This window comes from Hyperoodon ampullatus (genome assembly GCF_949752795.1).
Source record: "Hyperoodon ampullatus genome assembly, chromosome: X".
NCBI classification, from domain to species: domain Eukaryota; kingdom Metazoa; phylum Chordata; class Mammalia; order Artiodactyla; family Ziphiidae; genus Hyperoodon; species Hyperoodon ampullatus.
The window spans coordinates 147,628,517-147,772,695 of record NC_136913.1 but is presented as its reverse complement, the minus strand read 5'-3'; positions in this window follow the sequence as shown (position 1 = coordinate 147,772,695).

Sequence of the window (144,179 nt, the reverse complement as noted above, 5' to 3'; positions counted from 1 at the left end):
AGACTTGTCATCACAAGGCTCCATGGTCTTCTTATCACAATGCTCCAGTACCTTGTCATCACAATGCTCCATGACCCCTCTCATCACAATACTCCATGAATATTTTCAGCCCAATGCTCCATGACCTTCTCATCACAATGCTCCATGATCCCTGCCATCACAATGCTCCAGGACCACTGTCATCACAACGCTCCATGAACCCTGACAACACAATGATCCGGGACTCTTGTGATCAAAATGCTCCATGACCCTTGTCATCACAATGATCCATGCCCTTGTCATCCCAATGCTCCATGACCACTCTAATCACAGTGCTCCTTGAGGCTTGTCATCACAGTGCTCCATGAACCTTGTCATCACAATGCTCCATGCCTTTGTCAGCAAATGCTACATAATCTTGTCATCACAATGCTCCATGCACTTTTCATCACAATACTCCATGACCCTTGGGATCACATTGCTTCATGCCCTTGTCATCTCTCTCTTGCCTTTGTGGTTTTTACAGATTTTCAGATATCCCTTTTTAACGGTTGGAAGTGACAATTCTTTGTAGTGTGGATTTGCATTGTGCGCTTGCTTGATTGGCCAAAAAGGGTGTATGCAATTTCTCCTGAATTCAGGAGAAAAGTCATACGCCCTTTTTGGCCAAGTGCATCATTGTCGAAGTTGTGATGCTTTTCCTGAGCTTTAAAGGCGATTCTAATTTACCTCTTGAAATATGTTTTGTGCAATTCTGCCTCATTTTCAAGTCCACTTCTTTGCCTTTCCTCAACAGATTTTTGGAATTGAGTAGTTCTTTATAACTGCAGGTTTGTGAATTTCTGTGCCCCTGAGCACCAATTTTGAAATCCCATTTTTGTGAGCTGTCTGCAAATCCACAATATTGCTTCAGGACCTATACTGGTTCCAGGGGTGGCTATACTGGTTCCCTGCTGTTGGCTGAGGCTTTGGTTAATTCTTCTTCCTGAATGGGAAATTAGAGTGACATGTGCACGTCCAAATGCCTTCATCTACTCTCTGATTGGTTATCCCTCTTCCCTTTCATCCTCTGCACAATTAGCAAACTGTGCGAACCAGGAGGTTTTAGGGGTTGACTCTCCAAAGTTGGGAGATTGATAGTAAAGCAGTTGGAATGCCAAATTGGAGCACAAGGAGAGGAAAAATTAGGAGATTTTTAGAAACCTTTCGCCAAAACAGTGTGTTCATTCTCTAGGTTTCCCATACATGTTATAACTGTAGTGATATTCCCTTCTACCTGGAGATTTGGGACCCATGGATTGGTGGCATGCATTACTACTTTAAAGGGTCTGCATTTTCTCTCCCAATCTCACCAGTCCTCTCATTCCCTGGTGTCCAGCCTTATGTCTCATCCAGCTGTCTTTGCAGATAGGGTCATTCCAGGTTTCATCAGAACCCCTGAAGGAATTGTGTAAGAATTTCACTGTTATTTTGTTTTGTTTTTGAAATTCATTTTTATAATGGGGTTGAACTGATTTTCACGGACATGTTTATGCCGGTCTAGACACAATTGATTCCCTTACAGAGACATATGAATACATAGGTTTTAAGATTTTTTACTAGTCAGATATATTCCTCTGTGTGGAATAGGGGTGTTGAGTCCCGTTCACTGAGGAAAGTGTAGGTCTTGTCTATTCTGTATTTGGTTTATGGAATGATACCTGTGCTAACATCAAACTCTGGTTTTATGCATCACCCCACCTCTACTTTCCCCTTAAGCAGGCATAAGAGTGTTTTCTAAATGTGAGACTCTGTTCTCTTTCCTAATTCAGTTCATGTGTTGTGATGTTGACATTACCTCTATAAGTGATATCTTATGATTAGATTCTTTTTCTGTGTGACTTATTGCACTTAGAATCATCGTACCTTAATCCACTCATTATGCTGCTACTGGCCTTATGGCATTGATATCACGTCTGAGTGATATTCCCTTGTACAAAATTACCACAAGTTCTTTATGCATTTCTCTTTTTCCTGGCATATTTTATGTGTACCGAAGTGGAGGTTCTTGTATGCAGAGCAGCCCTAAATTTTGGGGTGCCTGTGTCTTGTTGATATTTAGTCTTCCCAAGTCATATGCCCATGAGTTGAATTCCCCTTTGCTCGGGGGCTTTGTATTTTAGATGTTTTAGGAAACAGCATACACTTCTTCAGAGTGGCTCTTGGATATTTATACCCCACCCATCAGCGTGACCAGGCTCCGTGTTCTCCATGGCCTCTCCTGCATTTCTGGTTTGTACACATTTTTTGGATGGCCCTTCTGAGCAGTGGAAATTGAAACTTCTTTGTTGAGCGCACTTGCATTTCCCGCTTGCTTGGTTGGCCAAAAACTCTGTATGTGTTTTTTTCCTGAAGATATTCACGAAGAAAACGCATACACCCTTTTGCCCAACTGCATCATTTTAGAAATTCTGCTGCTTTTCATATGCTTTAACTGTGAGTACAATCTACCTTTTGAAATCTGTTTCCTGCAATTCTGCCGCTCATTCAGATCCTCTTCGTTGCCTTACCTGAATATATTTTTCGATGTTGGTTATCATTTATATCTTTGCAGGTCTTTGAATTGTCTGCTCCTGAGCTCCATTTTTCAACTCGCATTTTTTGTGAGCTGGCCGCCAAACCATTGTATTGCTTCCGGCCTTATTCTGGCTCTGGGGAGGCAGGCTGTGCCTTTGGTTAATTATTCTTCCTAATGGGAAATTAGAGTGACACGTGCCTGTCAAAACTCCTACAGCTAGTCTCTCATTGTTTCCCCCTCTTCCCGTTTATCCTCTGCACAAATTGCAAACTGTGTGAAACAGGAGGTTAAAGGTGCTGATTCTCCAAGTGGGGAGATTGTTAGTAATGTGGCTGGAATGGCGAACCCCAGCACCAGGAGATCAAAAATGAGGTGCATTTTAGACACCTTTCTTGAGCACACGGTGTACGTTCATCTTGGTTTTCCAGGCATGTTTTCGCTGTCAGAAGATTCCCTTGAACCTGCAGATTTGGGACCCATGGAATGGGTACCAGGCTGTATTACTTTAAAAGGTCTGCATTTCCTCAACCAGCCTCTCTAACATGTCTTAGCGTGCATAGCTTCCCGCCTTATATATCATCCTGCTGGGGGTCCACATGTGTTCAATCCATGTTACATCGTAGCCCTTCAACAAAAGTTGTAAGAATTTTTGCCTGTCTCACTGTTTTTATACATATTTTTAAATTTATTTTTATATTGGTTACAGCTGATTTTCAAAGCTCTGTTTTTTGCTGCTGTGCATCCACTTGATTCATGTACTGTGAGACAACAATAAATTCTTTTTCAGATGCTAACCAGTCATATGTATTATTTTCCAGTGACATGAGTGGGCTGAGTGCAGTTCTTTGAGGTACCGTGTAGGCCTTGTCAGTTATTCAATTTGGTACTTGGAATGGTATCTTTGCTAATTTCAACCTCCTGGATAATACCTCACCCTTCCCCACCTTTCCCATTTAGCAGCCTTATGTCTATTTTCTACATATTTGACTATGTTTCTGTTTTGTAATTTATTTCATGTGTAGCCATTTTTGATTCCACCTTTAAGTGACATCTTATGATATGTGTCTTTTTCTTTCTGACATACGTCACTTAGAATGATCGTATGTAAATCCTCCAGAGTTGTTACAACTGGCCTTATTTCATTGATTTCTGGATGAGTAATATTCCACTCTACAAAAGAACCCCATCTCTTGTATCCATTTTTTCCTTCCAGGGACATTTATTTTATATCCAAGTTGAGGCCCTTTTTAACAGAGAGGTGGTAAACGTTGGGGTGCCTGTTTTCTGTCGATTTTTGTTTTTCCCAAGGTATACACCCATGAGTGCAAGTGCCCTATGCTCTGTAGCTCATTTTTTAGATGTTTTAGCAAACACAATGCACTTCTCCAGAGTGGCCGTTGGCAAATTACATTTCCACTATCAGCCTCACAGGGCTCCCTTTTCTCCTCACCCTGTCCTGCATTTCGGGTGTTTACACTTTATGTGGATGGCCCTTCTGACTGATGTGAAGTGATACATTTTGTAGTATTGATTTCCAGTGCCCACCTGTTTGGTTGGGTAAAAAGTGTGTATGGCCTTTACTTGAATATATTCAGAAAAAATGCATACGCCCTTTTTGGCCAACTGCATCATTGGCGATGTTCAGCCCCTTTTCTTGTGCTTTAATGGGGAGTCCTTTCCACCTCTTCAAATCTGTTTCCTGCCACTCTCCCTTGCTTACAAGTCGTTTTCTGTGACTTACCTCAAGACATTTTTTGACGATAGATATTTTCAACTCTGCAGTTTCATGAATTTTAGTGCCCCTGAGTTCCATTTTTCAACTTGTGTTTTTGGAAACTGGACACAAAACAGCGGGATTTCCTCTAGCCCTATTCTGTTTCCATGGGCAATTCTAGCCTTTGATGAATTTGTCTTCCGGATTGGAAATTACAGTGGCATGTGCCTGTCCGAACACCTAGGACTTGTCTCTCAATTTTTCTCATCCTTCCGCTTCATCCTCTGGATAAATTCCAAACTGTGTTCAACAGGATGTTGACGGTGCTGATATCCCCAAGTGAGGAGATTGTTAGGAAAGGTGCTGGAGGGTTGAACCCGTGCACCAGGCGATGAGGAGAGGAGGTGCCTTTTCCAAACTGTTTCCGATCAAACGGTGTACCATCCTCTAGGTGTGACAGGCATGTTTTAGCCATAGGAATGGTCCCGTACATGTAAGGAGAACACCAGGGAGTTTTCCAAATCAGTGCCTCCCTGAACCCCATACTGGGGAATTTTTAAGCTATGGCTACATATATGTTCATTAAGGGCCTTGGGAAATAGGCAGAGTCCAAACTTTAGATGATTGAAATCTTCACAGTCAGAAGTGCTCACCGGGGCTTCCCTGGTGGCGCAGTGGTTGAGAGTCCGCCTGCCGATGCAGGGGACACGGGTTCGTGCCCCGGTCTGGGAAGATCCCACATGCCGCAGAGCGGCTGGGCCCGTGAGCCATGGCTGCTGTGCCTGCGCGTCCGGAGCCTGTGCTCCGCAACGGGAGAGGCCACGGCAGTGAGAAGCCCACGTAATGCAAAAAAAAAAAAAAAAAAAGAAGTGCTCACCATCGGCCTTGCTTAGGTTACATTTTATCTGTCATTGATAGATGATGTCAATAAAAATATCTATTCTTTTTCTGATTATTTCCCCTTATAGGTTATTGCAAAATATTCAGTGTAGTTCCCTGTGCTATACAGTAGTTCCTTGTTGATGATCTGTTTTATACATAGCAGTGTGTATGTGTTAATCCCAAACTGTTAATTTATCCCTTCACCTACATTTCCCCTTTGGTAATAATAAATTATAAGATTTTATACTTCTCAGAAATGGGGAAGCTGAAAGAGAGGTATCATTTTCAATGGAAAAGCATTCAAAACAAGACTAAAGCTTCAGCCAAGAGTATTCGATGTACATCCTTGGGAATAAATCACTTCATTTCTCTAATGTTGACCTGACAAATAAGACAGACGTCTTCACTAAACTTGCTTATAATAAAGTGATGGAAATATCAGATGTAAGTCTTAGAAACATCTTATTTTACCCGAACCTTATACACTGCTTTAGGTTGACTACAGTTTGCCTCACACATCTGTTCATTGAAGTTAAAGTGTTCTCAATTTCTGTTACTGATCCTCCAGAGTGGACCCCAACAGGAGTCCCCGTGCCCAGTGTCATTGGAGCCAACAGATCAAGACTGAGTTTGGTTCAGAAGCAAAGGAAACTTTATATTTTGAAAACAGAATGGAGAGCTGAGAGCGTGCAATCCCCCGTGGACTGTGGGCTGGGCTGCTGTTTAGGGGTCCCAGCAGCGTCAGCGGGAGGGAGGGGATGGAGCTCTCGAGGGCTGGGTTGGGTGCAGCTCAGGCTCTATGTCGCAGAGTCTGCATGGGACCCCGCTAGCTGAGGTGTCGACCCAGCCATTCTGCACTAGGAAATCGGGTCTGAAGTGCCGGGTGTGGGACCTCTGCATGCGGAACCCTAGGAGCATGTGAAATTAGACAAAGCACAAAGGAAAAACAGGTTAGACTTTATTTTATTGCCCATATTCTCTTTTTATCTCCCAGAAATTTTTAATGAACGTTGCCGGAGACGAACACCTCTTCTGCTTTTTGTCCCGTTCCTCATTCTTGGGGTGCTGAGGGTGCAGACACCTCTTTTGTAACTGCTTCATGCTGAGGTGGGAATCCTCATACACGGGGGGAGGGGCAAAACTTCTCCCCAGCAGCCTCTAGGTGAGGTTGATTGTCCCAAGGCATCCTGCCTCACTGCACGTCCACTTGAGCACCAGCATTGGAAGTGTTATAGATTCTAATGACCTTTAAGGGTCCAGGAAAGAGATGCACAGAGATGATGCTGTGGCAGGTTTCACCCCACCCCACATTTGTTCGGTGAACTTAGGCTGACGGATTTGCCAACCTAGATGCTCTGACCAGTAGTCTGTGCTTTCTTTAATTAGGTCCCTGAATTAATGTACAAACAGCACCATGTGTCAAAGCCCTGCCCGCTCAACTCCCAGACAGTCCAGGGTCGGTGGTGATCCAGGACCATGACGTCCACTGAGTCAACTGCCATTTGAAGAAGCCAGCAGTCCAGCCGGTCATATTGGCCACGATCACCGTGGTGTCTGTAGGGTTTTCTATGGTGAAATCGTGATATACGTTTCCTCCACCAAGCTTGTTAGCTCCCGTCTGGGTGCAGTCAGTCCTGCAAGCAGTAGTCTGCTCTTTCGGGGCACAGACTTGTTTTCTGAGAGAAACTCCAGGTCAAGTGATGGTCACACGAGTCATCTTGGGGGCCCATTGCCCCCGTTTGTCTCTCTGGAGGTTGGAGTTGGAGGACCTCCTCACTCGAGGTCAGTGTGTCCGCAGCGCGACCCCTGCAACTTCAGGGCATGATGGGTGGTTAGGATCACCACGTGGGGTCCTTTTCCCTTAGTATGAGCTGGCCTTGCAGGCAGCTGATTTCCAGCTTTTTAGATACCCCAGTATCCTGGCCTGATGGGGTGGGGGGCAAAGCCCTTGGTGACAATAGTTTATAATACCTGAAGTGCATTCTTCTGTTGCTCCATTTAAAGTGGTCCCAGTTTTTGCACTAAGGCTCCAAGGGTGATTAACCTTTGACCGGGTATGTAAAGGTCAAAGGGTTTAGCTAAATTAGGGAGTTCCTGGGCAAGGGCCTGAATTGACTGCTCTTTCCATTCTTGAAAGGCTGCTTCTGGATTCTATTCAAAAGAATCATCATCATTTCGTGTCAGTGTTTCATGTAGAGGCCAAGCTATTAGACTGTAGTTAGGGATCCAGATGCAGAAAACCTTGGCCTCCCCAGGAACCCCTAAGCTGTTTTCTAGTTTTAGAAGAGGTAAGGCTATAAATGGCTTCTTCCCTATCCTGGGATGCGTTTCTCCGAATATCTGTGAGAATGAAGCCCAGGCATGTCACGTTAGCCTGGGATAATTGAGCCTTTTCCTTGGACACCTTCTATCCTTTCTTGGCTAGGTAGTGCAGAGGCGTCTTTAGTAGACCTGACAATCAGAATGTCATCTGCATATTGAAGGAGGGTTCCCTTTTACAGAGGTAGAACTTTTAGGTCTTTAGAGGACATTTCCCCAATGATGGTGTGGGGATTTTTGAACCATTGGGGCAGGACGGCCCAGCATTATTGCTTTTGTTGCATGTTGTGTCCTGCCACTCACAAGCCAAAAGTTCTTGTGACTCTGAGATGAATGCAATACAGAAGAAGTCATCATTGAAGTCTAATACAGAATGCCCTGGCCTGGTGGATGGTAGAATGACCAGCAGGGTGTAGGAAATAGGAGCTACTCGATGTATATCCTCGGTGGCTTCACTGACTGTCCTGATATACTTTACCAGGTCTCCAGCAGCCCATGGGGCTCTCGTGGTCAGGCCAATCCCAGGATATGGAGCTCACCTGGGCTGTGCCGCCCACCCCACAGCCCACGGGGCTCTCGTGGTCAAGTCCCTCCCAGGGTATGGAGCTCATCTGTGCAGCTACACAGCAGCCCATGGGGCTCTCCTAGTCAGGCCCTTCCCAGGATACAGAGCTCCCCTGGGCCGGTACCCAGCAAGGCTGGACACACAGGAACTGTGCACATAGCCCAACTTGCAGAGAACCCCCAGCTCACCTCTCGCTCACAGCTGACACAGAACACCTCAGAGCAGGACTTGAACTAACAAACAGCAGCTCTGAGAGGTCTGTGACCCTGGGTATCACTCTGTGCAGCCTCTCTCTGCCTGGTCTTCCAGACACTTCCACTGCAGCCAGGGCACCAGGCCTCTGTCTCCACCCACCATCACTCCTCGCATTGACTCCTGGGTTCCTCTCATTAGGATTGGGTCTTCTTGAAGTTGTTTTCCACTCATAGACAAGATAAAATGATAAGAAAAGAAGCCGCAGATGCAGCCCCTTGTCTATCCTGACTCTCAGGAGCCCACACCTGTTCCTTGGGCCTGGCTTATTCAGCAAGGTTCATTTTCTGCAACTGTGAGACCCTGAGGGGTGAGGATTGGCTGATTTGGGCAGCCTGAAACTGCCTGCCAGCCCTCCCCAGGTGTGTCTGGGTTGAGGTCAATATAAACACCTCTCCAGTCAGCAAGAGACCCTGTTGTTGTGCCTGGTGCCATATTCTCTGCCCCGTCAGCAGTGCCGGGGCTGGTGTGGTGGGAGGGAGTGAGGGGCCGTGGCTTTGTGGGTGGCCCAGTTTGAGGGGGGCTCTGATGGACTTTTTGCAGGAGTTGCCAGGCTGCCACCTGCTAAAGAAGAGGATGTGTCACCCATACCTGCCGCTGGAATTTCTCCCCAGGCTGTGGTGTGGAAGTAAAAAAGCAGTGGGGGCCGTGGCAGGAGGGGTATCTCAGGCAGGGAAATGGAAAGCTTCCAGAAGAGCATCTGGGTCCAGGACCATCCTGGCTGGACTGCAGGCAACAAGTCGGCCTACGTGCTGTCGCTTGTGTGACTCCACATCCCTTCCTCTAGGCTTGCAAGTTCTTGTACATATTCAGGTGTTTTACCTGGAAAGGGTGGGAAGAGTTCAGCTGCAGCAGGACTGGGGCTCAGCTCACATTTACTCACAGACGCCTCGAAACAGTCCCCCTGCTTTGCAATGAGGATGCTCCTTGTGGGGGGGAGCGCTGCTGACTGCATGGGAGACGATTTCACACCTCTGACCAACTTAAGAATTTTTACCAGGGGAGCAAGTGCCCTGATAAAATTTTCCTCTGTATAACTGGTAGGTTCTGTTTTGTTTTTTTTTTTCTTTTTTTCTTTTTGGTTCAAGGTAGATTTTATTTATTCCTCTTTTTTTAATTTACAAATATAAACATGGAAATAATGCTTTAATATAAAGAGGTCTATATGAAGGGAAAAACTTTTTTTCTGTTTTTTTTAAATTAAATGTTATTTATTTATTTTTAATTTTTTTAAAATTTATTTATTTCTTTTATACAGCAGGTTCTAATTGGATATCTATTTTATACATATAAGTGAACACATGTGAATCCCAGTCTCCCAATTCATCCCACCTCCACCCTCACATGGCATTCCCCCCTTGGTGTCCATAGTTTGTTCTCTACATCTGTGTCTCTATCTCTGCCCTGCAAATCGGTTCACCTGTACCATTTTTCTAGGTTCCACATGTATGCATTAATATACAATATTTGTTTTTCTCTTTTTGACTTACTTCACTCTGTATGACAGTCTCTAGATCCATCAAGGTCTCTACAAATGACCCAATTTCATTCCTATGTATTGCTGAGTAATATTCCATTGTATATATGTACCACATCTTTATCCATTCGTCTGTCTGTGGGCACTTAGTTTGCTTTCATTACCTGGCTATTGTAAATAGTGCTGCAATGAAAATTGTGGTGAATGTGTCTTTTTGATTTATGGTTTCCTCTGGGTATATGCCCAGTAGTGGGATTGCTGGATTATATGGTAATTCTATTTTTAGTTTTTAAAGGAACCTCCATACTGTTCTCCATAGAGATTGTATTGATTTACATTCCCAACAATAGTGGAAGAAGGTTCCTTATCTCCACACCCTCTCCAGCATTTGTTGTTTGTAGATTTTCTGATGATGCCCATTCTAACAGGTGTGACGTGATACCTCATTGTAGTTTCGATTTCCATTTCTCTAATAATTAGAGATGTTGAGCAGATTTTCATGTGTGACTTGGCCATCTCTATGTCTTCTTGGAATAAATGTCTATTTAGATCTGCTTCCATTTTTGTATTGGGTTTTTTGTTTTATTAATATTGAGCTGCATGAGCTGTTTATATATATTGGAGATTAAGCAATTGTCCATTGATTCGTTTGCAAATATTTTCTGCCATTCTGAGGGTTGTCTTTTCGTCTTGTTTGTAGTTTCCTTTGCTTTGCAAAAGCTTTTACGTTTCATTAGGTCCCAGCTGTTTAGTTTTCTTTTTTATTTCATTAGTATAGGAGGTGGATCAAAAAAGATCTTGCTGTGATTTACGTCAGAGTATTCTTCGTAAGTTTTCCTCTCAGAGTTTTATACTGTGCAGTCTTACATTAAGGTCTCTAATCCATTTTGTATATATTTTTATGTATGGTGTTGAGGAGTGTTCTAATTTCATTCTTTTACATGTAGCTGTCCATATTTCCCAGCACCACTGATTGAAGAGACTGTCTTATCTCCATTGTATAGTCTTGCCTCCTTTGTCATAGATTAGTTGACCATAGGTGTGTAGGTTTATCGCTGGGCTTTCTTTTTTTTTTTTTCCTTTTACACCTTTATTGAAGTATAATTGCTTTACAATGGAGTGTTTGTTTCTGCTGTATAACAAAGTGAATCAGCTATACATATACAAATGTCACCAGATCCCCTCCCTCTTGCATCTCCCTCCCACACTCCATATCCCACCCCTTTATGTGGTCACAAAGCACCGAGCTGATCTCCCTCTTCTATGTGGCAGCATCCCAGTAGCTATGAGTGTTACATTTGGTAATGTATTTATGTCCATGCCACTCTCTAACTTCGTCCCAGCCTACCCATTCCCCTTCCGGTGTCCTCAAGTCCTTTCTCTACTTCTGTGTCCTTAATCCTGTCCTGCCACTAAGTTCTTCAAAATCTTTTTTTTTTCCTTCATTAGATTCCGTATATCTGTGTTAACATACAGTATTTGTTTTTCCCTTTCTGACTTACTTCACTGTGTAGGACAGATTCTAAATCCATCCACCTCAGTACAAATAAGTCAGTTTTGCTTCTTTTTATGGCTGAGTAATATTCCATTGTATATATGTGCCATATCTTCTTTATCCATTAATCTGTCGATGGACACTTAGGTTGCTTCCATGTCCTGGCTATTGTAAATAGAGCTGAAATCAACATTTTCGTACAAAACTCTTTTTGAATTATGGTTTTCGCAAGGCAAATGCACAGTAGTTGGATTGATGTGTCGTTTGGTACTTCTATTTTTAGTTATTTAAAGGAACCTCCGTACTGTTCTCCCTAGTGCCCATATCAATTTACATTCCCACCCACAGTGCAAGTGTGTTCCCTTTTCTCCAATAAAGGCCTCTCCAGCATTTATTGTTTTGTAGATTTTTTTTGATGATTGCCACTCTGACTGCTGTGAGGTGATACCTCACGGTAGTTTTGATTTGCATTTCTCTAATGATTAGTGATGTTCAGCATCCTTTCATGTGTTTCTTGGTAATCTGTATATCTTCTTTGGAGAAATGTCTATTTAGGTCTTCTGCCCGTTTTTGGATTGGGTTGTTTGTTTTTGTGATATTGAGCTACATGAGGTGCTTGTAAAGTTTGGAGATTAATCCTTTGTCAATTGCTTCATTTGGAAATATTTTCTCCCATTCTGAGGGTTGTTTTTGCATCTTGTTTATGTTTTCCTGAACTCTGTAAAAGCTTTTAAGTTTCATTAGGTCCCATTTGTTGATTTCTGTTTTTATTTCCATTTCTCTAGGAGGTGGGTCAAAAAGGATCTTGCTGTGATTTATGTCATAGAGTGTTCTGCCTATGGTTTCCTCTAAGTGTTTTATAGTGTCTGGTCTTATATTTAGATCTCTAATCAATTTAGAGTTTATTTTTGTGTATGGTGTTATGGAGTGTCCTAATTTCATTCTTTTATGTGTAGGGGTCCAGTTTTCCCAGCACCAATTTCTGAAGAGACTGTCTTTTCTCCATTGTATATCCTTAGCTCCTTTGTCATAGATGAGATAGCCATAGTTATGTAGGTTTATCTCTGAGGTTTCTGTCCTGTTCCATTGATCTGTGTTTATGCCAATCTACATACACTTGATTCCATTATGGAGACATATAAATTCATAGGTTTTAAGATTATTAGCAGTCAGATATATTCCTCTTCAGTGAATAGGGTGTTTTGTGTCCAGTTCATTGAGAAAGGAGTAGGTCTTGTCTATTACATATTTCGTATATGGAATGGTATCTGTGCTAATTTCAAACTCTGCTTTTACACATCACCCCACGTCACCTTTCCCCTTAAGGAGGCATAAGTGTGTTTTCTAAATGTGTAACTCTGTTCTCTTTTGAAATTCAGTTCATGTGTATCCATGTTTACATTCCCTCTATAAGTGACATATTACAGTAAGTTTCCTTTTCTTTGTTGCTCATTTCACTTAGCATCATCGAACCTAAAGCCACTCATTATGCTTCTATTGGCCTTATGACATTGATTGTATGTCTGAGTGACATTCCATTGTATATAAGTACCACAACATCTTTATCCATTATTTTTTTTCCTTTCCTGGTGTATTTAAAGTGTACCGAAGTTGAGGTTCTTGTAAACAGAGCAGCCATAAACTTTGGGGTGGCTGTGTGTTGTGGATTTTTAGTTTTCCCAAAATACACGCCCATGAGTGGAAGTGTGCTATGCTCTGTAACTCTGTTTTAGAAAACAACATACAGTTCTCCAGAGAGGCTGTTGACAATTTACATTCTGTCCATCGGCATAACCAGGCTCCCTTTTCTACATGGCCTGTCTTGTATTTATGGTTTTTACACTATTTGAGGATGGCCCTTTTGACCGGAGGTAAGTGACACTTCTATGTAGTGTGGATTTGCAATGCCTGATGGCTTGCTTGGCCAAAAAGGGCGTATGCATTTTTTCCTGAATATATTCAAGAAAATACACATACTCCCTTTTTGGCCAAGGACATCATTGTCGAAGTTCTTTCACTTTTCATGTGCTTTAAAGACGACTCCAATCTACCTCTTGAAATCTGTTTCCTTCAATTCTGCCTTGCATTCAAATCCTCTTCACTGTCTTACCTCAATATATTTCTGGATGATAGTTGTCCCTTATAACTATGCAAGTTTGTGAATAGCTGTGCCCCTGATTTCCATTTTTCAAATCGCCTATTTGTGAGCTGGCTGCAATACCGCAGGATGGCTTTAGGCCCTAGTCTGGTTCCGGGGCTGCAGGCTGAGCCTTTGTTTAATTCTTCTTCCTGAGGTGAAACTAGAGAGACATGTGCCCATCCAAACACCTACAGCTAATCTCTCATTTGTTTCCCCTCTTCCTGTTCATCCTCTGCACAATTTGCAAACTGTGCATAACAGAAGGGTAAAGCCGCTGAAACTCCAAGTGGGGAGATTTTCAGTAATGCAGATGGAATGGCGAAGCCCAGCACAATGAAAGGAAAAATGAGGTACATTTTGGAAAACTTTCCCGATTACACAGTGTACCAACCACTGGGTTTCCCATGCATTTTTAACTGTAGGAATATTCCCTTAAACCTGGAGTGTTGGGACCACTAGAATGGGTAGCACAAAGTATTGCTCTAAGTGGTGTTCTTTTGCTGACACAACCTCAGCAATCTTGTCAGCTGCAAGTGTCCAGTCTTATGTCTCATCGAGAGGTGGGTGTAAAGTTGGTCAATCCTCGTTGCATCACAGGCCCTGAACGTAATTTTTAAGAATTTCTCTCTGTTTCGCTGTTTTTGCATTTTGCTTTTGAAATTTATTTTTATACGGGGGGTTTAGCTGAATTTCAGTGCAGTGTTCATGCCGTTATACACACACATGATTCCTATATGGAGACATGAGAATAAATATGTTTTAAAATACTTAAAGTCAGATATATTCCTCTGCAATGAATAGGGGGTGTTGAGTCCAGTTCATTGTGCTGGGAGTAGGTGTTGTCTATTACATACTTGGTTTATGTATTGGTATCTGTGCTAATTTAAAACTGTGGTTTTATGCATTACCCCACCTCGCCTTTCCCCTTAAGCAGGTAGAAGATTGATTTCTAAATGTGTGACTCTGTTGTGTTAGAAATTCAGTTCATGTGTAGCCATGTGTACATTCCCGCTATGAGTCATATCTTATGATAAGATTCGTTACTCTGTACTCTTTCCTAACTCAGTTCATGTGTAGCCATGTTTACAGGACCTTCATAAGTGATATCTTATGATAAGTTTCTTTTTCTCTGTGACTTATATCACTTAGAATCTTCGTACATGAATCCACTCATTTTGCTGCTACTCGCCTTATGACATTGATTTCATGGCTGAGGGATATTCCATCGTAAGTAAGTACCAGAATTTCTTGAGCCATTTTTGTCTTTCCTTGGAAATTTATGGTGTACCCAAGTTGAGGTTCTTGTAAGCAGAGCAGCAATAAATATTGGGGTGGCTCTGTCTTATTGATTTTCATTTCTCCCAAGATATATTCCATAGACTGGAAGTGCCCTCTGCTCTGTAGCTCTGTGTTTTACTTGTTTTAGCGAACAGAATGCACTCCTCCAGAGAGGCAGTTGGCAATTTACATCCTGCCCATCAGCATAACTAGGCTCCCTGTTCTCCAGGGCATGTCTTGCCTTTCTGGTTTTCACACATTTTGTGATGTCCGGTTTGACTGGTGGGTAGTGATACTTCTTTGTAGGGCAGATTTGCATTGCCCGCTTGCTTGCTTGGCTATAAAGGGTGTACGTGTTTTCTCCTGAATATATTCAGGAGAAAACACATACGCCCTGTTTGGCCAAGTGCATCATTTTCGAAGTTGTGCCCCTCTTCCTGTGCTTTAAAGGTGATTCCAATGTACCTCTTGAAATCTGTTTCCTGCTATTCTGGCTCCCTTTCAAGTATGCCTCGTTGCCTTCCCTCAACAGATTTTTGGTCGATAGTTGCCCTTTATTACTCTGCCAATTTCTGAATTGCTGTGCCCCTGAGCTTCATTTTTCAACTCGTTTTTTGTGAGCTGACCGCAAGTCCAAAATTTTGCTTCAGGATCTATACTGGTTCCCGACGTGTGGCTGATACTTTGGTTAATTCTTCTTTCTGCCGGGAAATTAGAGTGACATGTGCCCGTCCAAATGCCTAACAGCTACTCTCTCATTGGTTCTCCATCTTTCCTTTCATCCTCTGCATAATTTTCAAACTGTGAGAACCAGGAGGTTAAAGGGGCTGTCTCTCCAAGTAGGGAGATTGATAGCAAAGCAGTTGGAAATTCAAAGCGAAGCACAAGGACAGGGATTATTCGTTGAGTTTTAGAAACCTTTCGTATTCACAGTGTGTCCATTCTCTTGCTTTCCCGTACATGTTATAGCTGTAGTAAAATTCCCTTCAACCAGGAGAGTTGGAATCCTTGGAATGTGTGCCACACAGTATTGTTTAAATGGTCTGCTTTTGCTGACCCAATCTCACCAATCCTCTCAGTCCCAAGTGTCCAATCTTATGCCACATCCAGCTGTCATTGTAGATAGGGTCATTCCAGGTTTCGTCAGAGGTCCTGAACGAATTGTAAAGAATTTCCCTGTTTTTTTCTTTGGTTTTTGAGATTCCTTTTTATAGTGGGTTTGAGCTGATTCACAGTGCCATGTTTATGCCAGTCTAGACACACTTGATTCCCTTACAGAGACTTATCAATACATAGGTTTTAAGATTCTTACTTGTCAGATATATTCCTCTGCGGGAAATATGGGGTTTGAGTCCCTTTCACTGCGGAAAGTGTAGGTCTTGACAATTCCTCATTTGGTTTTTGAAACAGTACCTGTACTACTATCAAACTCTGGTTTTATGCATCACCCCACCTCTCCGTCCCCCTAAAGCAGGCATAAGAGTGTTTTCTAAATGGGGGACTCTGTTCTCCTTCCTAAATCAGTTCATGTGTAGCCATGTTTACAGGAACTTCATAAGTGATATCTTATGATAAGTTTCTTTTTCTCTGTGACTTATTTCACTTAGAATCATCGTACCTAAATCCACTCATTTTGCTGCTACTGGCCTTATGACATTGATTTCATGGTTGAGGGATATTCCATCGTACGTAAGTAACACAATTTCTTGAACCATTTTTGTCATTCCTGGGATATTTAAGGTGTACCCAGGTTGAGGTTCTTGTAAGCAGTGCAGCCCTAAATTTTGGGGTGGCTCTGTCTTATTGATTTTCAGTTTTCCCAAGGTATCTTCCCTAGACTGGAAGTGCCCTTGGCTCTGTAGCTCTGTTGTTTACTTGTTTTAGGGAACACAGTGCACTCCTCCAGAGAGGCAGTTGGCAATTTACATTCTGCGCATCAGCATAACTAGGCACAATGTTCTCCAGGGCATGTCTTGCCTTTCTGGTTTTTACACATTTTGTGATGTCCGTTTTGACTGGTGGGTAGTGATACTTCTTTGTAGTGCAGATTTGCATTGTGCGCTTGCTTGCTTGGCTATAAAGGGCGTATGCGTTTTCTCCTGAATATATTCAGGAGAAAACGCATACGCCCTTTTTGGCCAAGTGCATCATTGTCGAAGTTGTGCCCCTCTTCCTGTGATTTAAAGGTGATTCCAATGTACCTGTTGAAATCTGTTTCCTGCTATTCTGGCTTGCTTTCAAGTCCGCCTCGTTTCCTTCCCTCAACAGATTTTTGGGCGATAGTTGTCCTTTATTACTCTGCCACTTTGTGAATTGCTGTGCCCCTGAGCTCCATTTTTAACTTGTTTTTTCTGAGCTGCCTGCAAGTCCAAAATTGTGCTTCAGGAACTATACTGGTTCCCGGTGTGTGGCTGAGACTTTGGTTAATTCTTCTTCCTGCCGGGAAATTAGAGTGACATGTGCCGGTCCAAATGCCTAACAGCTACTCTCTCATTGGTTCTCCCTATTCCCTTTCATCCTCTGTCAAATTGGCAACCTGTGAGAACCAAGCGGTTAAAGGGTCTGTCTCTCCAAGTTGGGAGATTGATAGTGAAGCAGTTGGAAAGTCAAACCGGAGCACCAGGAGAGGGACAATTAGTTGAGTTTTAGAAAGCTTTCGTATTCACAGTGTGTCCATTCTCTAGTTTTCCCGTATACGTTATAGCTGTAGTAATATTCCCTTCAACCTGCAGATTTGGGTCCCTAGGAATGTGTGCCACGCATTATTGCTTTAAATGGTCTGCATTTGCTCACCGAATCTCACCAATCCTCTCAGTCCCAAGTGTCCAGCCTTATGCCACATCCAGCTGTCATTGTAGATAGGGTCATTCCAGGATTCATCAGAGCCCCTGAAGGAATTGTAAAGAATTTCCCTGTTTTTTTGGTTTGTTTTTGAATTTCCTTTTTATACTGAGTTTGGGCCGATTCTCACTGCCATATTTAGGCCAGTCTAGACACACTTGATTCCCTTACGGAGACATATCAATATATAGGTTTTAAGATTCTTACTAGTCAGATATTTTCCTCTGGGGGTAATATGGAGTTTTGAGTCCCTTTTAGTGAGGAATGTGTAGGTCTTGTCTATTCTGTATTTGGTTTTTGGAACGGTACATATACTACTATCAAACTCTGGTTTTATGCATCACCCCACCTCTCCTTCCCCCGTAAGCAGGCATAAGACTTTTTTCTAAATGTGAGGCTCTGTTCTCTTTCGTAACTCAGTTCTTGTGTAGCCATGTTTACAGGACCGTCATAAGTGATATCTTATGATAAGTTTCTTTTTCTCTGTGACTTATTTCACTTAGAAACATCGTACCTGAATCCACTCATTTTGCTGCTACTGGCCTTATTACATTGATTTCATGGCTGAGGGATATTCCATCTTACGTAAGTAACACAGTTTCTTGATCAATTTTTGTCTTTCCTGCGATATTTAAGGTGTACCCAAGTTGAGGTTCTTGTAAGCAGTGCAGCCCTAAATTTTGGGGTGGCTCTGTCTTATTGATTTTCAGTTTTCCCAAGGTATATTCCCCAGACTGGAAGTTCCCTTGGCTCTGTAGCTCTGTTGTTTAATTGTTTTAGCGAACACATTGCACTCCTCCAGAGAGGCGGTTGGCAATTTACATCCCGCCCATCAGCATAACTAGGCTCCCTGTTCTCCAGGGCCTGTCTTGCCTTTCTGTTTTGTACACATTTTGCAGATATCCCTTTTGACCGCTGGGAAGTGATATTTCTTTGTACTGCAGAATTTCATTGCCCGCTTGCTTGCTTGGCCAATAAGGGTGTATGCGTTTCCTCCTGATTATATTCTGGAGGAAACACATACACCATTTTTGGCCAAGTGCATCATTGTCGAAGTTGTGCACCTCTTCCTGTGCTTTAAAGTCGATTCCAATGTACCTCTTGAAATCTGTTTCCTGCATTTCTGGCTCGCTTTCAAGTCTGCCTCGTTGCCTTCCCTCAACATATTTTTGGACGATAGTTGTCCTTTATTACACTGCCAGTTTGTGAATTGCTGTGCCCCTGAGCTCCATTTTTCAACTCGTTTTTTTGTGAGCTGACCGCAAGTCCAAAATTGTGCTTCAGGACCTATACTGGTGCCCAGCGGGTGGCTGAGACTTTGGTTGACTTTTCTTCCTTCCGGAAAATTACAGTGACATGTGCCCGTCCAGATGCCTAACAGCTACTCTCTCATTAGTTCTCCGTCTTCACTTTCATGCTCTGCAAATTGGCAACCTGTGCAAACCAGGAGGTTAAAGGGGCTGTCTCTCCAAGTTGGGAGATTGATAGTAAAGCTGTTGGAATGTCAAACCGGAGCTCCAGGAGAGGGACAATTAGTTGCGTTTTAGAAACCTTTTGTATTCAGAGTGTGTCCATTTTCTAGGTTTCCCGTACATGTTATAGCTGGAGTAATATTCCCTTCAACCTGGAGATTTGGGACCCTTGGAATGTGTGCCACGCATTATTGCTTTAAATGGTCTGTATTTGCTCACCGAATCTCACCAATCCTCTCAGTCGCAAGTGTCCAGCCTTATGCCACATGCAGCTGTCCTTGTAGATAGGGTCATTCCAGGTTTTATCAGAGCACCTGAAGGAATTGGAAAGAATTTCCCTGTTTTTTTGTTTTGTTTTTGAAATTCCTTTTTATAGTGGGTTTGAGCTGATTCTCACTGCCATGTTTATGCCAGTTAGGACACACTTGATTCCCTTACGGAGACATATTAATACATAGGTTTTAAGATTCTTACTAGTCAGATATATTCCTCTGCGGGAAATATGGTGTTTTGAGTCCCTTTCACTGAGGAAGGTGTAGGTCTTGTCTATTCCGTAGTTGAATTTTGGAACGGTACTTGTACTAATATCAAACTCTGGTTTTATGCATCACCCCACCTATCCTTCCCCCTTAAGCCGGCATAAGTGTGTTTTCTAAATGTGAGACTCTGTTCTCTTTCCTAACTCAGTTCACGTGTAGCCATGTTAACAGGACCTTCATAAGTGATATTTTATGATAAGTTTCTTTTTCTCTGTGACTTATTTCACCTAGAATCATCGTACCTGAAACTACTCATTTTGCTGCTACTGGACTTATGACATTGATTTCATGGCTGAGGGATATTCCATCATACGTAAGTACCACAATTTCTTGAGCCATTTTTTTCTTTGCTGGTATATTTAAGGTGTACTCTAGTTGACGTTATGTAAGCAGTGCAGCCCTAAATTTTGGGGTGGCTCTGTCTTATTGATTTTCAGGATTCCCAAGATATATTCCCTAGACCTGAAGTACCCTTGGCTCTGTAGCTCTGTTGTTTACTTCTTTTAGGGAACACAATGCACTCCTCCAGAGAGGCAGTTGGCTATTTACATCCTGCCCATCAGCATAACTCAGCTCCCTGTTCTGCAGATCCTGTCTTGCATTTCTGGTTTTTACACATTTTGCAGATGTCCCTTTTGACCAGTGGGAAGTGATACTTCTTTGTAGTGCAGATTTGCATTGCCCGCTTGCTTGCTTGGCCAAAAAGTTCGTATGCGTTTTCTCCTGTATATATTCAGGAGAAAACACATATGCTCTTTTTCGCCCAGTGCATCATTGTCGATGTTGTGCCCCTCTTCCTGTGCTTTAAAGGCGATTCCAATGTACCTCTTGAAATCTGTTTCCTGCTATTCTGGCTCGCTTTAAAGTCCGCCTCGTTGCCTTCCCTCAATCGATTTTTGGACGATAGTTTTCCTTTATTACTCTGACAGTTTGTGAATTGCTGTGCCCCTAAGCTCCATTTTTCAACCTGTTTTTTGTGAGCTGACCGCAAGTCCAAAATTTTGGTTCAGGAACTATACTGGATCCCGGCGGGTGGCTGAGACTTTGGTTAATTCTTCTTCCTGCAAGGAAATTAGAGTGACATGTGACCGTCCAAATGCCTAACAGCTACTCCCTCATTGGTTCTCCCACTTCCCTTTCATCCTCTGACAAATTGGCAACCTGTGCGAACCAGGAGGTTAAAGGGGCTGTCTCTCCAAGTTGGGAGATTGAAAGTAAAGCAGTTGGAAAGTAAAACTGGAGCACCAGGAGAGGGACTATTAGTTGAGTTTTAGAAATCTTTCATATTCACAGTGTGTCCATTCTCTAGGTTTCCCGTACATGTTATAGCTGTAGTAACATTGCCTTCAACCTGGAGAGTTGGCACCATTGGAATGTGTGCCATGCATTATTGCTTTAAATGGTCTGCATTTGCTCACCGAATCTCACCAATCCTCTCAGACCCACGTGTCCAGCCTTATGCCACATCCAGCTGTCGTTGTAGATAGGGTCATTCCACGTTTCATCAGAGCCCCTGAAGGAATAGTGAAGAATTTCCCTGTTTTTTTGTTTTGTTTTTGAAATTCCTTTTTATAGTGGGTGTGATCTGATTCTCACTGCCATGTTTATGCCAGTCTAGACACACTTGATTCCCTTACAGAGACATATCAATTCAAGGATTTAAGATTCTTACTAGTCAGGTATATTTCTCTGGGGGAAATATGGGGTTTTGAGTCCCTTTCACTGAGGAAAGGGTAGGTCTTGTATATTCCATATTGGGTTTTTGGATCGGTACCGGTACTTATATCAAACTCTGGTTTTATGCATCACCAAACCTCTCCTTTACACCTAGCAGGCATAATAGTGTTTTCTAAATGTGAGACTCTGTTCTCTTTCCTAACTCATTTTATGTGTAGCCATGTTTACAGGACCTTCATAAGTGATATCTTATGATAAGTTTCTATTTCTCTATGACTTATTTCACGTAGAATCATCGTACCTGAATCCACGCATTTTGCTGCTACTGGCCTTATGACATTGATTTCATGGCTGAGGGATATTCCACTGTACGTAGCTACGACAATTTCTTGAACCATTTTTGTCTTTTCTAGGATATTTAAAGTGTACCCAAGTTGAGGTTCTTGAAAGCAGTGCAGCCCTAAATTTTGGGGTGGCTCTGTCTTATTGATTTTCACGTTTCCCAAGGTATATGCCCTAGACTGGAAGTGCCCTTGGCTCTGTAGCTCTGTTGTTTCTAGTTTAGGGCACACAATGCACACCTCCTGTTAGGCAGTTGGCAATTTACATCCTGCCCAACAGCATAACTAGGTTCCCAGTTCTCAAGGGCCTGTCTTGCATTTCTGGTTTTTACACTTTTTGCGGATGTCCCTTTTGACCGGTGGGAAGTGATACTGCTTTCTAGTGCAGATTTGCATTGCCCGCTTGCTTGCTTGGACAAAAAGGGCATATGCCTTTTCTCCTGAATATATTCATGAGAAAATGCATACGCACTTTTTGGCCCATTGCATCATTGTCGAATTTGTGCCCCTCTTCCTGTGCTTTAAAGGCGATTCCAATGTACCTCTTGAAATCTGTTTCCTGCTATTCTGGCTCGCTTTCAATTCCACCTTGTTGCCTGCCCTCAACAGATTTTTGGACGATAGTTTTTCTTTATTACTCTGCCCGTTTGTGAATTGCTGTGCCCCTGAGCTCCATTTTTCAACTCGTTTTTTGTGAGCTGACCGCAAGTCAAAAATTTTGGTTAAGGACCTATACTGGTTCCCGGCGGGTGGCTGAGACTTTGGCTAATACTTCTTCCTGCCAGGAAATTAGAGTGACTAATGCCGGTCCAAATGCCTAACAGCTACTCTCTCATTTGTTGTCCATCTTCCCTTTCAATTTCCGCCAAATTGGCAACATGTGAGAACCAGGAGGTTAAAGAGGGGGCTGTCTCTCTAAGTTGGGAGATTGATAGTAAAGCATTTGGAAATTCAAATCGGAGCACCAGGAAAGGGACTATTAGTTGAGTTTTAGAAACCTTTCGTATTCACAGTGTGTCCATTCTCTAGGTTTCCCGTACATGTTATAGATGTAGTAATATTCCCTTCAACCTGGAGAGTAGGGACCCTTGGAATGTGTGCCACACATTATTGCTCTAAATGGTCTGCATTTGCTCACTGAATCTCACCAATCCTCTCAGTCCCAAGTGTCCAGTCTTATGCCACATCCAGCTGTCATTGTAGATAGTGTCTTTCCAGGTTTCATCAGAGCCCCTAAAGGAATTTTAAAGAATTTCCCTGTTTTTTTGTTTTGTTATTGAAATACCTCCTTAGTGGGTTAGAGATGATTCTCACTGCCATGTTTATGCCAGTCTAGACACACTTGATTACCTTATGGAGACATATCGATACATAGGTTTTAAGATTTATACTAGTCAGATGTATTCCTCTGCGGGAAATATGGGGTTTTGAGTTCCTTTAACTGAGGAAAGTTTAGGTCTTGTCTATTCCGTATTTGGATTTTGGAACGGTACCTGTACTAATATCAATCTCTGGTTTTATGCATCACCACACCTCTCTTTCCCCCTTAAGAAGGCATAAGGGTGTTTTCTGAATGTGAGACTCTGTTCTCTTTCCTAACTCACTTCATGTGTAGCCATGTTTACAGCACCTTCATAAGTGATATCTTATGATAAGTTTCTTTTTCTCTGTGACTTATTTTCCTTAGAATCATCATACCTGAATCCACTCATTTTGCTGTTACTGGCCTTATGACATTGATTTCACGGCTGAGAGATATTCCATCGTACGTAAGTACCACAATTTCTTGAACCATTTTTGTCTTTCCTGGGATATTTCAGGTGTACCCAAGTTGAGGTTCTTGTAAGCAGGGCAGCCCTAAATTTTGGGGTGGCTCTGTCTTATTGATTTTCAGTTTTCCCAAGGTATATTCCCTAGACTGGAAGTGCATTTGGCTCTGTAGCTCTGTTGTTTAATTTTTTGGGGGAACACAATGCATTCTTCCAGAGAGGCATTTGGCAATTTACATCCCCCCCATCAGCATAACTAGGCTCCCTGTTCTCCAGGGCCTGTGTTGCCTTTCTAGTTTTTACACATTTTGCAGATGTCCCTTTTGTCCAGTGGGAAGTGATACTGCTTTGTAGTGCAGATTTGCATTGCCCGCTTGCTTGCTTGGCCAAAAAGAGCATATGCATTTTCTCCTGAATATATCCTGGAGAAAACTCATATGCACTTTTTGGCCAAGTGCATCATTGTCGACAATGAGCCCCTCTTGCTGTGCTTAAAAGGTGATTCCAAAGTACCTCTTGAAATTTGTTTCATGCTATTGTGCCTCGTTTTCAAGTCAGCTTCATTGCCATCCCTCAAAAGATTTTTGGACGATAGTTGTCGTTCATTACCCTGCCAGTTTTTGAATTGCTGTGCCCCAGAGCTCCATTTTTCAACTCGTTTTTTGTAAGCTGACAGCAAATCCACAATTTTGGTTGAGGACCTGTACTGATTCCTGGCGGGTGACTGAGACTTTGGTTAATATTTCTTCCTGACGGGAAATTAGAGTGACATGTGCCAGTCCAAATGCCGAACAGCAACTCTCTCATTGGTTCTCCATCTTACTTTTCATCCTCTGCCAATTGGCAACATATGAGAACCAGGAGGTTAAAGGGGCTGTCTCAACAAGTTGGGAGATTGATAGTAAAGCAGTTGGAAATTCAAACTGAAGCAACAGGAGATGGATTATTAGTTGAATTTTAAAAACCTTTCATATTCACAGTGTGTCCATTCTCTAGGTTTCCCGTAAATGTTATAGCTGTAGTAGTATTCCCTTCAACCTGCGGAGTTGGGACCATTGGAATGTGTGCCACACATTATTGCTTTAAATGGTCTGCATTTGCTGACCCAATCTCACCAATCCTCTCAGTCTCAAGTGTCCAGACTTATGCCACATCCAGCTGTCATTGTAGATAGGGTCATTATAAGTTTCATCAGAGCCCCTGAAGGAATTGTAAACAATTTCCCTGTTTTTTTGTTTTGTTTTTGAAATTCCTTTTTATATTGGGTTTGATCTGATTCTCACTGCCATGTTTATGCCAGTTAGGACACACTTGATTCCCTTACAGAGACATATCAATACATATGTTTTAATATTCTTACTAATCAGATATATTCCTCTGTGGGAAATATGGGGTTTTGAGTCCCTTTCACTGAGGAAGGTGTAGGGATTGACTCTTCCATAGTTGGTTTTGGGAACGGTACATGTACTAATATCAAACTCTGGTTTTATGCATCACCCCACCTCTCCTTCCCACTTAAGAAGGCATAAGAGTGTTTTCTAAATGTGAGACTCAGTTCTTTTTCCTAACTCAGTTCATGTGTAGCCATGTTTACAGGACCTTCATAAGTGATATCTTAGGATAAGTTTCTTTTTCTCTGTGACTTATTTCACTTAGAATCATCGTACCTGAATCCAATCATTTTGCTGCTACTGGCCTTATGACATTGATTTCATGGCTGAGGGATATTCCATCATACGTATGTACCAAAATTTCTTGAACCATTTTTGTCTTTCCTGGGTTATTTCAGGTGTACCCAAGTTGAGGTTCTTGTAAGCAGTGCAGCCCTAAATTTTGGGGTGGCTCTGTCTTATTGATTTTCAGTTTTCCCAAGGTATATTCCCTAGACTGGAAGTGAACTTGGCTCTGTAGCTCTGTTGTTTACTTGTTTTAGGGAACACAATGCACTCCACCAGAGAGGCAGTTGGCATTTTACATCCCGCCCATCAGCATAACTAGGCTCCCTGTTCTCCAGGGACTGTGTTGCCTTTCAAATTTTTACACATTTTGCGGATGTCCCTTTTGTCCGGTGGGAAGTGATACTGCTTTCTAGTGCAGATTTGCATTGCCCGCTTGCTTGCTCGGCCAAAAAGGGCGTATGCGTTTTCTCGTGAATATATTCAGGAGAAAACGCATACGCACTTTTTGGCCCATTGCATCATTGTCGAATTTGTGCCCCTCTTCCTGTTCTTTAAAGGCGATTCCAATGTACCTCTTGAAATCTGTTTCCTGCTATTCTGGCTCGCTGTCAAGTCCACCTTGTTGCCTTCCCTCAACAGATTTTTGGACGATAGTTTTCCTTTATTACTCTGCCCGTTTGTGAATTGCTGTGCCCCTGAGCTCCATTTTTCAACTCGTTTTTTGTGAGCTGACCGCAAGTCCAAAATTTTGGTTCAGTACCTATACTGGTTCCCGGCGGGTGGCTGAGACTTTGGCTAATACTTCTTCCTGCCAGGAAATTAGAGTGACTAATGCCGGTCCAAATGCCTAACAGCTACTCTCTCATTTGTTGTCCATCTTCCCTTTCATTTTCCGCCAAATTGGCAACATGTGAGAACCAGGAGGTTAAAGGGGGGGCTGTCTCTCTAAGTTGGGAGATTGATAGTAAAGCATTTGGAAATTCAAATCGGAGCACCAGGAAAGGGACTATTAATTGAGTTTTAGAAACCTTTCGTATTCACAGTGTGTCCATTTTCTAGGTTTCCCGTACATGTTATAGATGTAGTAATATTCCCTTCAACCTGGAGAGTTGGGACCCTTGGAATGTGTGCCACACATTATTGCTCTAAATGGTCTGCATTTGCTCACCGAATCTCACCAATCCTCTCAGTCCCAAGTGTCCAGCCTTATGCCACATCCAGCTGTCATTGTAGATAGTGTCATTCCAGGTTTCATCAGAGCCCCTGAAGGAATTTTAAAGAATTTCCCTGCTTTGTTGTTTTGTTATTGAAATACCTCCTTAGTGGGTTTGAGCTGATTCTCACTGCCATGTTTATGCCAGTCTAGACACACTTGATTACCTTATGGAGACATATCGATACATAGGTTTTAAGATTTATACTAGTCAGATGTATTCCTCTGCGGGAAATATGGTGTTTTGAGTTCCTTTAACTGAGGAAAGTTTAGGTCTTGTCTATTCTGTATTTGGATTTTGGAACACTACCTGTACTAATATCAATCTCTGGTTTTATCCATCACCACACCTCTCCTTCCCCCTTAAGAAGGCATAAGGGTGTTTTCTGAATGTGAGACTCTTTTCTCTTTCCTAACACACTTCATGTGTAGCCATATTTACGGGACCTTCATAAGTGATATCTTATGATAAGTTTCTTTTTCTCTGTGACTTATTTTCCTTAGAATCATCATACCTGAATCCACTCATTTTACTGCTACTGGCCTTATGACATTGATTTCATGGCTGAGAGATATTCCATCGTACGTAAGTACCACAATTTCTTGAACCATTTTTGTATTTTCTGGGATATTTCAGGTGTACCCAAGTTGAGGTTCTTGTAAGCAGTGCAGCCCTAAATTTTGGGGTGGCTCTGTCTTATTGATTTTCAGTTTTCCCAAGGTATATTCCCTAGACTGGAAGTGCACTTGGCTCTGTAGCTCTGTTGTTTACTTTTTTGGGGGAACACAATGCATTCTTCCAGAGAGGCAGTTGGCAATTTACATCCCGCCCATCAGCATAACTAGGCTCCCTGTTCTCCAGGGCCTGTGTTGCCTTTCTAGTTTTTACAAATTTTGCAGATGTCCCTTTTGTGCAGTGGGAAGTGATACTGCTTTGTAGTGCAGATTTGCATTGCCCGCTTGCTTGCTTGGCCAAAAAGGGCATATGCATTTTCTCCTGAATATATTCTGGAGAAAACTCATATGCACTTTTTGGCCAAGTGCATCATTGTCGACAATGAGCCCCTCTTGCTGTGCTTAAAAGGCAATTCCAAAGTACCTCTTGAAATTTGTTTCATGCTACTGTGTCTCGTTTTCAAGTCCGCCTCATTGCCATCCCTCAAACGATTTTTGGACTATAGTTGTTGTGCATTACACTGCCAGTTTTTGAATTTCTCTGCCCCAGAGCTCCATTTTTCAACTGGTTTTTTGTAAGCTGACAGCAAATCCACAATTTTGGTTGAGGACCTGTACTGGTTCCTGGCGGGTGACTGAGACTTTGGTTAATATTTCTTTCTGACGGGAAATTAGGGTGACATGTGCCCGTCCAAATGCCTAACAGCTACTCTCTCATTGGTTCTCCCTCTTCCCTTTCATCCTCTGCCAAATTGGCAACCTGTGTGAACCAGGAGGTTAAAGGGTCTGTCTCTCCAAGTTGGGAGATTGATAGTAAAGCAGTTGGAAACTCAAACTGGAGAACCAGGATAGGGACTACTAGTTGAGTTTTAGAATCCTTTCGTATTCACAGTGTTTCCATTCTCTACGTTTCCCATACATGTTATAACTGTAGTGATATTCCCTTTTACCTGTCGACTTGGGACCCATGGAATTGGTGGCATGCATTATTGCTTTAAACGGTCTGCATTTTCTCATCCAATCTCAGCAATCCTCTCAGTCCCAAGTGTCCAGCCTTATGTCTCATCCAGCTGTCATTTTAGATAGGGTCATTCCAGGTTTCATCAGAACACCTGAAGGAATTGTGTTAGAATTTCGCTGTTTTTTTCTTTTGTTTTTGAAATTCATTTATATAATGAGGTTGAGCTGATTTTCACTGACTTGTTTATGCCGGTCTAGATACACTTGATTGCCTTATGGAGACATATCTATACATAGGTGTTAAGATTCTTACTAGTCAGATATATTCCTCTGCGGGAATAGGGCTGTTGAGTCCCGTTCACTGAGGAAGGAGTAGGTCTTGTCTCTTCTGTATTTGGATTATGCAACGGTACCTGTGCTAATATCAAACTCTGGTTTTGTTCATCTCCCCACCTCTCCTTTCCCCTTAAGCAGGCATAAGCAAGTTTTCTAAATGTGAGACTCTGTTCTCTTTCCTAATTCTCTTCATATGTAGCCATGTTTACATTTCCATCATAAGTGATATCTTATGTCAGAATGCTCCATGGCTCTTGTCATCATAATGCTCCATGATGCTCATCATCACAATTATCCATGGCCTTCTCATCACAATGCTCCACCGTCTTGACATCACATTGCTCCATTCCGTGGTCATCACAATGATCCATGTCCCTTGTCATCACAATTCTCCACCTCTTTGTCATCACAATGCTCGATGACACTTCTCATCACAGTGTTAAATGATTTTGTCATCACAGTTCTCCATGCACTTGTCATCGCAGTGCTCCCTGACCCATGTCATAGCAAGCTCCATGTGCTTGTCATCACAATGCTTCATGACATTGTTATAAAAATTCTCAATGTCCCTTGTCATCACAATGCTGTATGCCAATGTCATCACAATGCTCCATGACACTTGTCATCACAATGCTCCAAGCCCTTGTCATCACAATGCTCCAAGCCCTTGTCATCTCAATGCTCCATGACCTCTGTCATCACAATGTTCCCTGACACCTGTCATCACAATGCTCCAAGCCCCTTGTCAGTAGAGTGCTCCATGATGCTCGTCATCACAATTACCCAAGGTCTTCTCATCACAATGCTTCAGGGTTTTACCATCACAATGCTCCATGCCCTGGTCATCTCAATGCTCAATGTCCCTTGTCATCACAATTCTCCACGTCCTTATCATCACAGTGCTCCTTGACACTTCTCCTCACAATGTTATATGCTCTTGTCATCACAATTCTGCATGCACTTGTCATCACAATGCTCCAGGACCCCTGTCATAGCAAGCTCCATGCGCTTGTCATCACAATGTTTCAAGACCTGGTCATTAAAATTCTCAATGGCCCTTGTCATCACAATGAGCCATGCCCTTGTCATCACAAAGCTCCTTTACCTTTGTCATCACAATCCTCCATGACACTTGGCATCACAATGCTCCATGTCATTGGCATCACAATGGAACATGACATATGTCATCACAATGCTCCCTGACACCTATTTTAACAATAATGCATGACGTTATCATCACAATGCTCCATGCCATTGTCATCACAATGCTCCATGACACTTGTAATCACAATGCTCCAAGCCCTTGTCATCACAATACTCCATGCCCTTGTCAGCACAATGCTCCATGACCTCTGTCATCACAATGTTCCCTGACACCTGTCATCACAATGCTCCATGCCCCATGTCAGTACAGTGCTCCATGATGCTCGTCATTACAATTACCCAAGGTCTTCTCATCACAATGCTTCAGGGTTTTACCATCACAATGCTCCATGCCCTGGTCATCTCAATGCTCCATGTCCCTTGTCATCACAATTCTCCACGTCCTTATCATCACAATGCTCCTTGACACTTCTCCTCACAATGTTATATGCTCTTGTCGTCACAATTCTGCATGAACTTGTCATCACTATGCTCCAGGACCCCTGTCATAGCAAGCTCCATGCGCTTGTCATCACAATGTTTCAAGACCTGTTCATTAAAATTCTCAATGGCCCTTGTCATCACAATGATCCATGCCCTTGTCATCACAAAGCTCCTTTACCTTTGTCATCACAATCCTCCATGACACTTGGCATCACAATGCTCCATGTCATTGGCATCACAATGGAACATGACATATGTCATCACAATGCTCCCTGACACCTATTTTAACAATAATCCATGAGGTTGTCATCACAATGCTCCATGCCATTGTCATCACAATGCTCCATGACACTTGTCATCACAATGCTCCAAGCCCTTGTCATCACAATACTCCATGCCCTTGTCATCACGATGCTCCATGACCTCTGTCATCACAATGTTCCCTGACACCTGTTATCACTATGCTCCATGCCCCTTGTCAGTACAGTGCTCCATGATGCTCGTCATCACAATTAACCAGGGTCTTCTCATCACAATGCTTCAGGGTTTTACCATCAAAATGCTCCATGCCCCTGTCATCACAATGCTCCATGCCCTTAACATCCCAATGCTCCATGGCCGCTGTCATCACAATGCTCCGTGACTCCATTCATCACAATGCTTCATGATCTTTGTGATCACAATGGTCAGTGCCCTCGTCATCACAAGGCTCTGTGACCTGTCACCACAATGCTCCATGAACTTTTCATCACAATGCTCCATGACCCTTGTCATCACAATGCTCCATGCCTTTCTCAGCACAATACGCAAAGACACTTGTCATCACAATGCTCCATGTGCTTGTCAACACAATGCTCCAACAACTTGTCATCACAATGCTCCCTGCACTTCTCATCAAAATGCTCTGTCACCCTTGATATCACACTGTTCCATAACTAGTCATCACAATACTCCCTCACCCTTCTCATCACAATGTTCCATGACCCCTGTCATCACAATACTACATGCACTTATCATCACAGTGCTCCATGACCCCTGACCTCAAAATGCTCCATAACACATGTCATCAAAATTCTCCATAACTTTTGTCATCACAAAGTTCAATGACCCTTGGCATCACAATGCTCCATGTCATTGTCATCACAATGCTCCAGGAACCTTCTCATCACATTGCTCCATGCCCTTGTCATCACAAATGTCCATGATGCTTGTCATCACAATGTTCGATGCCCTTCTCATAACAATGCTCCATGCCCTTGTCATTACAGTCCTCCATGAACCCTGTACCACAGTGTTCCAGGCCCTTTTCATCACAGTGCTCCAGTCCCACTCTCATCACAATAATCCATGAAACTTTTCAGACCAATGCCCCATGGCCTTGTCATCACAATGCTCCATTATCACTGTCATAACAATGCTCCATGATCCCAGTCATCAAAATGTTCCACAGCCTTGTCATCACAAGGCTCCATGACCCTTGTCATCACAAGGCTCCATACACATGAAATCACAATGCTCCATGTCCTTGTCATCACAAAGCTCCATAATGCATGTCTTCAGAATGCTCCATGGCTTTCTCATCACAATGCACAATTCCCTTGTCATCACAATGCTCCATGACCCCTGTCATCACAATGCTTCATGACCTTTGTCATCACAATGGTCCATGCCCTGGTCACACAAGGCTCTGTGATCTTTGTCACCACAATGCTCCATGCTCTTGTCATCATAATGCTCCATGCACACTGTGATCACAATAATCCATGAAAATTGTCAGACCAATGATCCATGCCCTCGTCACACGAGGCTCTGTGATCTATGTCACCACAATGCTCCATGAACTTTTCTTCACAATGCTCTGTGTCCCTTGTCATCACAATGCTCCATGCCTTTGTCAGCACAATGCTCCATGACACTTGTCATCACAAGGCACCATGGCCCTCTCATCACAATGCTCCAGGACCTTCTCATCGCATTGCTCCATTCCTTTCTCATCACAATGCTCCATGACCCCTGTCATCACAGTACTCCATGAATATTTTCAGCCCAATGCTCCATGACTTTCTCATCACAATGCTCCATGACCCATGTCATCACAATGCTACATGACCACAGCTATCAAAATGATCCATGCCACTTGTCATCAGAATATTCCATGCGCTTGTCATCCCCATGCTCCATGACCCCTGTAATCACAATGGTCCTTGACGCTTGTTGTCACATAGCTCCATGACGCTTGTCATCACGGTGCTCCATGCCTTTGTCAGCAAAATGATACATGACCTTTTCATCACAATGCTCCATTCACTTGTCCTCACAATTCTCCATTACCTGTGTCATCACAATCCTCCATGAACTTTGGGTTCACATTGCTTCATGCCCTTGTCATCACAATGCTCCATGATTCTTGAAATAAAAATGATCCATGAGCTCTCTCATCACAATGCTCCAAACACTTGTGATCACAATGTTCCATAACACTTGTCATCTCAACGCTCCATAACACTTGTCATCACAATGCTCCATGATGCCTGTCATCACAATAATCCATGCCCTTGTCATCACAATGCTCCATGAACTTTGTCATCACAATGCTCCATGAACTTTGTCATCACAATGCTCAATACACTTGTCATCACAATGCTCGCTGACACTTTTCCTCAGAATGCTCCTTGAACCCTGTCTTGAAAAGGCTCCATGCCTTTTTCATCAAAATGCTCCATGCCCTTTTTCTCACAATGCTCCATGCCATTGTCATCATAATACTCCACAAGTTTGTCATCAGAATGCTCCAAGACCCTTGTCATCACAATGCTCCATGACCCCTCTCATCACAATGCTCCATGACCCATGTCATCACAATGCTCCATGAAACCTGACAACACAATGATCCGGGACTTTTGTCATCAAAATGTTCCATGACCCTTGTCATCACAATGATCCATTCTCTTGTCATCATAATGCTCCATTACCTTTGTCATCACAATGGTCCCAGCCCTTGTCATCACAATGCTCCATTACATTTGTCATCACATTTCTCCATGACACTTGGCATCACAATGTTCAGTGCCATTATCATCACAATGCACCGTGACATATGTCACCACAATGCTCCCTGACACCTTTCTTCACAATAATCCATGACCTTGTCATCACAATGCTCCATGCGCTAGTTATCACAATGTGCCATGCCCTCTGTCATCACAATAATCCATGAAACATGTCAGACCAATGTGCCATGCCCTCTCTCATCACAATAATCCATGAAACATTTCAGACCAATGCTCCATGCCCCTTTTATCCCAATTCTCCATGCCCTTGTCATCACAATGCTCCATGAACCCTGTCATCACAATGCTCCGTGACTCCAGTCATCACAATGCTTCATGACATTTGTCATCACAATGTTCCATGCCACTTTTCATCTCAATGCTGCATGAACACTGTCATCACAATGCACCATGCCCATCATCATAATGCTTCATGCTATTGTCATCACAATGAAATCAACATTCTCCATGACCTCTGACACCAAAATTCCCCAAACCCTTGTGATCACAATGTTCCATAACACTTGGCATCACAACGCCCCATTAAGCTCGTCATCACAATTATCCATGGTCTTCTTATCACAAAGCTCCATGACCTTTGTCATCACAATGCTCAATACACTTGTCATCTCAATTCTCACTGACACTTGTCTTCAGTATGCTCCTAGAACCCTGTCATGACAAGGCTCCATGCATTTTTCATCGCAATGATCCATGCCCTTTTCATCACAATGCTCCAAGACCCCTGTAATCACAATGCTCCATGTCCTTGTCATCACAAAGCTCCATGACGCATGTCATCAGAATGCTCCATTGCCTTCTCATCACAATACTCCATGCCCTTGTCATCACAATGCTTCAAAACACTTGTAATCACAATGCTCCATGCACCTTTTCATCAGAATGTTCCATGACCCTTTTCATCAAAATGCTCCATTACCCCTCACATCACAATGTTCCATAACCCCTGTTATCAAAATGTTCCATGACACTTTTCATCAATTTGCTCCATGACCTTGTCATCACAATGCTCCCTGCCCTTCACTTCACAATACACCACGACCTTGTCATCAAAATGCTCCATGACCTTTGTCATCACAAAGCTCCATGACCCTTGGCATCACAATGCTCCATGCCATTTCATCACAATGCTACGTGAAACCTCTCATCACATTGCTCCATGCCATCGTCAGCACAATGCTCCATGATGCTTGTCATCACAATGCTCGAAACTCTTCTCATCACAATGCTCCATGCCCTTGTCATTACAATCCTCCATGATGCTTTTCATCACAATGCTCGAAACTCTTCTCATCACAATGCTCCATGCCCTTGTCATTACAATCCTCCATGACAGATGTATCACAGTGTTCCGAGCCTTAGTCATCACAATGCTCCATGACGAATCTCATCACAATAATCCATGAAATTTTCAGACCAATGTTCCATGCCCTTGTCATCACAATGCTCCATTACCCCTGTCATAACAATCCTCCATGACCCCTGCCATCACAATGATCCACGGCCTTGTCATCCAAGGTTACATGACCCTTGTCATCACATTGCTCCAAGACCCCTGTAATCACAATGCTCTATTCCCTTGTCTTCACAAAGATCCTTGACGCATGTCATCAGAATGCTCCATGGCCTTCTCGTCACAATGCTCCATGCACTTGTCATCACATGCTCCAAGACCCCTGTAATCACATTGCTCCCTGCCCTTCTCATCACAATGCACCACGCCCTTGTCATCAAAATCCTCCATGACCTTTATCATCACAAAGGTCCATGACCCTAGCATCACAATGCTCCATTCCATTGTCATCACAATGCTCCATGAACCCTCTCATCACATCGCTCCATGCACTTTTCATCCCAAATCTCCATGACGCTTGTCATCACAATGCTCGATGCACTTCTCATCACAATGCTCCATGCCATTGACATTACAATCCTGCATGATCTATGTATCACAGTGTTCCGTGCCCTTGTCATCAGAATGCTCCATGCCCACTCTCATCACAATAATCCATAAAAATTTTCAGACCAATGCCCCATGCACTTGTCATCACAATGCTCCATTACCCCTGTCATAACAATGCTCCATGACCAATGCCATCACAAGGATCAACGGCCTTGTCATCACAAGCCTCCATGACCCTTGTCATCACAATGCTCCAAGAACCCTGTAATCACAATGCTCCATGCCCTTGTCATCACAAAGCTCCATGACGCATGTCATCTGAATGCTCCATGGCCTTCTCATCACAATGCTCCATGCCCTTGTCATCACAATGCTCCAACAGCCCTATAATCACAATGCTCCATTCCACTTTTCATCTCAATGCTCCATGAGCCCTGTCATCACAATGAACTGTGCCCATCACCATAATATTTCATGCTATTGTCATCAAAATGAAATCAAACTGCTCAATGACCTCTGTCATCACAATGCACCAAACCCTTCTGATCACAATGTTCCATAACACTTGTCATCACAATGCCCCATGAGGCTGTTCATCACAATTATCCATGGATTTCTCATCACAATGCTCCATGATCTTTGTCATCACAATGCTCAATACACTTATCATCACAATGCTCCCTGACCATTGTCATCAGTATGCTCCTTGAAACCTGTCATGACAAGGCTCCATACATTTTTCATCACAATGATCCATTCCCTTTTCATCACAATGCTCCAAGACCCCTGGAATCACAATGCTCCATGTACTTGTCATCACAAAGCTCCATGACGCATGTCATCAGAATGCTCCATTTCCTTCTCATCACAATACTCCATGCCCTTGTCATCACAATGCTTCAAAACCCCTGTAATCACAATGCTCCATGAACCATTTCATCAGAATGCTCCATGACACTTTTCATCAAAATGCTCCATTACCCCTGACATCACAATGTTCCTTAACCCCTGTAATCAAAATGTTCCATGACACTTTTCATCAATTTGCTCCATGACCCTGTCATCACAATGCTCCCTGCCCTTCTCATCACAAAGCACCACGACCTTGTCATCAAAATGCTCCATGACCTTTGTCATCACAAAGCTCCATGACCCTTGGCATCACAATGCTCCATGCCATTTCATCAAAATGCTACATGAAACCTCTCATCACATTGCTCCATGCCCTTGTCAGCACAATGCTCCATGACGCTTGTCATCACAATGCTCGATACTCTTCTCATCACAATGTTCCATGCCCTTGTCTTTACAATCCTCCATGACACATGTATCACAGTGTTCCGTGCACTAGTCATCAAAATGCTCCATGCCGAATCTCATCACAATAATCCATGAAATTTTCAGACCAATATTCCATGCCCTTGTCATCACAATGCTCCTTTACCCCTGTCATAGAAATGCTCCATGACCCCTGCCATCACAATGTTCCACGGCCTTGTCATCCAAGGCTCCATGACACTTGTCATCACAGTGCTCCAATACCCATGTAATCACAATGCTCCATGCCCTTTTCGTCACAAAGATTCATGACGCATGTCATCAGAATGCTCCGTGGCCTTCTCATCACAATGATCCATGCCCTTGTCATCACAATTCTCCAAGACCCCTGTAATCACAATGCTCCTTGCCCCTTGTCATTACAGTGCTCCATGACGCTCGTCATCACAGTTATCCGTGATCTTCTCATCACAATGCTCCACGGTCTTGCCATTACAATGCTCCATGCCCCGGTAATCACAATGCTCCGTGACCCATGTCATCACAATTCTCCACGTCCTTGTCATCACAATGCTCCATGACACTTCTTATCACAATGTTACATGATATTTTCATCCCAATTCTAAATGCAGTTGTCATCGCAATGCTCTATGACCCCTGTCATAGCAAGCTCCATTCGCTTGTCATCACAGTGCTTCACGACGTTGTCTTCAAAATTCTCAATGGCACTTGTCATCGTAATGCTCCATGACCATATGTCATCACAACGTCCCAAGCCCTTGTCATCAAAATGCTCCATTACCTTTGTCATCACAATCCTCCATGACACTTGGTATCACAATGCTCCATGCCATTGTCATCACAATGGACAATGACATATGTCATCACAATGCTCCCTGACACCTGTCTTCACAATACTCCATGACCTTGTCATCACAAAGTTCCATTATCCCTGTCATAACAATGATCCATGACCCCTGCCATCACAAGGTTCCACGGCCTTGTCATCACAAGCCTCGATGACCCTTTTCATCACAGTGCTCCAAGACCCCTGTAATCACAATGCTCCATTCCCCTTTTCATCACAAACATCCGTGACACATGTCATCAGAATGCTCCATGGCCTTCTCATCACAATGCTCCATGCCCTTGTTATCACAGTGCTCCAAGACCCCTGTCATCACAATACTCCATGAATATTTTCAGCCCAATGCTCCATGATCTTCTCATCACAATTCTCCCTGATCCCTGTCATCACAACGCTCCGTGCTCCTTGAAATCAAAATGATCCATGACCTCTGTCATCACAATGCTCCAAACCCTTGTGATCACATTGTTCCACAACACTTGTCATCACAACGCTCCATGATGCCTGTCATCACAATACTCCATGCCCGTGTCATCACAATGCTCCATGACCTTTGTCATCACAATGCTCAATACACTTGTCATCACAGTGCTCCCTGACACTTGTCGTCAGAATGCTCCTTGAACGCTGTCATGAAAAGCCTCCATGCCTTTTACATCACAATGCTCCATGCCCTTTTCATCACGATGCTCCATGCCATGGTCATCACATTACTCCACAAGCTTGTCCTCAGAATGCTCCACGACCCTTGTCATCACAATGCTCCATGCCCCTTGTCATTACAGTGCTGCATGACGCTCGACATCACAATTATCCATGGTCTTCTCATCATTGTGCTCCACGGTCCTGCCATCACAATGCTCCATGGCATTTCTCATCACAATGTTACATGATCTTGTCATCACATTTCTCCATGCACTTGTCATCGCAATGCTCCATGACCCCTGTCATAGCAAGCTCCAAGTGCTTTTCATCACACTGCTTCACGACATTGTCAACAAAATTCTCAATGGCCGTTGTCATCACAGTGCTCCATGCCCTTGTCATCACAGTGCTCCATGACCATTGTCATCAAAAAGCTCCAAGCCCTTGTCATCACAATGCTCCATTACATTTGTCATCACAATCCTACATGACACTTGGCTTCACAATGCTCCATGTCATTGTCATCAAAATGCACCAAGACATATGTCATCACAATGCTTCCTGACACCTGTCTGCACAGTACTCCATGACCTTCTCATAACAATGCTGCATGCCCTTGTCATCACAATGCGCCATGCCCACTGTCATCTCATTAATCCATGAAACTTGTCAGACCAATGCTCCATGCCCCTGTCATCACAATGCTCCATGCCCTTGTCATCACAATGCTCCGTGATTCCAGTCATCACAATGTCTCATGACCTTTGGCATCAAAAAGGTCCATGCCCTCGTCATCACAGGGCTCTGTGAAATTTGTCACCATAATGCTCCATGAACTTTTCATTCACAATGCTCTGTGACCCTTGCCATCACAATGCTCCATGCCTTTGTCAGCAGAGTGCTCCATGACCCTTGTTATCACAATGCTCCATGCGCTTGTTATCAAAATTTTCCACAAACTTGTCATCAAAATGCTCCATAAAACTTGTCAACACAATGCTCCATGTTCTTCTCATCAAAATGCTCTCTCACCACTGATATCAAAATGTTCCATCACTAGTCATCAGAATACTCCCTCACACCTGTCATGACAATGTTCCACGGCCTTGTCATCACAAGGCTCCATGACCCTTGTCATCACAATGCTCCAAGACCCCTGTAATCACAATGCTCCATGCTATTGTCATCACAAAGCTCCATGACGCATGTCATCAATCTGCTCCATGGCCTTCTCATCACAATGCTCCATGCCCTTGTCATCACAATGCTCCAAGACAACTGTAATAAAAATGCTCCATGCCACTTTTCATCTCAATGCTCCATGAACTCTGTTATCACAATGAACCATGCCCATCATCATGGAGACTTATCAATACATAGGTTTTAAGATTCTGACTAGTCAGATATATTCCTCTGCGAGAAATATGGGGTTTTGAGTCCATTTCACTGAGGAAAGTGTAGGTCTTGTCTATTCAGTATTTGGGTTTTGGAACGGTAACTGTACTAATATCAAACTCTGGTTTTATGCATCACCCCACCTCTCCTTCCCCTTTAAGCAGTCATAAGAGTGTTTTCTAAATGTGAGACTCTGTTCTCTTTCCTAACTCAGTTCATGTGTAGCCATGTTTACAGGACCTTCATAAGTGATATCTTATGGTAAATTTCTTTTTCTCTGTGACTTATTTCACTTAGAATCATCGTACCTGAATCCACTCATTTTGCTGCTACTGGCCTTATAACATTGATTTCATGGCTGAGGGATATTCCACCGTACGTAAGTAACACAATTTCTTGAACCATTTTTGTCTTTCGTAGGATATTTAAGGTGTACCCAATTTGAGGTTCTTGTAAGCAGTGCAGCACTAAATTTTGTGGTGGCTCTGTCTTATTGATTTTCAGTATTCCCAAGGTATATTCCCTAGACTGGAAGTGCCCATGGCTCTGATGTTCTGTTGTTTCCTTGCTTTAGGGAACACAATGCACTCCTCCAGAGAGGCAGTTGGCAATTTACATCCTGCCCATCAGCATAACTAGGCTCCCGGTTCTCCAGGGCCTGTCTTGCCTTTCTGGTTTTTACACATTTTGTGGATGTCCCTTTTGACTGGTGGGAAGTGATACTTCATTGTAGTTCAGATTTGCGTTGCCCGCTTGCTTGCTTGGCCAAAAAGGACGTATGAGTTTTCTCCTGAATATATTCAGGAGAAAACACATACGAACTTTCTGGCCAAGTGCATCATTGTCGAAGTTGTGCCCCTCTTACTGTGCTTTAAAGGTGATTGCAAGGTACCTCTTGAAATATGTTTCCTGCTATTCTGGCTCGCTTTCAACTCTACCTCGTTGCATTCCCTCAACAGATTTTTGCACGATTGTTGTCCTTTACTTCTATGACAGTTTGTGCATTGCTGTGCCCCTAAGCTCCATTTTTCAACTCATTTTTTGTGAGTTGACCGCAAGTCCAAATTTTGGTTCAGGACCTATACTGGTTCTCAGTGGGTGGCTGAGACTTTGGTTAATTCTTCTTCCTGCCGGGAAATTAGAGTGACATGTGCCCGTCCAAATGCCTAACAGCTGCTCTCTCATTGGTTCTCCCTCTTCCCTTTCATCCTCTGCCAAATTGGCAACTTCTGCGATCGAGAAGTTTAAAGGGGCTGTCTCTCCAAGTTAGGAGATTGATAGTAAAGCAGTTGTAAAGTCAAACCGGAGCACCAGGAGAGCGATTATTAGATGAGTTTTAGAAACCTTTCGTATTCACAGTGTGTCCATTCTCTAGGTCTCCCGTACCTGTTATAGCTGTAGTAATATTCCCTTCATCCTGGGGAGTTGGGACCCTTGGAATGTGTGCCACACATTATTGCTTTAAAGGGTCTGCATTTGCTCACTGAATCTCACCAATCCTCTCAGTACCAACTGTCCAGCCTTATGCCACATCCAGCTTTCGTTGTAAATAATGTCATTCCAGGATTCATGAGAGCCCCTGTAGGAATTGAAAAGAATTTCCCTGTTTTTTTTTTGTTTTTGAAATTCCTTTTTATAGTGGGTTTGAGCTGATTCTAACTGCCAAGTTTATGCCAGTCTAGACACACTTGATTCCCTTATGGAGAGTTATCAATACATAGGTTTTAAGATTCTTACTAGTCAGATATATTCCTCTGCGAGAAATATGGGATTTTGAGTCCATTTCACTGAGGAAAGTGTAGGTCTTGTCTATTCCGTATTTGGTTTTTGGAACGGTACCTGTACTAATATCAAACTCTGCTTTTATTCATCACCCCACCTCTCCTTCCCCCTTAAGCAGGCACAAGAGTTTTTTCTAAATGTGAGACTCTGTTCTCTTTCCTAACTCAGTTCATGTGTAGCCATGTTTACAGGACCTTCATAAGTGATATCTTACGATAAGTTTCCTTTTCTCTATGACTTATTTCACTTAGAATCATCGTACCTGAATCCACTCATTTTGCTGCTACTGGCCTTATAACATTGATTTCATGGCTGAGGGATATTCCATCGTACGTAAGTAACACAATTTCTTGAACCATTTTTGTCTTTCCTGGGATGTTTAAGGTGTACCCACGTTGAGGTTCTTGTAAGCAGTGCAGCCCTAAATTTTGGGGTGGCTCTGTCTTACTGATTTTCAGTTTTCCAAAGGTATATTCCCTAGACAGTAATGGCCATTGGCTCTGTAGCTCTGTTCTTTCCTTGTTTTAGGGAACACAATGAACTCCTCCAGAGAGGGAGTTGGCAATTTATATCCTGCCCATCAGCATAACTAGGCTCCCTGTTCTCCATTGCCTGTCTTGCCTTTCTGGTTTTTACACATTTTGTGGATGTCCCTTTTGACCAGTGGGAAGTGATACTTCTTTGTAGTGCAGATTTGCATTGCCCGCTTGCTTGCTTGGCCAAAAAGGGCGTATGCATTTTCTCCTGAATATATTCAGGAGAAAACACATACGCCCTTTTTGGCCAAGTGCATCATTGTCGAAGTTGTGCCCCTCTTCCTGTGCTTTAAAGGCGATTCCAACGTACCTCTTGAAATCTGTTTCCTGCTGTTCTGCCTCGCTTTCAAGTCCGCCTCGGTGCCTTCCCTCAACAGATTTTTGGACGATAGTTGCCCTTTATTACTCTGCCAGTTTGTGAATTGCTGTGCCCCTGAGCTCCATTTTTCAACTCGTTTTTTGTGAGCTGACCGCAAGTCCAAAATTTTGGTTCAGGACCTATACTGGTTCCCGGCGGGTGTCTGAGACTTTGGTTAATTCTTCTTCCTTCCGGGAAATTAGAGTGACATGTGCCCGTCCAAATGCCTAACAGCTACTCTCTCATTGGTTCTCCCTCTTCCATTTCATCCTCTGCCAAATTGGCAACCTGTGCGAACCAGGAGGTTAAAGGGGCTGTCTTTCCATGTTGGGAGATTGATAGTAAATCTGTTGGAAAGTCAAACCTGAGCACCAGGAGAGGGATTATTAGTTGAGTTTTAGAAAACTTTCATATTCACAGTGTGTCCATTCTCTATGTTCCCCGTACATGTTATAGCTGTAGTAATATTCCCTTCAACCTGGAGAGTTGGGAACCTTGGAATGTGTGACACGCATTATTTCTTTAAATGGTCTGCATTTGCTAAACGAATCTCACCAATCCTCTCAATCCCAAGTGTCCAGCCTTATGCCACATCCAGCTGTCGTTGTAGATAGGGTCATTCCAGGTTTCATCAGAGCCCCTGAAGAAATTGTAAAGAATTACCCTGTTTTTTTTGTTTTATTTTTGAAATTCCTTTTTATAGTGGGTTTGAACTGATTCTCACTGCCATGTTTATGCCAGTCTAGACAAACTTGATTCCCTTACGGAGACATAACAATACATAGGTTTTAAGATTCGTATCAGTCAGATATATTCCTCTGCGTGAAATATGGGTTTTGAGTCCCTTTCACTGAGGAAAGTGTAGGTCTTGTCTATTCCGTATTTCATTTTTGGAACGGTACATGTACTAATATCAAACTCTGGTTTTATGCATCACCCCACCTCTCCTTCTCCCTTAAGCAGGCATAAGAGGGTTTTCTCAATGTGAGACTCTCTTCTCTTTCGTAACTCAGTTCATGTGTAGCCATGTTTACAGGACCTTCATAAGTGATATCTTATGATAAGTTTCTTTTTCTCTGTGACTTATTTCACTTAGAATCATCGTACCTGAATCCACTCATTTTGCTGCTACTGGCATTATGACATTGATTTCATGGGTGACTGATATTCCATCGTACGTAAGTAACACAATTTCTTGAACCATTTTTGTCTTTCCTGGCATATTTAAGGTGTGCCCAAGTTGAGGTTATTGTAAGCAGTGCAGCCATAAATTTTGGGGTCGCTCTATCTTATTGATTTTCAGTTTTCACAAGGTATATTCCCTAGACTGGAAGTGCCCTTGGCTCTGTAGCTCTGTTGTTTACTTGTTTTAGGGAACACAATGGACTCCTCCAGAGAGGCACTTGGCAATTTACATCCTGCCCATCAGCATAACTAGGCTCCCTGTTCTCCATTGCCTGTCTTGCCTTTCTGGCTTTTACACATTTTGCGGATGTCCCTTTTGACCACTGGGAAATGATACTTCATTGTAGTTCAGATTTGCATTGCCCGCTTGCTTGCTTGGCCAAAAAGTACGTATGTGTTTTCTCCTGAATATATACAGGAGAATACACTTATGGCATTTCTGGCCAAGTGCATCATTGTTGAAGTTGTGTCCCTCTTCCTGTGCTTTAAAGGTGATTCCAATGTACCTCTTGAAATCTGTTTCCTGATATTCTGGCTCACTTTCAAGTCCGCCTCGTTGCCTTCCTTCAAAGATTTTTGGACGATTGTTGTCCTTTATTTCTCTGACAGTTTGTGCATTGTTGTGCCCCTAAGGTCCATTTTTCAACTTGTTTTTTGTGAGCTGACCGCAAGTCCAAAATTTTGGTTCAGGACCTATACTGTTTCCTGGTGCGTGGCTGAGACTTTGGTTAATTCTTCTTCCTTCCGGGAAATTAGAGTGACATGTGCCCGTCCAAATGCCTAACAGCTACTCTCTCATTGGTTCTCCCTCTTCCCTTTCATCCTCTGCCAAATTGGCAACCTGTGCGAAACAGGATGTTAAAGGGGCTGTCTTTCCAATTTGGGAGATTGATAGTAAAGCAGTTGGAAAGTCAAACCAGAGCACCAGGAGAGGGACTATTAGTGGAGTTTTATAAACCTTTCATATTCACAGTTTGTCCATTCTCTAGGTATCCTGTACATGTTATAGCTGTAGTAATATTCCCTTCAACCTGGAAGGTTGGGACCCTTGGAATGTGTGCCACACATTATTGCTTTAAATGGTCTGCATTTGCTCACCGAATCTCACCAATCCTCTCTGTCCTAACTGTCCAGCCTTATGCCACATCCAGCTGTCATTGTAGATACGGTCACTCCAGGTTTCATCAGAGCCCCTGAAGGAATTGTAAAGAATTTCTCTGTTTTTTTGTTTTGTTTTTGAAATTCCTTTTTATAGTGGGTTTGAGCTGATTCTCACTGCCATGTTTATGGCAGTCAAGACACACTTCATTCCCTTACGGAGACATATCAATACATAGGTTTTAAGTTTCTTACTAGTCAGATATATACCTCTGCGGGAAAAATGGGGTTTTGAGTCCCTTTCACTGAGGAAAGTGTAGGTCTTTTCTATTCCATAGTTGGTTTTTGGAACGGTACATGTACTAATATGAAACGCTGGTTTTATGCAACACCCCACCTCTCATTCCCCCTTAAGCAGGCATAAGAATGTTTTCAAAATGTGAGACTCTGTTCTCTTTCCTAACTCAGTTCATGTGTAGCCATGTTTACAGGACCTTCATAAGTGATATCTTATGATAAGTTTCTTTTTCTCTGTATCTTATTTCACTTAGAATCATCGTACCTGAATCCACTCATTTTGCTGCTACTGGCCTTATGACATTGATTTCATGGCTGAGGGATATTACATCGTATGTAAATACCACAATTTTTTGAACCATTTTTGTCTTTCCTGGGATATTTAAGGTGTACCCAAGTTGTGGTTCTTGTAGGAAGTGCAGCCCACAATTTTGGGGTGGCTCTATCTTATTGATTTTCAGTTTTCCCAAGGTATATTCCCTAGACTGGAAGTGCCCTTGGCTCTGTAGCTCTGTTGTTTACTTGTTTTAGGGAACACAATGCACTCCTCCAGAGAGGCAGTTGGCAATTTACATCCTGCCCATGAGCATAACTAGGCACCCAGTTCTCCATTGCCTGTCTTGCCTTTCTGGCTTTTACACATTTTGCGGATGTCCCTTTTGACCGCTGGGAAATGATACTTCACTGTAGTTCAGATTTGCATTGCCCGCTTGCTTGCTTGGCCAAAAAGGTCGTATGCGTTTTCTCCTGAATATATGCAGGAGAAAACGCATACGACCTTTTTGGCCAAGTGCATCATTGTCGAATTTGTGCCCCTCTTCCTGTGCTTTAAAGGCGATTCCATTGTACCTCTTGAAATCTGTTTCCTGCTATTGCGGCTCGATTTGAGGTCTGCCTCGTTGCCTTCCCTCAACAGATATTTGGTCGATTGTTGTCCTTTATTACTCTGCCAGTTTGTGAATTGCTGTGCCCCTGAGCTCCATTTTTCAACTCGTTTTTTTGTGAGCTGACCGCAAGTCCAAAATTTTGGTTCAGAACCTATACTGATTCCCGGCGGGTGGCTGAGACTTTGTTTAATTCTTCTTCCTGCCGGGAATTAGAGTGACATGTGCCCATCCAAATGCCTAACAGCTACTCTATCATTGGTTCTCCCTCTTCCCTTTCATCCTCTGCCAAATTGGCAACCTGTTCGAACCAGGAGGTTAAAGGGGCTGTCTCTCCATGTTGGGAGATTGATAGTTAAGCAGTTGGAAATTCAAACCAGAGCACCAGGAGAGGGAATATTAGTTGAGTTTTAGAAACCTTTTATATTCACACTGTGTCCATTTTCTAGGTTTCCCGTACATGTTATAACTGTAGTAATATTCCCTACCACCTGGAGTGTTGGGACCCTTGGAATGTGTGCCACGCATTATTGCTTTAAATGGTCTGCATTTGCTCACCAATCCTCTCAGTCCCAAGTGTCCAGCCTTATGCCACATCCAGCTGTCATTGTAGATAGTGTCATTCCAGGTTTTATCAGAGCCCCTGAAGGAATTGTAAAGAATTTCTCTGTTTTTTTGTTTTGTTTTTGAAATTCCTATTTATAGTGGGTTTGAGCTGATTCTCACTGCCATGTTTATGGCAGTCAAGAAACACTTCATTCCCTTACGGAGTCATATCAATACATAGGTTTTAAGTTTCTTACTAGTCAGATATATACCTCTGCGGGAAATATTGGGTTTTGAGTCCCTTTCACTGAGGAAGGTGTAGGTCTTTTCTATTCTGTAGTTGGTTTTTGGAACGGTACATGTACTAATATCAAACTCTGGTATTATGCATCACCCCACCTCTCCTTCCCCCTTAAGCAGGCATAAGAGTGTTTGCTAAATGTGACACTCTGTTCTGTTTCCTAACTCAGTTCATGCGTAGCCATGTTTACAGGACCTTCATAAGTGATATCTTATGATAACTTTCTTTTTCTCTGTGACTTATTTCACTTAGAATCATCGTACCTGAATCCACTCATTTTGCTGCTACTGGCCTTATGACATTGATTTCATGGCTGACTGATATTCCATCGTATGTAAGGAACACAATTTCTTGAACCATTTTTGTCTTTCCTGGGATACTTCAGGTGTACCCAAGTTGACGTTGTTGTAAGCAGTGCAGCCCTAAATTTTCTGGTGGCTCTGTCTTATTGATTTTCAGTTTTCCCAAGGTATATTCCCTAGACTGGAAGTGCCCTTGGCTCTGTAGCTCTGTTGTTTCCTTGTTTTAGGGAACACAATGCACTCCTCCAGAGAGGCAGTTGGCAATTTCCATCCTGCCCATCAGCATAAATCGGATCCCTGTACTACAGGGCCTGCATTGCCTTTCTGGTTTTTACACATTTTGCGGATGTCCCTTTTGACCGGTGGGAAGTGATACTTCATTGTAGTTCAGCTTTGCATTGCCCGCTTGCTTGCTTGGCCAAAAAGAACATATGCGTTTTCTCCTGAATATATTCAGGAGAAAACACATACGGCATTTCTGGCCAAGTGCATCATTGTTGAAGTTGTGCCCCTTTTCCTGTGCTTTAAAGGTGATTCCAATGTACCTCTTGAAATCTGTTTCCTGCTATTCTGTCTCGCTTTGAATTCCGCCTCATTGCCTTCCCTCAAAAGATTTTTGGATGATTGTTGTCCTTTATTTCTCTGACAGTTTGTGCATTGTTGTGACCCTATGATCCATTTTTCAACTCGTTTTTTGTGAGCTGACCGAAAGTCCGAAATTTTGGTTCAGGACCTATACTGGTTCCCGGCACGTGTCTGAGTCTTTGGTTAATTCTTCTTTCTTCCGGGAAATTAGAATGACATGTGCCCGTCCAAATGCCTAACAGCTACTCTCTCATTGGTTCTCCCTCTTCCCTTTCATCCTCTACACAATTGGCCACCAGTGAGAACCAGGAGGTTAAAGGGGCTGTCTCTCCAAGTTGGGAGATTGATAGTAAAGCAGTTTGAAAGTCATACCGGATCACCAGGAGAGGGACTATTAGTTGAGTTTTAGCAACCTTTCGTATTCACAATGTGTCCATTCTCTAGGTTTCCCGTACATGTTATAGATGTAGTAATATTCCCTTCAACCTGGAGAGTTGGGACCCTTGGAATGTGTGCCACGTGTTATTGCTTTAAAGGGTCTGCATTTGCTCACCGAATCTCACCAATCCTCTCAGTCCCAAGTGTCCAGCCTTATGCCACATCCAGCTGTCATTGTAGATAGAGTCATTCCAGGTTTCATCAGAGCCCCTGAAGGAATTCTAAAGAATTTCCCTGTTTTTTTTTGTTTTGTTTTTGAAATTCCTTTTTATAGTGTGTTTCAACTGATTCTCACTGCCATGTTTATGCCAGTCTAGACAAAGTTGATTCCCTTACAGAGACATATCAATACATAGGTTTTAAGATTCTTACTAGTCAGACATATTCCCCTGCGGAGAATAGGGGTGTTGATTCCCGTTCACTGAGGAAGGAGTAGGTCTTTTCTATTCTGTATTTGGATTATGGAATGGTACCTGTGCTAATATCAAACTCTGGTTTTATGCATCTCCCCACCTCTCCTTTCCCCTTAAGCAGGCATAAGTATGTTTTCTCTATGTGAGACTCTGTTCCCTTTACTAATTCAGTTCATGTGTACCCATGTTTTCATTTCCTTCATAAGTGATATCTTATGTCAGAATGCTCCATGGCTCTTGTCATCATAATGCTCCATGATGCCTGTCACCACGATTATCCATGGCCTTCTCATCACAATACTCCACGTTCTTGCAATCACATTGCTCCATGCCCTGGTCATCACAATGCTCCATGTCCCTTGTCATCACAATTCTCCACCTCTTTGTCATCACAATGTTCCATGACACTTCTCATCACAATGTTACATGCTCTTGTCATCACAATTCTCCATGCACTTGTCATCGCAATGCTCCCTGAACCCTGTCATAGAAAGCTCCGTATCCTTATCATCACAATGCTTCATGACATTGTTATAAAAATTCTCAATGTCCCTTGTCATCACAATGCTCCCTGCCATTGTCATCACAATGCTTCATGACACTTGTCATCACAATGCTCCAAGCCCTTGTCATCACAATGCTCCATGCCCTTGTCATCACAATGCTACATGACCCATGTCATCACAATGTTCCCTGACACCTGTCATCACAATGCTCCTTGCCCCTTGTCAGTACAGTGCGCCATGATGCTCATCATCACAATTACCCAAGGTCTTCTCATCACAATGCTTCACGGTTTTACCATCACAATTCTCCATGCCCTGGTCATCTCAATGCTCCATGTCCCTTGTCATCACAATTCTCCACGTCCTTGTCATCACAATGCTTCTTGACACTTCTCATCACAATGATATATGCTATTGTCATCACAATTCTGCATGCACTTGTCATCACAATGCTCCATGACCCCTGTCATAACAAGCTCCATGTGCTTGTCATCACGATATTTAAAGACCTGGTCATTAAATTCTCAATGGCACTTGTCATCACAATGATCCATGCCCTTGTCATCACAATGCTCCTTTACCTTTGTCATCACAATCCTCCATGACACTTGGCATCACAATGCTCCATGTCATTGCATCACAATGGACCATGACATATGTCATCAGAATGCTCCCTGACACCTGTCTTCACAATAATCCTTGACGTTGTCATCAAAATGTTCCATGCTCTTGTCATCACAATGCACCATTCCCACTGTCATCACAGTAATCCATGAAACTTCTCAGACCAATGGTCCATGCCCCTGTCATCACAATGCTCCATGCCCTTGACATCCCAATGCTCCATGACCCCTGTCATCACAAGGCTCTGTGACTCCATTCATCACAATGCTTCATGATCATTGTCATCACAATGGTCAATGCCCGCGTCATCACATGTCTCTTTGACCTATGTCACCACAATGCTCCATGAACTTTTCATCACAATGCTCCATGACCCTTGTCATCAAAATGCTCCATGTCTTTCTCAGCACAATACTCAATGAGACTTGTCATCACAATGCTCCATGACCTTTGTCACCACAATGCTCAATACACTTGGCATCACAATGCTCGCTGACACTTGTCCTCAGTATGCTCCTTGAACACTGTCATGACAAGGCTCCATGCCTTTTTCATCACCATGATCCATTCCCTTTTCATCACAATGCTCCAAGACCACTGTTATCACAATGCTCCGTGACTCCAGTCATCAAAATGCTTCATGACATTTGTCATCACAATGGTCCATGACCTCGTCACACAAAGCGCTGAGACCTTTGTCACCAAAATGCTCCATGAAATTTTTATCACAATGCTCTGTGACCATTGTCATCACAAAGCTCCATGCCTTTGTCAGCACAATGCTCCATTACCCATGTCAGCACAATGCACCATGCACTTGTCATCACAATGCTCCACATCCTTGTCATCAAAATGCTCCATAAAACTTGTCATCACAATGCTCCATGCACTTCTCCTCAAAATGCCTTCTCACGACTGATATCACAATATTCCATCACTAGTCATCACAATACTCCCTCACCCCTGTCATCACAATATTCCCTGACCCCTGTTATCACAATTCTCCAAGCCCTTGTCATCACAATGCTCCATGACGTATGTCATCAGAATGCTCCATGGCCTTCTCATCACAATGCTCCATGCCCTTTTCATCACAATGCTCCAACACCCCTGTAATCACAATGCTCCATGCCCCTTTTCATCTCAATGCTCCATGAACCCTGTCATCACAATGCACCGTGCCCATCACCATAATATTTCATGCTATTGTCATCACAGTGAAATCAAAATGCTCAATGAACTCTGTCATCACAATGCAACAAACCCTTCTGATCACAATGTTCCATAACACTTGTCATCACAATGCCCCATGACGCTGGTCATCACAATTATCCATGGTCTTCTCATCACAATGCTCCATGATCTTTGTCATCACAATGCTCAGTACACTTATCATCACAATGCTCCCTGACAGTTGTCATCAGTATGCTCCTTGAACCCTGTCATGACAAGGCTCCATGCATTTTTCATCACAATGATCCATTCCCTTTTCATCACAATGCTCCAAGACCCCTGTAATCACAATGCTCCATGTCCTTGTCATCACAAAGCTCCATGACGCATGTCATTAGAATGCTCCATTGCCTTCTCATCACAATGCTCCATGCACTTGTAATCACATTGCTTCAAAACCCCTGTAATCTCAATGCTCCATGAATCTTTTCATAAGAATGTTCCATGCCCTTGTCATCACAATGTTCCAAGCCCTTGTCATCACAATGCTCCATGACCCTTGTCATGGCAATGTTCCAAGCCCTTGTCATCAGAATGCTCCATTACCTTTGTCATCACAATCCTCCATGACACTTGGTATCACAGTGCTCCATGCCATTGTCATCACAATGGACAATGACATATGTCATCAAAATGCTCCCTGACACCTGTCTTCACAATACTCCATGACCTTGTCATCACAAAGTTCCATGCCCTTGTCATCACAATGCGCCATGCCCACTGTCATCACAATAATCCATGAAACATGTAAGACCAATGTTCCATGCCCCTATCATCACAATGCTCCATGACCCCTGTCATCACAATGCTCCGTGACTCCAGTCATCACAATTCTTCATGACCTTTCTCATCACAATGGTCCATGCCCTCGTCACACAAGGCTCTGTGACCTTGGTCACCACAATGCTCCATGCCCTTGTCATCTCAATGCTCCATGCCCACTGTCATCAGAATAATCCATGAAACTTGTCAGACCAATGTTCCATTTCCCTGTCCTCACATTGCTCCATGCCCTTGTCATCACAGTGCTCCTGACCCCTGTCCTCACAATGCTCCTTGAGTCCAGTCATCACAATGATTCATGACCTTTCTCATCACAGTGGTCCATGCCCTCGTCACACAAGGCTCTGTGATGTTTGTCACCACAATGCTCCATGAAATTTTCATCACAATGCTCTGTGTCCCTTTTCATCACAATGCTCCATTCCTTTGTCAGCACAATGCCCCATGACATATGTCATCACAATGTGCCATGCCCGTTTCATCACAATGCTCCATGACCCCTGACATCACAATGTTCCATAACCCCTGTCACAAAATGCTCTATGACCCATTTCATCACAATGCTTCATGACCCCTGACATCACAAAGTTCCATAACCACTGTCATCAAAATATTCCATGACACTTTTATTCAAATTGCTCCATGAACATGTCATCACAATGCTCCCTGCCCTTCTAATCACAATGCACCACGCCCTTGTCATCAAAATGCCCCATGACATTTGTCATCACAAAGCTCCATGACACATGGCATCACAATGTTCCATGCCATTGTCATCACAATGCTCAATGAAATCTCTCATCACATTGCTCCATGCCCTTGTCATCACAATGCTCCATTACACCTGTCATAACAATGCTCCATGACCCCTGCCATCACAATATTCCACGGACTTGGCATTACAAGGCTCCTTGACACTTTTCATCACAATGCTCCACATCCTTTTCATCGCTATGCTCCATAAAACTTGTCATCACAATGCTCCATGCACTTCTCATCAAAATGCTCTCTCCCACATATATCACAATGTTCCATCACTAGTCATCACAAAACTCGCTCACACCTGTCATCACAATGTTCCATGACCACTGTCATCACAGTGCTACATGCCCTTATCATCACAATGCTCCATGACCCCTGACATCAAAATGTTCCATAACCCCTGTCATCAAAATATTCCATGACACTTTTATTCAAATTGCTCCATGACCCTGTTATCACAATGCTCCCTGCCCTTCTCATCACAATGTACCACAACCTTGTCATCAAAATGCCCCATGACATTTGTCATCACAAAGATCCATGACCCTTGGCATCACAATGATCCATGCCCTTGTCATCACAATGCTCCATTACACCTGTCATAAAAATGCTCCATGTCCCCTGCCATCACAATGTTCCACGGCCTTTTCATCACAAGGCTCCATGACCCTTGTCATCACAATGCTCCAAGACCTCTGTAATCACAATTCTCCATGGCACTTTTCATCTCTATACTCCATGAACACTGTCATCACAATGCACAGTGCCCATCAACATAATATTTCATGCTATTGTCATCACAATGAAATCAAAATGCTCAATGACCTCTGTCATCACAATGCACCAAACCCTTCTGATCACAGTGTTCCATAACACTTGTCATCACAATGCCCCATGACGCTGGTCATCACAATTATCCATGGTCTTCTCATCACAGTGCTCCATGATCTTTGTCATCACAATGCTCAATACACTTATCATCACAAAGCTCCCTGACAGTTGTCATCAGTATGCTCCTTGAACCCTGTCATGACAAGGCTCCATGCATATTTCATCACAGTGATCCATTCCCTTTTCATCACAATGCTGCAGGACCCCTGTAATCACAATGCTCCATTTCGTTGTCATCACAAAGCTCCATGACGCATGTCATCAGAAGGCTCCATTGATCTCTCATCCCAATGCTCCATGCCCTTGTAATCACATTGCTTCAAAACCACTGTAATCTCAATACTCCATGCACCTTTTCATCAGAATGCTGCATTCCCTTGTCATCACAATGCTCCATGTCCCTTGTCATCGCAATATTCCAAGCCCTTGTCATCAAAATGCTCCACTACCTTTGTCAGCACAATGCTCCCTGACACCTGTCTTCACAGTACTCATTGACCTTGTCATCACAATGTTCCATGCCCTTGTCATCACAGTGCGCCATGACCACTCTCATCACAATAATCCATGAAACATGTCAAACCAATGTTCCATGCCCCTGTCATCACAATGCTCCATGCCCTTGTCTTCACAATGCTCCATGACCCCTGTCATCACAATGCTCCGTGACTCCAGTCATCACATTGCTTCATGACCTTTGTCCTCACAATGGTCCATGCCCTCGTCACACAAGGTTTTGTGATCTTTGTCACCACAATGCTCCATGCCCTTGTCATCTCCATGCTCCGTGCCCACTGTCATCACAACAATCCTTGAAACTTGTCATACCAATGTTCCATGCCACTGTCATCATATTGCTCCATGCCACTGTCATCACAATGCTCCATGAACCCTGTCATCACAGTGCTCTGTGACTGCAGTCATCACAATGATTCATGACCTTTCTCATCACAATGGTCCATGCCCTCGTCACACAAGGCTCTGTGATCTTTGTCACCACAAAGCTCCATGAATTTTTCATCACAATGCTCTGTGTCCCTTGTAATCACAACGCTCCATGCATTTGTCAGCACAATGCTCCATGACACTTGTCATCAAAATGCTCCATGCGCTTGTCAGCACAATGCTCCATGACTCATGTCATCACAATGTGCCATGCCCTTTTCATCAAAATGCTCCATGACCCCTGACATCACAATGTTCCATAACCCCTGTCACAAAATGCTCCATGACCCATTTCATCAGAATGCTTCATGACCCCTGACATCGCAATGTTCCGTAACCCCTGTCATCAAAATATTCCATGACCCTTTTATTCAAATTGCTCCATGACCCTGTCATCACAATGCTCCCTGCCATTCTCATCACAATGCACCACGCCTTTGTCATCAAAATGCCCCATGACATTTGTCATCACAAAGCTCCATGACCCTTGGCATGACAATGCTCCATGCCATTGTCATCACAATGCTCAATGAAATCTCTCATCACATTGCTCCATGCCCTTGTTATCACAATGCTGCATTACACCTGTCATAACAATGCTCCATGACCCCCGCCATCCCAATGTTCCACGGCCTTGTCCTCACAAGGCTCCATGACCCTTTTCATCACAATGCTCCACATCCTTTTCATCGCTATGCTCCATAAAACTTGTACTCACAAGGCTCCATGACCCTTTTCATCACAATGCTCCACATCCTTTTCATCGCTATGCTCCATAAAACTTGTCATCACAATGTTCCATGCACTTCTCATCAAAATGCTCTCTCACCACATATATCACAATGATCCATCACTAGTCATGACAATACTCGCTCAACACTGTCATCACAATTTTCCATGACCACTGTCATCACAGTGCTACATGCCTTTATCATCACAATGCTCCATGACCCCTGACATCACAATGTTCCATAAACCCTGTCACAAAATGTTCCATGACCCATTTCATCACAATGCCTCATGACCCCTGACATCACAATATTACATAACCCCTGTCATCAAAATATTCCATGACACTTTTATTCAAATTGCTCCATGACACTGTCATCACAATGCTCCCTGCCCTTCTCATCACAATGCACCACGCCATTGTCATCAAAATGTCCCATGACATTTGTCATCACAAAGCTCCATGACCCTTGGCATCACAATGCTCCATGTCATTGTCATCACAATGCTCAATGAAATCTCTCATCACATTGCTCCATGCCCTGGTTATCACAATGCTCCATTACACCTGTCATAACAATGCTCCATGACCCCTGCCATCACAATGTTCCACGGCCTTTGTCATCACAAGGCTCCATGACCCTTGTCATCACAATGCACCAAGAACTCTGTAATCACATTTCTACATGCCACTTTTCATCTCAATGCTCCATGAACACTGTCATCGCAATGCAACATGCCCATCATCATAATGATTCATGCTATTGTCATCACAATAAAATCAAAATGCTCCATGTCCTCTGTCATCACAATGCTCCAAACCCTTCTGATCACAATGTTCCATAACACTTGTCATCACATTCCCCATGACGCTCGTCATCACAATTATGCAAGGTCTTCTCATCACAATGCTCCATGACCTTTGTCTCCACAATGCTCAATACAATTGGCATCACAATGCTCGCTAACACTTCTCATCAGTATGGTCCTTGAACATTGTCATGACAAGGCCCCATGCCTTTTTCATCACAATGATCCATTCCCTTTTCATCACAATGCTCCAAGACCCCTGTTGTCACAATGCTCCGTGGCTCCAGTCATCACAATGCTTCATGGCATTTGTCATCACAATGGTCCATGACCTCGTCACACAAAGCTGTGTGACTTTTGTGACCACAATGCTCCATGAAATTTTTCTCACAGTACTCTGTGACCCTTGTCATCACAAAGCTCCATGCCTTTGTCAGCACAATGCTCCATGACCCTTGTCATCACAATGCTCGATGAGCATGTCAGCACAATGCTTCATAACCCATTTCACCACAATGCACCATGCAATTGTCATCACAATGCTCCACATCCTTGTCATCAAAATGCTCCATAAAACTTGTCATCACAATGCTCCATGCACTTCTCCTCAAAATGCCTTCTCACCACTGATATCACAATGTTCCATCACTAGTCATCACAATGTTCCATCACTATTCATCACAATACTCCCTCACCCCTCTCATCACAATATTCCATGACCCCTGTAATCACAATTCTCCATGACCTTGTTATCACAAAGCTCCATGACGCATGTCATCAGAATGCTCCATGGCCTTCTCATCACAATGCTCCATGCCCTTGCCATCACAATGCTCTAACACCCCTGTAATCACAATGCTCCATGCCCCTTTTCATCTAAATTCTCCATGAGCCCTGTCATCACAATGCACCGTGCCCATCACCATAATATTTCATGCTATTGTCATCACAATGAAATCAAAATGCTCAATGACCTCTGTCATCACAATGCACCAAACCCTTCTGATCACAATGTTCCATAACACTTGTCATCACAATGCCCCATGACGCTGGTCATCACAATTATCCATGGTCTTCTCATCACAATGCTCCATGATCTTTGTCATCACAATGCTCAATACACTTATCATCACAATGCTCCCTGACAGTTGTCATCAGTATGCTCCTTGAGTCCTGTCATGACAAGGCTCCATGCATTTTTCATCACAATGATCCATTCTCTTTTCATCACAATGGTCCAAGACCCATTTAATCACAATGCTCCATGTCCTTGTCATCACCAAGCTCCATGACACATGTCATCAGAATGCTCCCTTGCCTTCTCATCACAATGCTCCATGCCCTTGTAATCACACTGCTTCAAAACCCCTGTAATCTCAAAGCTCCATGCACATTTTCATCAGAATGCTCCATGCCCTTGTCATCACAATGATCCATGACCCTTGTCATCACAATGTTCCAAGCCCTTGTCATTAAAATGCTCCATTACCTTTGTCATCACAATCCTCCATGACACTTGGTATCACAATGCTCCATGCCATTGTCATCACAATGGACAATGACATATGTCATCACAATGCTCCCTGACACCTGTCTTCACAATATTCCATGACCTTGTCATCACAATGTTCCATGCCCTTGTCATCACAATGCGCCATGCCCACTCTCATCACAATAATCCATGAAACATGTCAGACCAATGTTCCATGTGCCTGTCATCACAATGCTCCGTGACTCCAGTCATCACAATGATTCATGACCTTTCTCATCACAATGGTCCATGCACTCGTCAAACAAGGCTCTGTGATCTTTGTCACCACAATGCTCCATGAATTTTTCATCACAATGCTCTGTGTCCCTTGTCATCACAACGCTCCATGCCTTTGTCAGCACAATGCTCCTTGACACTTGTCATCAAAATGCTCCATGCGCTTGTCAGCACAATGCTCCATGACTCATTTCATCACAATGTGCCATTCCCTTTTCATCACAATGCTCCATGGACCCTGACATCTCGATGTTCCATAGCCCCTGTCACAAAATGGTCCATGACCCATTTCATCAGAATGCTTCATGATCCCTGACATCACAATGTTCCATAACCCCTGTCATCAAAATATTCCATGACCCTTTTATTCAAATTGCTCCATGACCCTGTCATCACAATGCTCCCTGCCCTTCTCATTACAATGCACCACGCCCTTGTCATCAAAATGCTCCATGACATTTGTCATCACAAAGATCCATCACCCTTGCCATCACAATGCTCCATGCCATTGTCATCACAATGCTCAATGAAATCTCTCATCACATTGCTCAATGCCCTTGTCATCACAATGCTGAATTACACCTGTCATAATAATGCTCCATGACACCTGCCATCACAATGTTCCACGGCCTTGTCATCACAAGGCTCCATGACCCTTTTCATCACAATGCTCCACATACTTTTCATCGCTATGCTCCATAAAACTTGTCATCACAATGCTCCATGCACTTCTCATGAAAATGCTCTCTCACCACATATATCACAATGATCCATCACTAGTCATGACAATACTCGCTCACCCCTGTCATCACAATTTTCCATGACCACTGTCATCACAGTGCTACATGCCTTTATCATCACAATGCTCCATGACCCCTGACATCACAATGTTCCATAAACCATGTCACAAAATGTTCCATGACCCATTTCATCACAATGCTTCATGATCCCTGACATCACAATGTTCCATATCCCCTGTCATCAAAATATTCCATGACACTTTTATTCAGATTGCTCCATGACACTGTCATCACAATGCTCCCTGCCCTTCTCATCACAATGCACCACGCCCTTGTCATCAAAATGTCCCATGACATTTGTCATCACAAAGCTCCATGACCCTTGGCATCACAATGCTCCATGCCACTGTCATCACAATGCTCAATGAAATCTCTCATCACATTGCTCCATGCCCTTTTCATCACAATGCTCCATTACACCTGTCATAACAATGCTCCATGACCCCTGCCATCACAATGTTCCACGGCCTTTGTCATCACATGGCTCCATGACCCTTGTCATCACAATGCACCAAGAACTCTGTAATCACAATTCTCCATGCCACTTTTCATCTCAATGCTCCATGAACACTGTCATCGCAATGCAACATGCCCATCATCATAATGATTCATGCTATTGTCATCACAATGAAATCAAAATGCTCCATGTCCTCTGTCATCACAATTCTCCAAACACTTCTGATAACAATGTTCCATAACCCCCGTCATCAAAATATTCCAAGACCCTTTTATTCAAATTGCTCCATGACCCTGTCATCACAATGCTCCCTGCCCTTCTCATCACAATGCACCACGCCCTTGTCATCAAAATGCCCCATGGCATTTGTCATCACAAAGCTCCATGACCCTTGGCATCACAATGCTCCATGCCATTGTCATCACAATGCTCAATGAAATCTCTCATCACAATGTTCCACAGCCTTGTCATCACAGGGCTCCATGACCCTTGTCATCACAATGCTCGAAGACCTCTGTAATCACAATTCTCCATGGCACTTTCCATCTCAATGCTCCATGAACACTGTCATCACAATGCACCATGCCCATCATCATAATGATTCATGCTATTGTCATCACAATGAAATCAAAATGCTCCATGTCCTCTGTCATCACAATGCTCCAAACCCTTCTGATGACAATGTTCCATAACACTTGTCATCACATGCCCCATGACGCTCGTCATCACAATTATGCAAGGTCTTCTCATCACAATGAACTATGACGTTTGTCACCACAATGCTCAAGACACTTGGCATCACAATGCTCGCTGACACTTGTCATCAGTATGCTCCTTGAACACTGTCATGACAAGGATCCATGCATTTTTCATCACAATGATCCATTCCCTTTTCATCAAAATGCTCCAAGACCCCTGTTATCACAGAGCTCCATGCTCCTGTCATCACAAAGATCCATGACACATGTCATCAGAATGCTCCATGAATATTTCATCACAATGCTCTGTGTCCCTTGTCATCAAAATTCTCCATGCCTTTGTCACCACAATGCTCATGACCCTTCTCATCACAGTGCTCGATGCGTGTGTCAGCACAATGCTCCATAACCCATGTCATCAAAATGCACCATGAACTTGTCATCACAATGCTCCATTCCCTTGTCATCACAATGCTCCATTACACCTGTCATAACAATGCTCCATCACCCCTGCCATCACAATGTTCCACGGCCTTGTCATCACAAGGCTCCATGACATTTTTCATCACAATGCTCCTCATCCTTTTCATCGCTGTGCTCCATAAAATTTCTCATCAGAATGCTCCATGCACTTCTCCTCTAAATGCTCTCTCACCACTGATATCACAATGTTCCATCACTAGTCATCACAATACTCCCTCACCCCTGTCATTACAGTGTTCCATGACACCTGTCATCACAATGCTACATGCCCTTATCATCACAATGCTCCATGATACCTGACCTCACAATGTTCCATAACCCCTGTCATCAAAATGTTCCATGACACTTTTCATCAATTTGCTCCATGACCCTGTCATCACAATGCTCCCTGCCCTTCTCATCACAATGCACCACGCCCTTGTCATCAAAATGCTCCATGACCTTTGTCATCACAAAGTCCATGACCCTTGGCATCACAATGCTCCATTCCATTGTCATCACAATGCTCCATGAACCCTCTCATCACATTGCTCCATGCACTTGTCATTACAATCCTGCATGATCTATGTATCACAGTGTTCTGTGCCCTTGTCATCACAATGCTCCATGCACACTCTCATCACAATAATCCATGAAAATTTTCAGGCCAATGCCCCATTCCCTTGTCATCACAAAGCTCCATTACACGTGTCATAACAATGCTCCATGACCCCTGCCATCACAAGGTTCCACGGCCTTGTCATCAGAAGCCTCGATGACCCTTGTAATCAAAACGCTCCAAGACCCCTGTAATCACAATGCTCCATGCCCCTGTCATCACAAAGCTCCATGACGCATGTCATCAGAATGCTCCATGGCCTTCTCATCACAATGATCCATGCGCATGTAATCACAATGTTCCAACACACCGGTAATGACAATGCTCCATGCCCATTTTAATCTCAATGCACCATGAACCCTGTCATCACAATGCACCGTGCCCATCACCATAATATTTCATGCTATTGTCATCACAGTGAAATCAAAATGCTCAATGAACTCTGTCATCACAATGCAACAAACCCTTCTGATCACAATGTTCCATAACACTTGTCATCACAATGCCCCATGACGCTGGTCATCACAATTATCCATGGTCTTCTCATCACAATGCTCCATGATCTTTGTCATCACAATGCTCAGTACACTTATCATCACAATGCTCCCTGACAGTTGTCATCAGTATGCTCCTTGAACCCTGTCATGACAAGGCTCCATGCATTTTTCATCACAATGATCCATTCCCTTTTCATCACAATGCTCCAAGACCCCTGTAATCACAATGCTCCATGTCCTTGTCATCACAAAGCTCCATGACGCATGTCATTAGAATGCTCCATTGCCTTCTCATCACAATGCTCCATGCACTTGTAATCACATTGCTTCAAAACCCCTGTAATCTCAATGCTCCATGAATCTTTTCATAAGAATGTTCCATGCCCTTGTCATCACAATGTTCCAAGCCCTTGTCATCACAATGCTCCATGACCCTTGTCATGGCAATGTTCCAAGCCCTTGTCATCAGAATGCTCCATTACCTTTGTCATCACAATCCTCCATGACACTTGGTATCACAGTGCTCCATGCCATTGTCATCACAATGGACAATGACATATGTCATCAAAATGCTCCCTGACACCTGTCTTCACAATACTCCATGACCTTGTCATCACAAAGTTCCATGCCCTTGTCATCACAATGCGCCATGCCCACTGTCATCACAATAATCCATGAAACATGTAAGACCAATGTTCCATGCCCCTATCATCACAATGCTCCATGACCCCTGTCATCACAATGCTCCGTGACTCCAGTCATCACAATTCTTCATGACCTTTCTCATCACAATGGTCCATGCCCTCGTCACACAAGGCTCTGTGACCTTGGTCACCACAATGCTCCATGCCCTTGTCATCTCAATGCTCCATGCCCACTGTCATCAGAATAATCCATGAAACTTGTCAGACCAATGTTCCATTTCCCTGTCCTCACATTGCTCCATGCCCTTGTCATCACAGTGCTCCTGACCCCTGTCCTCACAATGCTCCTTGAGTCCAGTCATCACAATGATTCATGACCTTTCTCATCACAGTGGTCCATGCCCTCGTCACACAAGGCTCTGTGATGTTTGTCACCACAATGCTCCATGAAATTTTCATCACAATGCTCTGTGTCCCTTTTCATCACAATGCTCCATTCCTTTGTCAGCACAATGCCCCATGACATATGTCATCACAATGTGCCATGCCCGTTTCATCACAATGCTCCATGACCCCTGACATCACAATGTTCCATAACCCCTGTCACAAAATGCTCTATGACCCATTTCATCACAATGCTTCATGACCCCTGACATCACAAAGTTCCATAACCACTGTCATCAAAATATTCCATGACACTTTTATTCAAATTGCTCCATGAACATGTCATCACAATGCTCCCTGCCCTTCTAATCACAATGCACCACGCCCTTGTCATCAAAATGCCCCATGACATTTGTCATCACAAAGCTCCATGACACATGGCATCACAATGTTCCATGCCATTGTCATCACAATGCTCAATGAAATCTCTCATCACATTGCTCCATGCCCTTGTCATCACAATGCTCCATTACACCTGTCATAACAATGCTCCATGACCCCTGCCATCACAATATTCCACGGACTTGGCATTACAAGGCTCCTTGACACTTTTCATCACAATGCTCCACATCCTTTTCATCGCTATGCTCCATAAAACTTGTCATCACAATGCTCCATGCACTTCTCATCAAAATGCTCTCTCCCACATATATCACAATGTTCCATCACTAGTCATCACAAAACTCGCTCACACCTGTCATCACAATGTTCCATGACCACTGTCATCACAGTGCTACATGCCCTTATCATCACAATGCTCCATGACCCCTGACATCAAAATGTTCCATAACCCCTGTCATCAAAATATTCCATGACACTTTTATTCAAATTGCTCCATGACCCTGTTATCACAATGCTCCCTGCCCTTCTCATCACAATGTACCACAACCTTGTCATCAAAATGCCCCATGACATTTGTCATCACAAAGATCCATGACCCTTGGCATCACAATGATCCATGCCCTTGTCATCACAATGCTCCATTACACCTGTCATAAAAATGCTCCATGTCCCCTGCCATCACAATGTTCCACGGCCTTTTCATCACAAGGCTCCATGACCCTTGTCATCACAATGCTCCAAGACCTCTGTAATCACAATTCTCCATGGCACTTTTCATCTCTATACTCCATGAACACTGTCATCACAATGCACAGTGCCCATCAACATAATATTTCATGCTATTGTCATCACAATGAAATCAAAATGCTCAATGACCTCTGTCATCACAATGCACCAAACCCTTCTGATCACAGTGTTCCATAACACTTGTCATCACAATGCCCCATGACGCTGGTCATCACAATTATCCATGGTCTTCTCATCACAGTGCTCCATGATCTTTGTCATCACAATGCTCAATACACTTATCATCACAAAGCTCCCTGACAGTTGTCATCAGTATGCTCCTTGAACCCTGTCATGACAAGGCTCCATGCATATTTCATCACAGTGATCCATTCCCTTTTCATCACAATGCTGCAGGACCCCTGTAATCACAATGCTCCATTTCGTTGTCATCACAAAGCTCCATGACGCATGTCATCAGAAGGCTCCATTGATCTCTCATCCCAATGCTCCATGCCCTTGTAATCACATTGCTTCAAAACCACTGTAATCTCAATACTCCATGCACCTTTTCATCAGAATGCTGCATTCCCTTGTCATCACAATGCTCCATGTCCCTTGTCATCGCAATATTCCAAGCCCTTGTCATCAAAATGCTCCACTACCTTTGTCAGCACAATGCTCCCTGACACCTGTCTTCACAGTACTCATTGACCTTGTCATCACAATGTTCCATGCCCTTGTCATCACAGTGCGCCATGACCACTCTCATCACAATAATCCATGAAACATGTCAAACCAATGTTCCATGCCCCTGTCATCACAATGCTCCATGCCCTTGTCTTCACAATGCTCCATGACCCCTGTCATCACAATGCTCCGTGACTCCAGTCATCACATTGCTTCATGACCTTTGTCCTCACAATGGTCCATGCCCTCGTCACACAAGGTTTTGTGATCTTTGTCACCACAATGCTCCATGCCCTTGTCATCTCCATGCTCCGTGCCCACTGTCATCACAACAATCCTTGAAACTTGTCATACCAATGTTCCATGCCACTGTCATCATATTGCTCCATGCCACTGTCATCACAATGCTCCATGAACCCTGTCATCACAGTGCTCTGTGACTGCAGTCATCACAATGATTCATGACCTTTCTCATCACAATGGTCCATGCCCTCGTCACACAAGGCTCTGTGATCTTTGTCACCACAAAGCTCCATGAATTTTTCATCACAATGCTCTGTGTCCCTTGTAATCACAACGCTCCATGCATTTGTCAGCACAATGCTCCATGACACTTGTCATCAAAATGCTCCATGCGCTTGTCAGCACAATGCTCCATGACTCATGTCATCACAATGTGCCATGCCCTTTTCATCAAAATGCTCCATGACCCCTGACATCACAATGTTCCATAACCCCTGTCACAAAATGCTCCATGACCCATTTCATCAGAATGCTTCATGACCCCTGACATCGCAATGTTCCGTAACCCCTGTCATCAAAATATTCCATGACCCTTTTATTCAAATTGCTCCATGACCCTGTCATCACAATGCTCCCTGCCATTCTCATCACAATGCACCACGCCTTTGTCATCAAAATGCCCCATGACATTTGTCATCACAAAGCTCCATGACCCTTGGCATGACAATGCTCCATGCCATTGTCATCACAATGCTCAATGAAATCTCTCATCACATTGCTCCATGCCCTTGTTATCACAATGCTGCATTACACCTGTCATAACAATGCTCCATGACCCCCGCCATCCCAATGTTCCACGGCCTTGTCCTCACAAGGCTCCATGACCCTTTTCATCACAATGCTCCACATCCTTTTCATCGCTATGCTCCATAAAACTTGTACTCACAAGGCTCCATGACCCTTTTCATCACAATGCTCCACATCCTTTTCATCGCTATGCTCCATAAAACTTGTCATCACAATGTTCCATGCACTTCTCATCAAAATGCTCTCTCACCACATATATCACAATGATCCATCACTAGTCATGACAATACTCGCTCAACACTGTCATCACAATTTTCCATGACCACTGTCATCACAGTGCTACATGCCTTTATCATCACAATGCTCCATGACCCCTGACATCACAATGTTCCATAAACCCTGTCACAAAATGTTCCATGACCCATTTCATCACAATGCCTCATGACCCCTGACATCACAATATTACATAACCCCTGTCATCAAAATATTCCATGACACTTTTATTCAAATTGCTCCATGACACTGTCATCACAATGCTCCCTGCCCTTCTCATCACAATGCACCACGCCATTGTCATCAAAATGTCCCATGACATTTGTCATCACAAAGCTCCATGACCCTTGGCATCACAATGCTCCATGTCATTGTCATCACAATGCTCAATGAAATCTCTCATCACATTGCTCCATGCCCTGGTTATCACAATGCTCCATTACACCTGTCATAACAATGCTCCATGACCCCTGCCATCACAATGTTCCACGGCCTTTGTCATCACAAGGCTCCATGACCCTTGTCATCACAATGCACCAAGAACTCTGTAATCACATTTCTACATGCCACTTTTCATCTCAATGCTCCATGAACACTGTCATCGCAATGCAACATGCCCATCATCATAATGATTCATGCTATTGTCATCACAATAAAATCAAAATGCTCCATGTCCTCTGTCATCACAATGCTCCAAACCCTTCTGATCACAATGTTCCATAACACTTGTCATCACATTCCCCATGACGCTCGTCATCACAATTATGCAAGGTCTTCTCATCACAATGCTCCATGACCTTTGTCTCCACAATGCTCAATACAATTGGCATCACAATGCTCGCTAACACTTCTCATCAGTATGGTCCTTGAACATTGTCATGACAAGGCCCCATGCCTTTTTCATCACAATGATCCATTCCCTTTTCATCACAATGCTCCAAGACCCCTGTTGTCACAATGCTCCGTGGCTCCAGTCATCACAATGCTTCATGGCATTTGTCATCACAATGGTCCATGACCTCGTCACACAAAGCTGTGTGACTTTTGTGACCACAATGCTCCATGAAATTTTTCTCACAGTACTCTGTGACCCTTGTCATCACAAAGCTCCATGCCTTTGTCAGCACAATGCTCCATGACCCTTGTCATCACAATGCTCGATGAGCATGTCAGCACAATGCTTCATAACCCATTTCACCACAATGCACCATGCAATTGTCATCACAATGCTCCACATCCTTGTCATCAAAATGCTCCATAAAACTTGTCATCACAATGCTCCATGCACTTCTCCTCAAAATGCCTTCTCACCACTGATATCACAATGTTCCATCACTAGTCATCACAATGTTCCATCACTATTCATCACAATACTCCCTCACCCCTCTCATCACAATATTCCATGACCCCTGTAATCACAATTCTCCATGACCTTGTTATCACAAAGCTCCATGACGCATGTCATCAGAATGCTCCATGGCCTTCTCATCACAATGCTCCATGCCCTTGCCATCACAATGCTCTAACACCCCTGTAATCACAATGCTCCATGCCCCTTTTCATCTAAATTCTCCATGAGCCCTGTCATCACAATGCACCGTGCCCATCACCATAATATTTCATGCTATTGTCATCACAATGAAATCAAAATGCTCAATGACCTCTGTCATCACAATGCACCAAACCCTTCTGATCACAATGTTCCATAACACTTGTCATCACAATGCCCCATGACGCTGGTCATCACAATTATCCATGGTCTTCTCATCACAATGCTCCATGATCTTTGTCATCACAATGCTCAATACACTTATCATCACAATGCTCCCTGACAGTTGTCATCAGTATGCTCCTTGAGTCCTGTCATGACAAGGCTCCATGCATTTTTCATCACAATGATCCATTCTCTTTTCATCACAATGGTCCAAGACCCATTTAATCACAATGCTCCATGTCCTTGTCATCACCAAGCTCCATGACACATGTCATCAGAATGCTCCCTTGCCTTCTCATCACAATGCTCCATGCCCTTGTAATCACACTGCTTCAAAACCCCTGTAATCTCAAAGCTCCATGCACATTTTCATCAGAATGCTCCATGCCCTTGTCATCACAATGATCCATGACCCTTGTCATCACAATGTTCCAAGCCCTTGTCATTAAAATGCTCCATTACCTTTGTCATCACAATCCTCCATGACACTTGGTATCACAATGCTCCATGCCATTGTCATCACAATGGACAATGACATATGTCATCACAATGCTCCCTGACACCTGTCTTCACAATATTCCATGACCTTGTCATCACAATGTTCCATGCCCTTGTCATCACAATGCGCCATGCCCACTCTCATCACAATAATCCATGAAACATGTCAGACCAATGTTCCATGTGCCTGTCATCACAATGCTCCGTGACTCCAGTCATCACAATGATTCATGACCTTTCTCATCACAATGGTCCATGCACTCGTCAAACAAGGCTCTGTGATCTTTGTCACCACAATGCTCCATGAATTTTTCATCACAATGCTCTGTGTCCCTTGTCATCACAACGCTCCATGCCTTTGTCAGCACAATGCTCCTTGACACTTGTCATCAAAATGCTCCATGCGCTTGTCAGCACAATGCTCCATGACTCATTTCATCACAATGTGCCATTCCCTTTTCATCACAATGCTCCATGGACCCTGACATCTCGATGTTCCATAGCCCCTGTCACAAAATGGTCCATGACCCATTTCATCAGAATGCTTCATGATCCCTGACATCACAATGTTCCATAACCCCTGTCATCAAAATATTCCATGACCCTTTTATTCAAATTGCTCCATGACCCTGTCATCACAATGCTCCCTGCCCTTCTCATTACAATGCACCACGCCCTTGTCATCAAAATGCTCCATGACATTTGTCATCACAAAGATCCATCACCCTTGCCATCACAATGCTCCATGCCATTGTCATCACAATGCTCAATGAAATCTCTCATCACATTGCTCAATGCCCTTGTCATCACAATGCTGAATTACACCTGTCATAATAATGCTCCATGACACCTGCCATCACAATGTTCCACGGCCTTGTCATCACAAGGCTCCATGACCCTTTTCATCACAATGCTCCACATACTTTTCATCGCTATGCTCCATAAAACTTGTCATCACAATGCTCCATGCACTTCTCATGAAAATGCTCTCTCACCACATATATCACAATGATCCATCACTAGTCATGACAATACTCGCTCACCCCTGTCATCACAATTTTCCATGACCACTGTCATCACAGTGCTACATGCCTTTATCATCACAATGCTCCATGACCCCTGACATCACAATGTTCCATAAACCATGTCACAAAATGTTCCATGACCCATTTCATCACAATGCTTCATGATCCCTGACATCACAATGTTCCATATCCCCTGTCATCAAAATATTCCATGACACTTTTATTCAGATTGCTCCATGACACTGTCATCACAATGCTCCCTGCCCTTCTCATCACAATGCACCACGCCCTTGTCATCAAAATGTCCCATGACATTTGTCATCACAAAGCTCCATGACCCTTGGCATCACAATGCTCCATGCCACTGTCATCACAATGCTCAATGAAATCTCTCATCACATTGCTCCATGCCCTTTTCATCACAATGCTCCATTACACCTGTCATAACAATGCTCCATGACCCCTGCCATCACAATGTTCCACGGCCTTTGTCATCACATGGCTCCATGACCCTTGTCATCACAATGCACCAAGAACTCTGTAATCACAATTCTCCATGCCACTTTTCATCTCAATGCTCCATGAACACTGTCATCGCAATGCAACATGCCCATCATCATAATGATTCATGCTATTGTCATCACAATGAAATCAAAATGCTCCATGTCCTCTGTCATCACAATTCTCCAAACACTTCTGATAACAATGTTCCATAACCCCCGTCATCAAAATATTCCAAGACCCTTTTATTCAAATTGCTCCATGACCCTGTCATCACAATGCTCCCTGCCCTTCTCATCACAATGCACCACGCCCTTGTCATCAAAATGCCCCATGGCATTTGTCATCACAAAGCTCCATGACCCTTGGCATCACAATGCTCCATGCCATTGTCATCACAATGCTCAATGAAATCTCTCATCACAATGTTCCACAGCCTTGTCATCACAGGGCTCCATGACCCTTGTCATCACAATGCTCGAAGACCTCTGTAATCACAATTCTCCATGGCACTTTCCATCTCAATGCTCCATGAACACTGTCATCACAATGCACCATGCCCATCATCATAATGATTCATGCTATTGTCATCACAATGAAATCAAAATGCTCCATGTCCTCTGTCATCACAATGCTCCAAACCCTTCTGATGACAATGTTCCATAACACTTGTCATCACATGCCCCATGACGCTCGTCATCACAATTATGCAAGGTCTTCTCATCACAATGAACTATGACGTTTGTCACCACAATGCTCAAGACACTTGGCATCACAATGCTCGCTGACACTTGTCATCAGTATGCTCCTTGAACACTGTCATGACAAGGATCCATGCATTTTTCATCACAATGATCCATTCCCTTTTCATCAAAATGCTCCAAGACCCCTGTTATCACAGAGCTCCATGCTCCTGTCATCACAAAGATCCATGACACATGTCATCAGAATGCTCCATGAATATTTCATCACAATGCTCTGTGTCCCTTGTCATCAAAATTCTCCATGCCTTTGTCACCACAATGCTCATGACCCTTCTCATCACAGTGCTCGATGCGTGTGTCAGCACAATGCTCCATAACCCATGTCATCAAAATGCACCATGCACTTGTCATCACAATGCTCCATTCCCTTGTCATCACAATGCTCCATTACACCTGTCATAACAATGCTCCATCACCCCTGCCATCACAATGTTCCACGGCCTTGTCATCACAAGGCTCCATGACATTTTTCATCACAATGCTCCTCATCCTTTTCATCGCTGTGCTCCATAAAATTTCTCATCAGAATGCTCCATGCACTTCTCCTCTAAATGCTCTCTCACCACTGATATCACAATGTTCCATCACTAGTCATCACAATACTCCCTCACCCCTGTCATTACAGTGTTCCATGACACCTGTCATCACAATGCTACATGCCCTTATCATCACAATGCTCCATGATACCTGACCTCACAATGTTCCATAACCCCTGTCATCAAAATGTTCCATGACACTTTTCATCAATTTGCTCCATGACCCTGTCATCACAATGCTCCCTGCCCTTCTCATCACAATGCACCACGCCCTTGTCATCAAAATGCTCCATGACCTTTGTCATCACAAAGTCCATGACCCTTGGCATCACAATGCTCCATTCCATTGTCATCACAATGCTCCATGAACCCTCTCATCACATTGCTCCATGCACTTGTCATTACAATCCTGCATGATCTATGTATCACAGTGTTCTGTGCCCTTGTCATCACAATGCTCCATGCACACTCTCATCACAATAATCCATGAAAATTTTCAGGCCAATGCCCCATTCCCTTGTCATCACAAAGCTCCATTACACGTGTCATAACAATGCTCCATGACCCCTGCCATCACAAGGTTCCACGGCCTTGTCATCAGAAGCCTCGATGACCCTTGTAATCAAAACGCTCCAAGACCCCTGTAATCACAATGCTCCATGCCCCTGTCATCACAAAGCTCCATGACGCATGTCATCAGAATGCTCCATGGCCTTCTCATCACAATGATCCATGCGCATGTAATCACAATGTTCCAACACACCGGTAATGACAATGCTCCATGCCCATTTTAATCTCAATGCACCATGAACCCTGTCATCACAATGCACCGTGCCCATCACCATAATATTTCATGCTATTGTCATCACAGTGAAATCAAAATGCTCAATGAACTCTGTCATCACAATGCAACAAACCCTTCTGATCACAATGTTCCATAACACTTGTCATCACAATGCCCCATGACGCTGGTCATCACAATTATCCATGGTCTTCTCATCACAATGCTCCATGATCTTTGTCATCACAATGCTCAGTACACTTATCATCACAATGCTCCCTGACAGTTGTCATCAGTATGCTCCTTGAACCCTGTCATGACAAGGCTCCATGCATTTTTCATCACAATGATCCATTCCCTTTTCATCACAATGCTCCAAGACCCCTGTAATCACAATGCTCCATGTCCTTGTCATCACAAAGCTCCATGACGCATGTCATTAGAATGCTCCATTGCCTTCTCATCACAATGCTCCATGCACTTGTAATCACATTGCTTCAAAACCCCTGTAATCTCAATGCTCCATGAATCTTTTCATAAGAATGTTCCATGCCCTTGTCATCACAATGTTCCAAGCCCTTGTCATCACAATGCTCCATGACCCTTGTCATGGCAATGTTCCAAGCCCTTGTCATCAGAATGCTCCATTACCTTTGTCATCACAATCCTCCATGACACTTGGTATCACAGTGCTCCATGCCATTGTCATCACAATGGACAATGACATATGTCATCAAAATGCTCCCTGACACCTGTCTTCACAATACTCCATGACCTTGTCATCACAAAGTTCCATGCCCTTGTCATCACAATGCGCCATGCCCACTGTCATCACAATAATCCATGAAACATGTAAGACCAATGTTCCATGCCCCTATCATCACAATGCTCCATGACCCCTGTCATCACAATGCTCCGTGACTCCAGTCATCACAATTCTTCATGACCTTTCTCATCACAATGGTCCATGCCCTCGTCACACAAGGCTCTGTGACCTTGGTCACCACAATGCTCCATGCCCTTGTCATCTCAATGCTCCATGCCCACTGTCATCAGAATAATCCATGAAACTTGTCAGACCAATGTTCCATTTCCCTGTCCTCACATTGCTCCATGCCCTTGTCATCACAGTGCTCCTGACCCCTGTCCTCACAATGCTCCTTGAGTCCAGTCATCACAATGATTCATGACCTTTCTCATCACAGTGGTCCATGCCCTCGTCACACAAGGCTCTGTGATGTTTGTCACCACAATGCTCCATGAAATTTTCATCACAATGCTCTGTGTCCCTTTTCATCACAATGCTCCATTCCTTTGTCAGCACAATGCCCCATGACATATGTCATCACAATGTGCCATGCCCGTTTCATCACAATGCTCCATGACCCCTGACATCACAATGTTCCATAACCCCTGTCACAAAATGCTCTATGACCCATTTCATCACAATGCTTCATGACCCCTGACATCACAAAGTTCCATAACCACTGTCATCAAAATATTCCATGACACTTTTATTCAAATTGCTCCATGAACATGTCATCACAATGCTCCCTGCCCTTCTAATCACAATGCACCACGCCCTTGTCATCAAAATGCCCCATGACATTTGTCATCACAAAGCTCCATGACACATGGCATCACAATGTTCCATGCCATTGTCATCACAATGCTCAATGAAATCTCTCATCACATTGCTCCATGCCCTTGTCATCACAATGCTCCATTACACCTGTCATAACAATGCTCCATGACCCCTGCCATCACAATATTCCACGGACTTGGCATTACAAGGCTCCTTGACACTTTTCATCACAATGCTCCACATCCTTTTCATCGCTATGCTCCATAAAACTTGTCATCACAATGCTCCATGCACTTCTCATCAAAATGCTCTCTCCCACATATATCACAATGTTCCATCACTAGTCATCACAAAACTCGCTCACACCTGTCATCACAATGTTCCATGACCACTGTCATCACAGTGCTACATGCCCTTATCATCACAATGCTCCATGACCCCTGACATCAAAATGTTCCATAACCCCTGTCATCAAAATATTCCATGACACTTTTATTCAAATTGCTCCATGACCCTGTTATCACAATGCTCCCTGCCCTTCTCATCACAATGTACCACAACCTTGTCATCAAAATGCCCCATGACATTTGTCATCACAAAGATCCATGACCCTTGGCATCACAATGATCCATGCCCTTGTCATCACAATGCTCCATTACACCTGTCATAAAAATGCTCCATGTCCCCTGCCATCACAATGTTCCACGGCCTTTTCATCACAAGGCTCCATGACCCTTGTCATCACAATGCTCCAAGACCTCTGTAATCACAATTCTCCATGGCACTTTTCATCTCTATACTCCATGAACACTGTCATCACAATGCACAGTGCCCATCAACATAATATTTCATGCTATTGTCATCACAATGAAATCAAAATGCTCAATGACCTCTGTCATCACAATGCACCAAACCCTTCTGATCACAGTGTTCCATAACACTTGTCATCACAATGCCCCATGACGCTGGTCATCACAATTATCCATGGTCTTCTCATCACAGTGCTCCATGATCTTTGTCATCACAATGCTCAATACACTTATCATCACAAAGCTCCCTGACAGTTGTCATCAGTATGCTCCTTGAACCCTGTCATGACAAGGCTCCATGCATATTTCATCACAGTGATCCATTCCCTTTTCATCACAATGCTGCAGGACCCCTGTAATCACAATGCTCCATTTCGTTGTCATCACAAAGCTCCATGACGCATGTCATCAGAAGGCTCCATTGATCTCTCATCCCAATGCTCCATGCCCTTGTAATCACATTGCTTCAAAACCACTGTAATCTCAATACTCCATGCACCTTTTCATCAGAATGCTGCATTCCCTTGTCATCACAATGCTCCATGTCCCTTGTCATCGCAATATTCCAAGCCCTTGTCATCAAAATGCTCCACTACCTTTGTCAGCACAATGCTCCCTGACACCTGTCTTCACAGTACTCATTGACCTTGTCATCACAATGTTCCATGCCCTTGTCATCACAGTGCGCCATGACCACTCTCATCACAATAATCCATGAAACATGTCAAACCAATGTTCCATGCCCCTGTCATCACAATGCTCCATGCCCTTGTCTTCACAATGCTCCATGACCCCTGTCATCACAATGCTCCGTGACTCCAGTCATCACATTGCTTCATGACCTTTGTCCTCACAATGGTCCATGCCCTCGTCACACAAGGTTTTGTGATCTTTGTCACCACAATGCTCCATGCCCTTGTCATCTCCATGCTCCGTGCCCACTGTCATCACAACAATCCTTGAAACTTGTCATACCAATGTTCCATGCCACTGTCATCATATTGCTCCATGCCACTGTCATCACAATGCTCCATGAACCCTGTCATCACAGTGCTCTGTGACTGCAGTCATCACAATGATTCATGACCTTTCTCATCACAATGGTCCATGCCCTCGTCACACAAGGCTCTGTGATCTTTGTCACCACAAAGCTCCATGAATTTTTCATCACAATGCTCTGTGTCCCTTGTAATCACAACGCTCCATGCATTTGTCAGCACAATGCTCCATGACACTTGTCATCAAAATGCTCCATGCGCTTGTCAGCACAATGCTCCATGACTCATGTCATCACAATGTGCCATGCCCTTTTCATCAAAATGCTCCATGACCCCTGACATCACAATGTTCCATAACCCCTGTCACAAAATGCTCCATGACCCATTTCATCAGAATGCTTCATGACCCCTGACATCGCAATGTTCCGTAACCCCTGTCATCAAAATATTCCATGACCCTTTTATTCAAATTGCTCCATGACCCTGTCATCACAATGCTCCCTGCCATTCTCATCACAATGCACCACGCCTTTGTCATCAAAATGCCCCATGACATTTGTCATCACAAAGCTCCATGACCCTTGGCATGACAATGCTCCATGCCATTGTCATCACAATGCTCAATGAAATCTCTCATCACATTGCTCCATGCCCTTGTTATCACAATGCTGCATTACACCTGTCATAACAATGCTCCATGACCCCCGCCATCCCAATGTTCCACGGCCTTGTCCTCACAAGGCTCCATGACCCTTTTCATCACAATGCTCCACATCCTTTTCATCGCTATGCTCCATAAAACTTGTACTCACAAGGCTCCATGACCCTTTTCATCACAATGCTCCACATCCTTTTCATCGCTATGCTCCATAAAACTTGTCATCACAATGTTCCATGCACTTCTCATCAAAATGCTCTCTCACCACATATATCACAATGATCCATCACTAGTCATGACAATACTCGCTCAACACTGTCATCACAATTTTCCATGACCACTGTCATCACAGTGCTACATGCCTTTATCATCACAATGCTCCATGACCCCTGACATCACAATGTTCCATAAACCCTGTCACAAAATGTTCCATGACCCATTTCATCACAATGCCTCATGACCCCTGACATCACAATGTTACATAACCCCTGTCATCAAAATATTCCATGACACTTTTATTCAAATTGCTCCATGACACTGTCATCACAATGCTCCCTGCCCTTCTCATCACAATGCACCACGCCATTGTCATCAAAATGTCCCATGACATTTGTCATCACAAAGCTCCATGACCCTTGGCATCACAATGCTCCATGCCATTGTCATCACAATGCTCAATGAAATCTCTCATCACATTGCTCCATGCCCTGGTTATCACAATGCTCCATTACACCTGTCATAACAATGCTCCATGACCCCTGCCATCACAATGTTCCACGGCCTTTGTCATCACAAGGCTCCATGACCCTTGTCATCACAATGCACCAAGAACTCTGTAATCACATTTCTACATGCCACTTTTCATCTCAATGCTCCATGAACACTGTCATCGCAATGCAACATGCCCATCATCATAATGATTCATGCTATTGTCATCACAATAAAATCAAAATGCTCCATGTCCTCTGTCATCACAATGCTCCAAACCCTTCTGATCACAATGTTCCATAACACTTGTCATCACATTCCCCATGACGCTCGTCATCACAATTATGCAAGGTCTTCTCATCACAATGCTCCATGACCTTTGTCTCCACAATGCTCAATACAATTGGCATCACAATGCTCGCTAACACTTCTCATCAGTATGGTCCTTGAACATTGTCATGACAAGGCCCCATGCCTTTTTCATCACAATGATCCATTCCCTTTTCATCACAATGCTCCAAGACCCCTGTTGTCACAATGCTCCGTGGCTCCAGTCATCACAATGCTTCATGGCATTTGTCATCACAATGGTCCATGACCTCGTCACACAAAGCTGTGTGACTTTTGTGACCACAATGCTCCATGAAATTTTTCTCACAGTACTCTGTGACCCTTGTCATCACAAAGCTCCATGCCTTTGTCAGCACAATGCTCCATGACCCTTGTCATCACAATGCTCGATGAGCATGTCAGCACAATGCTTCATAACCCATTTCACCACAATGCACCATGCAATTGTCATCACAATGCTCCACATCCTTGTCATCAAAATGCTCCATAAAACTTGTCATCACAATGCTCCATGCACTTCTCCTCAAAATGCCTTCTCACCACTGATATCACAATGTTCCATCACTAGTCATCACAATGTTCCATCACTATTCATCACAATACTCCCTCACCCCTCTCATCACAATATTCCATGACCCCTGTAATCACAATTCTCCATGACCTTGTTATCACAAAGCTCCATGACGCATGTCATCAGAATGCTCCATGGCCTTCTCATCACAATGCTCCATGCCCTTGCCATCACAATGCTCTAACACCCCTGTAATCACAATGCTCCATGCCCCTTTTCATCTAAATTCTCCATGAGCCCTGTCATCACAATGCACCGTGCCCATCACCATAATATTTCATGCTATTGTCATCACAATGAAATCAAAATGCTCAATGACCTCTGTCATCACAATGCACCAAACCCTTCTGATCACAATGTTCCATAACACTTGTCATCACAATGCCCCATGACGCTGGTCATCACAATTATCCATGGTCTTCTCATCACAATGCTCCATGATCTTTGTCATCACAATGCTCAATACACTTATCATCACAATGCTCCCTGACAGTTGTCATCAGTATGCTCCTTGAGTCCTGTCATGACAAGGCTCCATGCATTTTTCATCACAATGATCCATTCTCTTTTCATCACAATGGTCCAAGACCCATTTAATCACAATGCTCCATGTCCTTGTCATCACCAAGCTCCATGACACATGTCATCAGAATGCTCCCTTGCCTTCTCATCACAATGCTCCATGCCCTTGTAATCACACTGCTTCAAAACCCCTGTAATCTCAAAGCTCCATGCACATTTTCATCAGAATGCTCCATGCCCTTGTCATCACAATGATCCATGACCCTTGTCATCACAATGTTCCAAGCCCTTGTCATTAAAATGCTCCATTACCTTTGTCATCACAATCCTCCATGACACTTGGTATCACAATGCTCCATGCCATTGTCATCACAATGGACAATGACATATGTCATCACAATGCTCCCTGACACCTGTCTTCACAATATTCCATGACCTTGTCATCACAATGTTCCATGCCCTTGTCATCACAATGCGCCATGCCCACTCTCATCACAATAATCCATGAAACATGTCAGACCAATGTTCCATGTGCCTGTCATCACAATGCTCCGTGACTCCAGTCATCACAATGATTCATGACCTTTCTCATCACAATGGTCCATGCACTCGTCAAACAAGGCTCTGTGATCTTTGTCACCACAATGCTCCATGAATTTTTCATCACAATGCTCTGTGTCCCTTGTCATCACAACGCTCCATGCCTTTGTCAGCACAATGCTCCTTGACACTTGTCATCAAAATGCTCCATGCGCTTGTCAGCACAATGCTCCATGACTCATTTCATCACAATGTGCCATTCCCTTTTCATCACAATGCTCCATGGACCCTGACATCTCGATGTTCCATAGCCCCTGTCACAAAATGGTCCATGACCCATTTCATCAGAATGCTTCATGATCCCTGACATCACAATGTTCCATAACCCCTGTCATCAAAATATTCCATGACCCTTTTATTCAAATTGCTCCATGACCCTGTCATCACAATGCTCCCTGCCCTTCTCATTACAATGCACCACGCCCTTGTCATCAAAATGCTCCATGACATTTGTCATCACAAAGATCCATCACCCTTGCCATCACAATGCTCCATGCCATTGTCATCACAATGCTCAATGAAATCTCTCATCACATTGCTCAATGCCCTTGTCATCACAATGCTGAATTACACCTGTCATAATAATGCTCCATGACACCTGCCATCACAATGTTCCACGGCCTTGTCATCACAAGGCTCCATGACCCTTTTCATCACAATGCTCCACATACTTTTCATCGCTATGCTCCATAAAACTTGTCATCACAATGCTCCATGCACTTCTCATGAAAATGCTCTCTCACCACATATATCACAATGATCCATCACTAGTCATGACAATACTCGCTCACCCCTGTCATCACAATTTTCCATGACCACTGTCATCACAGTGCTACATGCCTTTATCATCACAATGCTCCATGACCCCTGACATCACAATGTTCCATAAACCATGTCACAAAATGTTCCATGACCCATTTCATCACAATGCTTCATGATCCCTGACATCACAATGTTCCATATCCCCTGTCATCAAAATATTCCATGACACTTTTATTCAGATTGCTCCATGACACTGTCATCACAATGCTCCCTGCCCTTCTCATCACAATGCACCACGCCCTTGTCATCAAAATGTCCCATGACATTTGTCATCACAAAGCTCCATGACCCTTGGCATCACAATGCTCCATGCCACTGTCATCACAATGCTCAATGAAATCTCTCATCACATTGCTCCATGCCCTTTTCATCACAATGCTCCATTACACCTGTCATAACAATGCTCCATGACCCCTGCCATCACAATGTTCCACGGCCTTTGTCATCACATGGCTCCATGACCCTTGTCATCACAATGCACCAAGAACTCTGTAATCACAATTCTCCATGCCACTTTTCATCTCAATGCTCCATGAACACTGTCATCGCAATGCAACATGCCCATCATCATAATGATTCATGCTATTGTCATCACAATGAAATCAAAATGCTCCATGTCCTCTGTCATCACAATTCTCCAAACACTTCTGATAACAATGTTCCATAACCCCCGTCATCAAAATATTCCAAGACCCTTTTATTCAAATTGCTCCATGACCCTGTCATCACAATGCTCCCTGCCCTTCTCATCACAATGCACCACGCCCTTGTCATCAAAATGCCCCATGGCATTTGTCATCACAAAGCTCCATGACCCTTGGCATCACAATGCTCCATGCCATTGTCATCACAATGCTCAATGAAATCTCTCATCACAATGTTCCACAGCCTTGTCATCACAGGGCTCCATGACCCTTGTCATCACAATGCTCGAAGACCTCTGTAATCACAATTCTCCATGGCACTTTCCATCTCAATGCTCCATGAACACTGTCATCACAATGCACCATGCCCATCATCATAATGATTCATGCTATTGTCATCACAATGAAATCAAAATGCTCCATGTCCTCTGTCATCACAATGCTCCAAACCCTTCTGATGACAATGTTCCATAACACTTGTCATCACATGCCCCATGACGCTCGTCATCACAATTATGCAAGGTCTTCTCATCACAATGAACTATGACGTTTGTCACCACAATGCTCAAGACACTTGGCATCACAATGCTCGCTGACACTTGTCATCAGTATGCTCCTTGAACACTGTCATGACAAGGATCCATGCATTTTTCATCACAATGATCCATTCCCTTTTCATCAAAATGCTCCAAGACCCCTGTTATCACAGAGCTCCATGCTCCTGTCATCACAAAGATCCATGACACATGTCATCAGAATGCTCCATGAATATTTCATCACAATGCTCTGTGTCCCTTGTCATCAAAATTCTCCATGCCTTTGTCACCACAATGCTCATGACCCTTCTCATCACAGTGCTCGATGCGTGTGTCAGCACAATGCTCCATAACCCATGTCATCAAAATGCACCATGCACTTGTCATCACAATGCTCCATTCCCTTGTCATCACAATGCTCCATTACACCTGTCATAACAATGCTCCATCACCCCTGCCATCACAATGTTCCACGGCCTTGTCATCACAAGGCTCCATGACATTTTTCATCACAATGCTCCTCATCCTTTTCATCGCTGTGCTCCATAAAATTTCTCATCAGAATGCTCCATGCACTTCTCCTCTAAATGCTCTCTCACCACTGATATCACAATGTTCCATCACTAGTCATCACAATACTCCCTCACCCCTGTCATTACAGTGTTCCATGACACCTGTCATCACAATGCTACATGCCCTTATCATCACAATGCTCCATGATACCTGACCTCACAATGTTCCATAACCCCTGTCATCAAAATGTTCCATGACACTTTTCATCAATTTGCTCCATGACCCTGTCATCACAATGCTCCCTGCCCTTCTCATCACAATGCACCACGCCCTTGTCATCAAAATGCTCCATGACCTTTGTCATCACAAAGTCCATGACCCTTGGCATCACAATGCTCCATTCCATTGTCATCACAATGCTCCATGAACCCTCTCATCACATTGCTCCATGCACTTGTCATTACAATCCTGCATGATCTATGTATCACAGTGTTCTGTGCCCTTGTCATCACAATGCTCCATGCACACTCTCATCACAATAATCCATGAAAATTTTCAGGCCAATGCCCCATTCCCTTGTCATCACAAAGCTCCATTACACGTGTCATAACAATGCTCCATGACCCCTGCCATCACAAGGTTCCACGGCCTTGTCATCAGAAGCCTCGATGACCCTTGTAATCAAAACGCTCCAAGACCCCTGTAATCACAATGCTCCATGCCCCTGTCATCACAAAGCTCCATGACGCATGTCATCAGAATGCTCCATGGCCTTCTCATCACAATGATCCATGCGCATGTAATCACAATGTTCCAACACACCGGTAATGACAATGCTCCATGCCCATTTTAATCTCAATGCACCATGAACCCTGTCATCACAATGCACCGTGCCCATCACCATAATATTTCATGCTATTGTCATCACAGTGAAATCAAAATGCTCAATGAACTCTGTCATCACAATGCAACAAACCCTTCTGATCACAATGTTCCATAACACTTGTCATCACAATGCCCCATGACGCTGGTCATCACAATTATCCATGGTCTTCTCATCACAATGCTCCATGATCTTTGTCATCACAATGCTCAGTACACTTATCATCACAATGCTCCCTGACAGTTGTCATCAGTATGCTCCTTGAACCCTGTCATGACAAGGCTCCATGCATTTTTCATCACAATGATCCATTCCCTTTTCATCACAATGCTCCAAGACCCCTGTAATCACAATGCTCCATGTCCTTGTCATCACAAAGCTCCATGACGCATGTCATTAGAATGCTCCATTGCCTTCTCATCACAATGCTCCATGCACTTGTAATCACATTGCTTCAAAACCCCTGTAATCTCAATGCTCCATGAATCTTTTCATAAGAATGTTCCATGCCCTTGTCATCACAATGTTCCAAGCCCTTGTCATCACAATGCTCCATGACCCTTGTCATGGCAATGTTCCAAGCCCTTGTCATCAGAATGCTCCATTACCTTTGTCATCACAATCCTCCATGACACTTGGTATCACAGTGCTCCATGCCATTGTCATCACAATGGACAATGACATATGTCATCAAAATGCTCCCTGACACCTGTCTTCACAATACTCCATGACCTTGTCATCACAAAGTTCCATGCCCTTGTCATCACAATGCGCCATGCCCACTGTCATCACAATAATCCATGAAACATGTAAGACCAATGTTCCATGCCCCTATCATCACAATGCTCCATGACCCCTGTCATCACAATGCTCCGTGACTCCAGTCATCACAATTCTTCATGACCTTTCTCATCACAATGGTCCATGCCCTCGTCACACAAGGCTCTGTGACCTTGGTCACCACAATGCTCCATGCCCTTGTCATCTCAATGCTCCATGCCCACTGTCATCAGAATAATCCATGAAACTTGTCAGACCAATGTTCCATTTCCCTGTCCTCACATTGCTCCATGCCCTTGTCATCACAGTGCTCCTGACCCCTGTCCTCACAATGCTCCTTGAGTCCAGTCATCACAATGATTCATGACCTTTCTCATCACAGTGGTCCATGCCCTCGTCACACAAGGCTCTGTGATGTTTGTCACCACAATGCTCCATGAAATTTTCATCACAATGCTCTGTGTCCCTTTTCATCACAATGCTCCATTCCTTTGTCAGCACAATGCCCCATGACATATGTCATCACAATGTGCCATGCCAGTTTCATCACAATGCTCCATGACCCCTGACATCACAATGTTCCATAACCCCTGTCACAAAATGCTCTATGACCCATTTCATCACAATGCTTCATGACCCCTGACATCACAAAGTTCCATAACCACTGTCATCAAAATATTCCATGACACTTTTATTCAAATTGCTCCATGAACATGTCATCACAATGCTCCCTGCCCTTCTAATCACAATGCACCACGCCCTTGTCATCAAAATGCCCCATGACATTTGTCATCACAAAGCTCCATGACACATGGCATCACAATGTTCCATGCCATTGTCATCACAATGCTCAATGAAATCTCTCATCACATTGCTCCATGCCCTTGTCATCACAATGCTCCATTACACCTGTCATAACAATGCTCCATGACCCCTGCCATCACAATATTCCACGGACTTGGCATTACAAGGCTCCTTGACACTTTTCATCACAATGCTCCACATCCTTTTCATCGCTATGCTCCATAAAACTTGTCATCACAATGCTCCATGCACTTCTCATCAAAATGCTCTCTCCCACATATAACACAATGTTCCATCACTAGTCATCACAAAACTCGCTCACACCTGTCATCACAATGTTCCATGACCACTGTCATCACAGTGCTACATGCCCTTATCATCACAATGCTCCATGACCCCTGACATCAAAATGTTCCATAACCCCTGTCATCAAAATATTCCATGACACTTTTATTCAAATTGCTCCATGACCCTGTTATCACAATGCTCCCTGCCCTTCTCATCACAATGTACCACAACCTTGTCATCAAAATGCCCCATGACATTTGTCATCACAAAGATCCATGACCCTTGGCATCACAATGATCCATGCCCTTGTCATCACAATGCTCCATTACACCTGTCATAAAAATGCTCCATGTCCCCTGCCATCACAATGTTCCACGGCCTTTTCATCACAAGGCTCCATGACCCTTGTCATCACAATGCTCCAAGACCTCTGTAATCACAATTCTCCATGGCACTTTTCATCTCTATACTCCATGAACACTGTCATCACAATGCACAGTGCCCATCAACATAATATTTCATGCTATTGTCATCACAATGAAATCAAAATGCTCAATGACCTCTGTCATCACAATGCACCAAACCCTTCTGATCACAGTGTTCCATAACACTTGTCATCACAATGCCCCATGACGCTGGTCATCACAATTATCCATGGTCTTCTCATCACAGTGCTCCATGATCTTTGTCATCACAATGCTCAATACACTTATCATCACAAAGCTCCCTGACAGTTGTCATCAGTATGCTCCTTGAACCCTGTCATGACAAGGCTCCATGCATATTTCATCACAGTGATCCATTCCCTTTTCATCACAATGCTGCAGGACCCCTGTAATCACAATGCTCCATTTCGTTGTCATCACAAAGCTCCATGACGCATGTCATCAGAAGGCTCCATTGATCTCTCATCCCAATGCTCCATGCCCTTGTAATCACATTGCTTCAAAACCACTGTAATCTCAATACTCCATGCACCTTTTCATCAGAATGCTGCATTCCCTTGTCATCACAATGCTCCATGTCCCTTGTCATCGCAATATTCCAAGCCCTTGTCATCAAAATGCTCCACTACCTTTGTCAGCACAATGCTCCCTGACACCTGTCTTCACAGTACTCATTGACCTTGTCATCACAATGTTCCATGCCCTTGTCATCACAGTGCGCCATGACCACTCTCATCACAATAATCCATGAAACATGTCAAACCAATGTTCCATGCCCCTGTCATCACAATGCTCCATGCCCTTGTCTTCACAATGCTCCATGACCCCTGTCATCACAATGCTCCGTGACTCCAGTCATCACATTGCTTCATGACCTTTGTCCTCACAATGGTCCATGCCCTCGTCACACAAGGTTTTGTGATCTTTGTCACCACAATGCTCCATGCCCTTGTCATCTCCATGCTCCGTGCCCACTGTCATCACAACAATCCTTGAAACTTGTCATACCAATGTTCCATGCCACTGTCATCATATTGCTCCATGCCACTGTCATCACAATGCTCCATGAACCCTGTCATCACAGTGCTCTGTGACTGCAGTCATCACAATGATTCATGACCTTTCTCATCACAATGGTCCATGCCCTCGTCACACAAGGCTCTGTGATCTTTGTCACCACAAAGCTCCATGAATTTTTCATCACAATGCTCTGTGTCCCTTGTAATCACAACGCTCCATGCATTTGTCAGCACAATGCTCCATGACACTTGTCATCAAAATGCTCCATGCGCTTGTCAGCACAATGCTCCATGACTCATGTCATCACAATGTGCCATGCCCTTTTCATCAAAATGCTCCATGACCCCTGACATCACAATGTTCCATAACCCCTGTCACAAAATGCTCCATGACCCATTTCATCAGAATGCTTCATGACCCCTGACATCGCAATGTTCCGTAACCCCTGTCATCAAAATATTCCATGACCCTTTTATTCAAATTGCTCCATGACCCTGTCATCACAATGCTCCCTGCCATTCTCATCACAATGCACCACGCCTTTGTCATCAAAATGCCCCATGACATTTGTCATCACAAAGCTCCATGACCCTTGGCATGACAATGCTCCATGCCATTGTCATCACAATGCTCAATGAAATCTCTCATCACATTGCTCCATGCCCTTGTTATCACAATGCTGCATTACACCTGTCATAACAATGCTCCATGACCCCCGCCATCCCAATGTTCCACGGCCTTGTCCTCACAAGGCTCCATGACCCTTTTCATCACAATGCTCCACATCCTTTTCATCGCTATGCTCCATAAAACTTGTACTCACAAGGCTCCATGACCCTTTTCATCACAATGCTCCACATCCTTTTCATCGCTATGCTCCATAAAACTTGTCATCACAATGTTCCATGCACTTCTCATCAAAATGCTCTCTCACCACATATATCACAATGATCCATCACTAGTCATGACAATACTCGCTCAACACTGTCATCACAATTTTCCATGACCACTGTCATCACAGTGCTACATGCCTTTATCATCACAATGCTCCATGACCCCTGACATCACAATGTTCCATAAACCCTGTCACAAAATGTTCCATGACCCATTTCATCACAATGCCTCATGACCCCTGACATCACAATGTTACATAACCCCTGTCATCAAAATATTCCATGACACTTTTATTCAAATTGCTCCATGACACTGTCATCACAATGCTCCCTGCCCTTCTCATCACAATGCACCACGCCATTGTCATCAAAATGTCCCATGACATTTGTCATCACAAAGCTCCATGACCCTTGGCATCACAATGCTCCATGTCATTGTCATCACAATGCTCAATGAAATCTCTCATCACATTGCTCCATGCCCTGGTTATCACAATGCTCCATTACACCTGTCATAACAATGCTCCATGACCCCTGCCATCACAATGTTCCACGGCCTTTGTCATCACAAGGCTCCATGACCCTTGTCATCACAATGCACCAAGAACTCTGTAATCACATTTCTACATGCCACTTTTCATCTCAATGCTCCATGAACACTGTCATCGCAATGCAACATGCCCATCATCATAATGATTCATGCTATTGTCATCACAATAAAATCAAAATGCTCCATGTCCTCTGTCATCACAATGCTCCAAACCCTTCTGATCACAATGTTCCATAACACTTGTCATCACATTCCCCATGACGCTCGTCATCACAATTATGCAAGGTCTTCTCATCACAATGCTCCATGACCTTTGTCTCCACAATGCTCAATACAATTGGCATCACAATGCTCGCTAACACTTCTCATCAGTATGGTCCTTGAACATTGTCATGACAAGGCCCCATGCCTTTTTCATCACAATGATCCATTCCCTTTTCATCACAATGCTCCAAGACCCCTGTTGTCACAATGCTCCGTGGCTCCAGTCATCACAATGCTTCATGGCATTTGTCATCACAATGGTCCATGACCTCGTCACACAAAGCTGTGTGACTTTTGTGACCACAATGCTCCATGAAATTTTTCTCACAGTACTCTGTGACCCTTGTCATCACAAAGCTCCATGCCTTTGTCAGCACAATGCTCCATGACCCTTGTCATCACAATGCTCGATGAGCATGTCAGCACAATGCTTCATAACCCATTTCACCACAATGCACCATGCAATTGTCATCACAATGCTCCACATCCTTGTCATCAAAATGCTCCATAAAACTTGTCATCACAATGCTCCATGCACTTCTCCTCAAAATGCCTTCTCACCACTGATATCACAATGTTCCATCACTAGTCATCACAATGTTCCATCACTATTCATCACAATACTCCCTCACCCCTCTCATCACAATATTCCATGACCCCTGTAATCACAATTCTCCATGACCTTGTTATCACAAAGCTCCATGACGCATGTCATCAGAATGCTCCATGGCCTTCTCATCACAATGCTCCATGCCCTTGCCATCACAATGCTCTAACACCCCTGTAATCACAATGCTCCATGCCCCTTTTCATCTAAATTCTCCATGAGCCCTGTCATCACAATGCACCGTGCCCATCACCATAATATTTCATGCTATTGTCATCACAATGAAATCAAAATGCTCAATGACCTCTGTCATCACAATGCACCAAACCCTTCTGATCACAATGTTCCATAACACTTGTCATCACAATGCCCCATGACGCTGGTCATCACAATTATCCATGGTCTTCTCATCACAATGCTCCATGATCTTTGTCATCACAATGCTCAATACACTTATCATCACAATGCTCCCTGACAGTTGTCATCAGTATGCTCCTTGAGTCCTGTCATGACAAGGCTCCATGCATTTTTCATCACAATGATCCATTCTCTTTTCATCACAATGGTCCAAGACCCATTTAATCACAATGCTCCATGTCCTTGTCATCACCAAGCTCCATGACACATGTCATCAGAATGCTCCCTTGCCTTCTCATCACAATGCTCCATGCCCTTGTAATCACACTGCTTCAAAACCCCTGTAATCTCAAAGCTCCATGCACATTTTCATCAGAATGCTCCATGCCCTTGTCATCACAATGATCCATGACCCTTGTCATCACAATGTTCCAAGCCCTTGTCATTAAAATGCTCCATTACCTTTGTCATCACAATCCTCCATGACACTTGGTATCACAATGCTCCATGCCATTGTCATCACAATGGACAATGACATATGTCATCACAATGCTCCCTGACACCTGTCTTCACAATATTCCATGACCTTGTCATCACAATGTTCCATGCCCTTGTCATCACAATGCGCCATGCCCACTCTCATCACAATAATCCATGAAACATGTCAGACCAATGTTCCATGTGCCTGTCATCACAATGCTCCGTGACTCCAGTCATCACAATGATTCATGACCTTTCTCATCACAATGGTCCATGCACTCGTCAAACAAGGCTCTGTGATCTTTGTCACCACAATGCTCCATGAATTTTTCATCACAATGCTCTGTGTCCCTTGTCATCACAACGCTCCATGCCTTTGTCAGCACAATGCTCCTTGACACTTGTCATCAAAATGCTCCATGCGCTTGTCAGCACAATGCTCCATGACTCATTTCATCACAATGTGCCATTCCCTTTTCATCACAATGCTCCATGGACCCTGACATCTCGATGTTCCATAGCCCCTGTCACAAAATGGTCCATGACCCATTTCATCAGAATGCTTCATGATCCCTGACATCACAATGTTCCATAACCCCTGTCATCAAAATATTCCATGACCCTTTTATTCAAATTGCTCCATGACCCTGTCATCACAATGCTCCCTGCCCTTCTCATTACAATGCACCACGCCCTTGTCATCAAAATGCTCCATGACATTTGTCATCACAAAGATCCATCACCCTTGCCATCACAATGCTCCATGCCATTGTCATCACAATGCTCAATGAAATCTCTCATCACATTGCTCAATGCCCTTGTCATCACAATGCTGAATTACACCTGTCATAATAATGCTCCATGACACCTGCCATCACAATGTTCCACGGCCTTGTCATCACAAGGCTCCATGACCCTTTTCATCACAATGCTCCACATACTTTTCATCGCTATGCTCCATAAAACTTGTCATCACAATGCTCCATGCACTTCTCATGAAAATGCTCTCTCACCACATATATCACAATGATCCATCACTAGTCATGACAATACTCGCTCACCCCTGTCATCACAATTTTCCATGACCACTGTCATCACAGTGCTACATGCCTTTATCATCACAATGCTCCATGACCCCTGACATCACAATGTTCCATAAACCATGTCACAAAATGTTCCATGACCCATTTCATCACAATGCTTCATGATCCCTGACATCACAATGTTCCATATCCCCTGTCATCAAAATATTCCATGACACTTTTATTCAGATTGCTCCATGACACTGTCATCACAATGCTCCCTGCCCTTCTCATCACAATGCACCACGCCCTTGTCATCAAAATGTCCCATGACATTTGTCATCACAAAGCTCCATGACCCTTGGCATCACAATGCTCCATGCCACTGTCATCACAATGCTCAATGAAATCTCTCATCACATTGCTCCATGCCCTTTTCATCACAATGCTCCATTACACCTGTCATAACAATGCTCCATGACCCCTGCCATCACAATGTTCCACGGCCTTTGTCATCACATGGCTCCATGACCCTTGTCATCACAATGCACCAAGAACTCTGTAATCACAATTCTCCATGCCACTTTTCATCTCAATGCTCCATGAACACTGTCATCGCAATGCAACATGCCCATCATCATAATGATTCATGCTATTGTCATCACAATGAAATCAAAATGCTCCATGTCCTCTGTCATCACAATTCTCCAAACACTTCTGATAACAATGTTCCATAACCCCCGTCATCAAAATATTCCAAGACCCTTTTATTCAAATTGCTCCATGACCCTGTCATCACAATGCTCCCTGCCCTTCTCATCACAATGCACCACGCCCTTGTCATCAAAATGCCCCATGGCATTTGTCATCACAAAGCTCCATGACCCTTGGCATCACAATGCTCCATGCCATTGTCATCACAATGCTCAATGAAATCTCTCATCACAATGTTCCACAGCCTTGTCATCACAGGGCTCCATGACCCTTGTCATCACAATGCTCGAAGACCTCTGTAATCACAATTCTCCATGGCACTTTCCATCTCAATGCTCCATGAACACTGTCATCACAATGCACCATGCCCATCATCATAATGATTCATGCTATTGTCATCACAATGAAATCAAAATGCTCCATGTCCTCTGTCATCACAATGCTCCAAACCCTTCTGATGACAATGTTCCATAACACTTGTCATCACATGCCCCATGACGCTCGTCATCACAATTATGCAAGGTCTTCTCATCACAATGAACTATGACGTTTGTCACCACAATGCTCAAGACACTTGGCATCACAATGCTCGCTGACACTTGTCATCAGTATGCTCCTTGAACACTGTCATGACAAGGATCCATGCATTTTTCATCACAATGATCCATTCCCTTTTCATCAAAATGCTCCAAGACCCCTGTTATCACAGAGCTCCATGCTCCTGTCATCACAAAGATCCATGACACATGTCATCAGAATGCTCCATGAATATTTCATCACAATGCTCTGTGTCCCTTGTCATCAAAATTCTCCATGCCTTTGTCACCACAATGCTCATGACCCTTCTCATCACAGTGCTCGATGCGTGTGTCAGCACAATGCTCCATAACCCATGTCATCAAAATGCACCATGCACTTGTCATCACAATGCTCCATTCCCTTGTCATCACAATGCTCCATTACACCTGTCATAACAATGCTCCATCACCCCTGCCATCACAATGTTCCACGGCCTTGTCATCACAAGGCTCCATGACATTTTTCATCACAATGCTCCTCATCCTTTTCATCGCTGTGCTCCATAAAATTTCTCATCAGAATGCTCCATGCACTTCTCCTCTAAATGCTCTCTCACCACTGATATCACAATGTTCCATCACTAGTCATCACAATACTCCCTCACCCCTGTCATTACAGTGTTCCATGACACCTGTCATCACAATGCTACATGCCCTTATCATCACAATGCTCCATGATACCTGACCTCACAATGTTCCATAACCCCTGTCATCAAAATGTTCCATGACACTTTTCATCAATTTGCTCCATGACCCTGTCATCACAATGCTCCCTGCCCTTCTCATCACAATGCACCACGCCCTTGTCATCAAAATGCTCCATGACCTTTGTCATCACAAAGTCCATGACCCTTGGCATCACAATGCTCCATTCCATTGTCATCACAATGCTCCATGAACCCTCTCATCACATTGCTCCATGCACTTGTCATTACAATCCTGCATGATCTATGTATCACAGTGTTCTGTGCCCTTGTCATCACAATGCTCCATGCACACTCTCATCACAATAATCCATGAAAATTTTCAGGCCAATGCCCCATTCCCTTGTCATCACAAAGCTCCATTACACGTGTCATAACAATGCTCCATGACCCCTGCCATCACAAGGTTCCACGGCCTTGTCATCAGAAGCCTCGATGACCCTTGTAATCAAAACGCTCCAAGACCCCTGTAATCACAATGCTCCATGCCCCTGTCATCACAAAGCTCCATGACGCATGTCATCAGAATGCTCCATGGCCTTCTCATCACAATGATCCATGCGCATGTAATCACAATGTTCCAACACACCGGTAATGACAATGCTCCATGCCCATTTTAATCTCAATGCACCATGAACCCTGTCATCACGTTGCACCGTGCCCATCACCATAATATTTCATGCTATTGTCATCACAATGAAATCAAAATGCTCAATGACCTCAGTCATCACAATGCTCCAAACCCTTTTGATCAAAATGTTCCATAACACTTGTCATCACAGTGTCCCATGATGCTTGTCATCACAATGATCCATGCAATTTTCATCACAATGCTCCAAGACCCCTGTAATCACAATGCTCCATGTCCTTGTCATCACAAAGCTCCATGACGCATGTCATCAGAATGCTCCATTTCCTTCTCATCACAATGCTCCATGCCCTTGTCATCACAATGCTTCAAAGCACCTGTAATCACAATGCTCCATGACCCTTTTCATCAAAATGCTCCATGACCCCTGACACCACAATATTTCATAACCCCTGTCATCAAAATGTTCCATGACACTTTTCATCAATTTGCTCCATGACCCTGTCATCACAATGATCACTGCCTTTCTCAACACAATGCACCACAACCCTGTCATCAAAATGCTCCATGACCTTTGTCATCACAAAGCTCCATGACCCTTGGCATCACAATGCTCCATGCCATTTCATCACAATGCTACATGAAACTTCTCATCACATTGCTCCATGCCCTTGTCAGCACAATGCTCCATGACACTTATCATCACAATGCTCGATACTCTTCTCATCACAATGCTCCATGCCCTTGTCATTACAATCCTCCATGACACATGTATCACAGTGTTCCGTGCCCTAGTCATCACAATGCTCCATGCCGAATCTCATCACAATAATACATGAAATTTTCAGACCAATGTTCCATGCACTTGTCATCAAAATGCTCCATTATCCATGTCGTAACAAAGCTCCATGACCCCTGCCAACACAATGTTCCACGGCCTTGTCATCCAAGGCTCCATTGCCCTTTTCATCACAATGCTCCAAGACCCTTGTAATCACAATGCTCCATGCCCTTGTCTTCACAAAGATCTATGACCCATGTCATCAGAATGCTACATGGACTTCTCATCAAAATGCTCCATGCCCTTCTAATCACAATGCTCCAAGACACCTGTAATCACAGTGCTCCATGCCCCTATTCATCAAAATGCTCGGTGAGACTTGTCATCACAAGACTCCATGGTTTTCTCATCGCACTGCTCCAGGACCTTGTCATCACAATGCTCCATTCCCTTGTCATCACAATGCTCCTTGACCCCTGTCATCACAATACTCCATGAACATTTTCAGCCCAATGCTCCATGACCTTCCATTCACAATGCTCCATGACCCTGTCATCACAGTGCTCCAGGCGCATGTGAGGACAAGGCTCCACAACCCATGTCATCACAATGCGCCATGCGCTTTTCATCACAATGCTCCACATCCTTGTCATTACAGTGCTCCAAGACCCTTGTAATCACAATGCTCCATGCCCTTGTCTTCACAAAGATCTATGACCCATGTCATCAGAATGCTACATGGACTTCTCATCAAAATGCTCCATGCCCTTCTAATCACAATGCTCCAAGACACCTGTAATCACAGTGCTCCATGCCCCTATTCATCAAAATGCTCGGTGAGACTTGTCATCACAAGACTCCATGGTTTTCTCATCGCACTGCTCCAGGACCTTGTCATCACAATGCTCCATTCCCTTGTCATCACAATGCTCCTTGACCCCTGTCATCACAATACTCCATGAACATTTTCAGCCCAATGCTCCATGACCTTCCATTCACAATGCTCCATGACCCTGTCATCACAGTGCTCCAGGCGCATGTGAGGACAAGGCTCCACAACCCATGTCATCACAATGCGCCATGCGCTTTTCATCACAATGCTCCACATCCTTGTCATTACAGTGCTCCAAAAACCTTGTCATCACAATGCTCCACGCACTTCTCATTAAAATGCTCTCTCCCCACTGTCATCACAATGTTCCATGATCCGTGTCATGACAATGCTACATGACCTTATCATCACAATGTTCCATGAACCCTGACATCACAATGTTCCATAATCCCTGTCATCAAAATGCTCCATGACCCTTTTCATCAGAATCCTCCATGACCCCTGACATCACAATGTTCCATAACCACTGTCATCAAAATATTCCATTATACTTTTCATCAAATTGCTCCATGACCCTGTCATCAAAATGTTCCCTGCCCTTCTCATCACAATGCACCACGACCTTGTCATCAAAATGCTCCATGAACTTTGTCATCACAAACTCCATGACCCTTGGCATCACAATGCTCCATGCCATTTCATCATAATGCTACATGAAACCTCTCATCACATTGCTCCATGCCATTGTCAGCACAATGCTCCATGATGCTTGTCATCACATGCTCGATACTCTTCTCATCACAATGCTCCATGCCCTTGTCATTACAATCCTCCATGACACATGTATCACAGTGTTCCGTGCCCTAGTCATCACAATGCTCCATGCCGGATCTCATCACAATAATCCATGAAATTTTCAGACTAATGTTCCATGCCCTTGTCATCACAATGCTCCATTACCCCTGTCATAACAATGCTACATGACAACTACCATCACAATGTTCCACGGCCTTGTCATCCAAGGCCCCATGACCCTTGTCATCACAGTCCACCAAGACCCCTGTAATCACAATTTTCCATGCCCTTGTCGTCACAAAGATTCATGACGCATGTCATCAGAATGCTCCGAGGCCTTCTCATCACAATGCTCCATGCCCTTGTCATCACAATGCTCCAACAGCCCTGTAATCACAATGCTCCATGCCATTGTCATCACAATGGACAATGACATATGTCATCACAATGCCCCCAGACCCCTGTCTTCACAGTACTCCATGACCTTCTCATCACAATGCTCCATGCTCTTCTCATCAGAATGTGCCTTGCCCACTGTCATCACAATAAACAATTAAACTTGTCAGACCAATGCACCATGCCCCTGTCATCAGAATGCTCCATACCCTTGTCATCACAATGTACTGTGACTCCAGTCATCACAATGCTTCATGACCTTTGTCATCACAATGGTACTTAACCTCGTCATCACAAGGCTCTGTGACCATTGTCACCACAATGCTCCATGAACTTTTCATCACAATGCTCTGTGACCGTTGTCATCACAAGGTTCCATGAATTTGTCAGCACAATGGTCCATGACCCTTGTCATCACAATGCTCCATGCGCTTCTCAGCAGAATGCTCTATGACCCATGTCATCAAAATGCGCCATGCAATTGTCAACACAGTGCTCCACAGCCTTGTCATCACAATGCTCCATAAACCTTGTCATCACAATGCTCCATGCACTTCTCATCAAAATGCTTTCTCACCACTGATATCACAATGTTCCATCAGTAGTCATCACAATACTCCCTCACCACAGTCATCAAAATTTTCCATGTCCTCTGTCATCACAATGCCACATGCCATATCATCACAATGCTCCATGATCCCTGACATCAAAATGTTCCATATCCTCTGTCATCAGAATGTTCCATCACCCTTTTCATCACAATGCTCCAAGACCCCTGACATCACAGTGTTCCATAACCACTGTCATCAAAATGTTCCATGACCCTTTTCATCAAATTGCTCCATGACCCTGTCATCACAATGCACCATGTCCATCATCATAATGCTTCATGCTATTGTCATCACAATGAAATCAATATGCTCCATGACCTCTGTCATCAAAATGCACCAAACCCTTGTGATCACAATGTTCCATAACCATTGTCATCACAATGCACCATGACGCTCATCATCACAATTATCCATGGTCTTCTCATCACAGTGCTCCATGACCTTTGTCATCACAACACTCAATACACTTGTCATCACAATGCTCCCTGACACTTGTCATCAGTATGCTCCTTGAACCCTGTCATGACAAGGCTCCATGCCTGTTTCATCACAATGATCCTTACCATTTTCATCACAATGCTCCAAGACCCGTGTAGTCACAATACTCCATGACCTTTAATCACAAAACTCCATGATGCATGTCATCAGAATAGTCCATGGCCTTCTCATCACATTGTGCCATGTCCTTGTCATCACAGTGCTCCAAGATCCCTGTCATCTCAATGTTCTGTGACTCCATTCACCACAAGGCTTCATGACATTTGTCATCACAATGGTCCATGTCCTCGTCACACAGGGCTCTGTGACCTTTCTCAACACAATGCTCCATGAACTTTTCATCACAGTGCTCGGTGATCCTTGTCATCACCATGCTCCATGCCTTTGTCAGCACAATGCTCCATGACCCTTGTCATCACAGTGCTCCAGGCGCATGTGAGGACAAGGCTCCACAACCCATGTCATCACAATGTGCCATGCGCTTTTCATCACAATGCTCCACATCCTTGTCATTACAGTGCTCCAAAAACCTTGTCATCACAATGCTCCACGCACTTCTCATTAAAATGCTCTCTCCCCCCTGTCATCACAATGTTCCATGATCCGTGTCATGACAATGCTACATGACCTTATCATCACAATGTTCCATGAACCCTGACATCACAATGTTCCATAATCCCTGTCATCAAAATGCTCCATGACCCTTTTCATCAGAATCCTCCATGACCCCTGACATCACAATGTTCCATAACCACTGTCATCAAAATATTCCATGATACTTTTCATCAAATTGCTCCATGACCCTGTCATCAAAATGCTCCATGAACTTTGTCATCACAAACTCCATGACCCTTGGCATCACAATGCTCCATGCCATTTCATCATAATGCTACATGAAACCTCTCATCACATTGCTCCATGCCATTGTCAGCACAATGCTCCATGATGCTTGTCATCACAATGCTCGATACTCTTCTCATCACAATGCTCCATGCCCTTGTCATTACAATCCCCCATGACACATGTATCACAGTGTTCCGTGCCCTAGTCATCACAATGCTCCATGCCGGATCTCATCACAATAATCCATGAAATTTTCAGACTAATGTTCCATGCCCTTGTCATCACAATGCTCCATTACCCCTGCCATAACAATGCTCCATGACAACTACCATCACAATGTTCCACGGCCTTGTCATCCAAGGCTCCATGACCCTTGTCATCACAGTCCACCAAGACCCCTGTAATCACAATTTTCCATGCCCTTGTCGTCACAAAGATTCATGACGCATGTCATCAGAATGCTCCGAGGCCTTCTCATCACAATGCTCCATGCCCTTGTCATCACAATGCTCCAACAGCCCTGTAATCACAATGCTCCATGCCATTGTCATCACAATGGACAATGACATATGTCATCACAATGCCCCCAGACCCCTGTCTTCACAGTACTCCATGACCTTCTCATCACAATGCTCCATGCTCTTCTCATCAGAATGTGCCTTGCCCACTGTCATCACAATAAACAATTAAACTTGTCAGACCAATGCACCATGCCCCTGTCATCAGAATGCTCCATACCCTTGTCATCACAATGTACCGTGACTCCAGTCATCACAATGCTTCATGACCTTTGTCATCACAATGGTACTTAACCTCGTCAGCACAAGGCTCTGTGACCATTGTCACCACAATGCTCCATGAACTTTTCATCACAATGCTCTGTGACCGTTGTCATCACAAGGTTCCATGAATTTGTCAGCACAATGGTCCATGACCCTTGTCATCACAATGCTCCATGCGCTTCTCAGCACAATGCTCCATGACCCATGTCATCAAAATGCGCCATGCAATTGTCAACACAGTGCTCCACAGCCTTGTCATCACAATGCTCCATAAACCTTGTCATCACAATGCTCCATGCACTTCTCATCAAAATGCTTTCTCACCACTGATATCACAATGTTCCATCAGTAGTCATCACAATACTCCCTCACCACAGTCATCAAAATTTTCCATGGCCTCTGTCATCACAATGCCACATGCCATATCATCACAATGCTCCATGATCCCTGACATCAAAATGTTCCATATCCTCTGTCATCAGAATGTTCCATCACCCTTTTCATCACAATGCTCCAAGACCCCTGACATCACAGTGTTCCATAACCACTGTCATCAAAATGTTCCATGACCCTTTTCATCAAATTGCTCCATGACCCTGTCATCACAATGCACCATGTCCATCATCATAATGCTTCATGCTATTGTCATCACAATGAAATCAATATGCTCCATGACCTCTGTCATCAAAATGCACCAAACCCTTGTGATCACAATGTTCCATAACCATTGTCATCACAATGCACCATGACGCTCATCATCACAATTATCCATGGTCTTCTCATCACAGTGCTCCATGACCTTTGTCATCACAACGCTCAATACACTTGTCATCACAATGCTCCCTGACACTTGTCATCAGTATGCTCCTTGAACCCTGTCATGACAAGGCTCCATGCCTGTTTCATCACAATGATCCTTACCATTTTCATCACAATGCTCCAAGACCCGTGTAGTCACAATACTCCATGACCTTTAATCACAAAACTCCATGATGCATGTCATCAGAATAGTCCATGGCCTTCTCATCACATTGTGCCATGTCCTTGTCATCACAGTGCTCCAAGATCCCTGTCATCTCAATGTTCTGTGACTCCATTCATCAGAAGGCTTCATGATATTTGTCATCACAATGGTCCATGTCCTCGTCACACAGGGCTCTGTGACCTTTCTCAACACAATGCTCCATGAACTTTTCATCACAGTGCTCGGTGATCCTTGTCATCACCATGCTCCATGCCTTTGTCAGCACAATGCTCCATGACCCTTGTCATCACAGTGCTCCAGGCGCATGTGAGGACAAGGCTCCACAACCCATGTCATCACAATGTGCCATGCGCTTTTCATCACAATGCTCCACATCCTTGTCATTACAGTGCTCCAAAAACCTTGTCATCACAATGCTCCACGCACTTCTCATTAAAATGCTCTCTCCCCCCTGTCATCACAATGTTCCATGATCCGTGTCATGACAATGCTACATGACCTTATCATCACAATGTTCCATGAACCCTGACATCACAATGTTCCATAATCCCTGTCATCAAAATGCTCCATGACCCTTTTCATCAGAATCCTCCATGACCCCTGACATCACAATGTTCCCTAACCACTGTCATCAAAATATTCCATGATACTTTTCATCAAATTGCTCCATGACCCTGTCATCAAAATGCTCCCTGCCCTTCTCATCACAATGCACCACGACCTTGTCATCAAAATGCTCCATGAACTTTGTCATCACAAACTCCATGACCCTTGGCATCACAATGCTCCATGCCATTTCATCATAATGCTACATGAAACCTCTCATCACATTGCTCCATGCCATTGTCAGCACAGTGCTCCATGATGCTTGTCATCACAATGCTCGATACTCTTCTCATCACAATGCTCCATTCCCTTGTCATTACAATCCTCCATGACACATGTATCACAGTGTTCCGTGCCCTAGTCATCACAATGCTCCATGCCGGATCTCATCACAATAATCCATGAAATTTTCAGACTAATGTTCCATGCCCTTGTCATCACAATGCTCCATTACCCCTGTCATAACAATGCTCCATGACAACTACCATCACAATGTTCCACGGCCTTGTCATCCAAGGCTCCATGACCCTTGTCATCACAGTCCACCAAGACCCCTGTAATCACAATTTTCCATGCCCTTGTAATCACAATGCTCCAACAGCCCTGTAATCACAATGCTCCATGCCATTGTCATCACAATGGACAATGACATATGTCATCACAATGCCCCCAGACCCCTGTCTTCACAGTACTCCATGACCTTCTCATCACAATGCTCCATGCTCTTCTCATCAGAATGTGCCTTGCCCACTGTCATCACAATAAACAATTAAACTTGTCAGACCAATGCACCATGCCCCTGTCATCAGAATGCTCCATACCCTTGTCATCACAATGTACCGTGACTCCAGTCATCACAATGCTTCATGACCTTTGTCATCACAATGGTACTTAACCTCGTCATCACAAGGCTCTGTGACCATTGTCACCACAATGCTCCATGAACTTTTCATCACAATGCTCTGTGACCGTTGTCATCACAAGGTTCCATGAATTTGTCAGCACAATGGTCCATGACCCTTGTCATCACAATGCTCCATGCGCTTCTCAGCACAATGCTCCATGACCCATGTCATCAAAATGCGCCATGCAATTGTCAACACAGTGCTCCACAGCCTTGTCATCACAATGCTCCATAAACCTTGTCATCACAATGCTCCATGCACTTCTCATCAAAATGCTTTCTCACCACTGATATCACAATGTTCCATCAGTAGTCATCACAATACTCCCTCACCACAGTCATCAAAATTTTCCATGTCCTCTGTCATCACAATGCCACATGCCATATCATCACAATGCTCCATGATCCCTGACATCAAAATGTTCCATATCCTCTGTCATCAGAATGTTCCATCACCCTTTTCATCACAATGCTCCAAGACCCCTGACATCACAGTGTTCCATAACCACTGTCATCAAAATGTTCCATGACCCTTTTCATCAAATTGCTCCATGACCCTGTCATCACAATGCACCATGTCCATCATCATAATGCTTCATGCTATTGTCATCACAATGAAATCAATATGCTCCATGACCTCTGTCATCAAAATGCACCAAACCCTTGTGATCACAATGTTCCATAACCATTGTCATCACAATGCACCATGACGCTCATCATCACAATTATCCATGGTCTTCTCATCACAGTGCTCCATGACCTTTGTCATCACAACGCTCAATACACTTGTCATCACAATGCTCCCTGACACTTGTCATCAGTATGCTCCTTGAACCCTGTCATGACAAGGCTCCATGCCTGTTTCATCACAATGATCCTTACCATTTTCATCACAATGCTCCAAGACCCGTGTAGTCACAATACTCCATGACCTTTAATCACAAAACTCCATGATGCATGTCATCAGAATACTCCATGGCCTTCTCATCACATTGTGCCATGTCCTTGTCATCACAGTGCTCCAAGATCCCTGTCATCTCAATGTTCTGTGACTCCATTCATCACAAGGCTTCATGACATTTGTCATCACAATGGTCCATGTCCTCGTCACACAGGGCTCTGTGACCTTTCTCAACACAATGCTCCATGAACTTTTCATCACAGTGCTCGGTGATCCTTGTCATCACCATGCTCCATGCCTTTGTCAGCACAATGCTCCATGACCCTTGTCATCACAGTGCTCCAGGCGCATGTGAGGACAAGGCTCCACAACCCATGTCATCACAATGTGCCATGCGCTTTTCATCACAATGCTCCACATCCTTGTCATTACAGTGCTCCAAAAACCTTGTCATCACAATGCTCCACGCACTTCTCATTAAAATGCTCTCTCCCCCCTGTCATCACAATGTTCCATGATCCGTGTCATGACAATGCTACATGACCTTATCATCACAATGTTCCATGAACCCTGACATCACAATGTTCCATAATCCCTGTCATCAAAATGCTCCATGACCCTTTTCATCAGAATCCTCCATGACCCCTGACATCACAATGTTCCCTAACCACTGTCATCAAAATATTCCATGATACTTTTCATCAAATTGCTCCATGACCCTGTCATCAAAATGCTCCCTGCCCTTCTCATCACAATGCACCACGACCTTGTCATCAAAATGCTCCATGAACTTTGTCATCACAAACTCCATGACCCTTGGCATCACAATGCTCCATGCCATTTCATCATAATGCTACATGAAACCTCTCATCACATTGCTCCATGCCATTGTCAGCACAGTGCTCCATGATGCTTGTCATCACAATGCTCGATACTCTTCTCATCACAATGCTCCATTCCCTTGTCATTACATTCCTCCATGACACATGTATCACAGTGTTCCGTGCCCTAGTCATCACAATGCTCCATGCCGGATCTCATCACAATAATCCATGAAATTTTCAGACTAATGTTCCATGCCCTTGTCATCACAATGCTCCATTACCCCTGTCATAACAATGCTCCATGACAACTACCATCACAATGTTCCACGGCCTTGTCATCCAAGGCTCCATGACCCTTGTCATCACAGTCCACCAAGACCCCTGTAATCACAATTTTCCATGCCCTTGTCATCACAATGCTCCAACAGCCCTGTAATCACAATGCTCCATGCCATTGTCATCATAATGGACAATGACATATGTCATCACAATGCCCCCAGACCCCTGTCTTCACAGTACTCCATGACCTTCTCATCACAATGCTCCATGCTCTTCTCATCAGAATGTGCCTTGCCCACTGTCATCACAATAAACAATTAAACTTGTCAGACCAATGCACCATGCCCCTGTCATCAGAATGCTCCATACCCTTGTCATCACAATGTACCGTGACTCCAGTCATCACAATGCTTCATGACCTTTGTCATCACAATGGTACTTAACCTCGTCATCACAAGGCTCTGTGACCATTGTCACCACAATGCTCCATGAACTTTTCTTCACAATGCTCTGTGACCGTTGTCATCACAAGGTTCCATGAATTTGTCAGCACAATGGTCCATGACCCTTGTCATCACAATGCTCCATGCGCTTCTCAGCACAATGCTCCATGACCCATGTCATCAAAATGCGCCATGCAATTGTCAACACAGTGCTCCACAGCCTTGTCATCACAATGCTCCATAAACCTTGTCATCACAATGCTCCATGCACTTCTCATCAAAATGCTTTCTCACCACTGATATCACAATGTTCCATCAGTAGTCATCACAATACTCCCTCACCACAGTCATCAAAATTTTCCATGTCCTCTGTCATCACAATGCCACATGCCATATCATCACAATGCTCTATGATCCCTGACATCAAAATGTTCCATATCCTCTGTCATCAGAATGTTCCATCACCCTTTTCATCACAATGCTCCAAGACCCCTGACATCACAGTGTTCCATAACCACTGTCATCAAAATGTTCCATGACCCTTTTCATCAAATTGCTCCAAGACCCTGTCATCACAATGCACCATGTCCATCATCATAATGCTTCATGCTATTGTCATCACAATGAAATCAATATGCTCCATGACCTCTGTCATCAAAATGCACCAAACCCTTGTGATCACAATGTTCCATAACCATTGTCCTCACAATGCACCATGACGCTCATCATCACAATTATCCATGGTCTTCTCATCACAGTGCTCCATGACCTTTGTCATCACAACGCTCAATACACTTGTCATCACAATGCTCCCTGACACTTGTCATCAGTATGCTCCTTGAACCCTGTCATGACAAGGCTCCATGCCTGTTTCATCACAATGATCCTTACCATTTTCATCACAATGCTCCAAGACCCGTGTAGTCACAATACTCCATGACCTTTAATCACAAAACTCCATGATGCATGTCATCAGAATAGTCCATGGCCTTCTCATCACATTGTGCCATGTCCTTGTCATCACAGTGCTCCAAGATCCCTGTCATCTCAATGTTCTGTGACTCCATTCACCACAAGGCTTCATGACATTTGTCATCACAATGGTCCATGTCCTCGTCACACAGGGCTCTGTGACCTTTCTCAACACAATGCTCCATGAACTTTTCATAACAGTGCTCTGTGATCCTTGTCATCACCATGCTCCATGCCTTTGTCAGCACAATGCTCCATGACCCTTGTCATCACAGTGCTCCAGGCGCATGTGAGGACAAGGCTCCACAACCCATGTCATCACAATGCGCCATGCGCTTTTCATCACAATGCTCCACATCCTTGTCATTACAGTGCTCCAAAAACCTTGTCATCACAATGCTCCACGCACTTCTCATTAAAATGCTCTCTCCCCCCTGTCATCACAATGTTCCATGATCCGTGTCATGACAATGCTACATGACCTTATCATCACAATGTTCCATGAACCCTGACATCACAATGTTCCATAATCCCTGTCATCAAAATGCTCCATGACCCTTTTCATCAGAATCCTCCATGACCCCTGACATCACAATGTTCCCTAACCACTGTCATCAAAATATTCCATGATACTTTTCATCAAATTGCTCCATGACCCTGTCATCAAAATGCTCCCTGCCCTTCTCATCACAATGCACCACGACCTTGTCATCAAAATGCTCCATGAACTTTGTCATCACAAACTCCATGACCCTTGGCATCACAATGCTCCATGCCATTTCATCATAATGCTACATGAAACCTCTCATCACATTGCTCCATGCCATTGTCAGCACAATGCTCCATGATGCTTGTCATCACAATGCTCGATACTCTTCTCATCACAATGCTCCATGCCCTTGTCATTACAATCCTCCATGACACATGTATCACAGTGTTCCGTGCCCTAGTCATCACAATGCTCCATGCCGGATCTCATCACAATAATCCATGAAATTTTCAGACTAATGTTCCATGCCCTTGTCATCACAATGCTCCATTACCCCTGTCATAACAATGCTCCATGACAACTACCATCACAATGTTCCACGGCCTTGTCATCCAAGGCTCCATGACCCTTGTCATCACAGTCCACCAAGACCCCTGTAATCACAATTTTCCATGCCCTTGTCGTCACAAAGATTCATGACGCATGTCATCAGAATGCTCCGAGGCCTTCTCATCACAATGCTCCATGCCCTTGTCATCACAATGGACAATGACATATGTCATCACAATGCCCCCAGACCCCTGTCTTCACAGTACTCCATGACCTTCTCATCACAATGCTCCATGCTCTTCTCATCAGAATGTGCCTTGCCCACTGTCATCACAATAAACAATTAAACTTGTCAGACCAATGCACCATGCCCCTGTCATCAGAATGCTCCATACCCTTGTCATCACAATGTACCGTGACTCCAGTCATCACAATGCTTCATGACCTTTGTCATCACAATGGTACTTAACCTCGTCATCACAAGGCTCTGTGACCATTGTCACCACAATGCTCCATGAACTTTTCATCACAATGCTCTGTGACCGTTGTCATCACAAGGTTCCATGAATTTGTCAGCACAATGGTCCATGACCCTTGTCATCACAATGCTCCATGCGCTTCTCAGCACAATGCTCCATGACCCATGTCATCAAAATGCGCCATGCAATTGTCAACACAGTGCTCCACAGCCTTGTCATCACAATGCTCCATAAACCTTGTCATCACAATGCTCCATGCACTTCTCATCAAAATGCTTTCTCACCACTGATATCACAATGTTCCATCAGTAGTCATCACAATACTCCCTCACCACAGTCATCAAAATTTTCCATGTCCTCTGTCATCACAATGCCACATGCCATATCATCACAATGCTCCATGATCCCTGACATCAAAATGTTCCATATCCTCTGTCATCAGAATGTTCCATCACCCTTTTCATCACAATGCTCCAAGACCCCTGACATCACAGTGTTCCATAACCACTGTCATCAAAATGTTCCATGACCCTTTTCATCAAATTGCTCCATGACCCTGTCATCACAATGCACCATGTCCATCATCATAATGCTTCATGCTATTGTCATCACAATGAAATCAATATGCTCCATGACCTCTGTCATCAAAATGCACCAAACCCTTGTGATCACAATGTTCCATAACCATTGTCATCACAATGCACCATGACGCTCATCATCACAATTATCCATGGTCTTCTCATCACAGTGCTCCATGACCTTTGTCATCACAACGCTCAATACACTTGTCATCACAATGCTCCCTGACACTGGTCATCAGTATGCTCCTTGAACCCTGTCATGACAAGGCTCCATGCCTGTTTCATCACAATGATCCTTACCATTTTCATCACAATGCTCCAAGACCCGTGTAGTCACAATACTCCATGACCTTTAATCACAAAACTCCATGATGCATGTCATCAGAATAGTCCATGGCCTTCTCATCACATTGTGCCATGTCCTTGTCATCACAGTGCTCCAAGATCCCTGTCATCTCAATGTTCTGTGACTCCATTCACCACAAGGCTTCATGACATTTGTCATCACAATGGTCCATGTCCTCGTCACACAGGGCTCTGTGACCTTTCTCAACACAATGCTCCATGAACTTTTCATCACAGTGCTCGGTGATCCTTGTCATCACCATGCTCCATGCCTTTGTCAGCACAATGCTCCATGACCCTTGTCATCACAGTGCTCCAGGCGCATGTGAGGACAAGACTCCACAACCCATGTCATCACAATGCGCCATGCGCTTTTCATCACAATGCTCCACATCCTTGTCATTACAGTGCTCCAAAAACCTTGTCATCACAATGCTCCACGCACTTCTCATTAAAATGCTCTCTCCCCCCTGTCATCACAATGTTCCATGATCCGTGTCATGACAATGCTACATGACCTTATCATCACAATGTTCCATGAACCCTGACATCACAATGTTCCATAATCCCTGTCATCAAAATGCTCCATGACCCTTTTCATCAGAATCCTCCATGACCCCTGACATCACAATGTTCCCTAACCACTGTCATCAAAATATTCCATGATACTTTTCATCAAATTGCTCCATGACCCTGTCATCAAAATGCTCCCTGCCCTTCTCATCACAATGCACCACGACCTTGTCATCAAAATGCTCCATGAACTTTGTCATCACAAACTCCATGACCCTTGGCATCACAATGCTCCATGCCATTTCATCATAATGCTACATGAAACCTCTCATCACATTGCTCCATGCCATTGTCAGCACAATGCTCCATGATGCTTGTCATCACAATGCTCGATACTCTTCTCATCACAATGCTCCATGCCCTTGTCATTACAATCCTCCATGACACATGTATCACAGTGTTCCGTGCCCTAGTCATCACAATGCTCCATGCCGGATCTCATCACAATAATCCATGAAATTTTCAGACTAATGTTCCATGCCCTTGTCATCACAATGCTCCATTACCCCTGTCATAACAATGCTCCATGACAACTACCATCACAATGTTCCACGGCCTTGTCATCCAAGGCTCCATGACCCTTGTCATCACAGTCCACCAAGACCCCTGTAATCACAATTTTCCATGCCCTTGTCGTCACAAAGATTCATGACGCATGTCATCAGAATGCTCCGAGGCCTTCTCATCACAATGCTCCATGCCCTTGTCATCACAATGCTCCAACAGCCCTGCAATCACAATGCTCCATGCCATTGTCATCACAATGGACAATGACATATGTCATCACAATGCCCCCAGACCCCTGTCTTCACAGTACTCCATGACCTTCTCATCACAATGCTCCATGCTCTTCTCATCAGAATGTGCCTTGCCCACTGTCATCACAATAAACAATTAAACTTGTCAGACCAATGCACCATGCCCCTGTCATCAGAATGCTCCATACCCTTGTCATCACAATGTACCGTGACTCCAGTCATCACAATGCTTCATGACCTTTGTCATCACAATGGTACTTAACCTCGTCAGCACAAGGCTCTGTGACCATTGTCACCACAATGCTCCATGAACTTTTCATCACAATGCTCTGTGACCGTTGTCATCACAAGGTTCCATGAATTTGTCAGCACAATGGTCCATGACCCTTGTCATCACAATGCTCCATGCGCTTCTCAGCACAATGCTCCATGACCCATGTCATCAAAATGCGCCATGCAATTGTCAACACAGTGCTCCACAGCCTTGTCATCACAATGCTCCATAAACCTTGTCATCACAATGCTCCATGCACTTCTCATCAAAATGCTTTCTCACCACTGATATCACAATGTTCCATCAGTAGTCATCACAATACTCCCTCACCACAGTCATCAAAATTTTCCATGTCCTCTGTCATCACAATGCCACATGCCATATCATCACAATGCTCCATGATCCCTGACATCAAAATGTTCCATATCCTCTGTCATCAGAATGTTCCATCACCCTTTTCATCACAATGCTCCAAGACCCCTGACATCACAGTGTTCCATAACCACTGTCATCAAAATGTTCCATGACCCTTTTCATCAAATTGCTCCATGACCCTGTCATCACAATGCACCATGTCCATCATCATAATGCTTCATGCTATTGTCATCACAATGAAATCAATATGCTCCATGACCTCTGTCATCAAAATGCACCAAACCCTTGTGATCACAATGTTCCATAACCATTGTCATCACAATGCACCATGACGCTCATCATCACAATTATCCATGGTCTTCTCATCACAGTGCTCCATGACCTTTGTCATCACAACGCTCAATACACTTGTCATCACAATGCTCCCTGACACTGGTCATCAGTATGCTCCTTGAACACTGTCATGACAAGGCTCCATGCCTGTTTCATCACAATGATCCTTACCATTTTCATCACAATGCTCCAAGACCCGTGTAGTCACAATACTCCATGACCTTTAATCACAAAACTCCATGATGCATGTCATCAGAATAGTCCATGGCCTTCTCATCACATTGTGCCATGTCCTTGTCATCACAGTGCTCCAAGATCCCTGTCATCTCAATGTTCTGTGACTCCATTCACCACAAGGCTTCATGACATTTGTCATCACAATGGTCCATGTCCTCGTCACACAGGGCTCTGTGACCTTTCTCAACACAATGCTCCATGAACTTTTCATCACAGTGCTCGGTGATCCTTGTCATCACCATGCTCCATGCCTTTGTCAGCACAATGCTCCATGACCCTTGTCATCACAGTGCTCCAGGCGCATGTGAGGACAAGACTCCACAACCCATGTCATCACAATGCGCCATGCGCTTTTCATCACAATGCTCCACATCCTTGTCATTACAGTGCTCCAAAAACCTTGTCATCACAATGCTCCACGCACTTCTCATTAAAATGCTCTCTCCCCCCTGTCATCACAATGTTCCATGATCCGTGTCATGACAATGCTACATGACCTTATCATCACAATGTTCCATGAACCCTGACATCACAATGTTCCATAATCCCTGTCATCAAAATGCTCCATGACCCTTTTCATCAGAATCCTCCATGACCCCTGACATCACAATGTTCCCTAACCACTGTCATCAAAATATTCCATGATACTTTTCATCAAATTGCTCCATGACCCTGTCATCAAAATGCTCCCTGCCCTTCTCATCACAATGCACCACGACCTTGTCATCAAAATGCTCCATGAACTTTGTCATCACAAACTCCATGACCCTTGGCATCACAATGCTCCATGCCATTTCATCATAATGCTACATGAAACCTCTCATCACATTGCTCCATGCCATTGTCAGCACAATGCTCCATGATGCTTGTCATCACAATGCTCGATACTCTTCTCATCACAATGCTCCATGCCCTTGTCATTACAATCCTCCATGACACATGTATCACAGTGTTCCGTGCCCTAGTCATCACAATGCTCCATGCTGGATCTCATCACAATAATCCATGAAATTTTCAGACTAATGTTCCATGCCCTTGTCATCACAATGCTCCATTACCCCTGTCATAACAATGCTCCATGACAACTACCATCACAATGTTCCACGGCCTTGTCATCCAAGGCTCCATGACCCTTGTCATCACAGTCCACCAAGACCCCTGTAATCACAATTTTCCATGCCCTTGTCGTCACAAAGATTCATGACGCATGTCATCAGAATGCTCCGAGGCCTTCTCATCACAATGCTCCATGCCCTTGTCATCACAATGCTCCAACAGCCCTGTAATCACAATGCTCCATGCCATTGTCATCACAATGGACAATGACATATGTCATCACAATGCCCCCAGACCCCTGTCTTCACAGTACTCCATGACCTTCTCATCACAATGCTCCATGCTCTTCTCATCAGAATGTGCCTTGCCCACTGTCATCACAATAAACAATTAAACTTGTCAGACCAATGCACCATGCCCCTGTCATCAGAATGCTCCATACCCTTGTCATCACAATGTACCGAGACTCCAGTCATCACAATGCTTCATGACCTTTGTCATCACAATGGTACTTAACCTCGTCAGCACAAGGCTCTGTGACCATTGTCACCACAATGCTCCATGAACTTTTCATCACAATGCTCTGTGACCGTTGTCATCACAAGGTTCCATGAATTTGTCAGCACAATGGTCCATGACCCTTGTCATCACAATGCTCCATGCGCTTCTCAGCACAATGCTCCATGACCCATGTCATCAAAATGCGCCATGCAATTGTCAACACAGTGCTCCACAGCCTTGTCATCACAATGCTCCATAAACCTTGTCATCACAATGCTCCATGCACTTATCATCAAAATGCTTTCTCACCACTGATATCACAATGTTCCATCAGTAGTCATCACAATACTCCCTCACCACAGTCATCAAAATTTTCCATGTCCTCTGTCATCACAATGCCACATGCCATATCATCACAATGCTCCATGATCCCTGACATCAAAATGTTCCATATCCTCTGTCATCAGAATGTTCCATCACCCTTTTCATCACAATGCTCCAAGACCCCTGACATCACAGTGTTCCATAACCACTGTCATCAAAATGTTCCATGACCCTTTTCATCAAATTGCTCCATGACCCTGTCATCACAATGCACCATGTCCATCATCATAATGCTTCATGCTATTGTCATCACAATGAAATCAATATGCTCCATGACCTCTGTCATCAAAATGCACCAAACCCTTGTGATCACAATGTTCCATAACCATTGTCATCACAATGCACCATGACGCTCATCATCACAATTATCCATGGTCTTCTCATCACAGTGCTCCATGACCTTTGTCATCACAATGCTCAATACACTTGTCATCACAATGCTCCCTGACACTTGTCATCAGTATGCTCCTTGAACCCTGTCATGACAAGGCTCCATGCCTGTTTCATCACAATGATCCTTACCATTTTCATCACAATGCTCCAAGACCCGTGTAGTCACAATACTCCATGACCTTTAATCACAAAACTCCATGATGCATGTCATCAGAATAGTCCATGGCCTTCTCATCACATTGTGCCATGTCCTTGTCATCACAGTGCTCCAAGATCCCTGTCATCTCAATGTTCTGTGACTCCATTCACCACAAGGCTTCATGACATTTGTCATCACAATGGTCCATGTCCTCGTCACACAGGGCTCTGTGACCTTTCTCAACACAATGCTCCATGAACTTTTCATCACAGTGCTCGGTGATCCTTGTCATCACCATGCTCCATGCCTTTGTCAGCACAATGCTCCATGACCCTTGTCATCACAGTGCTCCAGGCGCATGTGAGGACAAGACTCCACAACCCATGTCATCACAATGCGCCATGCGCTTTTCATCACAATGCTCCACATCCTTGTCATTACAGTGCTCCAAAAACCTTGTCATCACAATGCTCCACGCACTTCTCATTAAAATGCTCTCTCCCCCCTGTCATCACAATGTTCCATGATCCGTGTCATGACAATGCTACATGACCTTATCATCACAATGTTCCATGAACCCTGACATCACAATGTTCCATAATCCCTGTCATCAAAATGCTCCATGACCCTTTTCATCAGAATCCTCCATGACCCCTGACATCACAATGTTCCCTAACCACTGTCATCAAAATATTCCATGATACTTTTCATCAAATTGCTCCATGACCCTGTCATCAAAATGCTCCCTGCCCTTCTCATCACAATGCACCACGACCTTGTCATCAAAATGCTCCATGAACTTTGTCATCACAAACTCCATGACCCTTGGCATCACAATGCTCCATGCCATTTCATCATAATGCTACATGAAACCTCTCATCACATTGCTCCATGCCATTGTCAGCACAATGCTCCATGATGCTTGTCATCACAATGCTCGATACTCTTCTCATCACAATGCTCCATGCCCTTGTCATTACAATCCTCCATGACACATGTATCACAGTGTTCCGTGCCCTAGTCATCACAATGCTCCATGCCGGATCTCATCACAATAATCCATGAAATTTTCAGACTAATGTTCCATGCCCTTGTCATCACAATGCTCCATTACCCCTGTCATAACAATGCTCCATGACAACTACCATCACAATGTTCCACGGCCTTGTCATCCAAGGCTCCATGACCCTTGTCATCACAGTCCACCAAGACCCCTGTAATCACAATTTTCCATGCCCTTGTCGTCACAAAGATTCATGACGCATGTCATCAGAATGCTCCGAGGCCTTCTCATCACAATGCTCCAACAGCCCTGTAATCACAATGATCCATGCCATTGTCATCACAATGGACAATGACATATGTCATCACAATGCCCCCAGACCCCTGTCTTCACAGTACTCCATGACCTTCTCATCACAATGCTCCATGCTCTTCTCATCAGAATGTGCCTTGCCCACTGTCATCACAATAAACAATTAAACTTGTCAGACCAATGCACCATGCCCCTGTCATCAGAATGCTCCATACCCTTGTCATCACAATGTACTGTGACTCCAGTCATCACAATGCTTCATGACCTTTGTCATCACAATGGTACTTAACCTCGTCATCACAAGGCTCTGTGACCATTGTCACCGCAATGCTCCATGAACTTTTCATCACAATGCTCTGTGACCGTTGTCATCACAAGGTTCCATGAATTTGTCAGCACAATGGTCCATGACCCTTGTCATCACAATGCTCCATGCGCTTCTCAGCAGAATGCTCTATGACCCATGTCATCAAAATGCGCCATGCAATTGTCAACACAGTGCTCCACAGCCTTGTCATCACAATGCTCCATAAACCTTGTCATCACAATGCTCCATGCACTTCTCATCAAAATGCTTTCTCACCACTGATATCACAATGTTCCATCAGTAGTCATCACAATACTCCCTCACCACAGTCATCAAAATTTTCCATGTCCTCTGTCATCACAATGCCACATGCCATATCATCACAATGCTCCATGATCCCTGACATCAAAATGTTCCATATCCTCTGTCATCAGAATGTTCCATCACCCTTTTCATCACAATGCTCCAAGACCCCTGACATCACAGTGTTCCATAACCACTGTCATCAAAATGTTCCATGACCCTTTTCATCAAATTGCTCCATGACCCTGTCATCACAATGCACCATGTCCATCATCATAATGCTTCATGCTATTGTCATCACAATGAAATCAATATGCTCCATGACCTCTGTCATCAAAATGCACCAAACCCTTGTGATCACAATGTTCCATAACCATTGTCATCACAATGCACCATGACGCTCATCATCACAATTATCCATGGTCTTCTCATCACAGTGCTCCATGACCTTTGTCATCACAACACTCAATACACTTGTCATCACAATGCTCCCTGACACTTGTCATCAGTATGCTCCTTGAACCCTCTCATGACAAGGCTCCATGCCTGTTTCATCACAATGATCCTTACCATTTTCATCACAATGCTCCAAGACCCGTGTAGTCACAATACTCCATGACCTTTAATCACAAAACTCCATGATGCATGTCATCAGAATACTCCATGGCCTTCTCATCACATTGTGCCATGTCCTTGTCATCACAGTGCTCCAAGATCCCTGTCATCTCAATGTTCTGTGACTCCATTCATCACAAGGCTTCATGACATTTGTCATCACAATGGTCCATGTCCTCGTCACACAGGGCTCTGTGACCTTTCTCAACACAATGCTCCATGAACTTTTCATCACAGTGCTCGGTGATCCTTGTCATCACCATGCTCCATGCCTTTGTCAGCACAATGCTCCATGACCCTTGTCATCACAGTGCTCCAGGCGCATGTGAGGACAAGGCTCCACAACCCATGTCATCACAATGCGCCATGCGCTTTTCATCACAATGCTCCACATCCTTGTCATTACAGTGCTCCAAAAACCTTGTCATCACAATGCTCCATGCACTTCTCATTAAAATGCTCTCTCCCCCCTGTCATCACAATGTTCCATGATCCGTGTCATGACAATGCTACATGACCTTATCATCACAATGTTCCATGAACCCTGACATCACAATGTTCCATAATCCCTGTCATCAAAATGCTCCATGACCCTTTTCATCAGAATCCTCCATGACCCCTGACATCACAATGTTCCATAACCACTGTCATCAAAATATTCCATGATACTTTTCATCAAATTGCTCCATGACCCTGTCATCAAAATGCTCCCTGCCCTTCTCATCACAATGCACCACGACCTTGTCATCAAAATGCTCCATGAACTTTGTCATCACAAACTCCATGACCCTTGGCATCACAATGCTCCATGCCATTTCATCATAATGCTACATGAAACCTCTCATCACATTGCTCCATGCCATTGTCAGCACAGTGCTCCATGATGCTTGTCATCACAATGCTCGATACTCTTCTCATCACAATGCTCCATGCCCTTGTCATTACAATCCTCCATGACACATGTATCACAGTGTTCCGTGCCCTAGTCATCACAATGCTCCATGCCGGATCTCATCACAATAATCCATGAAATTTTCAGACTAATGTTCCATGCCCTTGTCATCACAATGCTCCATTACCCCTGTCATAACAATGCTCCATGACAACTACCATCACAATGTTCCACGGCCTTGTCATCCAAGGCTCCATGACCCTTGTCATCACAGTCCACCAAGACCCCTGTAATCACAATTTTCCATGCCCTTGTCGTCACAAAGATTCATGACGCATGTCATCAGAATGCTCCGAGGCCTTCTCATCACAATGCTCCATGCCCTTGTCATCACAATGCTCCAACAGCCCTGTAATCACAATGCTCCATGCCATTGTCATCACAATGGACAATGACATATGTCATCACAATGCCCCCAGACCCCTGTCTTCACAGTACTCCATGACCTTCTCATCACAATGCTCCATGCTCTTCTCATCAGAATGTGCCTTGCCCACTGTCATCACAATAAACAATTAAACTTGTCAGACCAATGCACCATGCCCCTGTCATCAGAATGCTCCATACCCTTTTCATCACAATGTACCGTGACTCCAGTCATCACAATGCTTCATGACCTTTGTCATCACAATGGTACTTAACCTCGTCATCACAAGGCTCTGTGACCATTGTCACCACAATGCTCCATGAACTTTTCATCACAATGCTCTGTGACCGTTGTCATCACAAGGTTCCATGAATTTGTCAGCACATTGGTCCATGACCCTTGTCATCACAATGCTCCATGCGCTTCTCAGCACAATGCTCCATGACCCATGTCATCAAAATGCGCCATGCAATTGTCAACACAGTGCTCCACAGCCTTGTCATCACAATGCTCCATAAACCTTGTCATCACAATGCTCCATGCACTTCTCATCAAAATGCTTTCTCACCACTGATATCACAATGTTCCATCAGTAGTCATCACAATACTCCCTCACCACAGTCATCAAAATTTTCCATGTCCTCTGTCATCACAATGCCACATGCCATATCATCACAATGCTCCATGATCCCTGACATCAAAATGTTCCATATCCTCTGTCATCAGAATGTTCCATCACCCTTTTCATCACAATGCTCCAAGACCCCTGACATCACAGTGTTCCATAACCACTGTCATCAAAATGTTCCATGACCCTTTTCATCAAATTGCTCCATGACCCTGTCATCACAATGCACCATGTCCATCATCATAATGCTTCATGCTATTGTCATCACAATGAAATCAATATGCTCCATGACCTCTGTCATCAAAATGCACCAAACCCTTGTGATCACAATGTTCCATAACCATTGTCATCACAATGCACCATGACGCTCATCATCACAATTATCCATGGTCTTTTCATCACAATGCTCCATGATCTTTGTCATCACAATGCTCAATACACTTATCATCACAATGGTCCCTGACAGTTGTCATCAGTATGCTCCTTGAACCCTGTCATGACAAGGCTCTATGCATTTTTCATCACAATGATCAATTCCCTTTTCATCACAATGCTCCAAGACCCCTGCAATCACAATGCTCCATGTACTTGTCATCACAAAGCTCCATGAGGCATGTCATCAGAATGCTCCATTGCCTTCTCATCACAATGTTCCATGCCTTTGTCATCACAATGCTTCAAAACCCTTGTAATCTCAATACTCCATGCACCTTTTCATCAGAATGTTCCATGACCCTTTTCATCAAAATGCTCCATGACCCCTGACATCACAATGTTCCATAACCCCTGTAATCAAAATGTTCCATGACACTTTTCATCAATTTGCTCCATGACCCTGTCATCACAATGCTCCCTGCCCTTCTCATCACAATGCACCACGACCTTGTCATCAAAATGGTCCATGACCTTTGTCATCACAAAGCTCCATGACCCTTGGCATCACAATGCTCCATGCCATTTCATCACAATGCTACATGAAACCTCTCATCACATTGCTCCATGCCCTTGTCAGCACAATGCTCCATGATGCTTGTCATCACTATGGCGATACTCTTCTCATCACAATGCTCCATGCCCTTGTCATTACAATCCTCCATGACATATGTATCACAGTGTTCCGTGCCTTAGTCATCACAATGCTCCATGCCGAATCTCATCACAATAATCCATGAAATTTTCAGACCAATGTTCCATGCCCTTGTCATCACAATGCTCCATTACCCCTGTCATAACAATGCTCCATGGCCCCTGCCATCACAATGATCCACGGCCTTGTCATCCAAGGTTCCATGACCCTTGTCATCACATTGCTCCAAGACCACTGTTATCACAATGCTCTATGCCCTTGTCGTCACAAAGATCCTTGACGCATGTCATCAAAATGCTCCATGGCCTTCTCTTCACAATGCTCCATGCCCTTGTCATCACATGCTCCAAGAACCCTGTAATCACAATGCTCCCTGCCCTTCTCATCACAATGCACCACGCCCTTGTCATCAAAATGCTCCAAGACATTTATCATCACAAAGGTCCATGACCCTAGCATCACAATGCTCCATTCCATTGTCATCACAATGTTCCATGAACCCTCTCATCACATCGCTCCATTCACTTTTCATCCCAAATCTGCATGACGCTTGTCATCACAATGCTCGATGCCCTTCTCATCACAATGCTCCATGCCACTGACATTACAATCCTGCAATATCTATGTATCACAGTGTTCCGTGCCCTTGTCATCAGAATGCTCCATGCCCACTCTCATCACAATAATCCATGAAAATTTTCAGGCCAATGCCCCATGCATTTGTCATCACAATGCTCCATTACCCCTGTCATAACAATGCTCCATGACCAATGCCATCACAAGGATCAACGGCCTTGTCATCAAAAGCCTCCATGACCCTTGTCATCACAATGTTCCAACACCCCTGTAATCACAATGCTCCATGCCCTTGTCATCACAATGCTCCAAGACCCCTGTAATCACAATGCTCCATGCCCCTTGTCGTTACAGAGCTCCATGACGCTCTTCATCATAATTATCCGTGATCTTCTCATCACAATGCTCCAAGGTCTTGCCATCACAATGCTCCATGCCCTGGTCATCACAATGCTCCATTTCCCATGTCATCACAATTCTCCAAGTCCTTGTCATCACAATGGTCCTTGACACTTCTTATCACAATGTTACATGATATTTTCATAACAATTCTCCATGCACTTGTCCTCTCAATGCTCTATGACCCCTGTAATCACAATTCTCCATGTCCTTCTCATCACAAAGCTCCATGACGCATATCATCAGAATGCTCCATTGCCTCCTCATCACAATACTCCATGCCCTTGTCATCACAATGTTCCATAACCCCTCTTATCAAAATGTTCCATGACACTTTTCATCAATTTGCTCCAAGACCCTCTCATCACAATGCTCCCTGACCTTCTCATCACAATGCACAACGACCTTGTCATCAAAATGCTCCATGACCTTTGTCATCACAATGCACCACGCGTTTGTCATCAAAAGGCCCCAAGACCTTTGTCATCACAAAGCTCCATTACCCCTGTCATAACAATGATCCATTACCCCTGCCATCACAATGTTCCACGGCCTTGTCATCACAAGCCTCCATGACCCTTGTCATCACAATGCTCCAAGCCCCCTGTAATCACAATGCTCCATGCCCTTGTCATCACAAAGCTCCATGATGCATGTCATCAGAATGCTCCGTGACCTTCTCATCCCCATGCTCCATGCCCTTGTCATCACAATGCTCCAACAGCCCTGTAATCACAATGCTCCATGCCCCTTTTCATCTCAATGCTCCATGAACCCTGTCATCACAATGCACCGTGTCCATCACCATAATATTTCATGCTATTGTCATCACAATGAAATCAAAACGCTCAATGACCACTGTCATCACAAAGCACCAAACTCTTCTGATCACAATGTTCCATAACAACATATCATCACAATGCCCCATGAGGCTGGTCATCACAATTATCCATGGACTTTTTATCACAATGATTCATGAACTTTGTCCTCACAGTGCTCAATACACTTATCATCACAATGCTCCCTGAGTGTTGTCATCAGTATGCTCCTTGAACCCTGTCATGACAAGGCTCCATGCAATTTTCATCACAATGATCCATGCACTTTTCATCACAATGCTCCAAGACCCCTGTAATCACAATGCTCCATGTCCTTGTCATCACAAAGCTCCATGATGCATGTCATCTGAATGCTCCATTGCTTTCTCATCAAAATACTCCATGCCCTTGTCATCACAATGCTTCAAAACCCCTGAAATCTCAATGTTCCATGCACCATTTCATCAGTATGCTCCATGACCCTTGTCATCACTAAGCTCCATGGCCCTCTCATCACAATGCTCCAGGACCTTCTCATGGCATTGCCCCATTCCCTTCTCATGACAATGCTCCATGACCCCTGTCATCACAGTACTCCATGAACATTTTCAGCCAAATGCTCCATGACCTTCTCATCACAAAGCTCCATGACACATGCCATCACAAAGCTACATGACCACAGTCATCAAAATGATCCATGCCACTTGTCATCAGAATGTTCCATGTGCTTGTCATCCCAATGCTCCATGACCCCTGTAATCAAAGTGCTCCTTGACGCTTGTCGTCACAGAGCTCCATGACACTTGTCATCACAATTCTCCATGCCTTTGTCAGCAAAATGCTACATGACCTTGTCATCACAATGCTCCATGCAATTGTCATCACAATTCTTTACCAGTGTCATCACAATCCTCCGTGATGCTTGGGATCACATTGTTTCATGCCCTTGTCATCACAATGCTCCGTGATTCTTGAAATCAAAATGATCCATGACCTGTGTCATCACAGTGCTCCAAACTCTTGTGATCACAGTGTTCCATAACAATTGTCATCACAACGCTCCATGATGCCTGTCATCACAATACTCCATGCCCTTGTCATCATAATGCTCCATGAACGTTGCCATCACAATGCTCAATACAATTGTCTTCACAATGCTCCCTGACACTTTTCGTCAGAATGCTCCTTGAACCCTGTCATGAAAAGGCTCCATGCCTTTTTCATCACAATGCTCCATGTCATTGTCATCACAATACTCCACAAGCTTTTGATCAGAATGCTCCATGACCCTTGTCATTACAGTGCTCCATGTCACTCGTCATCAAAATTATCCATGGTCTTCTAATCACAATGCTCCACGGTCTTGCCATCACAATGCTCCAAGACACTTCTCATCACAATGTTACATGCTCTTGTCATCACAGTTCTCCATGCACTTGTCATCGCAATGCTCCATGACCCCTGTCATAGCAAGCTCCATGTGCTTTTCATCACAATGCTTCAGGAACTTGTCATCAAAATTCTCAATGGCCCTTGTGATCACAATCCTCCATGCCCTTGTCATCAAAATGCTCCATGACCCTTGTCATCACAATGCTCCAAACCCCTGTCATCACAATGCTCCATTAACTTTGTCATCACATTCCTACATGACACTTGGCAACACTATACTCCATGCCATTGTCATCACAATGGACCATGACATATGTCATCACAATGCCCCCAGACCCCTGTCTTGACAGTACTCCATGACCTTCTCATCACAATGCTCCATGCTCTTCTCATCAGAATGTGCCTTGCTCACTGTCATCACAATAAACCATGAAACTTGTCAGACCAATGCACCATGCCCCTGTCATCAGAATGCTCCATACCCTTGTCATCACAATGTTCCGTGACTCCAGTCATCACAATGCTTCATGACCTTTGTCATCACAATGGTACTTAACCTCGTCATCACAAGGCTCTGTGACCATTGTCACCACAATGTTCCATGAACTTTTCATCACAATGCTCTGTGACCGTTGTCATCACAAGGTTCCATGAATTTGTCAGCACAATGCTCCATGACCCTTGTCATCACAAGGCTCCATGACGCATGTCATCAGAATGCTCCATGGCCTTCTCATTCACGATGCTCCATGCCCTTGTCATTACAATTATCCTAGACCCCTGTAATCACAATGCTCAATGCCCCTTTTCATCTCAATGCTCCATGAACCGTGTCAGCAAAATGCAACATGCCCATCATCATAATGCTTCATGCTATTGTCATCAAAATGAAATCAAAATGCTCCATGACCTCTGTCATCACAATGCTCCAAACCCTTGTGATCACAATGTTCCATAACACTTGTCATCACAACGCCCAATGACGCTCATCTTCACAATTATCCATGGCCTTCTATTCACAATACTCCTTGACCATTGTTATCACAATGCTCAATACAGTTGTCATCACAATGCTCCCTAACACTTGTCAGATGTATGCTCCTTGTACCCTGTCATGACAAGGCTCCATGAATTTTGCATCACAATGATCCATGCCCTTTTCATCACAATGCTCTCTGACCCTAGTTATCATAATGCACCATGCCTTTGTCAGCACAATCATCCATGACACTTGTCATCACAATGCTCCATGTGCTTTTCAGCACAATCCTCCTTGACCCATTTCATCACAATGCACCATGCGCTTGTCATCACAATGCTCCACATCCTTGTCATCACAAACCTCCATAAAACGTGTCATCACAATGCTCCATGCACTTCTCATCAAAATGATCTCTCACCACTGATATCACAATGTTCCAGCAGTAGTCTTCACAATACTCCCTCACCGCTGTCATCACAATATTCCATGACCCCTATCATCACTATGCTACATGCCATTATCATCAAAATGCTCCATGACCCCTGACATCACAATGTTCCATAATCACTAATCAAAATATTCCATGACCTTTTTCACCAAATTGCTCCATGACCCTGTTAGCACAATGCTCCCTGCCCTTCTCATCACAATGCACCACGACCTTGTCATCAAAATGCCCCATGACCTTTGTCATCACAAAGCTCCATGACCCTTGGCATCACAATGCTCCATGCCATTGTCATCACAATGCTCCATGAAGCCTCTCATCACATTGCTCCATGTCTTTGTCATCACAAACCTCCATGACACTTGTCTTAACAATGCTCGATGCCCTTCTCATCACAATGCTCCATGAACATGTCATTACAATCCTCCATGACCCATGTATCAAAGTGTTCTGTGCCATTGTCATCACAATGCTCCCTGCCTTTCTCATCACAATGCACCACGACTTTGTCATCAAAATGCTCAATGACCTTTGTCATCACAAAGCTCCATGACTCTTGTCATCACAATGCTCCATGCCATTTCATCACAATGCTACATGAAACCTCTCATCACATTGCTCCATGCCCTTGTCAGCACAATGCTCCATGACGCTTGTCATCACAATGCTCGATACTATTCTCATCACAATGCTCCATGCCCTTGTCATTACAATCCTCCATGACACATGTATCACAGTGTTCTGTGCCCTAGTCATCACAGTGCTCCATGCAGAATCTCATCACAATAATCCATGAAATTTTCAGACCAATGTTCCATGCCCTTCTCATCACAATGCTCCATTACCCCTGTCATAACAATGCTCCAAGACACATGCCATCACAGTGTTCCACGGCATTGTCATCCAAGGCTCCATGACCCTTGTAATCACAGTGCTCCAAAACCTCTGTAATCACAATGCTCCATGCCCTTGTCGTCACAATGATTCATGATGCATGTCATCAGAATGCTCCGGGGCCTTCTGATCACAATGCTCCATTCACTTGTCATCACAGTGCTCCAAGACCCCTGTAATCACAATGCTCCATGCCCCTTTTCATTACAGTGCTCCATGACGCTCGTCATCAAAATTATCTGTGATCTTCTCATCACAATGCTCCACGGTCTTGCCATCACAATGCTCCATGTCCCATGTCATCACAATTCTCCACGTCCTTGTCATCACAATGCTTCATGACACTTCTTATCACAATGTCACATGATTTGTCATCACAAATCTCCATGCACTTGTCATCGCAATGCTCTATGTACCATGTCATAGCCAGTTCCATGTGCTTGTCATCACAATGCTTCACGACGTTGTCATCAAAATTCTCAATGGCCCTTGTCATGACAATGATCCATGCCCTTGTCATCACAATGCTCCATGACGCTTGTCATCACAATGTCCCAAGCCCTTGTCATCAAAATGCTCCATTATCTTTGTCATCACAATCCTCCATGACACTTGGTATCACAATGCTCCATGCCATTGTCATCACAATGGACAATGATATATGTCATCACAGTGCTCCCTGACACCTGTCTTCACAATACTCCATGACCTTGTCATCACAATGCTCCATGCCCTTGTCATCACAATGTGCCATGCCCACTCTCATCACAATAATCCATGAAACTTGTCAGACCAATGTTCCATGCCCCTGTCCTCACAATGCTCCATGCCCTTGTCATCACAATGCTCCATGACCCCTGTCATCACAATGCTCCGTGACTCCAGTCATCACAATGCTTCATGACCTTTGTCATCACAATGGTCCATGCCTTCGTCACAAAAGGCTCTGTGACCTTTGTCACCACAATGCTCCATATCCTTGTCATCACAATTTTCCATGCCCACTGTCATCACAATAATCCATGAAACTTTTCAGACTAATGATCCTTGCCCTCTTCACACAAGGCTCTGTGATATTTGTCACCACAATGCTCCATGAAATTTTCATCACAATGCTCTGTGTCCCTTGTCATCATAATGTTCTATGCCTTTGTCAGCACAATGCTCCATGACACTTTTCATCAAAATGCTCCATGCGCTTGTCAGCACAATGCTCCATGAAAAATGTCATCACAATGCGCCATGCGCTTTTCATCACAATGCTCCACATCCTTTTCATCTCCATGCTCCATAACATTTGTCATCGCAATGCTCCATTTACTTCTCATCAAAATGCTCTCTCACTACATATATCACAATGTTCCATCACTAGTCATCACAATACTCCCTCACCCCTGTCATCACAATGCTACATGCCCTTATCATCACAATGCTCCATGACTCTTGACATCACAATGTTCCATAACCCCTGTAATCAAAATGCTCCATGACCCTTTTCATCACAAAGCTACATGACCCCTGACATCACAATGTTCTATAACACCTGTCATCAAAATGTTCCATGACACTTTTCATCAAATTGCTCCATGACCCTGTCATCACAATGCTCCCTGTCCTTCTCATCACAATGCACCACGCCCTTGTCATCAAAATGCTCCATGACCTTTGTCATAACAAAGGTCCATGACCCTTGGCATCACAATGCTCCATTCCATTGTCATCACAATGTTCCATGAACCCTCTCATCACATTGCTCCATGCACTTTTCATCCCAAATCTCCATGACGCTTGTCATCACAATGCTCGATGCCCTTCTCATCACAATGCTCCATGCCATTGTCACTACAATCCTGCATGATCTATGTATCACAGTGTTCCGTGCCCTTTTCATCACAATGTTCCATGACCAAACTCATCACAATAATCCATCAAAATTTTCACACCAATTCCCCATGCACTTGTCATCACAATGCTCCATTACCCCTGTCATAATAATGCTCCATGACCAATGTCATCACAATGTTCAATGGCCTTGTCATCACAAGCCTCCATGACCCTTGTCATCACAAGGCTCCATGGCCCTCTCATCACAATGTTCCAGGAACTTCTCATCACATTGCTCCATTCCCTTCTCATCACAATGCTCCATGACCCCTGTTATCACAGTACTCCATGAACATGTTCAGCCCAATACCCCATGACCTTCTCATCACAAAACTCCATGACCCATATCACCACAATGCTACATGACGACAGTCATCAAAATGATCCATGCCACTTGACATCAGAATGTTCCATGCGCTTGACATCCCAATGCTCCATGACCCATGTAATCACAATGCTCCTTGACGCTTGTCGTCACAGAGCTCCTGACACTTGTCATCACAATTTTCCATGCCTTTGTCAGCAAAATGCTACATGACCTTGTCATCACAATGCTCCATGCACATGTCATCACAGTGCTCCATGACCCCTGACATCAAAATGTTCCATATCCTCTGTCATCAGAATGCTCCATCACCCTTTTCATCACAATGCTCCAAGACCCCTGACATTACAATGTTCCAAAACCACTGTCATCAAAATATTCCATGACACTTTTCATCAAATTGCTCCATGACCCTGTCATCACAATGCACCATGTCCATCATAATAATTCTTCATGCTATTGTCATCACAATGAAATCAATATGCTCCATGACCTCTGTCATCAAAATGCTCCAAACCCTTGTGATCACAATGTTCCATAACCATTGTCATCACAATGCACCATTACGCTCATCATCACAGTTATCCATGGTCTTCTCATCACAGTGCTCTATGACCTTTCTCATCACAATGCTCAATAAACTGGTCATCACAATGCTCCCTGACACTTGTCGTCAGTATGCTCCTTGAACACTGTCATGACAAGGCTCCATGCATTTTTCATCACAATGATCTATATCATTTTCATCACAATGCTCCAAGACCCCTGTAATCACAATGCTCCATGCACCTTTTCATCAGAATGCTCCATGAGACTTGTCATCACAAGTCTCCATGGTTTTCTCATCACAATGCCCCAGGACCTTGTCATCACAATACTCCATTCCCTTGTCATCACAATGCCCCATTACCCCTGTCATCACAATACTCCATGAATATTTTCAGAGCAATGCTCCATGACCTACTTTTCACAATGCTCCATGACCCTGTCATCACAATGCTCCATGACCACAGTCATCACAGCGCTCCTTGACCCCTGACAACACAATGATCTGGGAATCTTGTCATCAAAATGCTCCATGACCCTTGTCATCACAATGCTCCATGCTCTTTTCATCACATTGCTCCATGAACCCTCTCATCACATTACTCCATGCCCTTGTCATTACAATCCTACATGACCCATGTATCACAGTGTTCCATGCCCTTGTCATCACAATGCTCCTTTCCCACTCTCATCACAATAATCCATGAAACTTTTCAGACCAATGCTCGATGCCCTTGTCATCACAATGCTCCATTGCCCATGACATAACCATGCTCCATGACGCCTGCCATCACAATGTGCTACGGCCTTTTCATCACAAGGATCCAATACCCCTGTAATCACAATTCTCCATGCCCCTTTTCATCAGAATGCTCCATGAGAATTGTCATCACAAGGCTCCATGGTCCTCTCATCACAATGCTAAAGGACCTTGTCATCACAATGGTCCATGCCCACGTCATCAAAAGGCTCTGTGAAATATGTCACCACATTGCTCCATGAAATTTTCATCACAATGCTCCGTGACTCCAGTCATCACAATGCTTCATGACCTTTGTCCTCACAATGGTCCATGCCCTCGTCACACAAGGCTCTGTGACCTTTGTCACCACAATGCTCCATGCCCTTTTCATCTCAATTCTCCATGCCCACTGTCATCACAATAATCCATGAAACTTGTCAGACCAATATTCCATGCCCCTGTCATCACATTGCTCCATGCCCTTGTCATCACAATGCTCCATGACTCCTGTCATCACAATGCTCCGTGACTCCAGTCATCACAATGATTCATGACCTTTGTCCTCACAGTGGTCCATGCCCTCGTCACATAAGGCTCTGTGATCTTTGTCACCACACTCTCCATGAAATTTTCATCACAATGCTCTGTGTCCCTTGTCATCACAATGCTCCATGCCTTTGTCAGCACAATTCTCCATGACAATATTCATCACAATGCTCCATGCGCTTGTCTGCACAATGCCCCATGACTTGTGTCATCACAATGCACCATGCGCTTGTCATTACAATGCTCCACAACCTTGTCATCACAGTACTCCACAAGCTTGTCATCACAATGCTCCATGACCCCTGTCATCACAATGCTCCATGACACCTGTCATCACAATGCTCCAGGCCCCTTGTCATTACAGTTCTCCATGACGCTCGTCATCACAATTATCCATGGTCTTCTCATCACAATGCTTCACTGTCTCGCCATCACAATGCTCCATGACACTTCAAATCACAATGTTACATGCTCTTGTAATCACATTCTCCATGCACTTGTCATCACAATGCTCCATGACCCCTATCATAGCAAGCTCCATGTGCTTTTCATCACAGTGCTTCACGACCTTGTCATCAAAATTCTCAAAAGCCCTTGTCATCACAATGCTCCATGCCCTTTTCATCACAATGCTCCATGACCATTGTCATCACAATGCTCCATTACCTTTGTCATCACAATCCTCCATGATACTTGTCATCACAATGCTCCATGCCGTTGTCATCACAATGCACCATGACATAGGTCATCACAATGCTCCCTGATACCTGACTTCACAATACTCCATGACCTTTCCTTCATAGTGCTCCATGCCCTTGTCATCACAATGTGCAATGCCCACTGTCATCACAATAATCCATGAAATTTTTCAGACCGATGCTCCATGCCCCTGTCATCACAATGCTCCATGCACTTGTCATCACAATGCTCCATGACACCTGTCATCACAATGCTCCATGACTCCTGTCATCACAATGCCTCAAGTCTTTGTCATCATAATGGTCCATGCCCTCAACATCACAAGTCTCTGTGAATTTTGTCACCACAATGCTCCATGAACTTTTCATCACAATGCTCTGTGACCCTTGGCATCACAATGCTCCATGCCTTTGTCAGCACAATGTTCCATGACACATGTCATCACAATGCTCCATGAGCTTGTCAGCACAATGCTCCATGACCGATGTGATCACAATGTGCCATGCGGTTGTCATCACAATGCTCCACATCCTTGTCATCACAATGCTCCATAAACATTGTCATCACAATGCTCCATGCACTTCTCATGAAAATGCTCTCTCACCACTGATATCACAATGTTCCATCACTAGTCATCACCATACTCCCTCACCCCTGTCATCACAATGTTCCATGACCCCTATCATCACAATGCTACATGCCGTTATCATCACAATGCACCACTCCCTTGTCATCAAAATGCTCTATGACACTTGGCATCACAATGCTCCATGCCATTGTCATCACAATTCTTCATGAAGACTCTCATTACATTGCTCCATGCCCTTGTCATCACAAAGCTCCATGATGCTTGTCATCACAATGCTCGATGCCCTTCTCATCACAATGCTCCATGACCTTGTCATTACAATCCTCCATGACCCATGTATCACAGTGTTCCGTGTCCTTGTCATCACAATGCTCCATGCCCACTCTCATCACAATAATCCATGAAAATTTTCAGACAAATGCTCCATCCCCTTTTCATCACAAAGCTCCATGACGCATGTCATCAGAATGCTCCATGGCCTTCTCATTCAAAATGCTCCATGCCCTTGTCATCACAATGCTCCAAGACACCTGTAATCACAATGCTCCATGTCCCTTTTCATCTCAATGCTCCATGAACACTGTCATCACAATGCACCATGCCCATCATCATAATGCTTCATGCTATTGTCATCACAATGAAATCAAAATGCTCCATGACCTCTGTCATCACAATGCTCCAAACCCTTGAGATCACTGTGTTCCATAACACCTGTCATCACAACGCCCCATGACGCTCGTCATCACAATTATCCATGGTCTTCCCATCACAATGCTCCATAACATTTGTCATCACAATGCTCAATACACTTGTCATCACAATGCTCCCTGACTCTTGCCATCAGTATGCTCCTTGAACCCTGTCATGACAAGGCTCCATGCCTTTTTCATCACAATGCTCCATGCCCTTGTAATCACAATGCTCCAAGACCCCTGTAATCACAATGCTCCTTGCCCCTTTTCATCAGAATGCTCCATGAGACTTCTCATCACAAGGCTCCATGGTCTTCTCATCAGAGTGCTCCAGGACCTTGTCATCACAATGCTCCATGACCCGTTTCATCAGAATACTCCATGAACCTTTTCAGCTCAATACTCCATGATCTTCTCATCACAATGCTCCATGACCCCTGTCATCACAATGTTCCATGTTCCTTGATATCTAAATGATCCATGACCTCTGTCATCACAGTGCTATAAATCCTTTTGATCACATTGTTCCATAACACTTGTCATCACAACGCTCCATGATACCTGTCATCACAATACTCCATTCCCTTGTCATCACAATGCTGCATGACCTTTGGCATCACAATGATCAACACACATGTCATCACAATGCTCCCTGACACTTGATGTCAGAATGCTCCTTGATCCCTGTCATGAAAAGGTTCCATGCCTTTTTCATCACAACGCTCCATGCCTTTTTCATCACAATGCTCCATGCCATTGTCATCACAGTACTCCACAAGCTTGTCATCAGAATGCTCCATGACCCTTGTCATCACAATTCTCCATGCCCCGTGTCATTACAGTGCTCGATGACACTCGTCATCAAAATGCTCCATGGTCTTGCGATTACAATGCTCCACGGTCTTGCCATCACAATGCTCCATGACCTGTACATCACAGTGCTCCATGTCCCTTTTCATCACAATGCTCCATGCCCTTCTCAGCACAATGCTCCATGACCCATGACATCACAATGTGCCTTGAACTTTTCATCACAATGCTCTACATCCTTTTCATCGCTATGCTCCATAAAACTTGTCATCACAATGCTCCATGCACTTCTCATCAAAATGCTCTCTCACCACTGATATCACAATGTTCCATCACTAGTCATCACAATACTCCCTCACCCCTGTCATCACAATGTTCCATGACCACTGTAATCACAGTGACCCATGTCCTTGTCATCACAAAGCTCCATGATGCATGTCATCAAAATGCTCCATGGACTTCTCATCACAATGCTCCATGCCCTTGCCATCACAATGCTCCATTACACCTGTCATCACAATGATCCATGACCACTGTCATCACAGCGCTCCCTGACCCCAGACAACACAATGATCTGCGACTCTTGTCATCAAAATGCTCCAAGACACTTGTCATCACAATGATCCATGCGCTTGTCATCCCAATGCTCCATGACACCTGTAATCCGAATGCTCTGTGACGCTTGTCATCCCAGTGCTCCATGACCCTTGGCATCACAATGTTCCATGCCATTGTCTTCACCATGCTCCATGAACCCTCTCATCACATTGCTCCATGCCCTTGTCATCACAAAGCTCCATGACGCTTGTCATCACAATGCTCGATGCTCTTCTCATCACAGTGCTCCATGCCCTTGTCATTACAATCCTCCATGATCCCTGTATCACTGTGTTCCTTGCCCTTGACATCACAATGCTCCAGGCCCACACTCATCACAATAATCCATGAAACTTTTCACACAAATGCTCCATGCCCTTGTCATCAAAAGGCTCCATAACCCTTGGCATCACAATGCTCCATGGCATTGTCATCACAATGCTCCATGAACCCTCTCATCACATTGCTCCATGACGTTGTCATCACAAAGCTCCATGATGCTTGTCATCACAATGCTCCATGCCCACTCTCATCACAATAATCCATGAAACTTTTCAGACCAATGCTCCATGCCCTTGTCATCACAATGCTCCATTCCCCCTGTCATAAAAATGCTCCATGACACCTGCCATCACAAGGATCCACAGCCTTGTCATCACAAGACTCCATGACCCTTTTCATCACAATGCTCCAAGACCGTTTGTCGAGAGTATGCTCCTTGGACACTGCCCTGACAAGGCTCCATGCCTTTTTCATCACAATGATCCATGCCCTTTTCATCACAATGCTCAAAGACCCCAGTAATCACAATGCTCCATTCCCCTTTTCATCACAAACATCCATGACACATGTCATCAGAATGCTCCATGGCCTTCTCATCACAATGCTCCATGCCCTTGTTATCACAGTGCTCCAAGACCCCTGTCATCACAATACCCCATGAATATTTTCTGCCCAATGCTCCATGATCTTCTCATCACAATGCTCCAAGATCCCTGTCATCACAATGCTCCATGCTCCTTGAAATCAAAATTATCCATGACCTCTGTCATCACAATGCTCCAAACCCTTGTGATCACATTGTTCCACAACACTTGTCATCACAACGCTCCATGATGCCTGTCATCACAATACTCGATGCCCGTGTCATCACAATGCTCCATTACCTTTGTCTTCACAATCCTCCATGACACTTGGCTTCACAATGTTCCATGCCATTGTCATCACAATGCACCGAGACATATGTCATTCACAATGCTCCCTGACACCTGTCTGCACAATGATTCATGCCCTTATCATAACAATGCTCCATGCCCTTGTCATCACAATGTGCCATGCCCACTGTCATCTCAATAATCTATGAAACTTTTCAGAACAATGTTCCATGCCCCTGTCATCACAATGCTCCATGCCCTTGTCATCACAATGCTCCGTGATTCCAGTCATCACAATGCTTCATGACCTTTGGCATCAAAATGGTCCATGCCCTCGTCATCACAGGGCTCTGTGAAATTTGTCACCATAATGCTCCATGAACATTACATTCACAATGCTCTGTGACCCTTGCCATCACAATGCTCCATGCCTTTGTCAGCAGAGTGCTCCATGACCCTTGTTATCACAATGCTCCATGTGCTTGTTATCAAAATTTTCCACAAACTTGTCATCAGAATGCTCCATAAAACTTGTCATCACAATGCTCCATGTACCTCGCATCAAAATGCTCTCTCACCACTGATATCAAAATGTTCCATCACTAGTCATCAAAATACTCCCTTACCCCTGTCATGACAATGTTCCACGGCCTTGTCATCCCAAGGCTCCATGACCCTTGTCATCACAATGCTCCAAGACCCCTGTAATCACAATGCTCCATGCTATTGTCATCACAAAGCTCCATGACGCATGTCATCAATCTGCTCCATGGCCTTCTCATCACAATGCTCCATGCCCTTGTCATCACAATGCTCCAAGACAACTGTAATCAAAATGCTCCATGCCACTTTTCATCTCAATGCTCCATGAACTCTGTAATCACAATGAACCATGCCCATCATCATAATGCTTCATGCTATTGTCATCACAATGAAATCAGAATGCTCCATAACCTCTGTCAACACAATGCTCCAAACCCTTGTGATCACAATGTTCCATAACACTTGTCATCACAACGCCCCATGATGCTCATCATCACAATTATCCATGGTCTTCTCATCACAATGCTCCATGACCTTTGTCATCACAATGCTCAATACACTTGTCATTACAATGCTCCCTGACACTTGTCGGCAGTATGCTCCTTGAACCCTGTCTTGACAAGGCTCCATGCCTTTTGCATCACAATCACCCATGCCATTTTCTTCACAATGCTCCAAGACCCATGTAATCACAATGCTCCACACCCATTTTCATCAAAATGCTCCATGACCCTTGTCATCACAATGCCCCATGACCACTGTCATCACAGTGCTCCATGACACCGGACAACACAATGATCCAAGACACTTGTCATCAAAATGCTCCATGACCCTTGTCATCACAGTGATCAATGCCCTTGCCATCCCAATGCTCCGTGACCGCTGTAATCACAATGTTCCTTGACACTTGTCATCACAGTGTTCCATGACCCTTGTCATCAAAATGCTCCATGCATTTGTCAGCAAAATGCTACCTGACCTTGTCATCACAATGCTCCATGCGCTTGTCATCACAATACTCCTTTCCCATTGTCATCAAAACCCTCCATGAATCTTTGGTTCACAATGATTCATGCCCTTGTCATCACAATGCTCCATGCACCTTGAAATGAAAATGATACAAGACTTCTGTCATCACAATGCTCAAAACCCTTGTGATCACTATGTTCCATAACTTTTGTCATGACAACGATCCATGATGCCTGTCATCACAATGCTCCATGACCTTTGTCATCACAATGCTCAATACACTTGTCATCACAATGCTCCCTGACACTTGTTGTCAGAATGCTCCTTGAACACTGTCATGAAAAGGCTCCAAGCATTTTTCATCACAATGCTCCATGCCCTTTTCCTCACAATGCTCCATGCCATTGTCATCACATTTCTCCACAAGCTTGTCATCAGAATGGTCCATGACACTTGTCATCACAATGATCCATGATACCTGTCATCACAATGCTCTATGCCCCTTGTCATTACAGTGCTCCATGACGCTCATCATCACAATTATCCATGGTCTTCTCATCACAGTGCTCCACGGTCTTTCCATCACAATGCTTCATGCACTGGTCATCAAAATTCTACATGTCCTTATCATCAAAATGCTCCATGACACTTCTCATCACAATGTTACATGCTCTTGTCAATACAATTCTCCATGCATTGTACATCACAATGCTCCATGACCCCTGTCATAGAAAGCTCGGTGCACTTTTCATCACAATGCTTCACGACCTTCTCATCAAAATTCTCAATGGCCCTTCTCCTAACAATGCACCAAGATGTGTCATCAGAGTGCTCCATGACGCTTGTCATCACGATGCTCCAAGCCCTTGTCATCACAATGCTCCATTAATTTGTCATCACAATCCTCCATGACACTTGGTATCACAATGCTCCATGACATTGTCATCTCAATGGACCATGACATATGTCATCACAACACTCCCTGTCACCTGTCTTCACAATATTCCATGACCTTGAAATCACAATGCTCCATGCCCTTGTCATCAAAATGCACCATGTCCCCCGTCATCACAATAATCCATGAAACTTGTTAGACCAATTTTGAATGCCACTGTCATCACAATGCTCCATGCCCTTGTCATCAAAAAGCTCCATGACGCATGTCATCAGAATGCTCCATTGCCTTCTCATCACAATGCTCCATGCCCTTGTCATCACAATGCTCCAAGACAACTTTAATCACAATGTTCCATGCCCCTTTTCATCTCAATGCTCCATGAAACCTGTCATCACAATGCACCATGCCCATCATCATAATGCTTCATGCTATTGTCATCACAATGAAATCAAAATGCTCCATGACCTCTGTCATCACAATGTTCCAAACCCTTGTGATCACAATGTTCCATAACACTTGTCATCACAACGCCCCATGACGCTCGTCATCACAATTATCCATGGTATTCTCATCACAATTCTCCATGACCTTTGTCATCACAGTGCTCAATACACTTGTCATCACAATTCTCCCAGACACTTCTCATCAGTATGCTCCTTGAACCCTGTCATGACAAGGCTCCATGCCTTTTCCATCACAATGATCCATGCCCTTTTCATCACAATGCCCCAAGACCCCTGTAATCACCATAGTCCATGCCCTTTTCATCACAAAGCTCCATGACGCATGTCATCAGAACGCTCCATGGTCTTCTCATCCCAATGCTCCATGCCCTTGTCATCACAATGCTCCAAGACCCCTTTAATCACAATTCTCCATGCCCATTTTCATCAGAATGCTCCATGAGACCTGTCATCACAAGGCTCCATTGTCTTCTCATTACAATGCTCCAGGACTTTGTCATCACAAAGCTCCATGACGCATGTCATCAGAACTCTCCATGGTCTTCTCATCCAAATGCTCCATGACCCATGTCATCACAATACTCCTTGAACATTTTCATCCCAAAGCTCCATGACCTTCTCTTCTCACTTCTACATGACCCTTGTCAACACAATGCTCCATGACCACTGTCATCACAACCCTCCCTGACCCCTGACAACACAGTGATCCGGGACTCTTGTCATCAAAATGCTCCATAACACTTGTCATCACAATGATCCATGCCCTTGTCATCTCAACGCTCCATGACCCCTGTAATCACAGTGCTCCGTGACGCTTGTCATCACAGTGCTCCGTGACCCTTGTCATCACAATGCTCCATGCCTTTGTTAGCAAAATGCTCCATGACCTTGTCATCACAGTCCTCCATGACCCTTGGGATCACATTGCAACATGCTATTGTTATCTCTGTCTTTATTTTCTGGTTTTTACAGATTTTCGGATGTCCCTTTTGACCGGTGGGAAGTGACAATTCTTTCTAGTGTGGATTTGCATTGAGCACTTGCTTGATTGGCCAAAAAGGGAGTATTCATTTTCTCCTGGATATATTCAGCAGAAAATGCATACGCTCTTTTTGGCTAAGTGCATCATTGTCGAAGTTGTTATGCTTTTCCTGTGCTTTAAAGGTGATTCCAAATTACCACTTGAAATATGTTTTGTGCAATTCTGCCTCATTTTCAAGTCTGCTTCGTTGCCTTCCCTCAACAGATTTTTGGAAGAGAGTTGTCCTTTATAACTGCAGGTTTGTGAATTGCTGTGCCCCTCAGCTAAAATTTTCAACTCGTGTTTTTGTGAGCTGACCGCAAATCCACAATTTTGCTACAGGACCTATACTGCTTCCGGGGGTGCAGGCTGACGCTTTGGATAATTCTTCCTAACAGACGGGAAATTAGAGTGACATGTGTCCGTCCAAATGCCTACAGCTACTCTCTGATTGGTTCTCCCTCTTCCCTTTCATCCACTGCACAATTTGCAAACTGTGCGAAGCAGGAGCTTATAGGAGCTGACTCTCCAAGTTGGGTGATTGATAGTAAAGCAGTTGGAATGCCAAACTGGAGCACAAGGAGGGGAAAAATTAGGAGCCTTTTAGAAATCTTTTGCCATCACAGGGTGTCCATTCTCTAGGTTTCCCATACATGTTATAACTGTAGTGATATTCCCTTCTACCTGGAGAGTTGGGACCCATGGAATGGGTGGCATGCATTACTGCTTTAAAGGATCTGCATTTTCTCAGCCAATCTCACCAGTCCTCTCAGCCCCAAGTGTCCAACCTTATGTCTCATCTAGCTGTCTTTTCAGATGGGGTCATTCCAGGTTTCATCAGATCCCCTGAAAGAATTGTGTAAGAATGTCGCTGTTTTTTTGTTTTGTTTTTGAAATTCATTTTTATAATGGGGTTGAGCTGATTTTCACCGATATGTTTATGCCGGTCTAGACACACTTGATTCCCTTATGGAGACATATCAATGTATAGGTTTTAAGTTTCTTACTAGTCAGATATATTCCTGTGCAGGGAATTGGGGTTTTGACTCCCGTTCACTGAGGAAGGTGTAGGTTTTGTCTATTCTGTATTTGCTTCATGGAATGGTACATGTGCTAATATCAAACTCTGGTTTTATGCATCACCCCACCTCTCCTTCCCCCTTAAGCAGGCATAAGAGTGTTTTCTCAATGTGAGACTCTGTTCTCTTTCCTCAGTTCATGTGAGCCATGTTTACAGGACCTTCATAAGTGATATCTTATGATAAGTTTCTTTTTCTGTGTGACTTATTTCACTTAGAATCATCGTACCTAAATCCACTCATTATGCTGCTACTGGCCTTTTGACATTGATTTCATGTCTGAGTGATATTCAATTGTACAAAATTACCACAAGTTCTTTACGCAATTTTCTCTTTCCTGTAATATTTAAGTTGTACTGATGTTGAGGTTCTTGTATGCAAAGCAGCCCTAAACTTTGGAGTGCCTGTGTCTTGTTGATATTTAGTCTTCCCAAGTTATATGCCCATGAGTGGAAGTGCCCTATGCTCGGTAGCTTTGTATTTTAGATGTTTTAGGAAACAGCATACACTTCTTCAGAGTGGCTCTTGGATATTTATACACAACCCATCAGCGTGACTAGCTCCCTGTTCTCCATGGCCTCTCCTGCATTTCTGGTTTGTACATACTTTTTGGATGGCCTTTCTGAGCAGTGGAAATTGCGACTTCTTTTTGTGCAGATTTGCATTTCCCGGTTGCTTGCTTGGCCAAAAACTCTGTATGTGTTTTTTTCCTGAAGTTATTCAGGAAAAAAACACATACACCCTTTTGCCCAAGTACATCATTTTAGAAATTCTGCTGCTTTTCATATGCTTTAAATGTGAGTCCAATCTCCCTTTTGAAATCTGTTTCCTGCAATTCTGCCTCTCATTCAGATCCTCTTCGTTGCCTTACCTGAATATATTTTTGGACGTTGGTTATCATTTTTATCTTTGCAGGTCTTTGAATTGTCTGCTCCTGAGCTCCATTTTGCAACTCGCTTTTTTGTGAGCTGGCCACCAAACCATTGTATTGCTTCCGGCCCTATTCTGGTTCTGGGGAGGCAGGCTGAGCCTTTGGTTAATTTTTCTTCCTAATGGGAAATTAGAGTGACATGTGCCTGTCAAAACTCCTACAGCTAGTCTCTCATTGGTTCCCCCTCTTCCCGTTTATCCTCTGCACAAATTGCAAACTCTGTGAAACAGGAGGTTAAAGGTGCTGATTCTCCAAGTGGGGAGATTGTTAGTAATTTGGCTGGAATGGCGAACCCCAGCACCAGGAGATCAAAAATGAGGTGCATTTTAGACCCCTTTCCTGATCACACGGTGTACATTCATCTCGGTCTCCCAGGCATGTTTTCGCTGTCAGAAGATTCCCTTGAACCTGCAGATTTGGGACCCATGGAATGGGAATCAGGCAGTATTTCTTTTAAAGTTCTGCATTTCCTCACCCAGCCTCTCTAACATCTCTTAGCGTGCATAGCTTCCAGCCTTATATATCATCCTGCTGTGGGTCTACATGTGTTCAATCCATGTTACATCATAGCCCTTCAACAATAGTTGTAAGAATTTTTGTCTGTCTCACTGTTTTTCTAAATATTTTTAAATTTATTTTTATATTGGTTACAGCTGATTTTCAAAGCTCTGTTTTTTGCTGCTGTACATCCACTTGATTCATGTACTGTGAGACAACAATACATTCTTTTTCAGATGCTTACCATTCATATGTATTATTTTCCAGGGACTTGAGTGGGCTGAGTGCAGCTCTTTGAGGTACCGTGTAGGCCTTGTCAGTTATTCAATTTGGTACTTGGAATGGTATCTTTGTTAATTTCAACCTCCTGGATAATACCTCACCCTTCCTCACCTTTCCATTTAGCAGCCTTATGTCTATTTTCTACATATTTGACTATGTTTCTGTTTTGTAATTTATTTCATGTGTAGCCATTTTTGATTCCACCTTTAAGTGACATCTTATGATACGTGTCTTTTTCTTTCTGACATACGTCACTTAGAATGATCGTAAGTAAATCCTCCAGAGTTGGTAAAACTGGCCTTATTTCATTGATTTCTGGATGAGTAATATTCCACTCTACATAAGTAAACCATCAACATAAGCAGCCCTAAATTTTGGGGTGGCTCTATCTTACTGATTTTCAGTTTTCCAAAGGTATATTCCCTAGACTGGAAGTGCCCTTGGCTCTGTAGCTCTGTTGTTTCCTTCTTTTAGGTAAGACAATGCACTCCTCCAGAGAGGCAGTTGGCAATTTACATCCTGTCCATCAGCATAACTAGGCTCCCTGTTCTCCGGGGACTATCTTGCCTTTTTGTTTTTTACACATTTTGCGGATGGCCCTTTTGACCAGTGGGAAGTGATACTTCCTTTTAGTTCAGATTTGCATTGCCCACTTGCTTTCTTGGCCAAAAAGCACGTATGCGTTTTCTCCTGAATATATTCAGGAGAAAACGGATACGCCCTTTTTGGCCAAGTGAATCATTCTCGAAGTTGTGCCCCTATTCCTGTGCTTTAAATGCGATTCCAATGTACCTCTTGAAATCTGTTTCCTGCAATTCTGGCTCGCTTTCAAGTCCGCCTCCTTGCCTTCCCTCAACAGATTTTCGGACGATTGTTGTCCTTTACTACTCTGCCAGTTTGTGCATTGCTGTGCCCCTGAGCTCCATTTTTCAACTCGTTTTTTGTGAGCTGACCTCAAGTCCAAAATTTTGTTTCAAGACCTATAGTGGTTCCTGGCGGGTGTCTGAGACTTTGGTTAATTTTTCTTCCTGCCAGGAAATTAGAATGACATGCGACAGTCCAAATGCCTAACAGCTACTCTCTCATTGGTTCTCCCTCTTCCCTTTCATCCTCTACAAAATTGGCCACCTGTGAGAACAAGGAGGTTAAAGGGCCTGTCTTTCCAAGTTGGGAGATTGAGAGTAAAGCAGTTGGAAATTCAATCTGGAGCACCAGGAGAGGGATTATTAGTTGCGTTTTAGAAACCTTTCGTATTCACAGTGTGTCCATTCTCTAGGTTTCCCGTACATGTTATAGCTGTAGTAATATTCCCTTCAACCTGGAGATTTGGGACCCTTGGAATGTGTGCCATGCGTTATTGCTTTAAAGGGTCTGCATTTGCTCACTGAATCTCACCAATCCTCTCAGTCCCAAGTGTCCAGCCTTATGCCACATCCAGCTGTCGTTGTAGATAGGGTCATTCCAGGTTTCATCAGAGCCCCTGAAGGAATTGTAAAGAATTTCCCTGTTTTTTTGTTTTGTTTTTGAAATTCCTTTTTAAGGCGGGTTTGAGCTGATTCTCACTGCCATGTTTATGGCAGTCAAGACACACTTCATTCCCTTACGGAGACATATCAATACATAGGTTTAAAGATTCTTACCAGTCAGATATATTCCTCTGCGGGAAATATGGGGTTTTGAGACTATTTCACTGAGGAAAGTGTAGGTCTTTTCTATTCCGTAGTTGGTTTTTGGAACGGTACATGTACTAATATCAAACTCTGGTTTTATGCATCACCCCACCTCTCCTTCCCCCTTAAGCAGGCATAAGAGTGTTTTGTAAAGGTGAGACTCTGTTCTGTTTCCTAACTCAGTTCATGTGTAGCCATGTTTACAGGACCTTCATAAGTGATATCGTATGATAAGTTTCTTTTTCTCTGTGACTTATTTCACTTAGAATCATCGTACCTTAATCCACTCATTTTGCTTCTACTGGCCTTATGACATTGATTTCATGGCTGAATGATATTCCATCGCACGTAAGTAACACAATTTCTTGAACCATTTTTGTCTTTCCTTGGATATTTAAGTTGTACCCAAGTTGAGGTTCTTGTAAGCAGTGCAGCCCTAAATTTTGGATGTCTCTGTCTTATTGATTTTCAGTTTTCCAAAGGTATATTCCCTAGACTGGAAGTGCCCTTTGCTCTGTAGCTTTGTTGTTTCCTTGTTTTAGGGAACACAGTGCACTCCTCCAGAGAGGTAGTTGGCAATTTACATCCTGCCCATCAACATAACTATGCTCCATGATCTCCAGGGCGTATCTTGCCTTTCTGAATTTTACACATTTTGCGGATGTCCCTTTTGACCGGTGGGATGTGATACTTCATTTTAGTGCAGATTTGGATTTCCCGCTTGCTTGCTTGGCCAAAAAGCGTGTATGCGTTTTCTCCTGTATATATTCAGCAGAAAACGCATAAGCCATTTTTGGCCAAGTGCATCATTGTCAAAGTTGTTCCCCTATTCCTGTGCTTTAAATACGATTCCAATGTACATCTTGAAATCTGTTACCTGCTATTCTGGCTCGCTTTCAAGTCCACCTCGTTGCCTTCCCTCAACAGATTTTCGGACGATTGTTGTCCTTTACTTCTCTGCCAGTTTTTGCGTTGCTGCCGCTGATCTCCATTTCTCAACTCGTTTTTTGTGAGCTGACCGCAAGTCCAAAATTTTGGTTCAGGACCTATACTGTTTCCCTGCGGTGTCTGAGACTTTGGTTAATTCTTCTTCCTGCCAGGAAATTAGAATGCCATGTGCCCGTCCAAATGCCTAACAGCTACTCTCTCATTGGTTCTCCCTCTTCACATTCATCCTCTACAAAATTGGCCACCTGTGAGAACAAGGAGATTAAAGGGGCTGTCTCTCCAAGTTGGGAGATTGATAGTAAAGCAGTTGGAAAGTCAAACCGGAACACCAGGAGAGGGATTATTAGTTGAGTTTTAGAAACCTTTCGTATTCACAGTGTGTCCATTCTCTAGGTTTCCCGTACATGTTATAGCTGAGGTAATATTCCCTTCAACCTGGAGAGTTGGGACCCTTGGAATGTGTGCCACGCGTTATTGCTTTAAAGGGTCTGCATTTGCTCACCAAACGTCACCAATCCTCTCAGTCCCAAGTGTCCAGCTTTATGCCACATCCAGCTGTCGTTGTAGATAGGGTCATTCCAGGTTTCATCAGAGCCCCTGAAGGAATTGTAAAGAATTTCCCTGTTTTTATTTTTTGTTTTTGAAATTCCTTTTTATAGTGGGTTTGAACTGATTCTCACTGCCATGTTTATGCCAGTCTAGACAAACTTGATTCCCTTACGGAGACATATCAAAACATAGGTTTAAAGATTCTTACCAGTCAGTTATATTCCTCTGTGGGAAATATGGGGTTTTGAGTCCCTTTCACTGAGGAAAGTGTAGGTCTTGTGTATTCCGTATTTGGTTCTTGTAACGGTACCTGTACTAATATCAAACTCTGGTTTTATGCATCAGCCCACCTCTCCTTCCCCCTTAAGCAGGCATAAGAGTGTTTTCTAAATGTGAGACTCTGTTCTCTTTCTTAACTCAGTTCATGTGTAGCCATGTTTACAGTACCTTCATAAGTGATATCTTATGATAAGTTTCTTTTTCTCTGTGACTTATTTCACTTAGAATCATCGTACCTGAATCCACCTATTTTGAAGCTACTGGCCTTATGACATTGATTTCATGGCTTACTGATATTCCATCGTATCTAAGTAACACAATTTCTTGAAACATTTTTGTCTTTCCTGGGATATTTAAGGTGTATCCAAGTTGTGGTTCTTGTAAGCAGTGTAGCCCTAAATTTTGGGGTGGCTCTGTCTTATTGATTTTCAGTTTTCCCAAGGTATATCCCCTAGACTGGAATTGCTCTTGGCTCTGTATCTCTGTTGTTTCCTTGTTTTAGGGAACACAATGCACTCCTCCAAAGAGGCAGTTTGCAATTTACATCCTTTCCATCAGCATAACTAGGCTCCCTGTTCTCCAGGGCCTATCTTGCCTTTCTGATTTTTACACATTTTGCGGATGTCCCTTTTGAACGGTGGGATGTGATACTTCATTGTAGTGCAGATTTGCATTGCCCGCTTTCTTGCTTGGCCTAAAAGGGCATATGCGTTTTCTCCTGAATATATTCAGGAGAAAACGCATACGCCCATTTTGGCCAAGTGCATCATTGTCGAAGTTGTGCCCTTATTCCTGTGCTGTAAAGGCCATTCCAATGTACCTCTTGAAATCTGTTTCCTGCTATTCTGGCTCGCTTTCAAGTCCGCCTAGTTGCCTTCCCTCCAAAGATTTTCGGACGAGTGTTGTCCTTTATTACTCTGCCAGTTTGTGCATTGCTGTGCCCCTGAGTCCATTTTTCAACTCGTTTTTTGTGAGCTGACTGCAAGTCCAAAATTTTGGTTCAGGACCTATACTGGTTCCCGGCGGGTGGCTGAGACTTTGGTTAATTCTTCTTCCTGCTGGGAAATTAGAGTGACATGTGCCCGTCCAAATGCCTAACAGCTACTCTCTCATTGGTTCTCCCTCTTCCCTTTCATCCTCTGCCAAATTGGCAACCTGTGCGAACCAGGAGGTTAAAGGGGCGGTCTCTCCTACTTGGGAGATTGATATTAAAGGAGTTGGAAATTCCAACTGGAGCACAAGCAGAGGGACTATTAGTTGAGTTTTAGAAACCTTTTGTATTCACACTGTGTCCATTCTCTAGGTTTCCCGTACATGTTATAATTGTAGTAATATTCCATACAACCTGGAGAGTTGGGACCCTTGGAATGTGTGCCACGAATTATTGCTTTGAATGGTCTGCATTTGCTCACCGAATCTCACCAATCTTCTCAGTCCTAAGTGTCCAGGCTTATGCCACATCCAGCTGTCATTGTAGATAGTGTCATTCCAGGTTTCATCAGAGACCCTGAAGGAATTGTAAAGAATTTCCCTGTTTTTTTGTTTTGTTTTTGAAATTCATTTTTATAGTGGCTTTGAGCTGATTCTAACTGCCATGTTTATGCCAGTCTAGACCCACTTGATTCCCTTATGGAGACTTATCAATACATAGGTTTTAAGATTCTTACTAGTCAGATATATTCCTCTGCGAGAAATATGGGGTTATGAGTACATTTCACTGAGGAAACTGTAGGTCTTGTCTGTTCCATATTTGGTTTTTGGAACGGTACCTGTACTAATATCAAACTCTGGTTTTATGCATCACCCCACCTCTCCTTCCCCCTTAAGCAGGCATAAGAGTGTTTTCTAAATGTGAGACTCTGTTCTGTTTCCTAACTCAGTTCATGTGTAGCCATGTTTATAGGACCTTCATAAGTGATATCTTATGATAAGTTTCTTTTTCTCTGTGACCTATTTCACTTAGAATCATCGTACCTGAATCCACTCATTTTGAAGCTACTGGCCTTATAGCATTGATTTCATGGCTGAGGGATATTCCATCATACGTAAGTAACACAATTTCTTGAACCATTTTTGTCTTTCGTCAGATATTTAAGGTGTACCCAAGTTGAGGTTCTTGTAAGCAGTGCAGCACTAAATTTTGCGGTGGCTCTTTCTTATTGATTTTCAGTATTCCCAAGGTATATTCCCTAGACTGGAAGTGCCCTTGGCTCTGTTGCTCTGTTGTTTCCTTGTTTTAGGGAACACAGTGCACTCCTCCAGAGAGGCGGTTGGCAATTTACATCCTTTCCATCAGCATAACTAGGCTCCCTGTTCTCCAGGGCCTGTCTTGCCTTTCTGGTTTTTACACATTTTGCGGATGTCCCTTTTGACCGGTGGGAAGTGATACTTCATTGTACTTCAGATTTGCGTTGCCCGCTTGCTTTCTTGGCCAAAAAGGGCTTATGCGTTTTCTCCTTAATATATTCAGGAGAAAACACATACGCCTTTTCTGGCCAAGTGCATCATTGTCGAAGTTGGGCCCCTCTTCCTGTGCTTTAATGGCAATTCCAATGTACCTCTTGAAATCTGTTTTCTGCTATTCTGGCTCGCTTTCAAGTCTGCCTCGTTGCCTTCCCTCAACAGATTTTTGGACGATTGTTGTCCTTTATTTCTCTGACAGTTTGTGCATTGCTGTGCCCCTAAGCTCCATTTTTCAACTCGTTTTTTTTAGCTGACCGCAAGTCCAAATTTTACTTCAAGACCAATACTGTTTCCCGGCTGGTGGCTGAGACTTTGGTTAATTCTTCTTCCTGCCGGGAAATTAGAGTGACATGTGCCCGTCCAAATGCCTAACAGCTACTCTCTCATTGGTTCTCCCTCTTCCCTTTCTTCTTCTGGCAAATTGGCAACCTGTGCGAACCAGGAGGTTAAAGGGGCTGTCTTTCCAAGTTGGGAGATTGGTAGTAAATCTGTTGGAAAGTCAAACCGGAGCACCAGGAGAGGGATTATTAGTTGAGTTTTAGAAATCTTTCATATTCACAGTGTGTCCATTCTCTAGGGTTCCCGTACATGTTACAGCTGTAGTAATATTCCCTTCAACCAGGAGAATAGGGACCCTTGGAATGTGGGCCCCACGTTATTGCTTTATAGGGCCTGCATTTGCTCACCGAATCTCACCAATCCTCTCAGTCCCAAGTGTCCAGCCTTATGCCACATCCAGCTGTCGGTGTAGATAGGGTCATTCCAGGTTTCATCAGAGCCCCTGAAGGAATTGTAAAGAATGTCCCTGTTTTTTTGTTTCGTTTTTGAAATTCCTTTTTATAGTGGGTTTGAACTGATACTCACTGCCATGTTTATGCCAGTCCAGACACACTTGATTCCCTTACAGAGACATATCAATACATAGATTTTAAGATTCTTACCAGTCAGATATATTCCTCTGCAGGAAATATGGCGTTTTGAGTCCCTTTCACTGAGGAAAGTGTAGGTCTTTTCTATTCCGTATTTGGTTTTTGGAACGGTACCTGTACTAATATCAAACTCTGGTTTTATGCATCACCCCACCTCTCCTTCCCCCTTAACAGGCACAAGAGTGTTTTCTAAAGGTGAGGCTCTGTTCTCTTTCCTAACTCAGTTCATGTGTAGCCATGTTTAGAGGACCTTCATAAGTGATATCTTATGATAAGTTTCTTTTTCTCTGTGACTTATTTCCCTTAGAATCATCGTACCTGAATCCACTCATTTTGCTGCTACTGGCCTTATGACATTGATTTCATGGCTGCCTGATATTCCATCGTATGTAAGTAACACAATTTCTTGAACCATTTTTGTCTTTCCTGGGATATTTAAGTTGTACCCAAGTTGAGGTTCTTGTAAGCAGTGCAGCCCTAAATTTTGGGGTGTCTCTATCTTATTGATTTTCAGTTTTCCCAATGTATATTCCCTAGCGTGGATGTGCCCTTGGCACTGTAGCTCTGTTGTTTCCTTGTTTTAGGGAACATAATGCACTCCTCCAGAGAGGCAGTTGGCAATTTACATCCTGCCCATCAGCATAACTAAGCTCCCTGTTCTCCATTGCCTCTCTTGCCTTTCTGGATTTTACACATTTTGCAGATGTCCCTTTGGACCGGGGGAAATGATACTTCTTTGTAGTGCAGATTTGCATTGCCCACTTGCTTGCTTGGCCAAAAAGCATGTATGCGTTTTCTCCTGAATATATTCACTAGAAAACACATACACCCTTTTTGGCCTAGTGCATCATAGTTGAAGTTGTGCTCCAATTCCTGTGCTTTAAAGGTGATTCCAATGTAGCTCTTGAAATCTCTTTCCTGCTATTCTGGCTCGCTTTCAAGTCCGCCTCGTTGCCTTCCCTCAACAGATATTTGGACGATTTTTGTCCTTTATTACTTTGCGAGTTTGTGAATTGCTGTGGCTCTGAGCTCCATTTTTCAACTCGTTTTTTGTGATCTGACCGCAAGTCCTAAATTTTCGTTCAGGACCTATACTGGTTCCCGGCGGGTGTCTGAGACTTTGGTTAATTCTTCTTCCTGCCGGGAAATTAGAGTGACATGTGCCCGTCCAAATGGTTAACAGCTACTCTCTCATTGTTTCTCCCTCTTCCCTTTCATCCTCTGCCAAATTGGCAACCTGTGCGAACCAGGAAGTTAAAGGGGCTGTCTCTCCAAGTTGGGAGATTGATAGTAAAGCAGTTGGAAATTCAAACCAGAGCACCAGGAGAGGGACTATTAGTTGAGTCTTAGAAACCTTTTGTATTCACAGTGTGTCCATTCTCTAGGTTTCCCGTACATGTTATAACTGTAGTAATATTCCCTACAACCTGGAGAATTGGGACCCTTGGAATGTGTGCCATGCATTACTGCTTTAAATGGTCTGCATTTGCTCACCAAATCTCACCAATCCTCTCAGTCCCAATTGTCCAGCCTCATGCCACATCCAGCTGTCATTGGAGATAGTGTCATT